Genomic DNA, 142825 nt, shown 5'->3' on the forward strand with positions numbered 1-142825 from the left:
AAGTTCTGTAAGTAGTTGTACACACAGTTAGTATTACTATGTCCTCTTGAATAATTTTAACCCTTTTGTTATTATGAAATACCCCCATTTTATCTGTTATGAGAATAGACATCCCAGATGTATTATGCTTACTATTTGTAAAGTGTTTCTTTTCTATCTTGCAACTAATTTTTAAAGGACTACCACTCATTGCATTTTGATGCAGTTTCAAAAGCAATGTACACTATAATGAAAAGGCTGTGAAAATACTCCTCCATTTCCCAATTACATATCCATGTGAGATCAGATTTTCTCCATATGCTTTAGCCATGATACTATTTCACAAATATTGCATAGAGTAATATATATAGGAATCCAGCTCTTTTCTCTTAAGTCAGACATTAAAGAGCATTTAAAAAATGTGAAGCATTAAAATAAAAACTATTAGAAGAGACAAAGAAGGACACTACATAATGATCAAGGGATCGATCCAAGAAGAAGATATAACAATTGTAAATATTTCTGCACCCAACATAGGAGCACCTCAATACATAAGGCAAATACTAACAGCCATAAAAGGGGAAATCGACAGTACCACATTCATAGTAGGGGACTTTAACACCCCACTTTCACCAATGGACAGATCATCCAAAATGAAAATAAATAAGGAAACACAAGCTTTAAATGATACATTAAACAAGAAGGACTTAATTGATATTTATAGGCCATTCCATCCAAAAACAACAGAATACACATTTTTCTCAAGTGCTTATGGAACATTCTCCGGGATAGATCATATCTTGGGTCACAAATCAAGCCTTGGTAAATTTAAGAAAATTGAAATTGTATCAAGTATCTTTTCTGACCACAGCGCTATGAGACTAGATATCAGTTACAGGAAAAGATTTGTAAAAAATACAAATACATGGAGGCTAAACAATACACTACTTAATAACGAAGTGATCACTGAAGAAATCAAAGAGGAAAACAAAAAATACCTAGAAACAAATGACAGTGGAGACACGATGACCCAAAACCTATGGGATGCAGCAAAAGCAGTTCTAAGAGGGAAGTTTATAGCAATACAATCCTACCTTAAGAACAGGAAACATCTCCAATAAACAACCTAACCTTGCACCTAAAGCAATTAGAGAAAGAAGAACAAAAAAACCCTAAAGTTAGCAGAAGGAAAGAAATCATAAAGATCAGATCAGAAATAAATGAAAAAGAAATGAAGGAAACGACAGCAAAGATCAATAAAACTAAAAGCTGGTTCTTTGAGAAGGTAAACAAAATTGATAAACCATTAGCCAGACTCATCAAGAAAAAAAGGGAGAAGACTCAAATCAATAGAATTAGAAATGAAAAAGGAGAAGTAACAACTGACACTGCAGAAATACAAAAGATCATGAGAGATTACTATAAGCAACTCTATGCCAATAAAATGGACAACCTGGAAGAAATGGACAAATTCTTAGAAATGTACAACCTGCCAAGACTGAATCAGGAAGAAAGAGAAAATATGAACAGACCAATCACAAGTAATGAAATTGAAACTGTGATTAAAAACCTTCCAACAAACAAAAGCTCAGTACCAGATGGCTTCACAGGCGAATTCTATCAAACATTTAGAGAAGAGCTAACACCTATCCTTCTCAAACTCTTCCAAAATATACCAGAGGGAGGAACACTCCCAAACTCATTCTACGAGTCCACCATCACCCTGATACCAAAACCACACAAGGATATCACAAAGAAAGAAAACTACAGGTCAATATCACTGATGAACATAGATGCAAAAATCCTCAACAAAATACTGGCAAACAGAATCCAACAGCACATTAAAAGGATCATACACCATGATCAAGTGGGATTTATTCCAGGAATGCAAGGATTCTTCAGTATACGCAAATCAATCAACGTGATACACCATATTAACAAATTGAAGGAGAAAAACCATATGATCTTCTCAATAGATGCAGAGAAAGCTTTCGACAAAATTCAACACCCATTTATGATAAAAACCCTGCAGAAAGTAGGCAGAAAGGGAACTTTCCTCAACTAATAAAGGCCATATATGACAAACCCACAGCCAACATCGTCCTCAATGGTGAAAAACTGAAAGCATTTCCACTAAGATCAGGAACAAGACAAGGTTGCCCACTCTCACCACTCCTATTCAACATAGTTTTGGAAGTTTTAGCCACAGCAGTCAGAGAAGAAAAGGAAATAAAAGGAATCCAAATCGGGAAAGAAGAAGTAAAGCTGTCACTGTTTGCAGATGACGTGATACTCTACATAGAGAATCCTACAGAGGCTACCAGAAAACTACTAGAGCTAATCAATGAATTTGGTAAAGTAGCAGGATACAAAATTAATGCACAGAAATCTCTGGCATTCCTATACACTAATGATGAAAAATCTGAAAGTGAAATCAAGAAAGCATTTCCATTTACCATTGCAACAAAAAGAATAAAATATCTAGGAATAAACCTATCGAAGGAGACAAAAGACCTGTATGCAGAAAATTATAAGACACTGATGAAAGAAATTAAAGATGATACAAATAGATGGAGAGATATACCATGTTCTTGGATTGGAAGAATCAACATTGTGAAAATGACTCTACTACCCAAAGCAATCTACAGATTCAATGCAATCCCTATCAAACTACCACTGGCATTTTTCACAGAACTAGAACAAAAAATTTCACAATTTGTATGGAAACACAAAAGACCCCGAATAGCCAAAGCAATCTTGAGAACGAAAAACGGAGCTGGAGGAATCAGGCTCCCTGACTTCAGACTATACTACAAAGCTACAGTAATCAAGACAGTATGGTACTGGCACAAAAACAGAAATATAGATCAATGGAACAGGATAGAAAGCCCAGAGATAAACCCACACACATATGGTCACCTTATCTTTGATAAAGGAGGCAGGAATGTACAGTGGAGAAAGGACAGCCTCTTCAATAAGTGGTGCTGGGAAAACTGGACAGCTACATGTAAAAGTATGAGATTAGATCACTCCCTGACACCATACACAAAAATACGCTCCAAATGGATTAAAGACCTAAATGTAAGGCCAGAAACTATCAAACTCTTAGAAGAAAACATAGGCAGAACCCTCTATGACATAAATCACAGCAAGATCCTTTTTGACCCACCTCCTAGAGAAATGGAAATAAAAACAAACAAATGGGACCTAATGAAACTTCAGAGCTTTTGCACAGCAAAGGAAACCATAAACAAGACCAAAAGACAACCCTCAGGGGCTTCCCTGGTGGCACAGTGGTTGAGAGTCCGCCTGCCGATGCAGGGGACACAGGTTTGTGCCCCGGTCTGGGCAGATCCCACATGCCGCGGAGCGGCTAGGCCCGTGAGCCATGGCCACTGAGCCTGCGCATCCGGAGCCTGTGCTCTGCAACGGGAGAGGCCACAACAGTGAGAGGCCCGCATACCGCAAAAAAAAAAAAAAAAAAAAAAAAGACAACCCTCAGAATGGGAGAAAATATTTGCAAATGAAGCAACTGACAGAGGATTAATCTCCAAAATTTACAAGCAGCTCATGCAGCTCAATAACAAAAAAACAAACAACCCAATCCAAAAATGGGCAGAAGACCTAAACAGACATTTCTCCAAAGAAGATATACAGAGTGCCAACAAACACATGAAAGAATGCTCAACATCATTAATCATTAGAGAAATGCAAATCTAAACTACAATGAGATATCATCTCACACCAGTCAGAATGGCCATCATCAAAAAATCTAGAAACAATAAATGCTGGAGAGGGTGTGGAGAAAAGGGAACACTCTTGCACTGCTTGTGGGAATGTGAATTGGTACAGCCACTATGGAGAACAGTATGGAGGTTCCTTAAAAAACTACAAATAGAACTACCATATGACCCAGCAATCCCACTACTGGGCATATACCCTGAGAAAACCATAATTCAAAAAGAGTCATGTACCAAAATGTTCATTGCAGCTCTATTTACAATAGCCAGGAGATGGAAACAACCTAAGTGTCCATCATCGGATGAATGGATAAAGAAGATGTGGCACATATATACAATGGAATATTACTCAGCCATAAAAAGAAACGAAATTGAGCTATTTGTAATGAGGTGGATGGACCTAGAGTCTGTCATACAGAGTGAAGTAAGTCAGAAAGAGAAAGACAAATACCGTATGCTAACACATATAATGGAATCTAAGAAAAAAAGTGTCATGAAGAACCTAGGGGTAAGACAGGAATAAAGACACAGACCTAGTAGAGAATGGACTTGAGGATATGGGGAGGGAGAAGGGTAAGCTGTGACAAAGCGAGGGAGTGGCATGGACATATGTACACTACCAAACGGAAAATAGATAGCTAGTGGGAAGCAGCCGCATAGCACAGGGAGATCAGCTTGGTGCTTTGTTACCACCTAGAGGGGTGGGATAGGGAGGGTGGGAGGGAGGGAGATGCAAGAGGGAAGAGATATAGGAACATATGTATATGTATAACCGATTCACTTTGTTATAAAGCAGAAACTAACACACCATTGTAAAGCAATTATACTCCAATAAAGATGTAAGAAAAAAAATTACTCAGGAAAGACAGAACCAGGAAAAATGTGACCAATACTAAGGTATAATAAATACATAGAAGCCAAACCTAGACTGAAAGAAGCTGTTATAAGTTATAAATATAACATATGTTATATATTTATTTGTAAATATTTATATATTTCTAATATAGAATATAAATGTGATCCATAAGTCAAGAAAAATACTCTAAAAATGAATGAAAAGATAGGATATCTCAGTAGAGAAATAGAAATTATAAAAAAAAACCCAATGGAAAATTTAGAACTGAAATATTTTACAACCAAATTGAAATCTTCCTTGATAGTCTCAATAGTGAATGGAGATGACAGAGAAAATCATCAACAAACTTGATGAAAGACCAATAGAGAATAAGAGAAAATGGACTGAAAGAAGTGGACAGAGCTTCGAGGTCCTAGCAGACAATATCTAAAGGTCTAAGGTGTATGTAATTGGTGTTATGATAATAGAGAAGGAAAAGGGAAAAATATTTGAAAAAAAAGAATAGCCGGAAAACTACCCAAATGTGACACGTGACATAGATTTATCAACCTGGAAGCTCAGCAAACCCCAAACAGGGTAAATTCAAAGAAAACCAAGCCTAGATCGATCGTAATAAAACTGCTAACACCCAAAGATGTAAATATCTTGGAAGCAGCCAGAGGTAGAGGATACATTAAAAGTGGGAAAACAATGATTGGAATGACCATGGGTTTTTCATCAGTAACAATGGATGTCAGAATGCAGTGAAAATATCTTTAAAGTGCTATAAGGAAACAAAACAAAAAAACCTGTTAACCCAGAACATTATATGCAGCAAAAGTATCCTCAACTGAAGTAGAACTTAAAGAAGTATTTACAAGCATATCTGCTCTACAAGATATGCTAAATAAAGTACTTCATTCTGAAGGACGAGGGAAACTTGGATCTTTAGGACTTAAAGGATAGCACAGAAATGGTAAATGTATGGGTAACAAGAAAACACTACTTTTATTCCTTCTTAGATTTTCTTTAAAATACACATGACTGTTTAAAGCAAAATTTCTAACACTTGGACTGGGGATTTTCTGTGTGCAAATGTACTACCTATAAACAATGATGGTGGTGTAAATGAACCTATATGATACTAAAAATTTGGTGGTTTATATGCATTGGTACTATTATTAATTCTAGGTAGATCATGAAAAGTTAGATATATACATTAATTTTCCTAGGGTAATAATGAAGTAAATAATTCAAAGATATACCACAAAAATTCCCATTGATAAATTAGAATACTGATATTATTCAAATAATTCAAAAGCAAGCAGGAAGAGGAGGAGAAGAAGAACTGCAGCAGAAGCAGCAAAAACACGCATAGGGGACAAACAGAAACGAAGAAAAATGATAGATCTCAGTCCACCCATGCTAATAATTACATAAAATGTTGATAATCTAAACTGTCAGATTAAAAGGTAAAGATGGACACGGTGGATAAAAAACAAGTCCCTATTATATGTTTTCTAAAATAGGAATATTAAATATGGAGTAAAAGAGATGCACCATTTAAAGAGTAAGCATAAGAAATCTCAAGTTGCTTTTTTTTTTTTTTTTTTTTTTTTTGCGGTACGCAGGCCTCTCGCTGTTGTGGCCTCTCCCGTTGCGGAGCACAGGCCCCGGACGCACAGGCTCAGTGGCGATAGCTCACGAGCCCAGCCGCTCCGCAGCATGTGGGACCCTCCAGGACCAGGGCACAAACCCGTGTCCCCTGCATGAGCAGGCGGACTCCCAACCACTGCACCACCAGGGAAGCCCTCAAGTTGCTATTTTAATACTAGATAAAGTAAACATAAAGATGAAGCATTTACGATAACAAGAGAGATATTTCCCAGTGATAAAGGCAAAACTTTATCAGGAAGGCATAACAAATGTAAACATGTCTTCACCTATGCATATGACCTCAGATGCATGATGCAAAAATTGAGAGAAATCAAGAGAGAGAAATACAGTCATGGTGGGAGATTTTAACACCCCTCTGTCAGAAATTAATAGTAGAAAAATTCAGAAAAGACATAGTAGTTTGAACAACACTATCAATGACCTTGCTCTAATTATCGAATACGGAGACCTACATCCCAAAACTATAGAATATTTTTTTCATGCTCATGGTACACCAAGATAAGTCATATGCTGGGACATAAAACAAGCCTCAGTAAATTTAAGAGAAACAAAACTATACAGAGTTGTTTTCTCTTACCACAAGCAACTTGACTAGAAATCCATAAAAACAATATACCTAGGAAGGAAAGAAAAATAATCTGACAATTATAGAAAAAATTAATGAACCTAAAAGCTGTTTTCCAAGATCAGAAATTACAAATTCTTAGCTACGTTGATCCAACAAAAAAGAAAAAACAAATCACCGGTATTAGGATTTTAAAAAGGTTTAACAAAATGAATGGATAAACAAGATGTATATATACAGAATGGAATACCACTCAGCCATTAAAAAAACACTGAAAATTTTGCCATTTGCAACAACATGGATGGACTTGGAGAGTATTATGATAATTGAAATAAATCAGAGAAAGAGAAATACTGTATGATATCACTTATATGTGGAACCTAAAAACATACGACAAACTAGTGAATGTAACAAAAAAGAAGCAGACTAACAGATATTGAGAACAAACTAGTGGTTACCAGTGGGGAGAGGGAAGGGGGTAGAAGCCATATAGGGGTAGGGGACTTAGAGGTACAAACTTATGTATAAAATAAGCTACAAGGATATATTGTACAACACAGGTAATATAGCCAATATGTTACAGTAACTATAAATGGTGTATAACCTTTAAAAATTGTGAATCACTATATTGTACACCTGAAACATATAATATTGTACATCAACTATACTTCTTTTAAAACAAATGGGTTAACGCGACTTCCAGTTTCTGGTTCTGCATGTAAGGTGCTTGGAAGTCGCCGCTCCATTCTAACAAATAAATGGCTCAACAGATTGAAAAACCATTAACTCATCTTGGATCCAATTGAGAAGGGAAGACACAGCGTAAACCACAGCCCCCAAGGTTGGAGAGACAGGCAAATACAGGAAGACGTGGATTAATAAAACAGAGGCTCACAAGTGGAAATTGCTGCAAGAACCAGTGCCAGGGTAGGAAGACCTGAACTGTAATTAAAGGATTGCTGGAGATTCAGTGTGGACAACTCAGAGAGTTAAAAACTCCAGGGGGACTCAGTCCTTAGTGGTGGTGGTGGAGAGACACTATATTGGGAGATTTACCTTCAGGAGCTCCACTGTATTCCCACAGTTAATATCAAAGAAAAATCCCCTCTGGCTTCCTGGAGGGGGAGAGGGAAAGGAACCATTTAAAAATAAACTAGAGCACTCTGTTCTTCTTTACAAACCCTGCCCTCAGAGGAACCTGGTTAACCGGTGGCTAAACTGGGGTATTATCAGAGCCTAACTGACCCAGGTAAGGGGAATACCCAACTGCAGCTCTCTCTAGCCATTCTGTCCCACCTTAACGGGCAGAAAAAAACTGAGAAACAGTTGTGAAGTTCACAGCCCAGAGGCATGGGCTCACTGAAAGATTGCGACCTAATCATAGAAATAGAGAATGCTTCCCCTCCTCTCATACCTCGCAACCACATTTCTAGTGGAGTCACATATTTGATGACTATAATACAATATTGTTGTCTATATTCACTGTACTGTGCATTAGATCACTAGAGTTTATTTACTACTCATTCTAACTTTGTACCCTTAAACATCTGTCCTGTCCACCCACCCCATCTCCTGTTAACCATCATTTTACTGTTTTTATGAGTCTGGCTTTCTTAGATTTCATATATAAGTGATATCATTCAGTACTCTACTTTCTGACTTATCTCACTTAGCATAATGTGCTTAACACATTATGCTAAGTGAGATAAGTCAGACAGAAACAAATTATAAACAAATTTATATAAATAAAAATAAAGATAAAATAAATTTTTAAAGAATATTGGAAAGATCTATCTTATTTGTGTTCAAGGAAATAGAAGGGAATTTGAGCATCTTACTCTGAGAAATATTTGGTACAGAGTGCTTGATTACAAGATCAGGGAAAGGAAATGTAACAATAGATGGAAACTGACAATAGAAATTCTTTATTAGGAAGGAAAAGAAAGTGAAATGAACACCTTGAACAAAAAAGCAGGTGAAATGAAAATGAGGAAACAATAAAGTAAAGCAAGTAATAAACATGAAGGAAATGAAAAAATGAAACAAATACGTTGTCACAAATGGCAGGATGTCCTCCTTTCTCATGTCTGAATAAAAAATGCTGCAAGAACATGGGGGTGCATATAGCTCTTTGAAATCCTGTTTTCATTTCCTTTGGGTATTTACCTAGAAGTGGAATTGCTAGATCATGTAGTAGCTCTATTTTGAACTTTCTGAGGAAACTCTATATTGTTTTCCATAGTGGTTGAACCAATTTGCATTCCTACCAACTTTGTACAATCTTCCACATCCTTGTCAGCACTTGTTATCTCTTTTCTCCTTGATGATAGCCATTCTAACAGCTGTAAGGTGATATCTCATTGTGATTTTAATTTGCATTTCCGTGATTAGTGATGTTGAGCGTCTTTTCAAGTACTTGTTGGCTGTTTGGATGTCTTTAGAAAAAAAGTCTATTTATTTAGTTCTGTGCATTTTTCAATTGGATTTGTCGTTGTTGTTGTTATGCATTCTTTTTATATTTTAAATATTCACTCCTTATCTGATACAGTCTTCCCTCAGTATCAATGAAAGATTGGTTCCAGGACCCCCCATGGATACCAAAATCCACAGATGTTCAAGTCCCTTATATAAAATAGTGTAGTATTGGGCTTCCCTGGTGGCGCAGTGGTTGAGAGTCCGCCTGCCGATGCAGGGGACACGGGTTCATGCCCCGGTCCGGGAAGATCCCACATGCCGCGGAGCGGCTGGGCCCGTGAGCCATGGCCGCTGAGCCTGCGTGTCCAGAGCCTGTGCTCCGCAATGGGAGAGGCCGCAACAGTGAGAGGCCCACGTACTGCAAAAAAAAAAAAAAAAAAAAAAAAAGGTGTAGTATTTGTGTATAACATACACACATATTCCCATATACTTTAAATCATCTCTAGATTACTTATAATACATCATACAATGTAAATGCCATGTAAGTAGTTGCCAGCATGTGACAAACTCAAGTTTTGTTTTTTGGAACTCTCTGGAATTTTTTCCAAAGATTTTTGATCTGAGGTTGGTTGAATCTGAAGATGCAGAACACACAGATATGGAGGACTGTGTATGGTGTGCAAACATTTTCTCCCATTCTGTAGGCTGCCTTTTCATTTTATTAATTTCATTAATTTTTTTTCTTTCCCTGTGAGGAAGCTTTTAAGTTGAACATAATCCCATTTTTAAAATTTTGCTTCTATTGTTTGTGCTCTTGGTGTCATTTCCAAAAAATTGCCAAGACCAATATTGAGGAGTTTCTTCCCTATGTTTTCTTCTAGACGTTTTACAGTATCAGTCTTATATTTCAGTCTCTGTCCATTTCAAGATAATTTTTGTGAGTGCTGTAAAATAAGGGTCCAATTTCATTGTTCTGCATGTGTTTATCCAGTTTTCCCAAAATCATTTTTTGGAGAGACTATCCTTTCCCCATTGAATGTTCTTGGTTCCCTTGTTGAATATTAGTTGACTGTATTAGCAGGAATTTAATTTAGTTCTGGGCTCTCTATTCTAGGCAATTGATCTGTGTCTTTTTTCCCCAGTACCGAACAGTTTTAATCACTATAGCTTTGAAGTATAGCTTGAAATCAGGAGTGTGTGTGATACCTCTGGCTTTGTTTTTTTTCCCCTCAGGATTGCTTTGGATATTTGAGGTCTTTTGTAGTTCAGTACAAATTTTAGGATTGTTTTTTCTGTGAAGAATGCCATTAAAATTTTGATGGAAATTGCATTGAATCTACGGATGCTTTTCAATGTTATGGTCATTTCAACAATATTAATTCTTCTGATCCATGAACACAGGATGTCTTTCCATTTGTTTGTATCTTCTATTTCTTTCAGCAAAGTAGTGAAAAAAAATGTAGTTTTCAATGTACAGACATTTCACTTCCTTGGTTAAATTCATTCGTAAGTATTTTATTGTTTTTCATGCTATTGTGAATGGGATAATTTTCTTTACTTCTTTTTCAGATATTTCATAATTAGTGTACAGAAATGCAGCTCATTTCTATATGTTAATTTTATATCCTGCAACTTTATTGAAATCATTGATTAGTTCCAACAGTTTTTGGTGGAGTCTTGGGATTTTCCATATACAAAATTATATTATCTGCAAATAGCAACAATTTTACTTCTTCCCTTCAGCTTTTGATGCCTTTTGTTTCTTTGTCTTGCCTAATTGCTCTAGCTAGGACTTCTAGTAGGACATTGAATAAGAGTGGTGAGAGTGGGTATCCTTGTCTTGTTCCTAATTTTAGAGGGAAAGCTTTCAATTTTTCTCCTTTGAGTATAGTTAGTTGTGAGTTTGTCATAAATGGTCTTTATTATGTTGAGGTATGTTCCTTCTGTATCCAATCTTTGAGGGTTTTTAAAATTTATTTATTTATTTAAGGCTGAGTTGGGTCTTTGTTGCTGTGCGCAGGCTTTCTCTAGTTGCGGCGAGCGGGGGCTACTCTTCATTGCAGTGTGCGGGCTTCTCATTGTGGTGGCTTCTCTTGTTGCAGAGCGTGGGCTCTAGGTGTGCGGGCTTCAGTAGTAGTGGCTCTTGGGCTCTAGAGCGCAGGCTCAGTAGTTGTGGCACACAGGCTTAGTTGCTCCGCAGCATGTGGGATCTTCCCAGACCAGGGCTCGAACCCATGTCCCCTGCATTGGCAGGCAGATTCTTAACCACTGCGCCACCAGGGAAGCCCTCTTTGAGGGTTTTTAATCATGAAAGAAGTTGTATTTTGTCAGGTGCCTTATCTGCATCTATCAAGATGATTATGTGATTTTTATCTTTCATGTTATTAATGTGATATACTACATTTATTAATTTTCATATGTTGAAACATTCTTGCATCCCAGGGATAAATTCCATTTGGTCATGGTGTGTAACACTTTCAATGTAGTCTTCAATTCAGTTTGCTAATATTTTCTGAGAATTTTCGCATCTATATTCATCAGGGATATTGGTTTATAGTTTTTTTTCTTTTGTGTTATTATCTGGCTTTGATATCAGGATATTGCTGGCCTTGTAGAATGAGTTTGAAATTGTTCCCTCCCCCTCAATTTTTCAGAAGTTTTTGAAAAGAATTGGTGTTAATTCCTCTTTAAATGTTTTGTAGAATTAGCCAGTGAAGCCATCTGGTCCTGGGGTTCTTTGTGGGGAGGTTTTTGATTACTGAGTCAATGTCTTTACTCATTATAGATCTGTTCAGATTTTCTGTTTCTTCCTGATTCAGACTTGGTAGGTTGTGTGTTTCTAGAAATTTATCCATTTCCTCTAGGTTATCTAATTTATTGGCATATAATTGTTCATAGTAGTCTCTTATGACCCTATGTATTTCTACAGTATCCGTTGTAATGTCTCCTCTTTCATTTTTGATTTTATTTATTTGAGTCTTCTTTTTTACTTGGTGAGTCTAACTAAAGGTTTTCCAATTTTCTTTATCTTTTCAAAAAACCCACTCTTAGTTTCATTGGTCTTGTCTTTTTTTTCTGGTCTCTATTTCATTTATTTCCTTTATGATCTTTATTATTTCCTTCCTTCTGCTAACTTTGGGCTTAATTTGTTCTTCTTTTTCTATTATAAGATGTGACGTTAAGTTGTTTATTTGAGGTCTTTCGAATATATCAGTATATGCATTTATCTCTATAAACTTTCATCTCTAAACTGCTTTTGCTGCATCTTGTAAGTTTTGATATGTTGTGTTTCCATTTTCATTTGTTTCAAGATATTTTATTTTTCTTTTGATTTCTTTATTGACCCATTATTTGTTCAGAAGCATGTTATTCATTTCCACATATTTGTAGATTTTCCAGCTTTTCTCTTGTTGTTGATTTCTAGTTTCATACCCATTGTGGTCAGAAAAGATAGTTGGTATGATTTCAGTCTTAAGTTTGCTAAGATTTATTTTGTGTCCTATCATATATATGCTCTATCCTGGAGAATGTTTCATGTGTACTTGAAAGGAATGTGTATGCTGCTGCTGTTGGATGGAGTACTCTCTATATATATCTGTGAAGTCCAGTTGGTGTAAAACATGGTTCAATTCCAAGGTTTCCTTGTTGATTTTTTGTATGGATGATTCATCCATTGCTGACAGTAGGATATTGAAGTCCTCTCTACTGTTATTGTATTGTTGTTTATTTCTCCATCAAATCTGTTAGTATTTGCTTAATATATCTTGGTACTCTAATGTTGGGTGCATATATATTTATGGTTGATATATGTTCTTGATATATTGACCCTTTTATCATTATGTAATGACCTTCTTTGTCTCTTGTAACTACTATCAGTTTGAAGTCTATTTTGTCTGATATTACTATGGCTGTCCCCACTTTCTTTTGGTTCCCACTGGCTAGGATGTCTTCTTTCATTCTCTCACTTTGAGCCTATGTATGTCTTGACAGCTGTAATGAGTCTCCCGTAGACATCATATGGTGGGTTCTTATTTTTCTTATTCATTCAGCCACTCCATGCCTTTTGATTGGTAAATTCAATCCATTTACACTTAAAGTGATTATTGGTATGTAAGGACTGACTTTTGCCATCTTATCATTTGACTTCTGGTTGTTTTGTGTCTCCACCATTTCTTTTCTCCTCTGTTTCTGCTTACCTTTGTAATTGGTGGTGTTTCGTGGTGATAGGCTCAGTCTCCCCTTTTTCTATGTTTTGTGAATCCACTCTAGATTTTTGCTTTGTGGTTACCATGAGGCTTACATTAAACTTTTCATTGATAAAACAGTCCCTTTTTTACTGATAGCAGCTTATCTTCATTCACCTATAAAGACTCCACCTTTTTACTCCTCTCCTTTTATTTTCGATGTCACAATTTACCTCTTTTTATGCTGTGAATTTTTAAAATTATCATAACTGTAATTATTTTCAGTGTTCTTTCTCTTTAAACTTTATACTATAATTAAGTGGTTAACACAGTATTCTAATAGAGTTACTTTTTCTAATACTAAGCGTCTATTTTTCACCTTAACCAGCATGTTGTTTACGTTCATATGTTTTGTGTCACTAGTTAACGTCTTTTCACATTGTTTTGAAGAGCTCCTTTTAGCATTTCTTGCAAGGCAGGTGTAGAGGTGGTGAACTCCCACAGCTTTTGTTTGTCTGGAAACCCTTTATTTATCCTTCATATCTGAAGGATAACTTTGTGAGATGAAGAATTACTGATGGCAATTTTTATCTTTCAACATTTTGAATTTGTCATTGCATTCTCTCGTGAACTGCAGAGCTTCTGCTGAGAAATTTGCTGATAGCCTCATGAGGGTTCCCTTGTAGGTTACTTTCTTTTTTCCCCTGGCTGCCTTTAAGATTCTTTAGTTACCATTGATTTTTGACAGTTATGCTATGTTATATTATGTCTTGGAGAAGATCTTTCTACATTGAAGTAATAGGGTATTCTGTTGGTTTTGTGGACTTGTATGTACCAGGTTGGGAAGTTCTCAGCTATTATTTCTTATATAAATATAAATATATATATTTATTTATTTTTAAAATTTTCTTTAGGTAAACTCTCTGCCTACTTCTCCCTGTCTTCTCCTTTGGTACACCAATTATTCTTATGTTTTCTTTTCTGATTGAAAGTGATAGTGCTCATAAAATTTCTTCACTTTTTAAAAATCTTAGTTCTCTCTCCTCTTCCAACCAAATCATTTCTAAATTCCTATAAGTCACTTATTTTTTCTTCCATCTGTTCTGCATTACCTATGGTCTCTAATGTATGCATCGTCTCGATCACTGAATTCTTCAGCTCCAGAATTTCTGCTTGGTTCCTTTTTTAAAATTTCAATCTCTTTAGTAGAGAACTCCTCTGCTCATTGATTTTATTCCTGAGTTTATTGAATTCCTTTCTGAGTTTGCTTGTAGCTCAGTGAATTTCTTCATAATAGCTATTTTGAATTCTTTATCAGTTTCATTGCAGTACTCCATGCCTTTGAATTCAATGGTTGGAGAATTATCATTTTCTTTTTCGATGACGTATTACCCTGATTCTTCATAGTGTTTGAGGATATGCACCTCTGCTTTCACATTCGAAGTAGCAAACACTCTCCTTAGGCAAGGATTTGGGCTTTTTTAGCTGTTGCAGTTCAACAGGCTGGCAATTAGAAACCTTTCTTTTGTATTTCAGAAGGTGGCACTATAGCTCAAGTTTCTGGTTTCTCTTACTGGCTCTGGCTTTCAGAGCAGTCCTACTGACCGTGCAAGAAGAGGTGGCAGCAGAGTGGAAGGAGGTGTGGCCTCAGCACCTGGGGCTGTGGGTGCCCTGGCTCTGTTGGGGGATCGAATGGGAGACTCTAGAGGTTCATAGGCAGACCTCCTGCTGAAATCCTGGAGCAGGCAGCAGGAAATGCATTCCTTCAGTGCGCTTTGATATTCTTGTCTGCCTCCTTCCCTCTCCTCTCACTCCCCAACCCCCATCCCCGTCACAGAAGTCTCGCCTCAGCAATCCAGGTGCTGCTGTAGAGAAACGGGTCCCTTCAGCTGCAGTGTGTTCAGTCGGGCAGTGAGTCACTCACCGCTTTTGCATCCCACTCCTCTGCCAGGGAGGTCACGGCTTGTCCCCATTACCAGCAAAAAGCGCAGTACCTCACAGTGGCACCCTGGGGAGGGGGACCTGCTTGGTGAGTTCCTCTGTCTTCTCTTCCTCCAAACTCATCTCTGTCCTGCTCTGATGGCACACCACTTTCTCCCATCAGGTTGGATGGACCTCCACAGATTCTCTGTCTCCCATGAATGGCGCCCTGTGTTACACTCTCCACGTTTCCCTTTTCCTGGTATGAAAAGTGGGTGTGGGGCAGGCTCACCAACTCCCGTGGACCCACAGCCCCACTGAAGGCCTGTCTGCCGTGCTGGATGCACAGGTGGTAGAAACTCCTGGATGTCCTGGCGTAATGTGCAGAGGCACTTTGGTTTGGTTATGGACATCCAGTTAGTTGTAAATCGGGGGGGAGAGAAAAAAAGGAAAAACTCACACTGCCAAAGATGCTGTTTTTCCTCCACAGCAGTTCCTTTTACCAGGTGCATCTAGTTCAGCTATCAGAGAAAAATTACATGGCATATCAAAACATAATTTGAAGGGACAAATCAAGCATCAGAAGCATACATGGCAGAGATGTTGGAATTAGACTGGGAATTTAAAACAACTACGACTAATATGCTAAGGGCTCTAGTGGATGAAATAGACAATATGTAAGAACAGATGGGCAATGGAAGCAATAGATGTCAATTATATCCTGTTGATTGAATATTGATGGGTTTAACTGTGTCCTAACTGATTTTCTGCCTGCTGGATCTGTCTACTTCTGATGAGGGGGTGTTGAAGTCTCCAACTATTATGCAGGATTCATCTGTTTCTCCTTGCAGCCCTACCAGTTTTTGCTGCATGTAACTTGATGCTCCATTTTTAGGTATATGGCATTAAGAATTGTTGAGACTTCTTGGAGAAATGATCCCTTTATCATCATGTAATGCCTTCTTTATCCCTGATAACTTTCCTTGCTTTGAAGTCTGCTCTATCTGAAATTAATATAGCTACTCCTGCTTTCTTTTGATTAGTGTTAGCATGGTATGTTTTTCTCCATCCATTTACTTTTTTTTTTTTAATAAGTTTATTCATTTATTTTCGGCTGTGTTGGGTCTTCGTTGCTGTGCGTGGACCTTCTCTAGTTGCGGTGAGCAGGGGCTACTCTTCATTGCGGTGTGCGGGCGTCTCATTATGGTGGCTTCTCTTGTGGAGCACGGGCTCTAGGCGCACGGGCTTAGTTGCTCCGCGGCATGTGGGATCTTCCCAGACCAGGGCTCGAACCCATGTACCCTGCATTGGCAGGCAGATTCTCAACCACTGCACCACCAGGGAAGTCCCCATCCATTTACTTTTTTTTTTTTTTTTTTTTTTTTTGGCGTTACGCGGGCCTCTCACTGTTGTGGCCTTTCCTGTTGCGGAGCACAGGCTCCAGACGCACAGGCCCAGCGGCCATGGCTCATGGACCCAGCCACTCCACAGCATGTGGGATCTTCCCGGACCGGGGCACGAACCCGTGTCCCCTGCATCGGCAGGCGGACTCTCAACCACTGCGCCACCAGGGAAGCCCCCATTTACTTTTAATCTATATGTGTCTCTGTAATTATAGTAGGTTTCTTGTCAACAACATGTAATTAATTGGGTTTTGTTTTTTGATCCAATCACTATCGTTTAACTGGTGTATTCAGACTATTAACATTCAAAGTGATTATTGATACTGTTGGATTAATATCTCCTGTATTTGTTACTGTTTTATATTTGTTGCCCTTGTTCTTTGTTTCTATTTTTGTCTTCCACACTTCTGCCTGTTTTTGGTTTTCATTGAGCATTTTATATGATTCTGTTTTCTCTCCTTTTTTAGCATATCAGTTACACTTCTTTACTTTTTTAGTGGTTGCCCTAGAGTTTGCAATATACATTTACAACTAATCCAAGTCTACCTTTTTTTATTGAGGTATAATTGCCATATAACATTATATTAGTTTCAGGTATACAACTAAATGATTTGATATTTGTATCTATTGTTAAATGATTACCACAATAAGTCCAGTTAACATCCATCACCACACATAGTTATAAAAGGTTTTTCTTGTGATGAGAACTTCTAAGACCTACTGTCTTAGCAGCTTTCAAATATGCAGCACAGTATTATTAGCTAGAGTCACCATGCTGTACCTCACATCCCCAGGACCTGTTTACCTTAAAACTGAAAGTCTGTCCCTTTTGACCCCTTGAAGCATTTTGCCCCCACTCCACCCCCTGCCTCTGGCAACCACCAATCTGTTTGCCTTATCTATGTGCTTATGTTTGTTTTTGTTTTAGATTCCACATATAAGTGACATCATACAGTGTTTGTCTTTCTCTGTCTGACTTATTTCACTTAGCATAATGCCCTCAAAGTCCATCCATGTAGTCAAAAATGGCAGCATTTCCTTCTTTTTTATGGATGAATTATATATATATAAAATATATGTTATATATATATATAATACATATAATATATATAGATTATAGATATATATGACATTTATTTATCCATTCATCCGTGACTGGACACTTAGGTTGTTTCCATGTCTTGGCTATTGTAAACAATGCTGCAATGAACATGGAGATGCAAATATCTTTTTAAGTTAGTGTTTTCATTTCCTTCAGATAAATACCCAGAAGAGTAATTGCTAGATCATCCAGTAGTTCTACTTTTAATTTTTTGAGGAACCTCTATACTGTTTCCATAGTGGCTGTACCAATTTACCTTCCCACCAACAGTGCACAAAGGTTCCCTTTACTCCACATCCTTGCCAACGTTTGTTATTTCTTGTCTTTTTGATAATAGCCATTCTAGTAAGTGTGAGATGATATCCCATGGTGGTTTTTTTTTTAACATCTTTATTGGGGTATAATTGCTTTACAATGGTGTGTTAGTTTCTGCTTTATAACAAAGTGAATCAGTTATACATATACATATGTTCCCATATCTCTTCCCTCTTGCATCTCCCTCCCTCCCACCCTCCCTATCCCACCCCTCCAGGCGGTCACAAAGCACCGAGCTGATCTCCCTGTGCTATGCGGCTGCTTCCCACTAGCTATCTACCTTACATTTGGTAGTGTACATATGTCCATGCCTCTCTCTCGCTTTGTCACAGCTTACCCTTCCCCCTCCCCATATCCTCAAGTCCGTTCTCTAGTAGGTCTGTGTCTTTATTCCTGTCTTACCCCTAGGTTCTTCATGACATATTTTTTCTTAAATTCCATATATATGTGTTAGCATACGGTATTTGTCTTTCTCTTTCTGACTTACTTCACTCTGTATGACAGACTCTAGGTCTATCCACCTCATTACCAATAGCTCAATTTCGTTTCTTTTTATGGCTGAGTAATATTCCATTGTATATATGTGCCACATCTTCTTCATCCATTCATCCGATGATGGACACTTAGGTTGTTTCCATCTCCTGGCTATTGTAAATAGAGCTGCAATGAACATTTTGGTACATGACTCTTTTTGAATTATGGTTTTCTCAGGGTATATGCCCAATAGTGGGATTGCTGGGTCATACGGTAGTTCTATTTGTAGTTTTTTAAGGAACCTCCATACTGTTCTCCATAGTGGCTGTACCAATTCACATTCCGACAAGCAGTGCAAGAGTGTTCCCTTTTCTCCACACCCTCTCCAGCATTTATTGTTTCTAGATTTTTTGATGATGGCCATTCTGACTGGTGTGTAGTTTAGATTTGCCTTTCTCTAATGATTAATGATGTTGAGCATTCTTTCATGCGTTTGTTGGCAATCTGTATATCTTCTTTGGAGAAATGTCTGTTTAGGTCTTCTGCCCATTTTTGGATTGGGTTGTTTGTTTTTTTGTTATTGAGCTGCATGAGCTGCTTGTAAATTTTGGAGATTAATCCTTTGTCTGATGATTCATTTGCAAATATTTTCTCCCATTCTGAGGGTTGTCTTTTGGTCTTGTTTATGGTTTCCTTTGCTGTGCAAAAGCTTTGAAGTTTCATTAGGTCCCATTTGTTTATTTTTGGTTTTATTTCCATTTCTCTAGGAGGTGGGTCAAAAAGGATCTTGCTGTGATTTATGTCATAGAGGGTTCTGCCTGTGTTTTCTTCTAAGAGTTTGATAGTTTCTGGCCTTACATTTAGGTCTTTAATCCATTTGGAGCGTATTTTTGTGTATGGTGTCAGGGAGTGATCTAATCTCATACTTTTACATGTAGCTGTCCAGTTTTCCCAGCACCACTTATTGAAGAGGCTGTCCTTTCTCCACTGTACATTCCTGCCTCCTTTTTCAAAGATAAGGTGACCATATGTGTGTGGGTTTATCTCTGGGCTTTCTATCCTGTTCCAATGATCTATCTTTCTGTTTTTGTGCCAGTACCATACTGTCTTGATTACTGTAGCTTTGTAGTATAGTCTGAAGTCAGGGAGCCTGATTCCTCCAGCTCCGTTTTTCGTTCTCAAGATTGCTTTGGCTATTTGGGGTCTTTTGTGTTTCCATACAAATTGTGAATTTTTTTGTTCTAGTTCTGTGAAAAATGCCAGTGGTAGTTTGATAGGGATTGCATTGAATCTGTAGATTGCTTTGGGTAGTAGAGTCATTTTCACAATGTTGATTCTTCCAATCCAAGAACATGGTATATCTCTCCATCTATTTGTATCATCTTTAATTTCTTTCATCAGTGTCTTATAATTTTCTGCATACAGGTCTTTTGTCTCCTTAGGTAGGTTTATTCCTAGATATTTTATTCCTTTTATTGCAATGGTAAATGGGAATGTTTTCTTGATTTCACTTTCAGATTTTTCATCATTAGTGTATAGGAATGCCAGAGATTTCTGTGCATTAATTTTGTATCCTGCTACTTTACCAAATTCATTGATTAGCTCTAGTAGTTTTCTGGTAGCCTCTGTAGGATTCTCTATGTAGAGTATCATGTCATCTGCAAACAGTGACAGCTTTACTTCTTCTTTTCCGATTTGGATTCCTTTTATTTCCTTTTCTTCTCTGACTGCTGTGGCTAAAACTTCCAAAACTATGTTGAATAGGAGTGGTGAGAGTGGGCAACCTTGTCTTGTTCCTGATCTTAGTGGAAATGCTTTCAGTTTTTCACCATTGAGGACGATGTTGGCTGTGGGTTTGTCATATATGGCCTTTATTAGTTGAGGAAAGTTCCCTTTCTGCCTACTTTCTGCAGGGTTTTTATCATAAATGGGTGTTGAATTTTGTCGAAAGCTTTCTCTGCATCTATTGAGATGATCATATGGTTTTTCTCCTTCAATTTGTTAATATGGTGTATCACGTTGATTGATTTGCATATACTGAAGAATCCTTGCATTCCTGGAATAAACCCCACTTGATCATGGTGTATGATCCTTTTAATGTGCTGTTGGATTCTGTTTGCTAGTATTTTGTTGAGGATTTTTGCATCTGTGTTCATCAGTGATATTGGCCTGTAGTTTTCTTTCTTTGTGACAGCCTTGTCTGGTTTTGGTATCAAGGTGATGGTGGACTCGTAGAATGAGTTTGGGAGTGTTCCTCCCTCTGGTATATTTTGGAAGAGTTTGAGAAGGATAGGTGTTAGCTCTTCTCTAAATGTTTGATAGAATTCGCCTGTGAAGCCATCTGGAACTGAGCTTTTGTTTGTTGGAAGGTTTTTAATCACAGTTTCAATTTCAGTGCTTGTGATTGATCTGTTCATATTTTCTCTTTCTTCCTGATTCAGTCTTGGCAGGTTGTGCATTTCTAAGAATTTGTCCATTTCTTCCAGGTTGTCCATTTTATTGGCATAGAGTTGCTTATAGTAATCTCTCATGATCTTTTGTATTTCTGCAGTGTCAGTTGTTACTTCTCCTTTTTCATTTCTAATTCTATTGATTTGAGTCTTCTCCCTTTTTTTTCTTGATGAGTCTGGCTAATGGTTTATCAATTTTGTTTACCTTCTCAAAGAACCAGCTTTTAGTTTTATTGATCTTTGCTGTCGTTTCCTTCATTTCTTTTTCATTTATTTCTGATCTGATCTTTATGATTTCTTTCCTTCTGCTAACTTTAGGGTTTTTTTGTTCTTTCTCTAATTGCTTTAGGTGCAAGGTTAGGTTGTTTATTGGAGATGTTTCCTGTTCTTAAGGTAGGATTGTATTGCTATAAACTTCCCTCTTAGAACTGCTTTTGCTGCATCCCATAGGTTTTGGGTCATCGTGTCTCCACTGTCATTTGTTTCTAGGTAGTTTTTGATTTCCTCTTTGATTTCTTCAGGGATCACTTCGTTATTAAGTAGTGTATTGTTTAGCCCCCATGTGTTTATATTTTTTACAGATCTTTTCCTGTAATTGATATCTAGTCTTATAGTGTTGTGGTCAGAAAAGATACTTGATACAATTTCAATTTTCTTAAATTTACCAAGGCTTGATTTGTGACCCAAGATATGATCTATCCTGGAGAATGTTCCATAAGCACTTGAGAAAAATGTGTATTCTGTTGTTTTTGGATGGAATGGCCTATAAATATCAATTAAGTCCTTCTTGTTTAATGTATCATTTAAAGCTTGTGTTTCCTTATTTATTTTCATTTTGGGTGATCTGTCCATTAGTGAAAGTGAGGTGTTAAAGTCTCCTACTATGAATGTGTTACTGTCGATTTCCCCTTTTACGGCTGTTAGTATTTGCCTTATGTATTGAGGTGCTCCTATGTTGGGTGCATAAATATTTACAATTGTTATAATTGGATTCCTCATTATTTAGTGTCCTTCTTTGTGTCTTGTAACAGTCTTTATTTTAAAGTCTATTTGTCTGATATGAGTATTGCTACTCCTGCTTTCTCTTGATTTTCATTCACATGGAATACATTTTTTTTTTTTTGCGGTACGCGGGCTTCCCACTGCTGCGGCTTCCCCCATTGTGGAGCACAGTCCCGGGACGTGCATGCTCAGTGGCCATGGCTGAGCACATGGAATCTTCCTGGACCAGGGCATGAACCCGCGTCCCCTGCATCGGCAGGTGGACTCCCAACCACTGCACCACCAGGGAAGCCCTGGAATACATTTCTCCACGCCCTCACTTCCAGTCTGTGTGTGTCCCTAGATCTGAAGTGGGTCTCTTGTGAACAACATATATATGGGTCTTGTTTTTGTATCCATTCAGCCATTCTATGTCTTTTGGTTGGAGCATTTAATCCATTTACATTTGAGCTAATTACCAATATGTGTATTCTTACTGCCATTTTGTTAACTGTTTTGGATTTGTTTTTGTAGATCTTTTTTCTTCCCTTCCTCTTTTGTTCTCTTCTCCTGTGATTTGATGACTATCTTTAGTGTTGTGTTTGGATTCCTTTTTCTTTTTTGTCTATCTATTGTAGACTTTTGGTTTGCAGTTATCATGAGGTTTTGATATAGCAGTCTCTATATATTCAAGATTAAGTTGCTGGTCTCTTCATTTCAAATGCATTTCCAATATCTTACATTTGTACTCTCCTGCTGGTTTTGATATCATATTTGTGTGTGGATGATTTCCTACCTTTACTGTATGTTTGCATTTACCAGTGAGCTTTCCCATTCGTAATTTTCTTGTTTCTGGTTGTAGGCTTTTCTTTTCTGCCTATAGAAGTTCCTTTAGCATTTGTTGTAAAGCTGATTTGGTGGTGCTGAGTTCTCTTAGCTTTTCCTTGTCTGTAAAGCTTTTGATTTATTCATCAAATCTGAATGAGAGCCTTGCTGGGTAGAGTATTCTTGGTTGTAGGTTTTTCCTTTTCATCACTTTAAATATATTGTGCCACTCCCTTCTGGCCTGCAGAGTTTCTGCTGAAAAATCAGCTGATAACAATATGGGGATTCCCTTGTATGTTATTTGTTGCATTTCCCTTCTTGCTTATATTTTGTTTGTCTTTAAATTTTGTCCATTTGATTAATATGTGCCTCAGCACGTTCTTCTTTGGGTGTATCTTGTATGGGTCTCTGTGCTTCCTGGATTTGGGTGACTGTTTCCTTTCCAGGTCAGGTAAGTTTACAGCTATTATCTCTTCAAATATTTTCTCAGGCCCTTTCTCTCTCTATTCTCCTTCTGGGACCCTTATAATGTGAATGTTGGTATATTTAATGTTGTCCCAGAGGTCTCTTAAACAGTCCTCATTTCTTTTCATTCTTTCTTTATTCTCTTTCGTGGCAGTGATTTCCACCATTCTGTCTTCCAGCTCGCTTCCATTCTTCTGCTTCATTTATTCTGCTATTGATTCCTTCTAGTGTATTTTTTCATTTCAGTTATTCTATTGTTCAACTGTTTGTTTTTTATATCTGCTAGCTCTTTGTTAAACATTTCTTCTATCTTCTCAGTCTGTGCCTCCATTCTTTTTCCATGATTTTGGATCATCTTTACTATCATTACTCTGAATTCTTTTTGGGGTAGGTTGCCTATCTCCACTTCACTTAGTTGTTCTTCTGGGGGGTTATCTTATTTCCTCTGGAACAATATTCCTCTGCTGCCTCTTTTTGTCTCACTTTCTGTGTTTGCGGTCCCACAGGCTTCAGGATTGTAGTTCCTCTTGCTTCTGGTGTCTATCCCCTGGTGGGTGATGCTGGTCTTTGAGGCTTGTGCAGGATCCCTGGTGGGAGGGACTGGTGCCTGCCCACTGGTGGGTGGAGCTCGGTCTTTTGCCTCTGGTCGGCAGGGCCATATGAAGGGGTGTGTTTAGAGGTGGCTACAGGCTCAGGAAGGCTTTAAGCAGCCTGGCTGCTGATGGGTGGGGCTATGCTCCCGCCCTGTTGGTTGTTTGGCCTGAGGCATCCCAGCACTGGAGCCAAAGGGCTGATGGTTGGGGCCAGGTCTCAGTGCCAAAATGGTGACCTCCAGGACAGCTCACGACAATGAGTACACCCCAGAACCTCTGCCACCAGTGTCCTTGTCCCCAAGTGAGTTACAGTGAGCTACAGCTGCCTCCCACCTCCCCAAGAGACCCTCCAAGACCAGCAGGTAGGTCTGGTCCAGGATCCTGTGAAGTCACTGCTTTTTCCCCCTGGGTCCTGGTGCACACAAGACCTTGTATCCTCTAAGAGTGGCATTTCTGTTACCCCCAGTCCTGTGGAGTTCCTGCGACCAAGCCCCGCTGGCCTTCAAAGCCAAATGCTCTGGGGTCTCCTCCTCCTGATGCCAGATCCCCAGACTGGGGAGCCTGACTTGGGGCTCAGAACTCTCACTCCTGTGGGAGAACCTCTGCAAAATAATTATTTTCCAACTTGTGGGTTGCCTACCTGGCGGGTATGGGGTTTGATTTTATCACGAATGCGCCCCTCCTACCCTCTCGTTGTGGCTTCTTCTTTGAAAGTAGAATATCTTTTTTAGTAGGTTCTAGTCCTTTTTTGTCTATGATTGTTCAGCAGTTAGTTGTGATTTTGGCATTTTCATGAGAGGAGGTGAGCTCAGGTCCTTCTACTCTGCCATCCTGTCCTTGCACCTGGGATCTGCTTTTCTGATTCTTCTTGCTTTCTAGTAAATGCTGACCCCTGGCTGGACTGTAGCTTCATACAAGCAGAGGCCAGATAAGTCACCTCCCTGTGTCCCTAGGACATGGACGGTAGAGGTTCCCTGAATGTATCAAATGAATGGGATCCAGGACTAGTCACAGGTCAGTGACATCTTGATCAAAACGTTTCCTGAAAAAGTATGTTTGTTAAACATGCAAGGCTCTGCCTGCAGCTCAAAGAAGTCCCAAAGCTCCTCCAGACTGCACGGCTTCCAAAGCTGGTGGCTCTGGCTTCCTGACGCCAGACTCAGAACCGCACTCCTCACCCTGAGCCGGGCCTCCAGGCTTCAGAGAGCCAACAGCTCACTCTCTGGGGTGGAAGGCAGCCTCCTGTGCTCATGCTTCATGTCCCCTGGGCAGTGTGGGCTGGGACTCATTTCTAACAAATACAACACGTTAATGTTGACAGCGACGCCTGTGTGAAGGCATCTGCTCACAGAATCAGTGAGCTCCGTATGGACGCAACACAGAAAAGTTTAACAGATTCAAAGTGATCCACCAGTATCTTCAAAGGAGAATTTCAATTGAATTTTTCATAATTTATATTTCCTTATATCACAACATTTTTAATTAGGAAAAGCAAATTAAAACCCACTCAAAAATCACGTTTTCCTTTTAATTGACACTGTTTCCTCTCTCAGGTGCTACTTTGGTAATGATTAGGTCCCCACCTCTCAAGAACATTGCATCTGAACAGGCTGAGACAGAGCCAGTGTGAACGCAGACCCCAAAGCAGGGCTTTTGGGATAACAAAAAGAGAAAAAAACAGCCTTTCTCTTCATTTACAAAGGGAGTCACTCAGAGGGTCCAAAGCTCTGTTTTCCAAACGTAGAAAACATGGAGCTCAATGCAAACTAGAACCCAAAATATATCAGAAATGAAGCATAGTGCTTCGTCACATCCTCCAGGTCTGATCGTCCCGCCTCTTCTATAAGGAATGCCCCCCTCCAGCATTTTTAAAGGAAGATGTTTGTTTCTATTTCACTTTCCAACTGGGTATAAAATCTACTAAAAGGGATACAATGAATCAGAATAGATCAGCTCACTCACAAGACACTCCCAGATAAAGATTTTTGGTTGCTGAGATTATTCAGCACATTATTTCAAAATGGCAAAATTCAGGACAATCTGAGAATTCAAAAGTGGCGGCTACATTCGCTGACAGGTTATGTGAGACACACATACATACAACCCATGTTTCAGTGTACATGTCAAGGGGCCAAGACCCCTGATCACTCAATAAGTTATTTTGTACATTACAGTGCACAGAACAACAGAGGGAGAGACACTTTCTTGGAGAGGTTCATCCTCTCTGAAGGAGGCTGGAGACCAGGACCCTCATTAGCTAGACCCCTCCTCTTCTTTGGTTGTGGCAGCCTCAGAGACAGCCGTTTCCTCTAATCGATCCTCCTCCTCCTGGGGATAGAGGTCCGGGTACTTCTGCATGCACTCCTGCATGGCCCGGAACTGGTCTATACAGTCCGACCCCTTGACATCCTCTGTGCTGTAGTGGAAGCAGGAAAAGGCCGCCTTGAACTGTTCCCCACACGGGCCGCTGGCCATGCCCCCCAGGCACGGGCAGTTCCAGTTGATGTCTCCGTTGGGCAGGATCAGTCCTGGGACAGGAAGATGAGCAAGGAAGTGTGAGAGGTGCTGCCTGAGGTTTCAGAAAAAGCAAAACCAAGACCAGCCCTCATAGGCATAACGGTAACATGAACCACTGCCTGGCTGGCACTCACTGGTGGGCCTGCTGCTCCCTCGGGATGGGGTTCAAATGCCCGGCACAAACCCAGCATTCCCGGCTCTGTCGGAAAGGTCACCATCAGCGACTCTCTCCGTGTGCAGCACTGCTCTGTGTCCTAAGCCGCCTCCCAGTGCTGTGGCCGTGCCTGTGCTCCAAGAACTACACAGGGAAACCGTTTAATCCAAAGCGGAAGTAACCGCTCGGATGGTTACTGAGAAGCTTTGAAAGCCCAAACACTGGAAGGAGTCAAGGTGCTGGTCTCTTCCTTTTACACAGATGGTCAGGAACCCCTGCGCCCCGGACCTTCTCCTCAAGCCCCTCCCGCTCCTCAGCTGCTCTCAGCTCAGCACAGTGTGAGGACTGGTAAAAGCGAGGCTGGAAGATGTCCAAGGCATGATGGGCAGGAAAAAGCGAGTGACGTGCCGGAGCACTGCGCTCCATTCTTATAAAAATGGAAAACCATTCAAAAAATCAGAAGAAAGAGAGGTGGAAGAAAGAAGAAACTCCTAGGTTCAGCCTGATGGCCAGGGAAGCACGTGGGAACGAGGGCTGGAAAGCACACAGCCCCTCACACCTGATGGAGACGCACTCAGTGTCCCAGGAGCAGTGGTGGCCAAGGTAGACATCTGGAAACCCAGCCGCGGCCAGGGATGTTGGACTCCCACCCCCGCCCAGCACTCACCGTGCTCCTCGTAAGGATCATTGGGGTCGTCGGCCACCAGCTCTGCGTTGCTTGGAGTTTCATGGTCTTCTTTGGTCACAAATATGATTCGATCCTTTCCTAGTATTTGGAGAACAGAGGGAGAAATGTTTCACCCAGGAGCTGTGAATCAGCCCTAAACCCAAGCAGCCAGGAAAACCTTGTTTGAAGACTGTCCCATTTGAAACCCCGAAGTGAGTTCAGTGGTGCTCCCCAGGCTGGGGACTCGCTCACTGCTGACTCTGGGGGAAGGTCTAGCAGCCGCTCCTGCATCACGTGCCTGTGACCAGACTGGGGAGGAGGAAGATGGCTCCTGCTGGCGCCATGTGCATCCTCGAGTGGGAGACGAGACGCCCCAAGCCATCAAATGCAGCTGTTTTCAGTCCCCAAGTTTGCTGACATCTAACAAACGGGTCTTCTTCCTCTGCTCAGAACTCCCATGAGCTCTGACGGCTCTGTCACTTCCCGTCCCTGTGAGCACCTGGTCCACTTGCTCCAGGCCCCTCAGGACCTGCCAGCAGGCGCCCTCAGATAACATTTTACCAATCGGGCTCCTCCGGAAGAGGCTTGGGGAAAGCACGAGGTTGACAGTAAACACCAGAGAGACGTGCCAGTGAGGACAGCAGAGGGGACAGAGGGAAGGTACTTGGTGTTTACACCCTCCCCACACCTGTACAGCATCTCCCAGGAGGGGTGACAGTAATGGCAGCTGACCCTCGGCACGCTCAGGACCACGGCCTGCTCAGAACACCTGAGGGTTCTCTCCAACACCTCCCATTCTATCTCAGAGAAGGTGGCTTGTCCCAAGTGGCCTGGGAAAGGATTGGGGCCGGGCAGCCAGGGCATGTTGAAGAACCTGAAGACCTTGGTAATTCTGGCCAGTGTTCAGAACACTTAAAAGCAGCCTGCAAAAGTGCTGCGTGCTAAGCAAAATAAATAAGCTGACACAATTGCTCAGCTCAGCTCTGACAGTTTTGTTTACCAAGGTCTCAGCCGGGCCCAGCCGAATGGGGAGGCTGGTCTCAGGCCAAGGCAAGGCGTCCAAGCCTGCTCAGTACGGGAGGCACCTGTGGGGCTTATGAGGCCCAGCCTCACAGAACAGAAGCTGAATCAAGCTCTCTGCACGTCCACACCACTGATGGGCTCCCAAGTGACTGATGCACAACCCCACCCAGAATGTTCCAGGTCCCTCCCACAGGCCGAGTCCTCCCAGGCACCTTTCTGGACATCCCCCAGAGAGATCGGTTATACTGGATCGAAGGATGTGATACTGTCATTTAGAATAAGAAGTATATATTTCACCTTTGACCCCATTCTTAGCACAGAGCTCCTAAAATTTTGGTTTCCCAAGTGATGAGAGCATAAAGATCTTTTTGTTATGTTAATAGGATGACTTGGGGGAGCCTGAGGATGGGGGCTGGTTGCCAGGAGAAACGGCCCTGGGATTAGAGGGTTGGAGCTTTCAGTCCCAACGTGCCCCCCCCCACCCCCGCATCCCACCCTGGGGAAGGGAGAGGAGCTGGAGGCTGAATCAGCTGCCAGTGGCCGATGATTTAATCAATCATGCCTATGTAATGAAGCCTCCGCAAAAGCCCAAGCGGACAGGTGAACACGTGGAGGTTCGGGAAGAGAGGGCATGGAGGCTCCGCCCCTTCCCCACACCTTGCCTTGGGCATCTCTTCCATCCAGCTGTTCCTGAGTTATATCTGTTAATATAATATTCTATCCTTTTATAATAATCCAGCGATCTAGTAAGTAAACTGTTTCTCTGAGTTCTGTGAGCTGCTCTAGCAAATTAATCCAACGCTAGGAGGAGGTCGTGGGAACCTCTGATCTACAGCCAGTGGTTAAGAAGAACAGATGACAACCTGGACTTGTGACTGGCACCTGCAGTTGGGGCGGGGGAGAGGGGTGTTGCAGGCCTGAGCCCTTAAACTGTGGGATCTGACACCATCTCCAGGTAAACAGTGACAGATTGAGCTGAATTGGAGGACATACTGCTGGTGTCAGAGAATTGCCTGATGTGGGGGAAATACCCACACACTGGAATTGGAATCAGAATCGTTAACGGCAGAACATAACTGCATCTTTTACACGCTTGGGCCCTACTCAATGAGTTTCCCCACCCATCAGCTCATTTAATCCTTACACCAACACTGTGAGGTGGGTATTACTAATCTCCTTTTTACAGAGAGAGGAAACGGAGGCCCAGAGAAGGTAGGAAACCAGCCCGAAGGCACATAGTATGTGAAGGCAGAGCAGGAACACAATCTCTGGTCTGAAAGATTGCGAGTGTGTCACCCTGTCCACTGCACGCCTGTCCCAGCAGGAATGTCTGAGAGTGCACACAGGACTGACAAAAGGACAGTGCTCACCGATCCCCGAGTCCCAACTGTGAAAAGAGAACTCATCATGACTGCCAACTAGTGGGGTAACCAGCTAGACTGGAAGTCTCATTACATTTCTCTGAAGAAAATATAAAAATGCTTGTTTTCACTTCCAAGATAACCTTAAAAAGTTGATACAAGCATATTCAGAAGGACGTGGATAACCACCTTATGCCCTCTTAGAGTTCCAAGTCAAGATTTTCATGATCACGGCCGATGGGAGAAAAGGCCTGGGGTGGACTTAACTCCCAGCCAAGGAGGGCCAGCGACTTCCTGGTCTCCACAGCAAAGGCTCCTCGGTCAGAGATTGGCCTTGGATGACCTTGGTCATCAGACGGTGGCACAGGGACAGTAACCTCAAGGACCCACCACTGGCACAGAAGCACATTCTCCACGCAAGGGGCAATTCAGTGAAATATCATCTACGAGACTGAATTAATGTTGTAAACTGAATGCTGTGAGAATTCAATCCACTCATCTGTCCAGTTTTAGAGTCACTGAAGCCCACGGGCACATGTTTATTAGAGCAGGTTCCTTAGACGTTTACATGACAGTAATAAAAGAAAAATTTAAAAATCAACACAAAAATATATTTCTCAAATTCAGGAAGCAGGGATTCCCTGATGCTGTACTCACTATAGGAGAATCAACCTTTTTAAACAACCTAATAAGGACTTCACCCTCATGACTTAAGCTCCTCTCAAAGGCCCCACCTACTAATACCATTCACCCTTGGGGTTTGGATTTCAGCATACGAATTTTGGGGGGACACATTCATATCGTAGCAATGGGAAAATAAGGAGCACATTCAGATACCCTCACAGCCTCCCTCTCCCTGACTTCATAGCTCCTGCTCAGATGCCATCTTCCTTCATCACTCCCCATCACCCTTAACCTGCTTTTTCTCACCTAACAATTATGTATTTGTTTTTGTTTTTTTTTGCGGTACACGGGCCTCTCACTGTTGTGGCCTCTCCCGTTGCGGAGCACAGGCTCTGGACGCGCAGGCTCAGCGGCCATGGCTCACGGGCCCAGCCGCTCCGCGGCACGTGGGATCTTCCCGGACCGGGGCACGAACCCATGTCCCCTGCATCGGCAGGCGTACTCTCAACCACTGCGCCACCAGGGAAGCCCCAATTACGTATTTGTTTACCACCTGTCTCCCCCACTGAAATGTCAGCTCCTCAGGGGCAAGGATTTGTCTATTCCATTCACTGCAGTATCCTCGGAGCCTAGAACAGTGCCCAAGACATAGTGGGTAATCAGTATTTGTTGAAAAAGTGAATGGAGGAATGAACTCTGAATTCAGACATGAAGACCCCCAGACCCAGCAGAGGGCAGAAGACAGAACGGCTATCACTATGAAGTAGGTTAGAGAAAAAAAGAACCTTGGATGGGTGGTCTCATTCCCCCTAGAACATGCGTGGGTCTTTACACAGCAGAATCTCTTGGTACGTCCAACCCAGAAGGGGCGCCCGCCACCTCCACCGTGCCACGAAGGCAGACCGCCCACCTGTGCCCACTGCCATGTGATCAGTGGCTGGCACATCACAGGTACTCAGTAAACGTTTGTTGACACAACAGGAGAGAACACGGTCAGCATTAGAAAAGGAAGAACAATGACAGGAACAGTGTGGCCCTGGGCCAGGGAGCAAGCCTGAGTCCACGCTGCCCAACACCTTGAACGCCCTGCTAAGGCCTTTAACCCCAAGGCTTGGGGGTGGACCCCTGAAGTAAATGTGCACAGGCAAGTGACTGACTCAGAACAGAGGGCAGCCGTGTGTATGGGTTCACTGGGTAAAGGTGCCGGGGATATGGCCCATCTAATGCTCTCGGCTTGCTGCAAGAACATAAGAAGGAAGATGACAAAAATAAACCAGGTAATTTCAAAGAGTTTAGGATGTGAAAGACACAAAGACCCAGAGAAGACCTCACTGAGGTGACATATGAGCTGAATCTTAGAGGATGAGGAGGTAGCCATGGGAAGAGCTGGAAGAAGGGTGCACCAGGCAAAGGGAAGGGCCAGAGGCCAGTGTGGCTGGTCAGTGATGGCAGGAGCCGGATCAGGCAAGGGGCTCGCTCACATCAGCCTTAATCTGGAAGGAGTGTGGGATCGTTTCTTTAAGTCCCATGGGAAGCATAAAGAATCGGTGGGTAGAAAAACAAGAAGTTGGGGACTTAGGGGACAGTGGCATGGATAAGATAAAAACTAGGGAAGGCCTAAAGTGAGTGCTTTTAATTCTCATCCCCAAACTAAGAGAGCTTTGATCCAGGAAAAGATAGGGATCTAAACACCTGCCTCTGCTTCCCAGAGAAACTGCAACCCCTAGAAACCCTCAAGAATGAGGATTATAGCTTCATTATACCCAAAAGGTTAAAAAAAATTTGCTAAATGAAGAAGTAAATTTGACTTAGAAGAAGGAAATTAAAAACAAAAGACTTGCTGTCTAACAAAGTGGTGAGGGCAGAGGACTTTTGCTCATGGCAAAGTTAAATATCAATCAATGGAAACTACTCATTAGAGACATCAGTGAGTTTTACGGCTTTATGACCCAGGGAAGGAGGATTCCAGAAGCAGAATGGGGTACTGGGAAAAGGCTTAGCATTTTAGACTGAGCTGTTCTCCTAACTGAAGCATGACCTTGGGTGGGTCACTTCCATCTCTGGGCTTAAGATTCCCTTAATTAACTGAGGGAGCTGGACTATTCGCTAAAGGATTTCTGGGTGAGTTCCAACTCTCTCTGGAACTTCATAGTCTCAGGTGTCCACCAATCCCCTCACCTGGCACCGAGAAGGTGCTTCATGAATATGCGTGGAATAAATGAAGATCAACTTCTCATTTTACAAGACTGGACACTAGGCCCTGGAGGAGTTGGGTGGCCGCTCAGGGACAGAGCCGGTTAGTGGTTGTGCAGGAAGACCCTTGGACCCGGCTTGGAGACTTCTGAGGTCCCGGGTAGAGGTAACAAGCAGACAGACAGTAGGCGGGGACCAACTTTGTTTTATTTTGTTTTGTTTTCTGCACAGGGTGTCTTCTGAGCGGAAGGCTCCCTGGAGTCCACTGGGCACCAGACTGGGCAGTTCTGGAATCAGACCGCGGGCCTCCAACCCCAGCTTTGCGACTTGCCGGCCGTGTGGCTTACCCAAGTCACTTCTGGGTCTTGGTTTACTCTCCGGATAAAAGCAGGGCCTGACTTAGGAAGGTCGTCGCGAGATAGGCCACACAAAATTCCTGGCCCAGGGTCTGACCCGTCGCAGCGGGCGGCACTCCCACCCGCAGCGCAGCGCCCACCGAGGGGCAACTTTCCGGGACAGTTGAAAGCAGTGCAAACGGGAACACGTGGTGTGTGGTGAGCGCCATAGTAACATTATAATTAGAATCAATAAATTCCCAGTTACCAGCCACAGGCAGGGCGCTCGCACAGCCCTGACCCCCGGGCCTAGATTACGAGCGCCCCCATGTGCTGTTCCCTCCGAGGTCCGGGTTCGAGCCTCACAGTGACCTCGGCCGGCCTCGCTCCTACCCGGGCCTCGGTTTTCTCATCTGAAAACCGGGGATGGCGACTCCGCCGCCGGGCCCAACCCGAGGGTCCCGAGGACTGTCCTCCGCGTCTGCAGTGGGGGCGCGGGGGTCCGGCGCGCTGCACAGACCGCGTGTCCCCTGCAGGCCCTCGTAGGCCGTCTCCACGCAGTCCCATCTCCTACCTTCCTGCCGGCAGTAGGCCATGGTGCAGCCCGGCGCTCCGACCTCGCGGCGACTGTGGCGGCGGCCTCACGCCGTGACCTCTCCGCTGCAGGGCTGGCGGCTTGGAGGCCCGCGCGGACCCGCCCCCTCCAGGCCTGCCCGCCGCGCGCCTGCCTCGGCGCATCTAGCCCGGCCCTCTCAGCCGGGAACTACATTTCCCGGCAGGCTGCACGCAGCCCGGCTGCTCCTCCAGGCAATAGGAACTACATCTCCCAGAATTGCTTGCAGTGCGCAGGCGCATCAGTGAGGTACGGGTAAGTTGCAACTTTTGGAGCGTGCACCCGACCCTGGACTACATTTCCCAGGAGGCGGCGCGACGCGGCGAGCGAGAGCCGAAAAGCTCGTGCCCGCGGGGCGGTAACTGGCGCGTCCCGGGCTCTGGAATTCGGTTGGTTGGTTGCCGCTCTCCGGTAGGCGAGAGGCCGCGGGACTCCGCGCTGCGGCCGTAAGCACCTCTCGGAGCTGAGCCGAGCGAGGCGGGCGGCGACCCAGCCGCGGCATGGCCGCGAACGTGAGTGTCTTCTGGTTCGCCGGCCACACCCAGGCCTCCCCGTGTCCCGGTCCCCTCTCCCCGCGGGCGGGCCGCGGCCCCCTGCCCGGTGAACCCCTTCCTCTCCCGTATCCGGGCCTTCTGGCAGCCGAGCCGTCTGTCCGTTTCTCCCAGCTCGGCCGGACTCCTTGGGGCGCGCGGTGGCGAGGACCGGGCCTCGGGACGTGTGGCTTCGGCTCCCCGCAGCTTCTCCTTTCGTTCCGAGTTCTCGCCTGGGTTCTCGGATTTCTCCCATGTAAGGACCTTGAGGGCTGGACTGGGCCGCAGAGAAGGCCAGTCCACTGGGGCGGTGGCGAAGCCGATCCGCGACGCACTGTCCGGGCGGGCGGTGAGCTCCCCGCCCCAGGGGGGTATGTAAACCCCGGCTGATGCTGCTGCAAAGGGGCGTGGGCTGGTTTGGGAGCGGAGGAGTTAGGACGACGGGGAGAAGGGGGCATTTCCCTACGGCCGGGCCGTCTGCCTCCTAGCATGGATTTGGTTGCAGACGCCCTGGCCGAAGGTGGTGCCCCTGGAACGGCTGCTGGCTGCTTTTTCCTGCAGCCAGCCGTATTTCAGGAATCTTTCTATTTAAGCCCAACATTCATTCAACAAACAGAGGGGCACCTCCCGTCAGGGTGCAGGGCATGGGAGGAGCTGGTGATTCACACTCGCCTTCTCTCTGAAAGTGTGTGTGGAGCCAGCTCACAGCCCTGCCAGCCCAGGCACTCCCTCCCTCCTGCTGTGGTGGAGTGTCCAGCCACTCTCCCCTGGTCTGTTACCTGCTCTTTTCAGGCCCCTCCTCTGTCCCCAAGCGCCCTCTCTGCCTCCCACACCCCCTGAGAAGCCAGGGCTGTGTCTCCCACAGCCTGGATTAGAGTTGTCTGGGAGTCCGAGAAACCTTAAATGGCGCACCTAGAGGTGGTCCGTGAGACGCAGGGTCCGCTGCCGGGAGAGACCCAAGCTGGCAGGACACGGGCCTGCCCCCATACCGCCACCACCATATCTTACAGATGAGGAACTTCCCCGGCAGGGGAAGGCACTTGCCCAGGGTCTCACAGCCAGTTTGGCAGGTCGTGGGAAGGTGTGGGGCAGGTTTTGGAGTCAGGCTGACCTGGGGGAAAATGCAGATTTTTCCTCAGTAGCTGTGTGGCCTTAATCTCTTGGGATTTTTGTTTCCTCATGGGAGCAGTTACTGTGAAGTTTAAGGGAGACTGTGTTTAGCATAGTGTCTGGGGCATAGTAGGTACTTAATACGTAAAAAAGAAAACAGTTTGTCTTCAGTTTTGGTGGGCAGAGACCTTGGATACATTGGGTCCTGACCTTTGCCAAAGAATGTAGATGAATTAGGGTTCCCTCTGCTGCCAAACCTTTGTTGATTCACCCAGCAGTGGGGTGCACATTTACAGGGGCCACGAGGCCCCGTGAGGAAGAAAGATCTGAAGATGATGGGGCGGAGCAAGGAGGCCACAGGATTATTAATCACTGTAAAATCTGTCCAGTGATGGAGTTACTGTTACCATCTCCACTTTATAAATGAGTAAACAGGATCAGAGAGGTAGAGCAGCTTACTCAGTGTTACACAGCAAGTGATTTTCAGGGCCTGTATGTCGACCCTTGTTCCTACCACCCACTGCTCATTGATTCGAAGCTTGGAGTAGGGGAGTGGGCAGGGAGGAAATCTCCACGAACATCCATGTTTACTGGGCATTTGGTCCAGAATGTGGGCTGGGTGTGTCAAGCCACTCTGCACGCTTGCCAGCCTGAGGGGCACCTTCTTCTCCTAAGGCCATCTTTGAGCCCCTTATGTTGATGTTGGCTCCTAGCTGTGTGCTGAGGGGAGGCCCAGGAGGAAGCCAGGCCTTCCAGCCATCGACTTGGGGACTGCACTGGCTGTAGCGGGACTGGCTTCTTTTCCTGTCTTGCCTGCCTGCCTGCAGCGAGCTCCCAAGGAGTGAGGAACGCAGTCCAGAGCAGAGTGGTAGGAGAGTGGCCTCCAGTCTGCCCATATTTGAATCCTAAGTTCATCTCTTAGAGGCTATGTGATCTGGACTGGTGGTATAACTGCTGAGCCTCTGTGTTCCTGCCTGCGAAATGGGGTCGTGATAGCACCCCCTTCCTTGGGCTTGTCCGTGTCTGGCCTGTGATAGACTGGAGTGTTTGCCATTGTCATCATGATGATGGTTGATGGTCACCTACCTGCCTGCAGCAAATTGCTCCACTAATGTTTCCAAATGGCCTGGAAAGTCAAGACCATTTCTGAACGCAATGGACATCTGGGCCCTGGCAGGCCTGGGCTGGTGGCATTCAGCGACAGTCAGAGAACATGGCACCAGCTTCGTTTAAGCAGAGACTGCCTTGATTCTCCTCTGACTCCCCAGTGCCAGGATGGGCTAGCTTACCCTGCATGCTCATCCGGGAACCGCTTACATCTTTGTGGCTTTTGTCAGCTCAGCCCGGCCCAGCCTTGGTATCAGTGATAGAGAAAGCTGACTGCATTCCCACCAGCCAGCTCCGGCATGGGGCTCCCTGTGCCCTGGGCACTGAGCATCCAATAATTATGTCCTCTGGTTCTTACCACAACCCTATGTACTGGATTATTAGCCCCATTTTACCCATGAGGAAGTGCCGGGCACAGCGGGGTTCAGTCGCTTGCCCAAGGTCTCATAGCTGCTGTGTAGCAGAGCCTGCATTCAAACCCAGCCTTCTGGCTCCAGAGTCCTGCTTCGGATGATGACGCTCTGGGTCAGCAGCGGACACGCTGAACTGTGCTTTGTTACTGGCTGGACAATCCTGACCCACTGACTCTGGAGTTTGCAGCCTACCATGACCCACCTAGAGCCGCCTAGCTGCCCTCCTCTCCTCCCCATGCCCTCCACAACCCAGCCAGAGCAGAGAGGCCGCTGTTCCCCCTGCTAGGGATGCCCTCACCCCAGGGTCCGCCTCCGAGAGCCCACTCAAAATGCCCCCTCCTTCAGGGGGCCTGCTTTGACCCTCCCAGCTGGAAGGGGTCACTCCTTTAACACTGGCTCTGCGCCTCTCACCAGGCACTCAGCAAGGCCTGGCACTGTTTGTCACCCTGACTCAATGGCCCTAAAGCCTCTCACCCCTACATTCTTACCCCTGTGAGGCCTGGCACTGCCGTAAGGAAACTCAGCCACTATTCGTTGAACTGAATTAGAAATATATCTCTAATAACCTGTTTGTAAAACAATTTGCTAATTTCTTAAAAAACATGCATCTTCCCTATGATCCATCAGTTCCACTCCTAGGTATGTACCTAATGCCCAGGGGAAATGAAAACACATGTTTTCCTGAAGACTCTGACAAAAATTCAATTAACAGTCAAGAGGAAAAAAAGTTAATTCTGTTGGAGCCAAACAGGATTATAACCCGGGAGATAGACTCTCAGAAGCTCTTGAGAACTGTTCCACATGTTAGAAGTCAAAGGCACACACCGCAATGAGAAGCCCATGCACTGCAACGAAGAGTAGCCCCCACTCGCCGCAACTAGAGAAAGCCCGCACGTCGCAATGAAGACCCATCGCAGCCAAAAAAAAAAAAAAAAAAAGTCAACCTCCTCCCAAGGCTGTGTATACTGACTGAAGTCTCAAGAGCCATCCCCAGTCCACTCCACTTTCCACCCCCGCCATTTTATCCCATTATCCTGTAGTATGTTCTTCGTTGCACTTATCATTATATAAATGTATCTTACATATTTAAAAAAAAAAGAAGTCAAAGGCACAGTCGTGTACATTTTCAAATCAAAGGATCAAACATCAAAATGACATACTGATATTTTCTATGAAGTTCATCAAAGACACATTGTCCAGTAGGCACGTACAAAGGAGCAGTAAATCACCATGACTGCCTGCAGAGCTGGGAAAGAACGCTATTCTTTTGAGAAGTTGCATTGCTTGCATCAGAAGAAAGGGAAAAAAATAATCTTTACTGTCGAGCAGGTGCTTATGTCTTTGAGAAGGTCTGGTCAGTGTAATGCAGATGCAGACTGCACGTTAGGGAGGGAGAGAAGAGGCCCAAATGCACACAGAGAGAATTTTAGGCTTAAATTTTCATGTCCTGCCTTAAAATATAAATTTCATTTCATCTTTTTCCCCCTTTTGATCATTAATCTTTTGGTAGAATACATTAGGTGATCAAATATTTGATCCCTCGATGGGGTTGGTGGTTGCTTACCTGCCCTGCATCCTCTCCCTTGATGACAGATCTTAATAGCCTGGTTCTTTCTTTCCTTTTAGGGGGTTAGGCTAGTAAACTGCTTGGCAAGGACTGATGGTCAATTGTCCAATAGGACTTATGCCAGTTTTACCCTGCATATGCGTTGTGCATACCTATTATCTTATATAGAACTACAGGTATGATCAATAGTGTCAAATCGTTAGACATCGTTATTTTAGTTGGAGTTCTTTTTTTTTTTTTTTTTGGCTGTGTTGGGTCTTCGTTGCTGCGCGCGGGCTTTCTCTAGTTGCGGCGAGTGGGGGCTACTCTTTGTTGCGGTGGGCGGGCTTCACATTGTGGTGGCTTCTCATTGCGGAGCACGGGCTCTAGGCGTGCGGGCTTCAGTAGTTGCAGCACGCAGGCTCAGCAGTTGTGGCGCATGGGCTTAGTTGCTCCTTGGCATGTGGGATCTTCCCAGACCAGGGATTGAACCTGTGTCCCCTGCATTGGCAGGCGGATTCTCAACCACTGCGCCACCAGGGAAGTCCCTGGAGTTTTGAATATACAAGAGGCACAAGAGATTATTACTCTGTAAATGAAATCAATAAAGCCAACGACAATAACAAAGTCACAAGCAGAGCTTTAAGCCATGAATCCACAGAGTTGAGCCATTTCCCTGAGATTTCACCTGGACTAGGAAGGGGATCCTTCAGTACGGAAATTGTACTTGGTATGTGAGCTGTTAAATGAGTTGTATTAGAGGACTCATCCTATATGGAAACGCAGCATTTAGTCTGGGTTATAGCACAAGCTTCTCCTTGCAAGGTGGTGTTAAAAATCAAGAGCTATTCAATTTTGCAACATCACTTTCCCATCGTAGAAACTTCAGAATTGAGTAAATTAATCCTATAGAGTAAACAAACATAGAGGTGTATGCTGATGGGGAAACAGTTTATAGATTATACGTTTTCTAAGGCAGCACTGTTATCTAATACTACATGAGCTAAGGAACTTAGGGATGTCTGTTGGGCTGCAGTGCTGCTTGCAGTCTCTTTGGCTGTTTGACCAATGGTGCCTGATAGATTTCTGAGCATATCTCTGTTTACATATATTCCTGCCCTAGGACTCAAGATTCCCAAAAGACTTTGCCACCAGATATCTTGATATCCTGCTAACATGGATCTCTTGACTGTCATGGAGAGAGAAAGGAGGTTCATCTGCCTCATTGTATAGACAGTGGGGTAACATAATGCCCAACAAACAAAAAGCCTTTTACCTGCCAGCTGTTAAGACATTTATGTGCCCATCCTTGGGTAGATGTGTCAGTTCCAATACCATATAAGAAGATAAAACCTAGGGATGCAAGTGTTCCCTCCCAGAGAGCTCTCATGGATAGCCACATCGATTGGAAGTTTTGCTAACACGGTATTAAACCATGGTCGTTCTTGCAGGCTTTCCAAAAGCTGTCTGTATGGTATTTGACATGGGGGAGTTGTGGGCACAAGTTCCTTGTGCTTTTCTCTTCAAGACATTTGTAAGTTAAGTAAGAGATGGAGCTCGGGGCGGGGCGGGGCTGGGGTGTGGGTACTAGCGTAAGTTGTGTCTGGTCCCTAAGGACTGAGGGTAGTGTAGTGTCAGACAAGGCATGGACACATTAGCACATTAGAAAATTTGAACCTGAAAGGTTAGGCCAGAGGGAGGTTGATCTAAGTAAGTGGTAACATTGGGAACATCTGAAAAGTCAATGACAGGAGTTATGAGGGCCTGTGTCGGCCTTGTATTGTCTGAAGAGTTGGATGACAGATCCAGCGATCGGTTAAATTTGCCTCCGGTAGCTATACTTTGCAACAGCTGTACTAAGGAATTTTCCTTCCATCTTAAACCCTGGGGCAAAAGCATAGCTAGAAGTAAAACAGTAGCTGTCAGTTTTGACAGACATTTGGTAAATAGTACAATTGAACGGGTAGGATGGGTCTTGCAGGCCTGGTCTGGACTCTTGGGGCAGTTGTCTGCTGCTGTTGTCCCCTCATCCTAGCTTGGTGGTACTTGTCTTAGTTGAAACAGGGTGTTAGAAACGGGTCGAAGTCCATTTAGGTGGAGGGGCCTTTTTAAAATGAGAGACGTGAATCCATGAATTAATGTCTTTCGGTTTGGCTGAGCATGGATTAGTTAACAATAACAGATAAGGTTCTTACCCTTGTGGCTGCAAAGAATCATTTATTTGATGTCCTTTCCAATAAACAAAATCAGTAGGTTATAATCCATGATCTGTAGGGTTTTCTGGGAGCTCGCTGTAAAAAGAGTTAGTTACCGATTGTTTTCTAAGTGCCTCAGTGAGACCCTGACAATAATGTAATGTTTCCCTCGAACCACCGTGGAGGCAAGTTTCCAAGAATACTGTTTTCCCCAGAAACCGTTTTCTCAGGCGCACAGTGAGTTAAAGGGGGTGCGTGCTGGAGTGATGGCAGTTGTGCTCCAGACACTAGGTGGTTTTTTTCCAATCAGGTCTAAACCATATATCTGTGGTGGGATCAGAATTCCCTTTTTTGTGGCCATATTTGTTTCTCTTCTTTAGTGGCAATTTCTTGAGCCTGTAGAAGGAAATCTTTTACTGGGTTAGCAGGGTTAACTGAGAGCAGTGGCCGTTCTGGAGGCTGGATAGGATGAGTGTTTAAAGCTGCCTCATGGGCGGGAGCGTCACCGAGCTGATTTCCTCTAGTTTACATACTGTCAGATTTGGAATGCCTGGCGTAGGTGAAAACTGAAAATTATTGAAAATTACGGTTTCAATAATTGCTAACCGTATTGGCAGTCGTATAACAACAACTCTGCAACCTGTTTTCCATTTTTTTATTAGGTTGTCCTGAAGAGCTTAAAAACCTCATTGTTTCCATAACATTCCAAAGTCATGTGTCACTCCAGAGGCATGGTGACTGTCAGTATAAATATGTATTAACTGGTCTTTAGCTAGAGTTAAGGCAGTTAATTCAGCTTGTGCTGACTTTGTTCCTGGTAAGTAAAAGTTTTCATTATGTCTACTGTGGGCGTTACTGCATATCCAGCTTGGTAATGTCCTAATGCCGTGCTCATCCCTTAAGTAGGACCATCTATAAATTAAATTAGATCAGCATTACCGATATGGGCTTCCTGGAAGCAAGAAGATAATTGGTTAACAAAACGCAGTCATGGTTGTTTTCTTCCTGTGGTGCTGGAAGCAGAGTTGCAGGGTTAAGGTTATTACATGGAACCAAGGTAGCATAAAGCAACGATACTTCATAGGAAGCTAGCTGGCTTATAGAATAGTGCTGAGGGTGGTGAGAGTTTAGAAGAAACTCACCCGAGTGTGGGACATAAATAGTTAAAGGAGACCCCATTACTATTTCTTCAGTGGCTTTATGTGAGAGCCGTGGCTGAAATAGCCCTCGTACAAGGAGGAGGTCCTTTTGCTACCGAGTCTAATTTAATTTGGGAGCATAACAGCAAGTCATCTACAAACATTTTTGTAAAAGCATCAGTTATTGTATAGGCATAACTGTGTATAAATGACAAAAGACTTAAAAGCATGGTTAAAGACCTGATTACAGTGTAGTTATCAAGGAAATTTGGCTATTTCTGTGGCATACAACATTTTAAGATACTGTAAATCATGACTGACAACATACCAGGACATTTCAAATTTTAGGAACTTCATATAGTTTCTAGAATGTTTATAGTAATATATTTAGCCATATAATATAACCTAACAAGATTTATCATTACTCATTTGACAATGTTTCCCATGTAATTTAACATACCAAATGAGCCTAATTAGTTTAAATATTTCTCTTTGAGCTGTTTAGGGGCCTTCTGAAGCTTCCCAAAGGTAGCTGGAGGCCAAAAGAACATTTAGAATTTGATTTGAGGAAGTTTGTGAACGATATCAAGAGGTTTTAAATGTTTGGCTAAGTAGAATCATAAGTCACTGTGAAACAATATTTATTCACTTAACCAAAGTGCTAGTAAAAGATTTCAAAAGCAAATACAGAAAGTTACAGAAGATTACTTAAGAGGTAAAGAAACTTTACAGTCTGTTATCAAAAGCAGATCAATATTTCAAGAGAACTTTGTCTTCTTAACAGAAAAAAACAAACTCTAGTTTTCACCATTTCACCTTTAATATTAAATTTCATTCATTTAATTAAATTCAGTCTGATCTTAGTAAGTCCTGGCCATGCATAAAACTCTTTTCTCAGGGTTCCCTTTTTAAAATTAGTTTTTAGAAAGGTATGCCACTTTATAGTTGTCTTCCAACAAAGCACAGAATATATTTACTAATAGTCTCAAACATGTTTAATCTCTCTGTAATAAGAGATCAAAGTAGGTAAACATAGACTTCTTTAGCAATTAATGTTTCAGTATTTCTTATTAAGAAAATGATCTAGACATTCAGTGAATTCCATCATTTGACTTAATTTAGCAGAACGCTGAAGTTTCAAGTCACCAAAAATCTGGAGAAACTGTTTTTAGGCAGACATACCATAAAACAAAATTATTCTTAAAGAGTTCACCCCAAAACTTATTTATTACTTATGAAAATATTATCATACCAAGTTAATTTTCTTGTTGACAAATTTTATAACAGAGATAACATGAGCTTATTAACTTTCAGTAAACCTAGGTACAGTTAAAGTATTACACTTAACGTTTGACTCTAAAGACATGTCTATTAATTAAACCATCAATTCTGACTCATTTTCATTCATTAAAGATTAAGCCTAGATTATGTGATCCTTTAAAAATTCGGGCTAGTGTAATTACATTTAGAAATATTTGATTTGTATGCATTTACTTTTAAGTCAGTTAAGTAAACCTCTTTTACCAATTAATGTTGATAATACCATTTGGAGTTAGAGACGGATCGTACATACATGCAGACATGCACATATCCAGCCAGACACGGACAGAAGTCTCCTGGTTTTCCTGCTTGAGTTTCACAACGGCCTCCTCTTTGCACACACTGTGCGCCCCCCCACCCCCGCGCCCCCCGTTTTTTTCCCCAGTTTTAGAGTCTATTAAGCCAAGGTTGTAGACTCAGGCGATGTGGGCTGTGTTTACATTTCAGGGACATGAGAAGAGTTGTAACTTCAGGCTTTCTCCTAGGAATACTTTTGTTCTCTCAGGGTCAGAGTTTTGAAAAGATGTTTTATCAAGCCAGCTTTCTCTACAGTGTTGGAATGTTAGAAGAGCTCCATCCTGGCCATTTAAGAGTTAAGATAAGTGTTTGCAAAAGCATCGGTTTCTTCATGAAGCCAGCCAGAGTGGCTGCCCATCGGGGGTTGTTTGGCCTTTGAGCACGGTTTCCCATTATTAATTTGGCAGCCCAATTCAGATAGGATCCGAACAACTTTCTGAGGGCGGTGTGATGGATCGAATGTGTGTCTGTCTCCCTAAGGGCTTCCCCTTGGGTCAGCTTGACTCTCATGCGTCTTGGCTTCTCCCTCCGACAGTCTGAAACCACCGTGGATGCTCAGAGCGCAGGGTGATCAGCCTTTATGATGCGAACCTGGCGAGCAGAACTTACTCAGTGGTTGTGGTGGGACTCCCTGGGCGACCGATGCGTGTTAAGAGACTTGATCCTCAGACACTTCCCCCAGGTTCTCAGTCGCCTGAGAACGGCTGGTGGCTGGAAGGAGCAAGTGTCCCTTTACTTCGGAGCTGAACATGCTCAGTCTCTCATTTCACTAGCAGTTTGTTCAGACCGTATATACATAATCTTTCCAATTTAAGTCAGTTTTTAAAAGAGACCAGTGAACCCCGTTCACTCCAAAGCTCCTCCGAGGTCCCTGCCTAGGATATGTTCCAGTACCCCCTTAGGACTCCAAGTCCCAAGAAAAACAGCTCAAGTAAAACTCAGGATGTCATTTAAAGCAGTGCTGTCCAGGTACCAGGAGAACCCACCAAAGTGCCTGAGGAATACGGAGGAGTGGGGCTCCAAGGGCCTATGCTGGTACCAAGCACCCGTTTGGGGTGGACTCCAGGTGTCCTCTGCTGTCTGTCTCTGATATCCCGCCATCTACGCCAAGCAAATGTCCACGAAAATTCAACTAACAATCAAGTGACAAAGAAAAAAGGGCATTTTATTTGAGCCAAACAGGATTATGCCCCAGGAGTTCTGAGACCCAGACTCTCAGAAGCTCTGAGAACTGTTTCGCCTGCTAGAGGTCGAAGGCATAGTCATGTACATTTTTGGGACAAAGGATCGTAAATGAAAATGACATACTGATCTACATAAAGTTCACCAAGGATACATCGTCCAAGTGGTACGTGTACAAAGCGAGCAGCAAGTCATCATGACCCCCTGCAGGGCTGGGAAAGAACGCTGTTGTTTTAAGAAGTTACATTGCTAGCATCAGAAGAAAGGGAAAAAAAATGGGCTTTATGGTCGAGCAGGCGCTCCTGTCTTTGAGAAGGTCTGGTGAGTGTAATGCAGATGCAGACTGCATGTTAGGGAGGGAGAGAAGAGGCCCAAGTGGACACAGAATTTTATGTTTAAATTTTCGTGTCCTGCCTTAAAATATAAACGTTATTTCACCAACTTGTACATGAGTGTTCACAGAAGCATTGTTCATAATAGCTAGGAACTGGAAACAACCAGGGTATCCATCTACTGGTGAGTGAATCAACAGAAGTGATATGCTCGTGGGTAGAATTCTACTTGGCCATAAAAAGAAACAAATTACTGATACCGTGACATAGATGACCCTCAAAAGCGTTACGCTGAGTTAAAGAATCTGGACAGAAGGAGTTGATGCTGTGTGGTGATTCCATTCATACCAGGTTCTAGAAGATGCAAAACTAATCCGTAGTGATACGGATTCAAATCGTTGTTACCTCTGGGCGGTGGGGAGAGGGAGTAGTGTCAGGAAAGGGGCACAAGGAGCCTTCTGGGTGATAGACATGTTCTGTGTCTTGACACATGGGGTATGCACTTGTCAAAACCAAACACTTGGAATGTGCATTTTTTTTTTTTTTTTTTTTTTTTTTGCGGTACGCGGGCCTCTCACTGCCGTGGCCTCTCCCGTTGCGGAGCGCAGGCTCCGGACGCACAGGCTCCGCTGCCATGGCTCACGGGCCCAGCTGCTCCGCGGCATGTGGGATCTTCCCGGACTGGGGCACGAACCCGTGTCCCCTGCATCGGCAGGTGGACTCTCAACCTCTGTGCCACCAGGGAAGCCTGGTCTGTGCATTTTTAACATACAGAATTAAAACTCAATAAAAACAGTATAAATAGGACTTCCTGGTGGCCCAGTGGTTAAGAATCTACCTGCCAATGTAGGGGACACGGGTTCGAGCCCTGGTCCAGGAAGATCCCACATGCCGTGGAGCAACTAAGCCGGTGCGCCACAACTAGTGAGCCTGTGCTCTACAGCCCGCAAGCCACAACTACTGAGACCACGAGCCACAACTACTGAAGCCCGCGCGCCTAGAGCCCATGCTCCGCAACAAGAGAAGCCACTGCAATGAGAAGCCTGCGCACCACAACAAAGAGTAGCCCCCACTTGCCACAACTAGAGAAAGCCCGCACACAGTAATGAAGACCCAACGCAGCCAAAAAAAAAAAAAGTATAAATAAATAGCAAAATTCAATTTATTTTTTGAAAACCAATTTTCTTTCTTTTTTTTTTTTATGTCTTTTTTCAGTATTCCAGTACGAGTAACAGGAAAGAACATGTCAGAATTACAACCAAGTCCCAGCCAGGCTTCCTGGAGCGGCTGAGTGAGACCTCGGGTGGAATGTTTGTGGGGCTCATGACCTTCCTGCTCTCCTTCTACTTAATTTTTACCAATGAGGTACGATGTTCGGAGTCCCTCTGTGCAGATTGAGGGTCCCTGCAGTATCAGGGAGCAAAGGCTGTGAATTCGGAGGCTGGATATGGTAATAAGGGTCTAGATTTTATGGGGGCAGGAGCTGAATTAATCAGAGTTCTTTCTTTTGTGACCCACCTCACGGCTGATGTAAGCAGGAGGGGGAATGGATCTGTTCGCACACCTGCAATCCTGGGTAGCATCAGTTTCAGGCACGGTTGCATCCAGGCGTTCATGCTGGGTCACTAGGAATCTCCATTTCTCCATCTCTTGCCCATTTTTCTCTGTTGTGGATGTTTCTTTGGCAGGCTCTTCCTTTGTGGTGGCAAAGGTGGCCCCGTAACTCCAGGGTCACATCCAAGCAGCTTAGCAACCCCAGGGAAAAGAGGAACCATCTCTTTCTAAATCAGTTTAGCAAAAGTCGCAGGGAGATCCCTCAGTGGCCTCAGTCCTCTCTCTGAACCGCTGTCTGTGGCCAGTGGACACAGGATGTGATTGCCGAGGCCTGGGTCACATGATTTGAACAGGTGTGCGATCGCCCCAAGTGAAGCAGGAGGGAAGGGGCGGAGAAGGCAGAGGAAAATGGGGGAGGGGTGCAGGGCAGAAGAAGCAGCAGCTCTTCCTGGCACGGGCGGTGCTGAGATGGGTGCCGGGTGGCCTTCCTGGGAGAGCGCACGTCCTGGGTTCCTCTTGCCCAAGGCAGAGGGCACAGCTGTGTCCAGTGGTTGAAATCCTCACTCCCCGCTGTGCACAGGGCCGCACAGTGAAGACGGCGACCTTGCTGGCTGAGGGACTCTCGCTGGTGGTGACCCCCGACAGCATCCACAGTGTGGCTCCGGAGAATGAGGGGAGGCTGGTGCACATCCCTGGGGCCCTGCGGACGTCTAAGGTAGGCTTGGCGGTGGTTGCTGACCCGCGGAGGCCGGGACACATCGCAGGATATTGTCTGATGGAGGATTTGAAAGCGTGGGCCTTGGAGACGGGGACACTTGGTGTGACTCCCGCTGTATCTCTCAGCAGCCGTGTGGACCCATCTTTCCTGAGTCTCAGTGTCTTCCTCTGTCAAATGGGGAGAATAATTATAACAGACCAGGGCCCGGTTCTGAAGATTGGGTGGGATTCAGTAGCTACCCTCCCGGCACAGTCTCTGGCCCGAAGGAAGAGCCTCACAAAGAGGCGCTTTAACAGTGATGATGGATTTGCGTGTCTGGTGCCAGGTCTTCTGTCTGAACACCCGACACGCTGCGTGGGTACCGCGCACTTGGGCCGAGCAGCCTGAGCTGTGCACGCGGCTCGTGTCACAGTCTTGCAGGTTCAGCACTCGGGACGGGCAGCTTCCCTCGTCTCCCCATGCGAGCAGCCGCGGAGTTCTCTGTGCTGTTCTGCCCTCTGGACCTGTTCCTCCTCCAGCCCGGCTTCCCCCGAGCTGGCCATTCTTGTCCTTTATTTTTCTTGTTTGATTCTATCTGAAGCTCTTGTCTGATCCAAACTACGGGGTCTACCTCCCGGCTGTGAAGCTGCGGCGGCACGTGGAGATGTACCAATGGGTGGAAACCGAGGAGTCCAGGTGAGGGGCCGGCGGGTGAAGAGTTGGCTGGGGCTGAAGGAGGCGTGGGGATTAGGGTGACCTGCAGGTGGCGCTCACTTTGACACTTCGGAAATTTAAAATATAAAATCTTCCCATCAGAGAAATGTCGAGTTATCCCCCAATTACTGGCTGATGGTCTTGTTTGGAGGGGGCAGGAATCTCCTGCAGAGGGGCTAGGAGGAGAAAGCGGGCTTGGTTAGCTCCCTTCCGGGGAAGTTGTCTAGGGCTGCCCCAGCTTAGGCTCAGACGGACCTGTGCCAAGTTGTGTCCCATCTTCTCTTCCATGGGGGGCGGGGGCGTCCTGGGTCATGTGCTATCGGATCTAACAGGAGCCCCAGGCAGGCTCTCATCGACCACACATACTAAGAGTGAGGGTGGAGAGGGGACTCGGGGAGCCCAGGTGGCTCAGTTTGGGGCAGGGCAGCCTCAGGGGCCTCCACAGGGCTGTCGCAGAGCAGAGGGTGCAGGCAGATCGCTGAGCCCACAGGGCAGGGCTGGGACACAAGCTAGGGGAGGCCGGTTTCAGCTCAGGATGAGAAAGCTCTTTTCTCTAGTGAGCGCCTTTGAGGCCTGGAGCTGCCTGTTTGCCAGGGAGCACCCTATTTCTGGGCTGGTGTGGACCAAGCCTGCTCCATCTGGGGAGTCTGACCTGGGAGCCCCGAGGTTGCTTCCAGCCGGAGATGCTTAGAGATGGGGATGCCGCGGGAGTGATGGGCTGACTGTGGTGCTGCCTGTGCTTTCCCTGCAGGGAATACACCGAGGACGGGCAGGTGAAGACAGAGAGGAGGTACTCCTACAGTGAGTACCGGGCCCCGGGCCTGCGGGCGGACAGAGCACCTCCCTGCACACCTGTGGGCTCTGTCCTCACCAAACATCAGGCTCCTTCGGTGCTGGTCCTCAGAGCCCTGCTCTCCCATCCATCCAGCGAGGCTCCAGTAGCCGCCCCTTTGGCTCCCGAGTGGTCACAGGCTTGGATAAGAGGACGTGCGGCCAGTGGGCCTCAAACCTGAGGTTTACCATGGTTTCTGCATTTTTCCCTCTGCCTGAAACAGACACTGAATGGAGATCGGAAATCGTCAACAGCAGAAACTTTGACCGAGAGATTGGCCACAAAAACCCCAGGTGAGAGCTAGGTCCCCAGGCCTGAGCGTAGCCTTGTCGGCCACTAGCAGGTGCCCAGCCTCAGCCTCCTCATCTGAGTAATGGGATTGAGTTGCTTCTGTCTCATGAGCTGATGAAAATGTGGGACAGGTTTCGAGGCCAGGTCCTGTGCTGGGCACCAGGAACAGAGGTGAGACCTGACACCCCTGGCCCCAGGCGACCTCCCCTCAAACAGGTCACGGGTGTAAGGCTGGACTGAGTGCCTGGAGGGGTCACCAGCGGTTGGCGTGGGTGGGAGGACAGTCAGAAGGGGCTTCCAGGAGGCAGCAGCGTTTGACCCGGCCCGGCGGGGGTTCCGGCAGAGGAAGGTTAGCTCAGGGGCAGGATGGGGGTGGCGAGACAGGCGTGACACTGGGCTGGGCCAGGGAGGGCCTTGAATGTGCACAGTAGGGTTTGGGTGTTAGCCCGGCTGGGAAGGGTCAGGAGGGTGTGAAGTCCGTGGAAGGGCCATCTGAAGGCTGGGGGACAGGATGGGACATGCTGGTAGGGGTCCAGGCAAGAGGGTAGGAAGCTCTGGGGGACAGGAGGCCGGAGGAGCCTGCTCCTCCCGGGCAGAGGCAGAGGGGGAAAGACCAGACTGTGGGGCTGGGCTGGACGTGCAGGAGCCCTCTGGGTTGGGACACTGCCCAGCACAACCCACAGGGACCCAAGCAGCACCTGCCCAGCGCCCTCCTTCACCAGAAGCTCCCCCTCTCCCACAGTGCGATGGCCGTGGAGTCATTCACCGCAACAGCCCCCTTCGTCCAAATCGGCAGGTTTTTCCTCTCGGCGGGTGAGTCTCAGGCCCCTTTAGGTGAGCCAGCATCGACCCGGGTCCCTGCACTTTCACCTGGCCGCTTCCCAGGAGCCGGGGCCCTAGCACTCAGCCCTCAGATGCTTAAAGGGGTCCCCTGCTGTCCTGGGCATGGGGTCAGCCGGAGCTTTTCCAGCATCGTACTCTGGGCCGAGGCCAGAGGGCAGGTGTGTCCCCAGGAGGTGGGGAACCATGTAGAAGCCCTCCTGAAACCCATACCAGGGAGCAGCTGCTAGGTGCTGCGTCCTTATCGGGCTGACGAGGCAGAGCTGAGAGCCCTTGCTTGGCAGCCCTGGAGCCGGCAGCGCAGAGAAGGCCCCAGGACTCCACTTCTGAGCCCCACTGGCACCCAGCCCTGTGCCCGGGGTCGTCCGGTTCATCACAGGCCCCGAAGGGACTCTAAAGAGAGGCTTGCAAGGGACAGGGTGGCACCACTGGCCGCAGAAACTCCTGGGGCTCTGTCCCTGGGTCTCAGTCCCTGGGCCTGACCCAGGAAGCAGGGAGAGAAGACACTTAGGTGGCAGATAGCCAGGGGGACGGGGGAGAGACTGTGTGAGCCGGGGCCTGGCTTGTCTGCTGTCTGCTCTGGCGCTCAGCTGGTGCCGGCCATGCCAGCCAGCCCCAGCCTCGTGCTGTTGCTGCAGCAGGGAAGCCAGGCCTGGACACAGATGACCAGACCCAAGGTGGAGTGGCTGCCAGGCTAAGGCCCTTGCGGAGCTGATGGGGAAGAGGGGACAGGGAAGGCTTCCTGGAGGAGCTGAAGAATGAAGGGGGCTGGCACTGCGGAAGAACGGGGTCGGAGGGGGACTCCGGGTGGGAGACGGCGTGTGTGGACGCCCAGGGGGTGAGCCAGGAGGTGGCTGCATGGCTGGGCTTGTGAGGGTGCTTGGAAAGGCCGTCAGGCCGAGGGTCTGCAGCCAGGAGCTGCAGTGGACTCAGCACTGTTTCTAACTGCCCGCCTCTCTCAGGCCTCATCGACAAAGTGGACAACTTTAAGCCACTGAGTCTGTCCAAGCTGGAGGACCCACACGTGGACATCATTCGCCGGGGGGACTATTTCTACCACAGTGAAAACCCCAAGTACCCCGAGGTACCCAGCGGGCTTGGGCGCTCAGATGGCAGAGGTCAGGGCCCCAGAGTCCTGCCCCCGACAGCGCGTGGGACTCAGAGCGCAGCTACAGACTCTGGTCCGGTTCCGGTGAATCACAGCTACACTCGGCCAGGGAAATTGGAGGGGAGAGACTTTCCGGGTGATGGGGCCACCTGGGAAAGGGCAGAGGTCATGGGAGTGGGGCACGCCGTGGGCCCAGCTGACAGCTCCCACCTCCCTCACTTGCTTCTCTTCCACCCCAGGTCGGAGACCTGCGCGTCTCATTTTCCTACGCAGGGCTGAGCGGCGATGACCCCAACCTGGGCCCAGCTCACGTGGTAATCAGCTCCCCGGGCCGACTCAGGGGGGCCTTCCTGGGCGCAGATGCTGGGGCCCAAGCAAAGGCTATGGGCGCCCCCCCCCCCACCGTGTGCACATGTGCCCTGTGCACGTCCATGGGCCCCAGGCTGAGGGCGCGGTGCTGGGGGTCTCGCAGCTGGGCCCGATGAGGTTCTTTCAATCACGTGCAGTCCCTCTGCCCCCAACCCCGGCTTCTGCTCTGTAGAGACTCGGTCCCACGTTCCTGACCCTGTCACCCCGGCCCCAGCCCCTGCTCAGCCCTGAAACGCACTTCTGCCCGGGGTCCTCCCTGGAGCTTCGGACGGAGCAGCAAAACGGGAGCCACCGTTCCCTGGGCCGACGTGGAGGCGGAGGCTCGGGGTGGCGTGGGTGTTCCCGCTCGCTGCCTCGTTGGCACATGGTGAGGAGGGGAGCTGGGCCCGCGAGTGGTTGCCCCGCAGCTCTAAGCCTGAATTCTCTGACCAGGTCACCGTGATTGCCCGGCAGCGGGGCGACCAGCTGGTCCCGTACTCCACCAAGTCCGGGGACACCTTGCTGCTTCTGCACCACGGGGACATCTCAGCAGAGGTGAGTGGCCACTGTGCACCTGTGCTCTGCCCTCCAGTGGCATGTCACAGACTGCCACCACAGAGGCAGACCCAGGCCCCGAGGCCAGAGAAAGCTGTAGAAGGGGTTAGGTCTCCCTGTGTGTGCAGCCCACGTCCCCGAAGTGGGGAGCAGTGGGCAGGGCCCCTGCAGCCTGGTGTGAGGGGCAGACGCTGAGCTCACAGACATGGAGACAGCAACCTCCTGTGGCAGTGGGCAGCAGGGGATGTTTTTGCTGAGTCCCAAGTGAAGAGAAGGGGCCAGCCAGTCGCGCTAGCAGGCCAGGGCCCTCCTTGTCGGGGCCAGGACGCCGGGTGGCCCTACCCAGGGAGGGGCGGGCAGAGGCCCGTGAAGGCTGTGTGAGCTGGGGTGAAGGGGTTGAGCTACGTGGCCCCAGGACCAGGCGAGTGAGGGCGGGCGCCTCCAGAGAGACCAGGGCACCCACCCCATCCGTAAAACGGGGTCACGCCTCACCCAAGCCCCGAGGAGAAGGGGTGCAAAGACGTGCCATTAGTTCAGTGCCTGCCTTAGAAGTTAGCCTCTCCTGTCCAGGCAGGAGATCCTTCTCTGTAGCAGAAAATGCGCTTGTATGTTGTTGATGAGCACAGCGTGTCCGTGGAGAGCTGTCCTAAACCTGCCCTCTCAACCCATAAGGGTTTGGAAGGTTAAGGTAGTGGGCAGGCGGCAGGGCTTAGCTGTGACCTTTTGACCCGCTTATTGGGCCTTCAGCTGTCGTCCCCTCCCTTCGGCCCCCAGTCCAGGAGGCGCTGGGCTGTGCCTTCTTCTTGAGCTTGGGACGAGGGTGTGGTCAGGCTGCGGCCCAGTAGCCAGTTACCAACCTCAAGGCAGGGCTGGCCCCTCCCAGCCTGGTGACTGTGAGTCACCTTTTCTCAGGCAGCTTTCAGGGCCCCAGGGAGTTTCTAGAATTAGGAGGCCCAGCCCAGGCCTCTGTCCCGGGGCTCCAGCCTCCCGCAGGTGGGGCCCCGGTCTCAGAGCTGCCCCTCAGAGAGGAGTGCTGGGGCTCGTGGCCTGATGCCGCGTGAGGACAGATGACCCCTGGAAGGCGCTGCTGCGGCAGGAGGGTCAGGTTTATTCGGTGAGACGGTGGGCTGGTGGCTCTTGGAGGAGGCGGGCTGTGATCTGAGGGCCCAAGCCTGCCTGCTCTGTGCTGCCAGGTGGGCGAGGCACGTAGGCCTGGGTAGTGCCCTTTCCTCCCTCTGGTCTGTCCAGAAACGCAGTGGCTTCTGGGTCAGCCCGGGCCCCTCGGCTCTGGCCCTGCCGACTGGGTGGGCTGGTGACCCCCGGAGCTGAGACGTGACGGCCCCTCCCCGCTTGTCCTCCAGGAGGTGTTTCGTCGGGAACAGAAGAGCAACTCCATGAAGACGTGGGGCCTGCGGGCGGCCGGCTGGGTAGCCATGTTTGTGGGCCTCAACCTCATGACGCGGATCCTCTACACTCTGGGTAGGTGGGGAGAGACAGGGCCTCCTTGGCTTCTCCCGCCGCCGCTCTCCCTTCCAGCCTGGTGGGGGGCACTCAGCCCATCCTGTGCTCCCAAGGCTTTGGGACGAGACGAGAGAGGGGAAGCAGGATGTGGGTCAGGATGCTTCCACTGTAAGACCGGGCGGATGCTGACCCCCGAGGCTGCGGGTTTCCCCGCTCCGTCCACCCGCCCATCCCCTGAGCCCTTCACCCCTTCACCCCTTCATCGCACAACCAAATAGCCGTGCTGAGGAGGCTGGCCGGCCTATGCCAGGCCTGAACAGAGCTCTGGATTCCTTTCCTGGCCTGGCTTCGGTTTCCTCACACCTAATTTGCAGAGTTCTGTGAAATGTTTGGCAAATAGGAAACACTCAGGAACTGTTATGCTTCACCCCGACCCCAAATCCTGGGCTAGACTTGGCACGGCCGCTGGCAAGTCTGGAGCGCAAGGGAGAGCGTGCCGGGCTGCCCAGGGCCCGGGGTTGGCCCGCTTGAGCTCCAGAGCTGCCCAAGCAGCCCAGCCTGGCTCAGGAGGACCAAGTGCCTGGGGTGACTGAGTGCTGGGCCTTGGCCGCTCTCCGGGAGGATGGGGCTTTTCGGGGGACGCCCTGTCCAGTGAGATGGTTCTGTCCACTGTCTCTGGGCCCGGAAACCCGTCCCCCACTTACCCTCTCTATCTGGGGAGAGTCTGGCTGCAGTACACGCAGACTGTCAGATCATTTTATAGCTGGGAAAACTGAGGTGAAGGGAAAGGAAGGCTGCTTCCCTTGGACAGCTGAACTGTGCTCAGAAAGGCAACCGCGTCTTGGGCACAATCGCTAAGTCCATCGTGGCTGTGACCTTGGACAGGCTGTTTTCCTCTCAGAGCCCAGTTCCACCATCAAGTTTGTCTCATAGGGCCCTCCTTTGACTCTCCGACTGGTTCTCTCCACACTGGAAGGCTGATCCTCCAGAGTCAGAACAGACATGAGAGCACAGAGGGACAGTGCAGGGGAGGGATTCAGGAATCTGCAGCGCAGGGCGCCCGTTCACACCTCCACTCCTGTGATGAGCACTTTCCGAGTGCCTGCTGTGCGGAGGACGCTGCTCTGGGCCCCGGAGGCCACGCAGCCAACAGTACGGACTCACTGTCCTCTCTGGGCTTAGCACAGAGACTAAGACCTGAGGCTCTGCACTCAGACAGTCTTTTTTTTTTTTTTTTAAATTTATTTTTGGCTGCGTTGGGTCTTCGTTGCTGTGCACAGGCTTTCTCTAGTTGCTGCAGGCGGGGGCTACTCTTCACTGCAATGCATGGGCTTCTCATTGTGGTGTTTTCTCTTGTTGCAGAGCACAGGCTCTAGGTGCACAGGCTTCAGTAGTTGTGGCACGCGAGCTCAGTAGTTGTGGCTCACGGACTCTAGAGCGCAGGCTCAGTAGTTGTGGTGCATGGGCTTAGTTGCTCCGCGGCATGTGGGATCTTCCCGGACCAGGGCTCGAACCCTTGTCCCCTGCATTGGCAGGCGGATTCTTAACCGCTGCGCCACCAGGGAAGTCCCACTCAGACAGTCTTAAGTTTAAATCCTGGTTATGCCACCTTCTAGCTGTAAGTTTAACTCCCAGGCCTCAGTGATCTTGTGGGTGAACTGAGGTTGAGAGCAGTACCGGCCTATGCTGCGGAGCAACTAAGCCCGTGCGCCACAACTACTGAGCCTGCGCTCTAGAGCCCATGTGCCACAGCTGCTGAGCCTGCGTGCCACAACTGTTGAAGCCTGTGTGCCTAGAGCCTGTGCTCCGCAACAAGAGCAGCCACCACAGTGAGAAGCCCGCGAAGCCCGCGCACTGCAACGAAGAGTAGCCCCCGCTTGCCGCAACTAGAGAAAAACTGTGCGCGGCAACGAAGGCCCAACGCAGCTAAAAATTAATTAATTAAAAAAAAAAAAAGATCAGTACCGGCCTTACAGGGTGGGCGTGGTGTGGTGCAACACATGGTCCCATGGTCAGTGCTCAAATGTGACGTGTGCTTGTGGGGGCCCTGCCGTTGTGGCAGACACCCAGGCCGGCCGTGCAGACCCAGCGGCACCAGGCCCCTGGCCCATGGGAACTGAGTGCAGATCCCCCCAGTGGATGATGGCTATGGAACGCCTGCCTGCAGAGGCCAGGAGGCCAAGGACGGCTAATTCCACAAGGGGTGACGGATCCGAGACTGTATCACGTTGGGCGGTAGACTGCAGGGTCCTCGAGGTGGGCGGCTGGGGCCTGTTGAGTCCCCTCAGCCCCTCCATGGAGCTGGGTGCACAGGTAACTGGTAACGGCTTGGGTGACCGAATAGGTCCCTCCAGGAAGGGCTGAGGGGCCCAAATAAGCCCCCCAGGGGGTTTGGCCCAGCCTGCTTTGTGAGGGGCAGCAGCCAGGTGCTTGCCACCATCCCCGGAGAGTCTCCGTTCTGCCCTCAGCGCACAAGGTCTCAGAGCACGACCACGCGCCCTCCCTGGGGCTGGGACGGGCTGCAGTCAGGAGCAGGGCTCCTCCTCGTGTGACCTCCCAGCTCCCTCAGGCCACATGCCCCGCCACCACTTCCTCTTCCTCCCCACCTGGTCCAGAGACAGTGGCTGGCGGGGCGGGGAGAACAGCAGAGCACGGGGGCCTGGGAAGCCTCACTACCTCTCTCTTCCCCACAGTGGACTGGTTCCCCATCTTCCGAGACCTGGTCAACATTGGCCTGAAGGCCTTTGCCTTATGCGTGGCCACCTCGCTGACCTTGCTGACCGTGGCCGCTGGCTGGCTTTTCCACCGGCCCCTGTGGGCGCTTGTCATCAGCTGCCTGGCCCTGGTGCCCATCATCATTGCTCGGACACGGGTACCGGCCAAAAAGCTGGAGTGAGCCGGGGCTCCGGCACCCACTGGACACTGCCTGTGCCTCGGGACCCAGGTCATCCCCTCCCCCAAACCCACGTCGGTCTTGGATTCCGCACGCGCCCCACTCAGGTGGCAGCCTTGGCAGTGTGCATGGGTGTCGGGTTGGCGTCCATCACTTAGCACTTCGCACCCCTTCTTGCCAGCGGGCAGCTTTGGTGGCAGGAGGCGGCTCCTGTCTGGCAGCGTGACACGCGCCCTCCTGCTTGTTTCCTTTCCTTCTCTTGGGGCCGTGCGGCCACTTGCGTGTTTCACTTAGCTGATGTCTGCCGCGGTGGTGACACTCAGACCTGGGGACGGTGTCAGGCTCCACCACAGCCACCGCCGTGCCCGCCTCCCAGGACAGGGCAGCAGGGGCACCACAAACCCACTCTGCGCATGGAGCTTGATTCGGTACTTAAGAGAACCGGGGGGTGTGGTGATGAGGAAGGTGGACGTTTGTTGGGCTTTGCACGCACATTACCATTTGGCAGAATCTTTGTGGCGTGTAGGACCCCCACAGGCCTGGTTGTTTCTTGCCACTTCATTTCTCTGCACATAGCTCCCCGACCTGCCCTAAGAGGGGGCAGTTTCAAGTCAGATCTAGAAAACAAACACCTCTGGAATGATTTACGTCTCAGACTGTTACAGAAAAAAACCCTTTCATCTGTCAGTTGAAGGTAGTTCAGAGCACAGAAAGTTCAGTGGGGCTGTTACTTACCTGGTTGAGAAAGTTACCTGTCGGTGTTCTGGGTCCCTGAGAAGCTTTTCAAAGCTTCAGGTGCTTTGAAACCAGTGTTAGCAAAAGGCTCGTTTTCCCTCTGGGAGGAGATGGGCGTCTCTATCCGGGAGAGAAAGGCATTTCCTTCCATCCTCTGGCATCAAAACCCAGATTTTCTTGAAGATGATTTTGCGTTTTTAGTTAGTTATCCTAAGTGGGCTCCTTCGTGGTGACACCCCACCCACCAACCAAAATCAGGCGTCAGAGGCTGCAGATTGGAAAGCTCTCTGGCCTGGCTCTGTTCATCACAGGTGTGCTTTTGACATTAGCATCTGGGTCTGAAGTGGCTGCTTCTGGGTGATTTATGTGTTCAGTATCCACAGCTTTATTCCTAAATCATATCTACCCATGCTTATTTAATTCACAGAGTTTAAGTTTCCCAACTACTCTCAACACCCTTTGAAAGATCAAGTATGTTGTAACACTGATGTCTTAAAAGACTTGTGTGTCCTTTACCTTTTAACTATTTGGAAACTGTTGTGTTTTGCTGGGAGTGGCTGCTTTAGTGGAATAAGTATTTGGCAGCTGAATAGGGCTTAGAACTTCGGAAACTCAAGAGCTAATAACCTCTCTCGTTGTCCTGGGGCATTTGTGGTATAAACTGAGATTTTTCATGTTCAAAACAGCCAGCCCCAGCGATGAGTTATCTGGGTTTAAGGACTGAAATAGTGTTGTTCACTGTTGCTTGTTAAATGAACAGTTTCTTCGATCTCTCAACTCTTAAAGATGCTTTTAGAAAGCACAGTGACGAGATGATGGCTAAATACAAAATCCTTGATATTTGGTTTGTGTAATATTTTCCTGGCACAGATTTTAAATTACTGCCAATTTCAAGTGTTCTTAAATACCAAAATCATGTTAAGAAATATATCAGGCCTTTGGGAAATCATGACAAAACTTGTATTATCTTTGTATTTTTGATAAAAGTTCAAAATAAATTTCGAAATATCTTTTGATACAGGAACTCGCCATTATCCCTTTTTTTTTGCTTTCTGTCTGAAATTTCTGTCTGAAAGAATTCAGCCATAGAGTTTATTAAGAACCCTATGAATTTTTGGAACTTAGGTTCTAAATTGCTTTCAGTGGTTAAAATTGGTTTCAATTTTTGAGAAGGCACCTCAGTATCTCTAGCACTTAGAAACCTGCTCTGGTTTGTGTGGACTTACGCGGCTCCCACCTTTGCCGGTCTTCAGATCGTTCTCAGAGGTGGGAGGGAGCCGGCGGGACCCGGCACAAAAGGCATCCCGCATCTGCCGCTGACGAGCTGTGTGACGCTAGGCATGGCAGTGACCTGAGCCTCAGCTTCCTCATCTGTGACACGGGGACAGTGCCTCTCTATGGAGTGAGATAAAGCCCACGAGCGCCTGAAGAAGTGGGCGGCCGCGAAGTGTCCGCCCTGCAATTTGAACTTCTTTCCCCTTGTTACAGGATTTGAAGCAGGTGAGTGGTAACTTTCCAAAACCTGAGGTTTCACTCCATTTCCAAGATGCATCCTAGGAGCTGCCATCTGCCTGAAGAACTAGTTATTCCTGCAGAGACGGGGCAGTGCTCTTGACTCAACTCCCAGAAAACACGGTGCTCACTTCCAGGAGGGTGAGAGCCAGCTCTGGTGCACACAGTGCCAGACCAGGCGGTTTCCATGGCAACCCCCATGTGTTTCACAACAGGAGCCTGCCTGCCAGTTCTTGCTGCATGAGTCACACCCCAAGTATTTTGCTTGTTTCCCTTGGATAAAACTGACTCAAAATTTTAATGGCTCCTGTCAAAGATTAAATCATATCTCCTGGATTAAACATAGAAATAAAAAAATTCCATGTGTGTAATGGTAAGTTCCCAGCCTGTGGGAAAACAAGATCTGATCTTTAATGTAGTCACGACCTGTATACAGTCACTGTCATCCAAGTGTTCTTATCTGATGTAAAATCTGAAAGAAAACGCAGTCACGTCTTTCTAGAGAAATGCTTTATTTTTTTCCTCAAAATGTTATAAAAGTTATTTCTCCTAAATATCTACAGTGCATAAGGCTTTATAAATGTATCCAGTAATGAATAAATCTCGTTTAACACTGATCCACTCTTCCTGACATTTCTCTAATTCTCATCGTTTGTCCTTTCCTTTCCTGACTTTAGCTCTTTGTTCTAGTCTTCTGCCACCACGAAGTGTTACCTGGGAATGTAGGTCCAGCCATGTCACCCTGAGACGGCCTGCGCTGACCTGCTCTCCCCCCACAGCGTCAGGCGGCTTCAGGGACCTGACTGAGGGCAACGAGGGGCCTGCAGAGAAGGGGCCCGAGTCTGCAACAGAACGCGTGTCAGACGCAGGAGGGATCTATCCGGGAGCAAGGTCTGGGGCACGGCTGAGCCACCGAGGAGGTGACCACTCACATCACAGCTTCTCAAACGGGAACAGGTGGGAAGCTGCCTCCTTCTCCTCCCTCCTGCTCTTCCGGGGGCACTTCCGCTTCTCCTCTACCTCTCGGTTTTGGGGCCAGGAGGCTGCCAGGATCCTGGCCACTTCCGCTGGAGAGCTGGTCCCCTCCTCCTCGTCTGAAGAGAGTCCTCCTCCTGCGTCTGCGTGGGGAGTGGCTTCCTCACTCTGGGGGGGACAGTGGAGGAAGCCCCGTCAAGAGGCAGTGACGCCCCAGCAGCGCTGAGCCGTGACCCGGAGGACAGGGCTCAGCCCAGCAGGTCCCAGAGCGCTTGCTGTGCACACAGGGCTAGGGCCACAAAACTGCCCTTGGGGAGCTACGAGCAATCCAGGAGGTAACTGCGTTTTCTTCCTCGTTTCTAAACAGAACAAGTGCACGAATGCACAGCATCAGCGCTCAGTGCCCGCTGCTGCGAGGACGGGCTGGGGAGGGAAGGGGGAGCCGTGCGTGGGGTCGCAGCTGCCCCCAGAGCGTGTCTGTGCGTCTCTGACCACTCCACGTGACTGTGTCCGGGGGGCCTCTGTGCCCCCATGGGAGCCCGCAGGGGCTGTGAGAGGGGCCTGAATGAGCACCTGTGGGCCTGAAGGGTGGTCACAGCCCCAGGGGCAGCACAAGGCCAGGAGATGCAGACACCTGTCCCCCGCCCCGAGTGGGCTCAGCACCAGATCCAGCCCATAGCAGGCACCCTCTTGTGCAGACAGGGCGGGGCTGGCAGAGCAGCCGAAGCCTGACTCCAGGACACCTTGGACACCTCCTCAACGTGGACAGGACGCAGGGCCTGGGAGACACAGGTCTGTGGCACCGGAACAGAGCTGACTTGATCTCTGAGCAGAATCGGCCCCTGGTTCCCTAACTCCGCCCCCCTCCAAACCTGGCGTGTCCTCCAAGGACCACCCTGACCTGAGCCCCATAGCGAAGCCTCAGCCGCTCCCGGATAAGCAGCCCTTTGACCAGCAGCTTCCAGTTCCCCAGAGCCCGCTTCTCCCTTTTCTGCAAAAGCAAACAGAATGGAAAACACTGTGCACTGCCGTTTCAGGAACATAAAGATACAGGTAATGCTTCAGGTTAAAATAGTTTCTCAACCATACCAGGTGTGATTCATAAAGTGCTACACATGAAAGGCACCAAAACCAAAAACCTCTTAATTGTTACCAACTCTAAAGTGTTTAGTGGAGGAGGGGGTCCGGGACCTGGACCACGGGCAGCTCCCTTTAACAGAGGTGGGTGTCGGCAGCAGGGGTAGCGGGCCCCAGAGCCCGGATCCAGGCAGACAGTGGACAGAGACAGGGTTCTGAGGGGCAGGCAGGTCGTTGCTCAATGCTGCCTCCCAGGAAGAAAGAGCCAGAAAGAGGGCTGAACCCGGGCTCTCCCCTTCTCTTACACGTGGAGTGAGGGAGGCTGGAGGGAACACCAGCTCCGCTGTGTGTGCTTCCCCACCTTTCTGCTTCCCCCTCCTGGCCCCTCCCAGGCCCTGCCTGCTCACCTCCTTCTCCTTCTTCTCAATGAGCGCCTGCTCGTTCTCCCAGGCGGCCAGGAGCACATCTTTATATTCTTCACAGATTATGTAGCCATCGGTTCTGTGGGGATCAACACAGATGGTCTCTCGAGTCTGGGCCTGCTCTGGCCTCTCCACTCCCCTCCGTGGGGGACAGTGGGCTGCTCCTAAGCACTTGGGGCCCTGAAGTACTGTACTTCCAGGGTCAGCAGTCCACAATCCCGGCCACAGCTGCTGGCTGACACCACCCATGCAGAAGGCAGGCCCGTGGACCCCAGGCTATGTCCTCTTCCCCAGCCCCTCCCCACCCCCACTGCAGGGCAGGACAGAGGTCACCAACCAGGAAGGATGCTGACCCTATTCAGTCACCCTGACCACCCCCAGAACAGTGTGTTAATCCACATCGTTAGGATGCTGGCTTCGCAGCTTTCACTGGTTTTGCAGCCTCTGGTTGGAAGCCAGAGTAAAAGTATAAAACATCGAGGGTTAAGGCTGATTTTGCAAATCCAGAGTAAAACCTTAGGGCTTCCCTGGTGGTGCAGTGGTTGAGAGTCCGCCTGCCGATGCAGGGGACACGGTTTCGTGCCCCGGTCTGGGAAGATCCCACGTGCCGCGGAGCGGCTGGGCCCGTGAGCCATGGCCGCTGAGCCTGTGCGTCCGGAGCCTGTGCTCCGCAACGGGAGAGACCACAACAGTGAGAGGCCCGCGTACCGCAAAAAAAAAAAAAAAAAAAAATAAGAGCCACTGGGCCTCAACCCCTGCCAGCCCCACACCAACCTCCCGCCCCTTCTCCATAACTTCCCCCCACCCCTTCTGGCCTCCACGGGAGGCCCCTCACGCACATGGGATGGGAGTAGCCTTTGTGGAAATCGAAGCCCGTAACAGCCTGGGCACAGTCAATGTTCAGCTTTCGGGCCACGCGGTGCAAGTTGGGCAGGTTCAGCTGGACGCAGCCGACAGGCATCATGCCGGGCAGGAAGAGGTACACGTTGCCAAATTCGTTCCGGGGGACCTGCGGAGGGTGGCACACTGGGTCCGGCGGCCACAGAAGGAGGTGGCCTGGTACCGACTGAGCGTGGCCCTTACCTACCAGGTGGCCTGGTACCACTGAGCGCGGCCCTTACCTTCCCGTCCACAGCCACCGGCGGCTGGTACTCCTCGGTCTGCCACTTGCCAAACAGGCCCAGGTCATTGTAGTCCTGCAGCTGCGGCTCAGCCAGGCGGGCTCTCCGGGCCCGGTTGGAATAGCCTTTTACAACCTACACCCGAGGGGACAGCCACAGTTAATAACAAAGGCAACCACTTCCTGAGCATTCACTGTACACCGGGCACTGTTCTCAGTGCTTCTGTGTATTGATTAATCTTTTCAACAAACCCAGGAAGTAGAGTCCATTATCACCTCCATCTTACAGCAGCCTAGGAGGTGTAAACAGTTCACCTACAGTCACACAGCTTGTAGAGCGTGTGTCTTGAACAGCTATGCTGTGCTTGGTGTCCATCACTGAAGGGGAAATTGGGACTCAGAGATGTTCCTGTGGCCGGTGAGTGACGGGGCCTGCTTTTGGCAGTGACCGGCTCCCCGTGCCTCAGCCCCTTCCCACCAACCAGAGGCCCCTGCACCCTGGCCCAGCTCCCTGGGTCTCACAATGCGAAGGGCTCCTCCGAGGGATCTGACAAAGAAAAGCGACTGTGTCTCATGAGGGGCCGCCGTCCTCCGCCGGCTGAAGCGGGCCATATGTCCCATGACAGCCTGTGTGGTCTGCACTGAATTCATGCGTCTGTGGGCAGCTGACCGGCTAGAGAGGGAATGAGGCATTGGGGCTGCACGCTGCCATCTCACTAGCTCAGGCCTTGGACAGGTTTCCCTTTCTGAGCTCCTGTTTTTTCATCTGTACAACGGGCATCCTGATGCTAACTCCTGTGAGACTCAGCAAAGATCACATACATGCAAAATGAAGGGACAGTGAGGGCGGGTGGGCCTGTCCACGCTAGGCAGGGCTCCGGCCTCTCAGAACAAATGGGTGACATGGTTCTGACCCACAACACCGGGGCTTGGAGGGCTGCTTGCTGGCCTAGATTTCCTGTGTGCTCGGGAAGGCCCATCTCTTACAAGGTCCTCAGTAAAGATGCTCTTCTCCTCTGATCCTCTCAAGCCAGAACAGTCTGTCCCCACACGTGCGCGGCAGCCCACAGTCCTGCGGCTGTTACCTTGTAGGGCACTTCTCCAAGCCTCACCACTCGGGCCTGTTTCAGCCACGTGTCCTTGGAGTGTAGGGTGTGCACGCAGTCCCTAAGGAGCCAACGGGAGACAAGACAGGGTTCACGCCCACTGAAGCACGCCGTGCCCAGTAGCCCGCAGGGCCCAGCTGCCTCCTCTGGCCCCCCAGGAGAAGGGGGAGCTCAGCCCTGGAGCGTCTCCCGGGGCACCAGGGGCCTGCGTCGGGCCCACGGTTAACAGGCACCTGCTGTCTCGCAGGGGGATGCATCCACTCACAAATCCCAAACTAAATGGCTTCCCGTGGTGCCTTCCCCCTCCTCCCGCCGGAAGGGCCCAGCAGCACAGGTGCAAGCCCTCACCCAGGGTCTGGTCTGCTCCTGAATACCAGAGACGGGGAGGGAGGGGCGAGTGTCCAGAGAAGGGGTGGGGAAGCCAGAAGACAACAACACGGAGACTACAGTAAGCTGACAAAGTACATAGGTTAGGATGAATGCACACAGAGCAATCGGTTCCACCTGGCTCTGGCTTCGCTCTCCTTCCAGAGCTTAGAGCCACACCCTGCCTCACATTCCAGCTGCTTCCTGCTGAGCCTTCAGCAAGGCCCGCCCTTCAGTAGGGCTCCAAGGAGCAGGGGCACTAAGCTCCCTCTGGTGCGGACATCCGGCCCTTCGCCTGTCCCCGGGCTGAGGCTGACGTCCAGCACAGTGCACCGGACAGGGTCACACCTCCTCTGTGCCCCTTCCTAGCGGGGTGACCCCCGATCCATCAGGAACGGTGAGTGCTGCCTCCCTGCCTCACAAGCTGCTGGCGGGACCAGAGCCAAGGGCTCCACACGCGTGCCCACCGCAGGGGCACATCTCTGCCTGAAAGAGTGACTGTCACGGTCGTGGTCTTCCGGGAGGAGCGGAGAAGGGGCAAGCAGGTGGGCATCGTCTGGACATTCATAAGGATAGCAGAGGGAAGTGGGCACAGACAGCCCGTTCAGAATAAATCTCAGCTTCTAACCACTTTACATCTATTAGGACGCTACTCAAGAAACAAAACAAGAACTGGCGAGAATGTAGAGACAGTGCGACCTTCATGCTCTGCTGGGGGACGTAAAATGATGCAGCCACTGCAGAAAACAGTGCGGAGGTTCTTTACAAAGTTAAACAATCATCATGTGATGCAGAAATCCTACTTCTGGGCTTATACATCCAAAAGGACTGAAAGCAGGGTCTCAAGAGATGTCTGTGCACCCATGTTCATAGCAGCACTAAAAGCAACAGCCAGAAGGGGAGGCAACACAAGTGTCCATCAATGCATGCCACGGATGCCAGTCACAAAAGGACAAATGCTGTAGGATCCACTTCTATGAGGTGCCTGGAGGAGTCGGATTCATAGAGACAAAGTAGAGGGTGGTTACCAGGGCCTGGGTGGGGGGAGGGGGGTTAGTGTTGATGGGGACAGTTTGGGAAGACAGAAAAGTTCTGCAGATGGTGGTGATGGCTGCACAACAATGTGAATGTACTTAGTACTACTGGACTCTTAAAGCGGTTACATGGTAAATTTCGTTCTGTATATTTTATTACATTAAAAACAGAAAAAGTCTGCCTCGAAAGCTTTCTCCAGGCAGGGACCCCCTTCCCACCAGATGTCCCCTGCACATGAGGACACCTGTGCTGTATCCTCCATTGAGGTCGCCAGGCCCTGGACGCTGACTGTCGGCAGCTGGGCCCCTGACCAGCCAGGGGACAGAAAGCTCCCACAGTGACCCTAACCGGAGGGTCAGGGATGACTCCCTTCGGGGCTGAGCTGCAGGAAGTAGCTCTCAGGCAGAGGACTTGAGCCACCTACTCCTGTGAGTTTCCCTAAGTTTCCTTTTCTTTCTTTTCTCGTTTATTAAGAACATCCTCTATTTTGTGGTCTTGCATCTTGGTCTTGGTCTTTTTAGAGTTTCTAAAAATCACTTATTTTCTTTCTATTAACATTTCTTACATCTCTTCCATTGTTAATGCTGACTCACCTTAAGTTTATTACATTTTTTCTCAGTTTTAACTTTGTATATATTTTGTTTTCTATGCTGTTCCCTTCCCCCCCTTCTTTGGCAATTTGTTTTTACTGCGGGGAAAAAACACACATAAGATAAAATTTACCCTCTGAACCATTTTCCGAGTCTACAGCTCAGTGGCATCAAGTACGTTCATACTGTTATGTAACCGTCACCACCATCATCTCCAGAACTTTCTCCTCTTCCCAAACTGAAACTCTGTCCCCATTAAAATATCTGCTCATTTTAAGTTTCATTATCAAACCCTTTATTCCTTCCTTTTGCATGTTTTTTGACTTCTGTTTTGGGGGGTGTTTTCTTATTACCCCATATAATCCTTATCTGTCCTACGTATCTTTCCCCCCATAGCTTTTCTCCCCCTGCTGATCTTTTTTTTTTTTCCTATTTATTTATTTATTTTTTGCGGTACGCGGGCCTCTCACTGTTGTGGCCTCTCCCGTTGCGGAGCACAGGCTCCGGACGCGCAGGCTCAGCGGCCATGGCACACGGGCCCAGCCGCTCCGCGGCATGTGGGATCTTCCCGGACCGGGGCACGAACCCGTGTCCCCTGCATCGGCAGGCGGACTCTCAACCTCTGCGCCACCAGGGAAGCCCCCTGCTGATCTTGTAATCCCCGTGGTTTTCATTTCCAGGCTGCAACCTCTCTGCCATGCCCCCCGCCCACAAACGGCATGCGCACACCGTGAAGCTCGAACCCCAGCCCGGCGAAGGCTGCTAATCCCAGGCCGCCGGGCGTCTCCTCACCTGGAGTAGACAGCCTCTCCGCGGCAGTACCCGAGGATGGCGGCCGTCTCGGGGTAGATGGCCTCGTACTTGAGGAGGTGCCTCTTGAGGGCGTACAGAGGGTGGTTCTTGTACATGCCTATGACGGTGGGCAGAGGCTGGTCCAGGTGCCTCGCCTGAAACTGCAGAGGCCGAGAGACGACGTTGGGCGTGGTGCTCGGAGAGGGAGGGAGGTTGGCGGCGACCCCCGAACTTGCCCAGGTAACTGACGGTGCCGTGGGGCTTTCGGGGCCCCAGGGCCGCCGCACCACGCTGTGACCTGGCGTTCTGTGCCACGGGTTTAGGTGCCTCGGAAGCTCCGCAGGGGCCGGTAATCCTGCAGCTCGCAGCAACAGAAAAGTCAGCCCTACCCTCTGACACCTCGGCCGGCCCGAGCAGAGCCTTCCTCGGGAGGAGGCCTCACCTCAAGTGACACCACAATTCTGTGACACGGGTTCAGCGGCTCGGCTCCCCCGGAAACCAGAATGAGCACTCACACCTTCTCCGTCCACTACGATCAACACCTGTTCTCCCCGCTGCCTCAAGGAGCCTAGCTCTTCGCAGGCAAGCCCACTGCTCTCACCTGCATCCCACTCACCAGGTCTCCTGCATTTCCCCGCAGCATCTCTTCAAACCCCGACAGACAAGGGAGGAGCGGCAAGTGGGGAGCAGGAGGGACCCCGCTTGGCCAGCTTGCATGACAAGCCCTTGAACCAGGTCAGTCACAACACGCTCTGCACGACTCCCACGACCCTGTCACCTCTGAGCCACACCCTGAGCGATGCAGTGCAGAGGGATGACTCCCTGCCCCCGGGGAAGTGGGAATAATTCTCTAGCAAGTCTGCCCACCCTGCGCTGTGGGCAGCCCTGCACAAGCCCCCGGCCCTCTTCCGGGCCCACGGCTGTCCCACGACTCAGGGACGCGCTGCTGCTCCAGAAGCCGCCCCCCAGGGTGCCCCTCAACAGACAAGCCATCTCCTCAGCCCTCCTCCTGGGAGCTGAGTGTTCTGGGTCGGGGCAGGGGTGCTGGCGTGCACATCTCTGCGCGTGTGCACGCTGAGAAGGGGGGCCAATTATGTTACTGCGTGTTTTCCTCTTTCACTCAGGACTACTTACCTGACGTAAAGCTCCAAATTTATAACTGGGCAATAACTGAAAGTACACAGGCTTTGAAGCCAGAGCAACCTGGGTTCAAATACAGGTTGGCTCATCTCTCAGATTCTAAACGTTTAGCTGGTAAAATTAAGGCTACGATAACCCCAGCTTTGTACTGTTGCTGTGACAATTGAGGTAAAAACACAACACGGGGCTGGGCATCCAGCAGGTGCACGTGCGCAAGGCCTCACCTCCTGGTCCTCCTTCTGCTCCCTCTCCACCAGCGGGCTCCGGTAGGGTCGCAGGGTCTCGGCCCACCACGCGGCATCAACCCGGCACTTTCGGGTCACCGTCATCCAGGCAGGGTCGTACCTCTGTGTGACATCGCGCAACCAGCCGTCGCTGTCGATGCCCACGATGTAGGTCACAGGCTTGGTGGCGTACTGGTAGCAGGTCAGGGGCTGGCCCACTACACCGTGCACACAGTCCACGCACACCCACTTCTCCTCCTGCTCAGAGAACACCTCCAGCCACTGGTCCACACCAGCTGCTCTCCGGCCGTCTGCTTCCTCACCATCCACGGGCATCTTACACTTGCCTCTCTTACGCTTACTGCCGGAAGCGCTTACAGATGCTTCTGGAAAGCCAGGGGGCTGACGGTCGCTTCCACGCTGGGACCTGGACTCCCTCTTGGACCCCACCTTCATCCTCTGAGGGGCGGCGGCCCTCCTCTGCCTTGGAAGGCCTGGCTCAGAATCCTCGTCGGATGGGCGATGGCTGTCCGAGCTGGAGAGCTCAAAGTCAGAGCTGCTGCTGGCCTTGTCACTCCCGCTCTCCTCTTTGTAAGATACCCTGGCGGCCGCCTGCCGCTCCCGGCCCCGCGAACGCCTCTGGGTCCCTTCCGTCTGCCCCCCGGCCTTGCCCTCTTCTTTCCTGCTGGAGGAGGGCTCTCTCCGTTTCTTCCTGGTGGCAGCCGCCTTGCTCCCCTTCGCTTTGTCAGGTGCACTGCCAGTGCCCTCAGAAGACATGTCTTCTCGTCTGCTTCCTCTGCTGGTCTCTGGTTTGCTTGGCTTTCCAGGAACTTGGCTGGAAGTTTCTGAGGAGCCTCCAGGACCCTCTGTGGATATCTCCTTGGAAGGTTTCTTTCCCTTAAACAGAATAGGAAATTTTTGTGTTTTCTTTTTTTGCTAGTGATGCAATAAAGACTCTGGCATCTAATGGGGCTAAGTCACACTGGAACACCAGCGTACACAAGACATTCCCGGCTCAGACAGTGACAGGCTGGCTACCCTCCAGGATTGTAAGAAAGCAGTCACTAAATTCTGCAGCTCCTTAAATAAGGCCACACTCTAATTCTTTTCAATACAAAGTGTAGCACAGGGAAAAGAGCACAGGATGTGGAAACAAACCCGGGTTCAAACTCCACTTCTGCTTTCTCGTTTTTTATGTGATTCAGATAAATTATGTAACCTCTGAGTCTCAGTTTCCTCAGCAATAGTACTCACCTTGCACATAAGGCATTTTGCAAACAAAGTCACAGCATTAAGAATTCAGAAATTATTAAACTTGACTCCTGGACCGAATTTCGGACAATGCCAGCACCCCAAGGAGCACAGTGTTCAGCCTCCTTGGATGATGGCAGAGCTCTGAGTCCTCACTGTCCTCTCTCCACACTGCTGAGGATGACCAGTACCTTTTTATTCTACCATTTACAGAACAGAAACCAGAGCAAGAAGGAGCCCAGGCTCTCGCAGGCCCCTCTACGCACGCAAAGCCCGGCTGCTAGATACCCACCCAGGCGCCCAGTCTTCCCAGCACAGGGCCTGTGCCAGGCAGGCTCAGAGGAACCCTGCTCCACGAAGACTGATTTTTAAAAATCGTCTAATGAGCAGATCTGTTTGCTCTAAGTCTCATAATTTCTCACTCCTCCCTGACCAACTACTCTTTTCTCTGGAAGCCCCGGGAACCTCACCTTCGCTGCTGGTAACTTCAGAGGAATTGGCTGTAGAGACAGTACGAGTCGGGTAGGGAGATGTAGGGCCCGGAGAATCAGTAAAAATATCTATGATGAAAAAGAACAACATGCTTATCCTCAGGGAAGAATTAAGCGTTTGCATAATTCCATGCTGTTTGTTGTGGTGCCTATTGATAAAAGGGAAACAACCAACTTGTCTAACAGTAGAAGCCTGGAACCCTCAACACTATTAAAATGATGCTGTAGAGATTTATCTTTGTAGAAAAATGGGGAAAGGTAACCATATATTAAAGGAAAATAAATGTTTGCTTTTTAATGAGTTATGTTAATTTTTGTAAGAAAAAATCGTGTCCAGACATAAACATGTATGTGTATTTGGAAAAGCACCCATATTGGGTTATGGGTGTTTATAGGTGTTTGTTTTTTTCCCAGCTTACCTATCTTCTGATTGTTCTGTTTTCAACATGTGTTGTGTTTGTGATAAAACAGTAAAGCAAAATACCACTTCGAGAGAAAAGGCATCATCATCATCAGGCCCGAGAACCCCTCCCGTGCACTCAACCTCCCCAGAGCGAATATTTCAACCAGAGGCTGCAGCTCTAAAAATTCTGTGAACTTGGAAGGATGGGAGCCTCCTCGTGGGAATTAACCTCCAAAACAACAACAGTGGGACAGCACGTGAGCAAGATCTTCCCACACAGACCTCAGGGTCCTGGCGTCCTCATGAATCACTACAGTCATCTTCCCTCCTCGGAAAGCAAGAGCAAAAGTCAGAAACAGGAAGGCAGGTTTTCTGTGAAAAGCCAGTTATATTGAAAAAATAACTACTTTTGCCTTGTTTCTTCTGGAGTTAAAAACGGCGGATGAGAAAACATCAAAGAAACCCAAATTGAGGAACTCTACAAAATTCCTAAAAAGCACTCCTCAGGAGTGTCCAGGAGGACTGGGACACTGTCACGGCCTGGAGGGGATGGGGCGCTGGGGTGACAAGATCACTAATGCCTGGACTGCATCCTGGGACAGGAAAAGGGCATCAGTGGGAAAACGTGGAAAACAGAACTCACCCCTACAGTGTGGCCGACAACACGCTCTTAACTGGCACAGTGCACGCCATTCGAGCGCTGGTTGGCTCCTCACTGTCTCAGTGTGTGGGTGGTGCAGGGGCACGGGTGTAAAAGGCAGGGAAACCGAGCACCAGCAGGCGGCTGAATGATGGTTTAAACCTAGAACCTCCATCCGGAACATCCCCACCTCGTCCTCCTCACAAGACCACAGGGAAGACTGAATAAGGTCAGGTACACGACAGCACTCTGGAAGCGATCTTGTGCCTCACAAAGACGCGTGGGCACCACCTTTCACAAGTACGTCACTGAAGAAAAAATTTAAGTTACAAAACTGTATGACCCCTACACTAAATACAAGGTGAGCCAAGTGAAAAGGACGCATCCTAGAAACATACAAATTACCAAAACTAACTCAAGAGAAAACAGAGACTCTGAAGAGACCTATAACGAGAGACTGAGTCAAAAATCAAGCCCTCCCAATAGAGGGGGATCAAGACAGCAGAGTATGAGGACGTGGAGCTCACCTCCCCCCACAAACACACCCAAAACACATCTACACGAGCAATAACTCCCACAGAAAACTAACTGGAAACTCACAGAAGATCTCCCATAACCAAAGCTGCAAGAAAGATCTCCATGTAATCGGGTAGGATGCAAAAAAGAAAGGTACCAGGTTGGGACCGGCACTCCTGGGAGGGATCTGTCAGGAAGAGAAGGTGTCCGCTTGCCCTGGGGAGTCCCCTTCCTGCTGGGAAGCCCACTGAGACAGACAGGAGGGCTGGAGAAGCCTAGACTCTACTCAAGAGGAGCATGCGGGCTGGCTTGCTAACAACGAGGACAGAGAGACCTGCCCTGGTGGTGGCCGCCTCCCCGCACTTCCCAATTCAAAGGGGCGAATGCCCTGGCCCCGCTCACTCCACACCACGGCCTGGCGTGAGATCAGTGCAGAGACTGGGTCTAGCTGCGCAGAGGCAGACAGGGTGCCTAGGATGTGATCCAGGTGGGACTGTGAAGACTCCCGTCAGTGCACACACAGGGGCGACGGGGCACGCTGGGAAGACAGTGTCAGCGCATGCCACACGTGGCACCTCAACAAGGTGCAGCAGCTAAGCAGTGAATTTCACGTAGAACCTACAAGATGCTGCCACGAGAAACTCGCTTCATGGCGAAAGACGCACACAGACTGAAAGCGAAGTATGAAAAATATTTCATGCAAATGGAAACAACAAGCAAGCGGGCACAGCAATACTTAACAAAAGACAAAGCAGACTTCAAAACAAAGACCATACAGAAAGACAAAGAAGGATATTACATAACAATAAAGGCATCAATACAACAGCGTATTACACTTGTTAACATATACGTTTCCAATACAGGAGCACCTAAATATATAAAACAAATATTAACAGACGTAAAAGGAGAAATTCACAGGAATACAATAACAATAGAGGACTATAACATCCCACCTACATCAATGAACAGATCATCCAGACAGAAAATCAGTATGGCAACAGAGGTCCTAAATGACACAATGGACCAACTGTACTTAATAGATATCTACAGGACACTAAATAAGAAAAACACCAAATATACATTCTTTTCAAGCCAGCAAGGAACATTCTCACGGATAGACACATACTTGGTCACAAAACAAGCCTCACCAAGTTTAAGAGGACAGAAATATTTTCAAGCATCTTTTCTCACCACAACGGTAAGAAACTAGAAATCAACCATAGAAAGGAAAACAGGAAAAGAACAAACACATGGAGACTAAACAACATGTTACTAAAAAGCAAGTGGGTTGATGATGAAATCAAAGAGGAGATCAGAAATATCTTGAGACAAATGAAAATAGAAATACAATCTTACAAAATCTATGGGATGCAGCAAAAGCAGTTCTAAGAGGGAAGCGCATAGCAATACAGGCCTTCCACAAAAACAAGAAAAATCTCAAACAAGATAACCTACAAACAAGATAACCTACAAACAATCTCTAACAAGATAACCTAAAAGAATGAGAAAAAGAAGGACAAACAAAACCCAAAGTCAGCAGAAGGAAGAAATAATAAAGATCAGAGAGGAAATAAAAGACATTAAAAAAGCAATAAAAAAGATCAATAAAACCACGAGCTGTTTTTGTTTTTAAGATAAGCCAAATTGATAAACCTCTAGCGAGGCTCACCAACAAGAAGAGAGAGAGGACCCAAATAAACAAAATAAGAAATAAAAGAGGAGAAACAACTGAAACCACAGAAAAACAAAAAATCATAAAAGAATACAGTTATATGCCAACAAATTGGACAACCTAGAACAAGTGCACAAGTTTCTAGAAACATACAGCCTGTCAAAACTGAGTCAAGAAGAAACAGTTTGAACAGACCATTCACTAGAAGTGAAATACAACCTATAATTTAACAAACTCCCTGCAAACAAAAGTCCAGTACCAGAGAGCTTCACTAGGGAATTCTACCAAACATACAAAAAGACAAAAACAAAAACTTAAATCTATCCTTCTCAAACTATTCCAAAAAAATGAAGAGGAGGGAACACTCCGAAATTCATACTATGAAACCACCATTACCCTGATACCAAAACCAGACAAAGACAGTGAGAGGCCCGCGCACCGCGATGAAGAGCGGCCCCCACTCGCCGCAACTAGAGAAAGCCCACGCACAGAAACGAAGACCCAACACAGACATAAATAAATAAATAAATAAATAAATAAAAATTTAAAAAAAAAACACAACTCCTAGAAGAGAACATAGGTGGAACACTCTTTGACATAAATTGTAGCAATATTTTCTTGAATCAGTCTTCTAAGGCAAAATAAATAAAAGCAAAAATAAACAAATGGGACCTAATTAAACTTAAAAGGCTTTACACAACAAAGGAAACCATTAACAAAATGAAAAGACAACCTACTGAATGGGAGAAAATGTTTGCAAATGATGAGACTGACAAGGGTTAATATCCAAAATATACAAACAGCTCATACAGCTCAATAACAAAAAAAACCAAACAACCTGGGCTTCCCTGGTGGCGCAGTGGTTGAGAGTCCGCCTGCCGATGCAGGGGACACGGTTTCGTGCCCCGGTCCAGGAAGATCCCACATGCCGCGGAACGGCTGGGCCCGTGAACCATGGTCACTGAGCCTGCGCGTCCAGAGCCTGTGCTCCGCAACGGGAGAGGCCACAACAGTGAGAGGCCCGCGTACCGCAAAACAAAAACAAACAACGAACCCAATCAAACAATGGGCAGAAGACATACGGATGGCTAACAGGCACATGAAAAGATACTCTACATTGCTAATTATTAGAGAAATGCAAATCAAAACCACAATCAGCTATCACCTCACACCTGTCAGAATGGCTATCATCAAAAAGCCTACAAATAACAAATGTTGGAGAGGATGTGGAGAAAAGGGAATCCCCGAACACTGGTGGTAAGAATTTAAATTGGTGCAGCCATTATGGAAAACAGCATGAAAGTTCCTTAAAAAACTAAAAATAGAACTATCATATGACCCAGCAATTCCACTCCTGGGTATATCTGGAAAAAAAACCTCTAATCCAAAAAGATAACATGCACCCCAGTGAACATAACAGCACTATTTACAATACTCAAGACATGGAAGGAACCCCAGTACCCATCAACAGATGACTGGATTAAAAAGATGTGGTATATACATACAATGGAATATTACTCAACCACAAAAAACAATAAAATACTTTGCTTTGCAGCAACATGGATGAACCTAGAGAATATTATGCTTCATGAAGTAAGTCAGACAGACAAATATGGTAATGATATTGCTTATACGTAGAACCAAAAAAAAAAAAATACAAATGACAGTATATGGAAAGCAGAAACAGAGTCACAGATATAGAAAACAAACTTGTGGTTACCAAGGGGGAGTGAGAAGAGGAAAGGGACAAATTAGGGTATGGAATTAACAGATACAAACTACTATACATAAAATAGATAAGCAACAAGGATTTGCTGTATAGCACAGGGAATTATACCCATTATCCTGTAATAAGCTATAATGGAATATAATCTGCAAAAAACACTAAATCACTATGCTGTAATCTGAAACTAACACAGTATTGTAAATCAACTATACTTCAATCAATCAATCAACAGAAAATCCATGAATGCAATGCACTACGTTAGTAGAATGAAGGGGAGAAAAATCACAAAATCATCTCATTTGACACAGAAAAAGCATCTGACAGAATCCAAAGCACTTTCATGATTAAAACACATTCAGAAAACTAGAAATACGGAACTTCTTCAACATGATAAAGAATGTATATGAAAATCCACAACTACCAAGATACTCAGTCATGAAAGAGTGAAAAGCTTTCCCTCCCAATATCAAGAACCAGACAAGATGCCTGCTTTTGTCACTGCTATTGTACACTGTGCTGGAAGTTCTAGCCAGAGCAACTGGACAAGAACAAGAAACAAAAGGCATCCAAACTGGAAAAGAAGAAGTAAAACTAACTCTATTCACAGAGGTCAAGATCTTATATATAGAAAATCCCAAAGAAAGCACAAGAAACTGTTAAATGAACTCAGCAAAGCTGCAAGGTATAAGATCAACACAATCAGCCTTTTTTTTATACACCGTCACTGAACAATCTGAGAAGGAAATTAAGAAAACAATACCATTTACAACAGCATCGAAAAGAATAACATACCTAGAAAAAACCAAGAAGATGAAAGACAGGTACACTGAAAACTACGAAATACAACTAAAAGAAATTTAAAAAGCAAATAAAAGGAAAAAGCCATGTTTACAGACTTAATATTGACTAGATAGCAATGCTGCCCTAATCAATGTACAGAATCAACGCAAACCCTATCAATACTCCAATGGCCTTTTTTTTTCGCGGTACGCGGGCCTCTCACTGTTGTGGCCTCTCCCATTGCAGAGCACAGGCTCTGGACGCGCAGGCTCAGCGGCCCAGCCGCTCCACGGCATGTGGGATCTTCCCGGACCGGGGCATGAACCCATGTCCCCTGCATCGGCAGGCGGACTCTCAACCACTTGTGCCACCAGGGAAGCCCCTCCAATGGCCTTTTTTGCAGAAATGGAAAAGCAGACCATCAATTTCACATGAAACTGCACAGGGCCCCACATAGCCAAAATAGCATTATGAGGTTGTACTAATACTTCTGATTTCAAAACTTACTACAGCTTCACAGTAATCAAAACAGTGTGGCACTGGCATAAGGACAGACATGTAGACCAATGGAATAGAACAGACAGCCCAGAAATTAACCCAAGTGTCTATGGCCAATTGATTTCTGATAAGTGTGCCAAGACCATTCATCCCCATTGAAAAACTTCCAATAAATAGTGAAAATAATACAACAAAAACAATGAATAGGTGAAAGACTAGTCTCTTCAAGAAATGGTGCTGGGACCACTGGATATCCACGTGCAAAAATAATGGAGCTGAACACCTACCTTACATCATATAAAAACATTAACTCAAAATGGATGAAAGACCTAAATGTAAGAGCTAAAACTGTAAAACTCTTAGAAGGAAATACAGGAGGAAATCTTCATGATCTGGGATTTGGCAATGAATTCTTGATATGACACCAAAAGTACAAGAAACAAAAGAGGACTTCCCTGGTGGCACAGTGGTTAAGAATCTGCCTGCCAGTGCAGGGGACACGGGTTCGAGCCCAGGTCTGGGAAGATCCCACATGCCGCGGAGCAACTAAGTATGTGTGCCACAACTACTGAAGCCCGCACACCTACAGCCCGTGCTCCGCAACAAGAGAAGCCACCGCATTAAGAAACCCGCGCACCGCAACGATGAGTAGCCCCCACTCGCCGCAACTAGAGAAAGCCCGCACGCAGCAACCAAGACCCAATGCAGCCAAAAATAAAATAATTAAAAAAAAAGAAAAATAGAAAATTGGACTTTGTCAGAATTAAAACTTTTGTGCATCAAAGGACTTCATGAAGAAAGTAAAAAGACAACCTACAGAATGGGAGAAAATATTTGCAAAGCATATATCTGATAGGCGTCTGGTAACCGAAATATATAAAGAACTCTTACAACTCAATAACAAAGAGAAAGAACCCAATTTTAAATGGGCAAAAGATCTGAACAGACATTTCTCCGAAGAAGAGAAACAAATGGCCGATACGCATATGAAAAGACATTAACCCATCATTAATCATCGGGAAAATGCAGACCAAAGCCACAGTGAGTACCACTTCACACCTATAAGGATGACTATAATCCAAAAAATGGAAAATAACAAGTGTTCGTGATGATCTGGAGAAACTGGAATCCTTGTACTTTGCTGGTAAGAAGGTAAGATGGTGCAGCTGCTATGTAAAACAGTTTGGCATACAATTACCATATGACCCAGCAACTCTACTTCTAGGTATACACCCAAAAGAACTGAAAACAAGTACCCAAATAAATATAGGTACACACAATGTTTATAGCAGTACTCTTCACAACAGCCAAAAGATGGAAAACAACCTAAACGCCCATCAATTGATGAATGGATAAGTGAAATGTGGTCTATCCATACAATGGAATATTATTCACCATAAAAAGGAATGAAGTTGATACATGTTACAAACGTGAATGAACCTTGAAAGCATGCTAAGTGAAAGAAGCCAGACACAAAAGGTCATATGTAGTCGTCCCTCGGTTATCTTTGGGGATTGGTTCCAGGACCCCGCCGGACACCAAAATCCGCAGATGCTTAAGTCCCTTATACAAAATGGCAGAGTACAGCTGGCGCTCCCTCTATCCTCGGGTTCTGCATCTGCGGATTCAACCAACTGCAGATATAAATCTGGTTGGCAGTTGGCTGAATCCGTCAATGTGGAACCTGCAGATAAGGAATGCTGACTGTACTGTGATTTCTTTTATATGGAATATCCAAAATATGTAAATCCATAGAGAGAAAATGCAAATGGGTGGCTGCCAGATACTTGGGGAGGTGGGAAAAGGAGCAAGAATGGGAGTGACTGTGTAATAGGTACAGGGTCTCCTTCTGGGATAGTAAGAGTGTTTGGGAAATAGATAGAGGTGGTGGATGCCCAACACTGAAAATGCACCGAGTATCACTGAATTGTTTACTTCTTTAAAAAAAACTATTTCTTTGCTTAATAAAACTACACAAACAAAACAGTACATGCACAGATATACGTGGGAACAAAGTCTGGGAGGATGACACTGAAATACGAGTGTTTTTCTCTGGGTGGTGATATCACCGCACAATTACTGTCCAGATACCCACACTTTTTGAAGCCAAATTGGAAGAGAAGTAAGATGCCAGTCATTTGGTCTCTAAAGATACAAAAAGTCTCTTTCCCTAAACAGAATCTGAAGCTCAGACACAAGTATATGCATCAACAGAAATCTTCCAGGGATAAAACCACATTTCTACCTATTTTTGTTTTATTGAGACAGAGCCTTACCTAAGGGTATTTTAAGCATGCGACAAAGCCTGTCTACACACAAACTCTTCGCCAAGACTCCTTTTGGACAGAACCCTACTCATTGCACGGCCACCTGCCAGCATCTTCACCCAGCTTGGAAGGTAAGGAAACACTTTCTTAAGGATTTCAGCAGCCAATTTGAAAAAACATTTCCTTGGGGCTTTTAAACACGATTTTTGACTACTGTAAACAATTCGAGGGCAGCTGACCAAAAATTAAGTGCTTTAATACACCAGGACACCAAGTAAGAGACAGGAGAGAGGGCAGCTTTCAACTCACACGTGGGCCCAATCCTGTCTCCAATGCTTACCAACCGAATGACCCTAAGAAAGTGATTTAACTTCTCTGAGCTTCAGTACCTGTTTTTATTTTATGAGAACTGAGCAAGGAAATATATGTAAAACAGCTGGAATGGTATGTGGCACATGACTGCCATATTCCCCAGCTAACAGACCTAATGAAAACAGTGCTGCCAGGAGTCACTCACGTGGACCAACTCTTCACTGTCTCTCGCAGAGTAAATAGCAAACCTTCTCTCCAGCGTCGTCTGCAGGCCATCCTGCTCATTGGTTGAAAGGTCTGCATTAACTGTAAATGTTCCAATGAACCTGGAGAGAAATCAGGCATTCCTTTGCGCCAGACGTCAGGGCAAAGAGGAACTCTGTTCTTCTACAGCCAAAACACAGAGCGGGGTGTCTTGGGAGCCCCGCCTGCCAGTGCCCCTCTTCCCAGCCTGTCTGGCCAACTCCTGAAGACCCAACTCACACCCTCCCCCTGGGGAGCCTTCCCAGCCCCTCAAGGAGGGTCTGTGGAACTGACCTGCACCCAGCCTCTGAGACACAAATCCTACACTACGCTCTGCAGCACAGGCCTGAAGGCCCTACCATTTCGCCAGGTTTGACAGGTAGCTGACGTCCACGTCTTGAGGTGGCACTTTGGTAAAGCGAGTTGGGACGATGGAGAGGCCGATGGCACGCAGATCTGGCTGGTTGCAGATGCTATTTCGATAGAAGCCATTTGCAAGCAGACACAGAAGGTGAACCTGGGGAGAGGGAAAAGGGAAGGCTGAAAACCAGTGGGATTTTTGCTGCCAAATTCAAAGACGTTTTGCGGACAGGAAATATTTGTTGTCATTTCTACATACAAGAAAGTAAAAATACTAACGCTGCCATCTCCCAAGACTCTGTCTTTCATCCCCTCTTCTCTCTAGGTACTCCTTCCCTCAAAGAAACAATCACATCTCAAAGCTGCAAAATACAAACTTCCTTTTTCTCAAGAGGTCTTATCTTTTAGAGGTACTGATACATCCTGAAGGATTTGCGGATGAAATGTTACAAAGTCTGGTGTTTGCTCCAAAAAGATCAGGAGGAAACGGAATGGGGGAGAGCCGCTGTCGCAGCTGGGATGGGATAGGCCGTGTGCACCTCAACCCCACCCCGGTGTGTATAATGCCTCCGCCGCAGACCCACACGTGTCCCCACGCCTGCGCGCCACCCCAGCCTACCCCAGCCTTCCCCAGCCTCCGGAAACAACCACGAGGCTGTCTGCTCCTCCTCCCACTCAGCTTTGCATCATTTCCCCTCAAGGCAGTCCCCCTTCTTCCTGCCTACAGCCGGCCTGCTGCAGCCCATGCTCCGCCCTTCTCCCCTCACTTAAGCTTCACATCTTGGAGTCATAGTCATCCTCGCCTTTCTTTCACCTCCAATACCAAGGGGTAAAAGAAACCCAGCCACCCGGCTCGGCGCCCAGGCCTGTGAGGGCGCCAGGCCAGCTCTCCCCTCGTCTCTCCACCCTGACTCTGTGTTCTTTGCACCCCTCGGCTTCTGCAGCTGCTGCAGGCAGTGCCCCTTCCACCCTCCGCATCACTACACTCTCCCTAGCTGCCTGCTGCCGGTCAGAGGAAAATCAAAGTCTGCCCTTGCCTCACTCTCCATGGGCCTCCAGCGCATGCTGCCTCCTAGACGCAGGCCCCCGGCTGTCCCACCAGCCCGGCCACCACTCGGCCTTTCTGCGTCTCCCTGTGCCATCCTTCCTCCTGACCCGCCCCATCCTCTCTCCTAAATGAGGCCTTCCTCGGCTACTGAGGCCCACACTGATCTCTTTCCTTGTGCTATGTCTCGAGTCTCCCTGTTTTGATGTATTTCCTGTTCCCTGTGTGAGATCAGAAACTCCTGAATGGTAGGAAACAAGCTTCATGCAAGTCTCTCTCCCCACAATGCCAAGCACCTTGCTAAGGCCCCGGTGTATGTTCAGGAAGTACCAGCTGAAGCCAGAAGCCACAGCAACTTTAGCTGAGATCAGAACCAACGTTATTAAACAGCTGAGAGAAGGGATGGGAGGACAGTGCCTGGTATTAGCCCCTGCTGCCCGCCCGGCACTGAGCTACGTGCTTTACATGTGCTATCTGCTTACTCCTCACGCCCATCCCCCCAGGCAGACACTGTTATCACCCCCACTTCAGGAGCGAGTCAGAAACTCACCAGGTCACACAGTGAGTGGAAGCCCAGAGGCAGGGCTGACGGAAAGCCCAGTTCCCCTGCGTACCACCCTCCTCCTTCCCTGCCGTACCTTGTGTGTGTCCTCACGGACTTCCTTATTGAAACGTTTCATCATCCTCCGAAGATATGTCTCAAACTCCGTTTTTATCTTTTCACTGCAATGCACATTGAAAACTCGGAGGATGAAGGGTGAAGGCCGACCCCACTCTCCCGTCAACACCTTTCAGCTGCAATGACTGAGGCTGTGCTACTCAGCAGACCTGCAGGCTGGCTGTTCCCACTCCTCCTTACCCGCGAGCCCTGGCCCAGGACGTTCCCTCCCCTTGCTCGACCTGCGCCCACCCTCCATCCAAGCATGCTTCAGAGCCCGCCCTCCAGGACGTCCCCTCTGACTATTCCGCCACCAGGACTGACCGGCTCCTCAGCACACACTGCCTTACGTCAAGTTAGCGCACGCTCGTTTGGGCGATGCTGTTCTGCCGTAAAATCTCTCTCATGTCTGTGTCCCAAGCATCCTGAGGAAAACCTGAGGCTTCCTGACTGCTATTGTCTCCCTCCTTCAGGCCTAATAACGTGCCCATCACACGGGGGCCTCAAGAACCAATTAACTACCAGGAGACGCACTCCATATGGCCGGGCTGCCAGGGGCTGCCGAGGGCCTGGGGACCCTGGAGAGGAGTGGGGGCCCCTAGCCGCAGCAGGCACTGCCGCAGGCCCTGCAGTGACATGGGGAGACGAACAGCAATGCCGGGTCAGCCTGAGGGACGCAGATCGTGGCGCATCCACGCACAGCAGAAATGTTACTTAACCTCTCTGAGTCTCCGGCTCCTCATTCGCACACTGTCCTAAAGACGGAGTAAGATGACGGGCAACCTGCAGAGCCCCTGGCACACCTCCTGCCCTAGCCAGGACACAAAGGTGTCTCCTTCAGTCCTAAAGGTGAGCCCAGGGCTCTCTCACCTAACGCTCCTGACAGCTCTGACACTCAGCCCAGGTCTCCTATGTGTTTTTCATTGAGGAGCAGCTGCCAGTGATGATACGTGACAGAAACTAGAAGCAAGTGCTTAATCGTACCTTCTTTCTCTTGCCTTCACCTGCTCCGGTGTTTCAATTTCTATCTCCACGGGCTTCACGGGCAGAGTGGATGTAGAGAAGGCTGCGCTTTCCCCCACGTCACCCGGCACGGGCTCACTAACTTCTAAAAACAGTAATTTTTAAAATCAATAATAATAATTATCGTTATAATAGATACTGTACCAAACAAAATCGAGGTTCTGCTGGGACGGAGCAAGTGAGGAATGGGTGTGAGGTAGGAAACCGTAGAGACCATGTTCTGAGTTCCTAGGAAATGCCAGGCCCTGTGCTCTTACAATCTAACTGTCTCATTAACCTGCACAAGAACCCAGAGAAACAGCCCTCAGAGGAAGAACCTTAGGCACAGAGATAGTGAGGTGAATTAGATACAGACCCCTGGTATCATGGAGCTAATGCTCATCTGTGTGTGATTTAGAAGAGACTCAGGGAGCAATTTCCTATTCTCTGTATCACTATGGTAACGCTCATAAAAATTTGCTTTGTAGAGAGGCATGACTTCCCCATTCAACTGTAAACTTGTACTGAATACACAGCAAGGCATGCATCTTCATCTTTCTCCGCTACACTGCTTATAAACACCAGCTGAAATAAATTAAATTTGCTGAACTGTGAACTTCATTAGCAAAGTTCCTTTCAAAGCAGCTCTGGGCCTAGAAGCAATGACACCCCACTGGCAATGACAATACCCAGTGCCAAGACCTTGGTTTCTATGTACCTGTTCCTACTAAAATGAACCAGGGCTTCTTAGAGAAAAAAAAGGCCAATTCCAGGTGTGCAGCAAGGGAGTATAGAGAGATCCTGGAACATCTTATTGTGCCAAAGAACAAAAACATTCTCAGAAACTAATGAAGCCATGTCAAAAGGACTCTGTAGGGTAGCTAGCTCAAAGGGGCTCCTGCTCGCCAAATGTGGGACAATCCAAAGATCAGAAAATGTAATGATGATAACTGATAACATTGAATTTTTAAGTCCATAGTGATACCCAAAATAAATAAATACAATTCTTAAAAGGCAGAGCTCTTCTTTACAGATCAAAGTCAGCTAATAAATATACATGAGATGACAGAATCAAAATATTTGCAGTGCTCAATATAATAATCTTTGATTCAGTCAAGATCACTGACGCTTGCTAAAACCATTAAGTAGAAAGTGACTGGGGAACAGGATATTCACGCAGAATCAGAGTCCCACTAGAGATGGTAAATTACAAAAGGAAAATGTACCTTTACATTGGCACAATCAGGCAGTACCACAGACATGATCAAACTTAGCATCGGCAGCGGTACAACCTGACATTAGATGCCTCTGAATGGATGCACTGTGAAGTACAAAGCTCTGAAGTGTTCCTACCAAAAAATGTTTAATCTAAATATAACTAAGTCTTTGGCCTCACCTTACAGTTTGTAAGAAATCCAGGGGGCATTCAAACAAGGTTCCCACCATCACAAACCACAATATGAGACATTCTACGAAACAAGAGGCCAGGACTCCACCAACACAAAACAAAACGAAACAAAAACCCAGTGCTATGAAAAGCAAAAAAAAAAAAGAGGAAAAACAGTTATAAAGGATAGTTTTATAACAATTAGGGACTTAATTTAGGTATGATAATGGTATTTCACCATGCAGGAGAATGTCTTACTCTTAGGAAATGCATGCTGAAGCATTTACGAGTGAAGAGTCAGGATGTCTGTGACTTACTTTCACGTGGTTCCACAATGCAGATTTACAGAAGGAAAGATGCTGGTGCATTCAAACGGCACAATGGTAAAGTTAGTGAGTCTAGGTGAACAGTGTATGGACTACATGTTCAACTTTTTTGTAGGTTTGAACACTTTCAAAATAAAAAGCTGGGGAAGAAAAGTCACGCTAGGGATGGTGACATTAGGGGCTATGTATTGTGAGTACGTGATGCACCAGGCCCAACACATTTTCCCACAACAACCTGGAGCCTAGACTGTGCCCAGCTCACAGTAAGTGTTCAGTGTTTACCAACTGTCACCAGGGGAAAAACTCAGCTCGGACAGCTGGAGTTACTCACTCACCCAGCTGCACAAGTGGCAAAGCTGGCCTCTGAGCCAGGTATGAGCACCCGCAAAGCCCGTGCTCTATGAGATGATGCGGCTTCTCTATCTCATGATCCCCTCCATGGAGCACCACCAGAGGAAGAGAATATACAATGTTCTTTGCTAACCTGGTCATGACTTTTTCCTTACATCAAAAGCAAGTCCCCTACTGCAACTTTGTTTTTATTAGTTTCAAAAGAAAAGGACAGGATTGCAGTGACATGACTCCAAACAGAATCCAACAGAAAAACAGCATCAAACAGTTCTGAGAACAGAGGAAGACACTTTACCTTCTACCTCTTCCCAGTCCTCCTCACTCTCTTCCTCGTCACCCCCTTCACCACCACCTTTGTCCGCAGCAGCCTCTTTCTCTGGACGGTGCACCTTCTTGAGGGCACTCGGGAAGTCCCTGTGTAGAGATCACAGGAGGGAAGATGAAGAAAAGCTCAGACATCCTAGGGCTATGTTTAAACTAAACTCAACTGTAAGGACTCCTTCTATTTACTGAGAAACTGTTGCAATTAGTTGATGATTTGTGAGCTCTGAGCCTCACTTCCTCCATTAGCCCGGGTCTCAAGTTCCCGCCAAGATGTGCTCTGATCACAGGTCGCACACTAGATGTGCTGTCAAAACAGGAGGAACATGATGAACCTACAATCTAGAGCTGTGTGAAGGGAAACAGCTGTGTCTGTAAATGATACAGGGCAAGTTAGAAAAAAACCACAAAAATAATGTGAGTCCCAGAAGTAAAAGCTGCGATGTCTGTGTGCACACACGTGCAGCCAGACGCCAGAAAGAAGAGGAGAGAAGTCACATTTGCGGATCCTACCATGAGCCAACTCAGAAGATTGTTTCCCCACCTCTGGGAAATAAGACGAAAGGAGACCGAGGTTGGTAGAATTTTAACTTCTAAGTAAGTGGGGATGTAACTGAACACAGGTGAGTCATAAGGAACACGGACAACTGGAAGGGTAAGGAGAGAACTACGTAGATACGGAGCTGGCTAAATACTGGCTCAAGAGTCAACGGTTGCTAATATGCAATAAAATTGTGCAAATTCACACATAAAATATGTTCAGGGAATTGAGTTACTTACAGCTTTTGTAAGACTGGACACATGGTATCCAGTGAGAATATGACCCAAGATTTTAGCACAGACGTTTAAAATAACAAGCCTCAGGCTTCAGCTCTAAAAAGACAAACACTCCCTTTTTACCCTGCCACTTCCTCTCAACACCACAGCAACAAAAATGTCCCCTTAGAGTAAAAGTGGCAGAAATGGCAACTCTTAACTGAGAGGGAAAGGGGGACCAGAGCTTTCCCTGGCAACATCCTGGTCTATCTGTTTGTGAATTTCTATGCAGAAAGAATTCAACAAGTGGGGAGAGGCAACTGGGAAGCAGTAAGCTCAGAGGCATTCGCAGGAAAAGTCTAAGAGATGAACGATGGTGGAAAATCCACATGCTTCCTTGCGCTCCTTCCCACAGCTGCCCTGTCCTGGCCTACTTTCTGAGCCAGGACTGGAGGTGCTGGAAAAGCTGACACTAAGAGTGAGGGTTTATTTCTGAAACAAAGAAGAAACTACTGCCTCTCTGTTTGTCCTCTTCCTCCCCCCTCCCCAATTTCCCTAGGAGGCAGATGATCAAGTGTTGATTGTTCACCACATATTAATATGCTCATTCACTGTCAAAGGCCCTGCCCTAGACACCACGGGGCATAAACAAATGAACCAGTGTGGGTCCAGCCGTCTGAGCTCACAGTGGTATATGGCACGGAAACAAGTAAGTGTAACACAAGGCGGATCAGTTACACTCTTACGAGATGCAGCAAGAAGTCCGAGGAGGAAAAGGGGGAGGAATCAATTAAGACTGTGGAGGGGATGACTTCTGCTCTGCATCTTGAAGGTGGAAGAAACCGTTCCAGGCAGAAGGAAGAGCGTGAGCACGTGTCAAGTGAAGGAGGGAAGTCCAGCTGGGCAGGGGCGGAGCGCACCCGAGGAGAGCAGGACAGGACACGGCCAGACGTCAGGGAAATGCCTCGTGTATGAAATGTCTTCGTGTGGTATAAAGAGTACTGGACCAGGAGTCAGAAGACCGAGGTCTCATCCTGGTTTTGGCCACCATCTAGCTGTGTAACCATGAACAAATCACTTTCTGAAAGCTGTTGTCCTCATCTGAAAAGTTTGGGAGGTAAACTATATAATTGCCAAGACTCTTCCCAGCTCTTACTAGTGGTCTGAGCTCTACCTAGAAGAGTTTAAAGATCCCACCTTTTCCACAGATCCCAGTGACAAGCAAAAAGAGTAGGTTTTCTTAGTCACACTTCCCTGATGGGAACAATCAAGACCTGCTCAAGAGGTTTTCAGCCATCTCACCTGGAATCTTCCCCATCACTGAGGGCTTCATCCTTAATAACCTGAGGGTTTTCGGATTTAACAGTCACTTTGGCCGCTTTCTTTCTTGCTGGACCATCTGCTGGGCCCCCAGAATCACCGAAGCCTCTCTTCCTCTTTCCTCGTGAAACTTTTGAGAGAACACTCTTCTTTGGAGGTTTCTCATCTTCGAAGACATCTAGATGACCACACAGAACATGAGATAAGGGACAAAAGGAAAGGTGGAGACACGGTAGCTTCATGGGCAGGGTCATGAGAAGTCCTCTCTGGTAACCTCCCTCTAAACCTCCGTCACCATCCCATGTTGGGTCAGCAACCAACTTTCAGCCTCTTCCCACCTCCAGCCGGTCTACACTCTACACTCTTCCTTTATCAGCACTGTATTCTACTCCTCCTAAGACTACAGACACACCACCACACGACTCATACAACCTAAACTGCAAACCTTAAATTTCAGCTAATATCCAGCAAGGAAGATTCATCAATCCATTAATTAACACCTTGCTTATTTACTACCTGCCAAGACTAATTATTTATTTTAGGGATAATCCACTCCTATTAAGTGAAATGATTCAAGTTCATAAACATGTCCAAGTGTCCAGTTTTAGCACAACTGATTTCTCCTAATCTAAGTTCCTGTCATCTTTCAAACCCAAACACTACTCAAAACACATACATTATGAAATCTTTCCAGTCTCACCTCAGTGCCACTCTCAGCAAACTTAGGGTTGGAATGAGTTAGCAGTAACTCAAAAATAACTTTATTTTCTCAAAATAATTATTGTTTCTTTTTTTTGTTAAAGGGAAATATAAAAAATGCATAAACTGTTGGTTTTAGTTCAACTAGGGTATCTAAAAGCATGGTCTGCTTATTAACATATATTTCTGTTATATATATTTATAATATGTATTAATATGACAGGGAAATATTTTCTATTTTATTATAAATATATTCATGCAAATTATCTTAAATCATCTTCTTTTGCTGCTGCAGAACTCTGCTTCAATTAACTGTGGAAAACAAAAATACCCTAGCCTTCACTGAGGTTCCAAAAGGAGCTGCAATATTAACCTAAAATATCAAATTAATTCATTCCTTTCATCTATGGTTTGTCCTGCTGACTCTCTGGATAGGTATTTATATTCCCCAAGAATACAATTTTGCATGGGGAAAAAAGACTCTCCCTTTTGATCTAAACAAAATCATAACTTAATTTTAATAAATTTCACCTTATAACAGCATTTGTTTTAATGCTGGTTAAAATCACTGATTCAGTTCTGTTTCTTTAAAATGTTTTCTAAAAGGAGAAATTTATGCATTCCCAGGTTTTAAACATTTTAATGGAAACAAAATATTTCAAAATTAGTTATTTATAATCTGGAAACAGATTTCTTATTTCAAGGCCAGAATTTGCTTAAAAGTTTATTTATGACTTGACAGTTTCGTAGGGCACCCTTAAAAACAGGATTTCTAGATCTTACAGTGGTTTTTAGCCCTTTGTTAATAAGCAAAGATGTTAAATACTCCACTTTACTAATCTAAAGATGCAGGTGGGGGGTTGCTCCAGAAGCACTATTTCTTCCTCACCAAAATCACTTGGTTGGTTAAAAGGCACAGCTGTGTATTTTTGTGTTTTGAAGAGAGAGGTTGAGGAGTTAAAAGTGAGAACAAGGGAAATAAACTGTGAATCAAAAAACTGTTCATAGTATCATTATTCATAATATCCAAAATTTTTTAAATCTGAATGTCTATCCATTAGATAAGCATCAATTATGGTACAGTCACACAATGATATGTAATTCAGCCATCTTTTAAGACAAAGGAAAATGATATATGATAAAATGCTAAAAATGCAAAATTATTTTAATAGTATACTTTCTACTTCACACAAAAAAATACACAGACTAGAAGGAAATACACTATTATTTAGTGGTGGCTGTTTCTGGATGGCAGACATACAGATGACATTTTTTTCTTTATTCTTTGCTGTTTTTTTTTTGTTTTTGGTGCCACAGTATCAAGAGGCTATTATCCAGATATTCCATGCAAATGGAAACAAAAAGATAGCTGGGGTAGCAAGACTTGTATCAGACAAGACAGACTATAAAACAAAGTCTATAATAAAAGACAAAGGACGTTATACAATGATAAAGAGGTCAATACAAAAAGATATCATTCATAAATATATATGAACCTAACATAGGAGCACCTGAATATATACAGCAAATATTAACAGAAATAAAGGGAGAAATTGACAGCAGTACAATAGTGGGGGACCTTAACACCCCCACTTACATCAATGGACAGATCGTTCAGACAGAAAATCAATAAGGAAACAGTGACCCTGCGACTTCCCTGGTGGCACAGTGGTTAAGAATCTGCCTGCCAATGCGGACACAGGTTTGAGCCCTGTTCTGAGAAGATCCCACATGCCACGGAGCAACTAAGCCTGTGTACTACAACTACTGAGCCTGTGCTCTAGAGCCTGTGTGCCACAACTACTGAAGCCCGCACGCCTAGAGCCCGTGCTCCGCAACAAGAGAAGCCACTGTGATGAGAAGCCCACACACTGCAATGAAGAGTAGCCCCCCACTCGCCACAACTAGAGAAAGCCCGTGCCCAGCAACGAAGACTCAACACAGCCATAAATAAATAAATAAATGGGGAAAAAAAGGAAACACTGACCTTAAATGACGCATTAGACCAGATGGACTTAATAGATATCTGCAGGACATTCTGTCCCAAAACAGTACAATACACATTCTTTTCAAGTGCACGTGGAACATTCTCCAGGATAGATCACATGCTAGCCCCAAAACAAGTCCCAACAAATTCAAGAAGACTGAAAATGTATCAAGCATCTTTTCCAATGACAACAGTATGAAACTAGAAATCAGTGACGGGAAGAAAAAAGAAAAAAATACAAACACATGGAGACTAAACAAGATGCTACTAAAAAACAAAAAAAACCAATGGATGAATCAGGAAATCAGAAAATACCTTAAGACAGTGAAAATAAAAACACAATTTTACAAAATCCACAGGATGCAGCAAAAGCTTCCTTCTAAGAGGGAAGTTTACAAGCAATACAGGCCCACCTCAAGAAACAGGAAAAAATCTCAAACCACCTAACCTACCATCTAAAGGAATTAGAAATATTACTCAGCCATAGAAAGAATGCAATTTTGTCATTTGCAACAACATGGAGGGTATTATGCTTGGTGAAATAAGACAGAGAAAGACAAATACTGTGTTTCGCTTTTATGTGGAATCTAAAAAATAAAACAAATGAACAAATATAACAAAACAGAAACAGACTCAGATACAGAGGACAAATTAGTGGCTACCAGTGGGGAAAGGGGTGGGGGGAGAGGCAAGATAGGGGAAGAGGATTAAGAGGTACAAAGGACTAGGTATAAAAGCAGTAAGTTACAAGAATGCAATGTATAGCACAGGGAATATAGCCAATATTTTATAATAACTTTATATGGAGTAGAGTCCAATATCAGATCACTATTGTACATCTGAACTAATATTGTAAGTCAACTATAATTTAAAAAAAAAAGGCCATTTTCCAGGACTCTCCAAGATCTAGAGCTGTCTATTACAGTCAGCCCTCCATATCCCCCTGGTTCTGAATCCACAGATTCTACCAACCTCGGACTGAACTTTGGTTGAATCTGCAGATGTGGAACCCGAGGATACAGAGGGCTGACTGTACTACACTGTTACGTAAAGGATTTGAGCATCCGCACATCTTAGTATACATGGAGGTTCTGAAACCAATTCTCTGCAGATGCCGAGGGACAACTGTCTAACCAGCCTCCTTGACCTTAACCAAGTAATTTCAGCAGGGCATGAATTAACCACTGGGGCTTGATTGGCCAGCCACTGATTTACTAAAAAAAAAAACACCTGCTTAGAACTGCCAGCAGCACCTCATAGCACTAAGAATAAAATGCAAACTCCTTAGTTTGGTCTCCAACCTAAGGGTCCTACTCACGTCTCTCACCTCAATTCCAAAACATTCCCTCCTATGGGTCTTTAAACTTACTGATTCCTCTGTCCAGAGCTCTCTTCCCCCACAATGTCCTACAAAAGGCTCCTTCATTACAGTCAGTAATTGGCTCAAAGTGTCAAGTCTTCACACAGGAGTTCCTTGACCACTAATTCTGACAGCCGCTTCTTCCCTGTCCCCATGTCAGCTTTATTACAGCAACCTGTCCTACCTTCTTCATAGCTCTTATCACCATGTGAATTTATTTTTTAACTTACTTGTCCTACCTACCCTTCCCCAAAGATTACAGGCATCATGAGAACAGGAACCTTGCCTATCCTGTTCACCGCTATAATTCCAGTGCCTAGCACAGGGCCTGAAAATAGCAAGTGCTCAGTAAGTAGCTGTTGAAGGAGTTAATGAACTACATTGATGAAGGATTTAACATTGAGATTAAATATGGAGAAACCAGAGGTGCCCTAATGGAAACAAAGATATAACGTGGAAGACTATTTTCTTTGTCCCCAGCTGTTGGAAGCAGCCAAGTGTCACGTTCATGTGCATGCACTGAGGTTCTGGTAAAACCCACACTATGGTGCTGTTAGACAGTACACTGGAGAGTCACCAAAGCAGTGTCACCTGCGGCCAAAACCACAACCAAATTGCTCCTCTACCCAACCACATCAAAGCTGATAACTCTTCCCGGAAGCTACACTGGAAACTTACTGCAGCTCCACTGGCTCGCAGAGCGTGAGCGAAGCTTAAGTGCATCCTTGCCTGCGTGTAGGCTGAATTGATATGAGCTAGCCCATCTGATTACTTCACCTGGACCATACCAGGAGCCTTACGGGATGAAAATTCACAGCCACCCAGCAGGTTAGAATTAAGTTTCACAGACGAGGTCCAGAGAGGCTAAATTATTTGCCTCTCATATATAACCCAAACACATATAACTACTAAATGTTGGAGCTATACCAACCTGGTGCCAAGGTGAAGTGTTTAGCTGGGAGGAATGCTACCCAGGCTGGTGGCATTTCCAATACCTTTTGATTTCAAAAAAATTTTTTAATTGCCACGTATTCAGAATACATTCCCTCTGACTAGAATGACAACCCCTCTTCACAGCCGTTTGCTGAAATATTACCTATTCTTCAAGTTGCAGACCAAACATAACTTCTTCAGAGAGCATTTCCCAATTTCTCCCGATTATTCCTTCAGAAGTCAGAAAGTCTTATACCTTATCCCATGAAACCACACGCTGTCTTGGATATTTTTTTGGTAAATGTGAACACTACCCTACTCTGATCTCCAAGAAACCTCTATCTCCCATGTCACCTAGCTCGTGTGCAGCAGACATTAGGTACTCAAAAAATGTTATAGGAATGAGTCAACGAATAAAATGGAACTTGTATTAACTGTGAGGTAAATCACCTTTTAAGTTTAGAAATGGTTACCATTTGACTATTTCCTAATGAATGATGGCCTTAAAATATGTACAGAATCACAGAATTACTAAATCTATGTCACAGGAGCCCTTGATGGTGACCTAGGCTAATCGTCTACCCAGTTATATCAGGTACCCCAGAAATCCGTTCTACAGCATGCATTATGCAATTATTTATAATATTTATTGAGTACTTAGTATACGCAGAGAAGGGGAGGAGGACAAGATAGGATACAGCAAAAAAATAAGACATGTTTACATAAGCTTAAATTCTGGTAAGACAGGTCAAAAAGGAAGCAAATAAATGAACAAGATCATTACAGATGTGGCATAGGCTGTCAGAGCCTGTCACGAGGGGTACCTGGGAGAGACCACCTTAGGCAGGATACTTGAGGAGTGCCTGGGTTGAGACCTGGAGGAACAGAAGTGAGCCACGGCAAAAGCCACGGAAGAACATTCTAGGGAGAAGGAACATCAAAGGCAAAGGCTCAGGTGAAAAATAACAGCGTATCTGAGGAACCAAACGGAGGCCAACAAGGAGGGTATCTGGCAAAGAAGACAGTGGTAGCAGACAACAGAAGAAGCAGGAGCCATATCACGTAGGATCTTGTAGGCCATGGTGAGGAATCTGGATTTTATGCCAAGAGCAATGGGAAGCCACAGAGGATCTGAAGTAGGAGCATGGCAAGATCTGATTTTTTTTTTAAGATCACTTGCGCCGCTGCATAGAGAACTCTTGCCGTGGTGAGGGATGAAAAGAAGTAAGGAGGACCAGTGAAGAGGCAATCGCTAGTCGCTCAACTGAAAAGTCAGGGTGGCTTGGGCAGGGGGTGCGGCCACGGGAATAAAGAGAAGTGGAGAGATTGGAGATATGGTTCTGAGGTTGAACTAACAGGACTTGCTGAAGGACTGGAGGTGTGCATGTAAGGAAGAGGAGGGGTCTGCTTAAAGAAGTGAAGGGATCAATTCCTGAGAAGGGGAAAAGTGGGGAAGGGGCAGGTTTAACTGGAGAAAATCAAGAGTTTTGCTTTGCCCAGGGCAAATATAAGAAGCCTATTCGATATGCACGTGAAGAAGTCAGGTGGGATCCGAAGCTGGGGCTCTGAGGTGAGATTTGGCTGAAGGTACTATTCAGGAGATCAGCACACTCCAGCACTCTAAGTCCTGGTCCGTTCGTCTTGTGGGGACACAAAACAATCGCAGTGCCTCTTGCCTATGCACCCTCTGCATCTACCAGGAGGCCGGACTTGATCCTGCGGGTGACGCGGAGCAGGAAGAGGCTGAGCAGAGGAGCTCGCGGTCCGGCCGGGCTCCGCGGAACCGCTCAGGGCGCATCGCTCCCGGCACGGAGGGCAAAGGCGCAGCGACGTCGGGGAGGCCCAGGGCAGCCGCATGACGCCTGCCTCCCGCGGTCACCGGAACGCCGTCTCGCTGGCCCAGGTGGGCGCGGGGCTGCCTCGCCCGCACCTGCAGGAGGCCGGCCTCGCCCTCCCCCACCCGGCCTACCTCCCGCCCTCCTCCAGCCTCTCCCCCTAAGCCCGGCTCGGCCTCGCTCTCACCCGCCTCCTTCTCCTCGCGCCTGGCTTTGCTCTCGCCCTTTGCCGTCTGGCTGCGTGACTCACGTCCCCGCGGCCCCCTGCCCGCGGCCACGTGGCCGCGCAACTCGCTTCCCCGCGTCTCCCTGCCCGCCGTGCGCTTCCGAGCCATCTTTGCCTGGGCAGGACTGGCGGACGCTGGACGCACCTCGCCGCCAAGGGACGCAGCCCGCGCGCTGGCTCCGCCCCCAGGCGGGGCGAGGCGCGGCCACGCCCCCTCACTGAGACGCCAGGTACCCAATTCCCCCCGCCCCAACGTCGGGGCCCCTGATAAAGCTCCGCCCCAGCCCCAAAGGACCAATGCCAACTGCAGGAAGCAAGAAGCAGCAAAACCGATTATTTCTACTTCCGGTGCATTGCGTCCTCGCCTTTCCAGAGACCGGAGGGGGTTCTCGTGCTCTCGCGAGAGGCGGGAAAGAGCGCAGGGTTTGAAAGATGGCGGATGACGTGGACCAGGTGAGTGTCTTCTGAAGAACTCGCTTCGGCGCCGCTTTCCCACGCCCAGGCGTGGCTCTGCCCCACTTTGCCTGTCAGGGTTGCTTTCTCCGAGCTCACGGCAAGGTGGCCAATTACGCCGCCTCTTTCTGGGTCTTCACGGCCTTAATCTGCCTCTTGGTTAACCGCGCCTTCTCCCAATTTTGCCTCAGGCCCTGAGATTTTTTTTCTGTTCGAAGTCCGCTGGAAACTAGTTATTCCTCGCTCTCGTCGCTTCCTTTCTCTTGAGTCTCACCTTTTTCCGTAGGGTGGGGAATAATTATCCTTGCCTGCCTCACGGACCTGTCGGGATTCTGATAGAAAGCCTGATAGTACAGTTAAGGAGTTGTTATCGTTACTGAGCGCAGCAGTTGTTGCAGTCAACAAACACCTAGTGAGCATCGTCTTTGTGCGGTTGGACACCGTTCTGAGCACCAGCGACACTGGCATTGACGTACGTGGTCCCTGGCCCCACTTGAAGTTTATATTCGGGGAAGGACGGGTAAAAAGTAAACATAAGTGTGCGCGATATGCGGGGCTGTGATGTGGTATGAAGGTAACAAGCAAGGAACTGGTATTCAGAATAACTGATGGTCCTGCAGGCTTTCTCACCCGCTCTCCTTTCTTTCCAAAATGCTCTTCCTCAGATATCTTTGTGGATCAGGTTACAGCTTGTTTAGCTTTCTACTGAAATCTCATCTCCTCAAAGAGGACTTCTCTGGCCACCTGGCATCAAACGGCACTCTCCAGTCTGCTTTATTTTTCTTCATAGCATGTTATTGGTTCATATTAAGTATATGCTTCTTTATTTAATGCCTGTATCCCCCAACTGGAATGTGAGTGCCTTAAGAGCAAGAGTTTTGTTCACTGTTCCGTCCTCGGGATTTAGAACGGTGCTGGAAACATTCAACAGATATTTATTGAGTGAATAAATCGAATGATCAGGGAGTCCACTTTGAAAAGGCAGTGTTTAAAACTACGGGATGAAAAGGGTGGACAGTGGGTAGTAGGGCACAGTAAGGATATGTATATATCCTTACAGTGTTATGATTACTTATTTATATGCCTCTCCCCACTAGAATGAACTTGAGGGCAGGGACTGACTTCTGTATCATTGTAATCTAGTATTTGGTTAGCTGGTCCTTAACAAACACCTCTTAAACTGGGGATGGGGACTACGTGAGTCAGTATTTTTTCTTCTTTTTTTTTTTCGCCCTTTTACTCTATGTTAGGGCTGTAGAGCCTGTAACATTCAGTCACCTTCCTCCACTGGCCTTATGTACTTACTGAAGCAGCTCTCCTTGAATAATCTTATCAGCTCTCCTGGCTTCAAGCGTCCCTTCCATATGGACCCCGGTCATCCTAGCCTTGGTCTCTTTGAGACTTGTTTCCAACAGTTCTTTAATAGTAATAAAAAGAACCGTTTATAAATACTTTTCTGTTTGCCAGATACTATTTAAAATATATCAAATACTTCAGTTAAATACATTAGATCTAATCCTCACAAGAATTATGAAGGGAAGATTGTGGATTCCTCATTTTGTAAACAAGGAAACTGAGAATTAGAGATGGCATGATTTTTTAATCCCAATTCGTAAGTGTCAGAGTCAGGAATTGAACCCACACTGCCTGACTCCAAAGCCAATGCTTTCAAGCAGTATTCTATACTGCCTGCTAAATATATTCATCTTACTGACCAAATGGCACCCTAAACTCAACTTGCCCTGTACTGAACTCATAATCCTCCCTCAAACATTCATCTCTGCTTAGCATTCTGACTAGTATGTGGTAGTCATTAAATGTAAGTTCTTCAAATTACTAAATGATATTTGAGATAAAGCTGAAGTCTCTGAGAGAGTGACTCCCTACACACTGAAATGGGGTCAGACAGTTTGGATTTTGAGGGAACAGAGTGCCGTCATGATTATTTTGTCATGTAACTCCTTTCTGTGTACGTATGTTTCAACCCTCATTGATCTAGCACTTACTCTGTGTCAGGCACTGTTCGATGCCTTCAAATATGTCATTTAAGCCTCACAACAACAGTGTTAGGTAGGCACTGTTGTTATACACATTTTGCAGATTAGGAGACTGAGGCATAGAGGGGTTAAGTAATTTGCCCACAGTCATGCAGGGCACCGATGGTTCATACACTTTACTCTCTAGTACTGTATTACTAAACCTGTTTCTTTTATCAGCAACAAACTACCAACACTGTAGAAGAGCCTCTGGATCTCATCAGGCTCAGTCTAGATGAACGAATCTATGTGAAAATGAGAAATGACAGAGAGCTTCGAGGCAGGTTACATGTGAGTAAATTTACTAAATCACCTTGAAATCAGATTATTTCCTTACCGTTGCTCCCTTGTCCCACCCCTTTGAAATGTAAAAACTGTCCACTCTGGAAGAGTGTTTGAATGTAGACAAGGAGGAGGGGGAAAGTCAGCCATATTTCCAAAAGCCAAATGCAACTGTGTTTTATTCTTATTGTTAACATTTATTTCTCTTAACGGAAATGGTGTGTTTATTAAAGAATATTTTCATTTCTTTCATTTTATCCTGTTTATTTGTAAATAACATTTATTTGTCCTCCATTCTCATTTAAGTGTTCTTTAAATTACTGACATATATATAAATTTGTGTTTTGTTGTGAAAAATTTTAGACAGCACAGACATACATAGAGTAAAAGGGAAAGTGCCATTTCTTTTGAGTCTATAGTCTTTCAGGTCTTTTCTATATATCTACACATATATACAAGAATGTGTGTCCGTATGTATATATTTGCATTATATACACCACCTCTAAAAAAAATAAATGGGATCTTGCTATACATTTTGGGGATACCTTTCTTTGTCACTTAATTGTTCTTGGAAATTAATGATCATGAGTGCATATAAATCTCCTTTATTTTTTTAAATGACTGTAGAATTCTGTATATGGTAGCAGTGATATTAGGATTGTTTTCCATTTCTTACTACTATAAGCATGTTTATACATCGACCTTTGTGTATATCTGCAAATATTTCTATGGGATTGGTCCCTTGAGGTGGTCCCATTTATTCATGAAGAGAGTATACTAAAGGTTTTGCCTCCTCTTGATAACTCGTTACTTTCCTAAGTTGTTTTTATAACTACTATTCTACCCTAAAGTGATTAAAAATAGCTACTTTTTATTGAGCATTATTTATATGCCAGGTACTGTTACTCTAAGTGTTTTGCATGTAAAAGCTTATTTAATCTCTGTAACAATTCTATGAGGGTAGATACTCATTATCCCGTTTTACGTTTGAAGAAGCTCGGGCTCAGAAAGATGAAGTTACTTTGCTTAAGGTGACACAACCAGTAAAAAGAGGGCCAGGCTAGGAACCTAGGCAGTCTGACTTCAACCCCCTCTTAAGTACTATGACTCTACCTAACATGAAACCTAAAGGTAGAGAACCTCCTGTGCTTGGAAAGGAAGTGGGGACCTAGTAGTCTTAAATTACAGAAAGGAAGAAGAATCCCGGGTAACGGAATAGTGGCAACTTCGCAGAGAAAAATAGAATTGAACTTAATCTCTTGGGCCAGTGGCAAGTAGACAAACACCCCAGGACAGACGTGTTGCCTTAACTCTTGGAGGCTTCTTCAGTTCCCTGCCTACACTCAATTGTCTCTGTACTGAATGACCCTCAACCTTTTGTTTTCTGGCCCTTATCTGTAGATCTTTGCCCCCGTTTGTTGCTTTGCCTAGCAGTTCCCCGTGTTGCTAATTGGCTATTTTTATTTTGATGTGAGCTGGTGAACCATTTAACACTTGGCTAGAAGTAAGCATAAGTGGGTTCTAAACAAGCCACTCCCTCCCTCCCACCCCCTGGAGCTTCACATTTTAGTACAATGCATGAGCCTTAGAGCTTGGATTGAGGACATCCCTGAATATCTGAGTTGCAATATTTGTTGATCGAGCCCACAGGTGCCGAAAAGCTGGTGTTCTGGTGGGTTTTGGTGAGGCTATAATGTGCAGGGTGTTGCTCTACTTACTTTACTTTGTGGTGTTTAGTTTAGGACAGGGTGTGTTGAGTGACAGGGTCTTGTGCTTTTAGGAGACTGCATTGCTGTCATCTTAGCAGTTAAAGAATTTTATTTCCTTTACTGTATCTTTCTTGTCACGCTATTACAGATGGAATTGAAAGAAGTATACTGAGAGGTATATGAACTGGCTTTTTTTCATAATTAAATATTATAAATATTTATGTGACTGCCTTAGATAACAAATAGGGTGGGCACTTTAAAAATAATTTCAAATTATTTTGAGTAATTCAGTTTTGACCATAACAGTTTTATATTTGTATCAGGTCAATTAAGTTAATATGGAGATGATTGGCAGAGAAACAGTATATTAGCACAGCAGGATTATTTTTTATTTGCATGTAAAACTTTGTGGTGTAAGTATTATGTGTTACTTGTAATTGAGTGATTTGCATATTATAAGCCCTGTTTATTATTTCCTAATTTGCTTATTACATTTCTTGGTCCCTCACCTTCCCACTTCAGGCCTATGATCAGCATTTAAATATGATATTGGGAGATGTGGAAGAAACTGTGACGACGATAGAAATTGATGAAGAAACATATGAAGAGATATATAAAGTAAGTCTTGCAGTTCCATTCATCGCTTTTAAAATGTCAGTTCTTCTCAGAATCCAACAGTTATTTATGGAAAGCCTGTCGTGTTTTGATACCTATTCATGGACTCAGTAGAGTGTAGCAATTAAAAAAACCAAAGGCATTGGGGTTGGACAGACCTGGTTTCCAGTGCTGGCTTGGCCACTTCCTATCTGGGGTACGTTGGACAAGGGAAGTACCTTTGCAGATGTAACTTCCTCACTGGTAAGCAGGAATACAGTCACTTCTGTCGTAGGGTTGCCAAGATTCGTTGAGATATGGCTGTGTAAGATGCCTCTGTGTGCTGGTGTATAACAGTAATACTGGACAGTGTTTTGTTTGATGTGGACTTACGTATCAATACTTACTAGAAACTAAAACTGAGAAATTTTTAAGATATTTAATTAAAAATAATAAATCGATTACATTTTGACATAAGTAACATTTTTATGAATAATAGCTATATTTTCTAAAACAAAATATTCAGTGAGAAGTGTCTTTGTTTTATGTTTTGCAAATGCTTGGCTTAATAGACAACAGCTAGTTACTCACATCTTTGTTTCTGCATTTAATCTGTTGCGCTATATTGTGAATGTCACACAGATAGGTAGTTGGAAAGGGAGGAGTATTTCTTGTGGATACTTGCCTTTGATACTACACCCAAACTCAGCAAGCGGTAGTTTCTTAAAGGCTAGTTGTAGTGTAGAATCTGAAACTATATCAGTGAACTTTTCATTTTCTTGTTATATGCAAATTCATTGGTCTACCTTGCGCTTGGAATGGATTTTTTATACATGCGTGATTTTGTAACATCAAGCTCTGGTCGTTTGGAAAATATTGGTTCACTGCATTATGCAGATCTTCCAGATATTGGCACATTTTGTTGTTCAGTCTTTTAAGTATTGAGAAGCCACTCTGGCCCTCAGGACCGCCTGGATTCACATCTTGACTCCCTTGCTTACCAGCTATATAATTGTACCAGTTACCCAACTTGTCTGTGACTAAGTTTCTGTATCTGTAAAATGGGGATGGTAATACGACTCACTTCATACAGCTATTGAGGATTCATTGAGAGATTCCGTGAAAAGCCTTCAGGTGGCGACAGGCACATAGTAAGTGTTCACATGTCAGCCTTTGTTGGGTTTTGTGGTTCTGCTTTATCCCAGCTTTCCTCCTCTTTTCAACCACTCCCGACTCTGTGGCTAGTTTTCTTTCTCCCTCTGAACGTGGGATTTTTTTTTAATCTGCTTCTTTTCCCCCCTCAGATGTCAGTTAGTAATTACTGTTTGTTATAAGCCATCAATCTGTAATAATAGTACAGCATGAAAGCTTGAGCTCTGGCTTAACAGATCTCGGTTCAAATCCTGGCTGCTGGTGATTAGTTATGTGACCTTGGGCAAGTTCTAGAAATTTTTTAAGCCTCAGGGACCTCCTCTGTAAAATGCCAATACAATAATTGTGCCTTCCTCCCAGGATTACAGGTTGCAGTGAATTTGGTGCTTGTAAAGCTGGTGGCAAGTGGTGATTGGTGGCCATTATGATTATGGATAAATCTGTGTCTCCAGCTTTTTTCTTTTCTGAGATTCACTCTCTCATTTCCAATATTCTTACTGAAACTATGTCCACGTTGAATGTTATCTCAAACTCAGTACATATAAAACTAAACTTCTGGTGTTCTTCACCTTCAAAATGAGCTCATTCTCAATTCCCTGTTTCTGTTCATGATTTTCTCAGTTATTTGGACGTTATATCTCAGAATTTTATATAACAAGTCAGCCGAAAACTTAGTGGCTTAAAAGTACACACGTTTATTAGCTCACAGTTTGTGTGGGTCAGGTGTCCAGGCTCAGCTGGGTCCTCTGCTTCAGGGTTTCTCACAAGGCTGCACAAGGGCTGGGTTCTCATCTGAAGGCTAAAGTGGGGAAGGTTCTGCTTCTAAGCTCACTTTCGTGGTTGTTGAGAGGATTCATTTGCTCGAGGGTTTTGGACTGAGAGCACCTCAGTTCCTTGCTGCAGGGCCTCTACCACTGGCAGCTTGCTTCATCAAACCCAGCAAGAGAGCTGGCTAGCAAGGTGGAAGTGACTATCTTATGTAACCTAATCATGATAGTGACACCCACTAACTTTGTAGATTCTACTAGTTAGAAGCAAGGCACAAATTTTACGCACACTCAGAAGGGGGGTTACACAAGTGGGTGAACACCAGGAGGCAGGGATCCTTGGGGGCGATCATAGAAGCTGCTTACTTGTATCTCCAGAAAACTATAATTGAATTAATAGAGAATCATTTCAGATGAAGTGGTTTCCATATGAAGGTAAGGTTGGAACTTTTTAGTTCAGAAGTATGACCACTGAGTGAGGGATTTGAGTAAAATATATCAGTTATTTTGATGAGCGCTGACTCCTTCACTGAACTGGCTATGGTAAGACTAGGTTGCCTTTTGCAACTAGAAGGAAACCAGAAGGCAGTGCTGCTTCCTAGTAGCAGACAGCAGACATGATCCTTGTTTCTCTGAGAGTGATTCTCAGAGTGTGTTCCTCGAACCAGGAGTATGTGCACACCTGGAGTGTGTTAGAAACGCAGGTTCATGGGCCACACCCTGGCCTACTGAGTGAGGATCTCTGGGCATGGAGCCAGGAAACAGCCCTAAAGGTGATCTTATGCACATTGAAACTTGAGAACCACTGCCCTGAGAGTGTATTATCTGGGAAAGAGTTAGATACATTCATGGATGACACATAAGTGTACTTGACTTAGCATACTACATTTATAGGTACTACTTGAATTTACTGTTGGGGCTTCTCCTTTTATGTTAGTTCCAGTACCCAAGAAGCTCATAAAACATGGTTCTTACATTTTTAAAAAGTTCTGAAGACATAGCTATTACCAATATTTTCTGCCTGGTGGAGAGAGAGTTCTTTGTCGGACCTACATGTGGTCAGTTGTGGTACAGATTCCTGTAAGCTAAAAAGGATAAATTAATTGTCATTGCCCCACCCACCTCCACTGTAGCACAGCAGGGACAAGGATATCTGCTGCCATAAAAACTCCCTTTCATAAAAGGAAAGAACGGGAACGTAGAGCAGTTACTGGTCCTTAGCACTGATGGATCCCCTGGGGAGGCAGTAGTAGAAGAAATCCCTTGGTTAGGTCATGTATGTCCTGTGTGATATTTGGGACATCCTAAAAAAAATTCTTTTTCATTTATCTATAATTCAAATTTAATTGGGCGACCTGTATTTTTATTTGCTAAATCTGGAGGCTGCAGAACGTTCACAGAAACGTCTCACTTATGCTGGAAGACTCAAATTGCCAAAGGCTTTTTTCAGCCAGGCTATGTATGGGTTCTTTGGAAATACCATTTCTTTAAAAACTTATGACTTCATATATTTCTGATCTGTTTACTTCCAATCAATTCTTTGGGCCAGTCACCTCAAAGTCTTTTTCTGTACAGAACTTGTAGACACCTTTATTTCTTTAGTTCCTCACCTCTAATTTGTGTAACTACCTCTCCCACAAATTAACGTTGACTACCTTGGGTCATTTGCTAAAGTAAATTTGGGTGGGAAAGGGACACCCTTAATCTGATCTTCCCCTCAGGGCTGAGCTTGTTTACCTGAGAAAATTTACAGGGCCGCTTTGTTCCTTAACGCATTTTTCCTGCTTATTGTCCACAGTTGGGAGTCTAAAAACAGTTGGCTTTTATGACATCATGAATGCTGTTTCTTGTAATCTCTACTTGAAAACCAGCTAGTTCTCACCTAAGCTCATCTCTTCCTTACACTGCCCTGCCCAGTGCATCAGGTTAACAGCAACACTACTAACGTTTGGCTTTTTCCAACCTCTTCCCCAGAACCTGTAGGTTTGGGACATCTTTTGGGCTTTTTCCAGCCTCTTCCCCAGAACCTGTAGGTTTGGGACATCTTTTGGGCTACCTTTGGAGTCAACATTTACTTAATGTTTTGCCGAGGCATGAGAAAATTTCAGACCTTCCATATCTGTTTCCTTACAGCCTAAGGCTTGTTCCCTAGGCTAATGCAAAAGGTATCCATTCTGTATATGAGTGCAGTAGCACATAGAAGCAACACAGGAGGGCTTAGCACAGTAGGATTTTATTTGTACCCACACAACGGTCTTTAGTGAGGTTTTAGGTCGGTACAGTAGCTTTCTTCCAGGTGCTCAGTCAGGGACCCAGGCTTCCTGGCTCTGCCATCCCCAGGGTTCTCCATAATCTGAGTCCATGGTCACGGGAGAACACAGAGGCGCCTTTGTGGGAGGTTGCTCATCACTTCTGTTCACTTTCCATTGGTTAAAACCCAGTCCGTGGCACCATCTGGTTGGCAGGGAGCATGAGAAATGTGGTCTAGGTGTGTGCCAAGAAGAGGGACAGAAAGGGCTGGGTGGATAGTGGACGCCTCTGCCCCAGTTGTGTTCCAGGAAAAGAAACAGTTGGTAGATGGTTCTTTGTGCCACAAAGGTAAGTGAACAGGTTTTTTAAGCAATTTGTTTGTGTTATGATGAATCTGTGGTTTTTTGTTTTCAAATTTCTTTCTCGAAAAATAAATAATACTACTACAAATTTGTATAAATGTGTTCTGTGTTTTTTTTCCTCTTCCAGTCAACAAAACGGAATATTCCGATGCTCTTTGTCCGGGGAGACGGTGTTGTGCTAGTTGCCCCACCATTGAGAGTTGGTTGAAACAAAGAATTTATCCTGTGTGGAAAATAGGAGATTTTGTGTGATTGCCTCTTTAAATGTAGAAGATACTCAAAAGAGAAACCGGCGTACGTTTTGATTTTAAGAAATAACCAAGAATTCTTCCACTTCTGAAATAAGTTGATTTGCAGATAACTCACAAATTCTTAAGCTAAATGGCATTTTTATTTTTGTCCAACCCTTCCAATAAATGTGATCACCAAGATGCAGAACTTTTTCAGGAGTTGATTTGCTCCATTGTTTTTTCGGACAATTTCTGGGTTTCTTTCTTTAAATTAAATTTGATGTTTCCTTTTTTGATTTTTAATGCAGTCTCCTGTCTTGTGAATTCTTTCAAATAAGCACATGTGTTCCATTCACTTTATTTGTACACTTTTGTGTTGCATCTACTGTGTTTGCGGCACCAAGTTGAGTCCTGGGAACGACAGTTTTGTCCATTTGCTTCCCTTCCTGGAGTCTTCTGGAAAGGCAGTTGTTGAAGCCAGTAACTGCAGGACAGTGAGGTCAGGGCTGATGGCGTCATGCAGGTATGGGATGCCGTGAGAGCACAGAGAAGAGCACCATGGGTGGGCGGTCGTGGTGGTGGGGCTCTCGTTGTAAACACTGGCACTGCAGTGAAACATGGGAGGCTGGTTCTCTTTTCTCTGGCTGGATTATTTCTAAGGCCAGGCTTCAGTGGTTGTTAATCCATTATCTAGCACAATATGCTTAACATATGCACAATATTTTAAGCCACGTGCAAGAAAGATGCTTTCTTTAAGGCGTTGTGTAATAAAGTTTCATTTTATTTCTTGTGCCTGTTCCTGCAAGTTAGTGGAGAAGAAAAAAACAAGTGTGGGCAAGCTGACAGATGCCTTACCTTACGTGAGTAGACAGGAGAGAACCACTCACTTCTGCCAGCCGCACTTTGTCCACAGGCTTCAGTAGTCCCAGGACGCAACCTGTTTATAGCAGCCTGTTCACTGTTGAAGGAATGGGACTGTGGTTCTGATGGTAGCAAGTAGTTGATCCTTTAGATCACCCTGTCTGAGTAGAATGCTTGCCTAAGTGCTGAGGATGGTGATACATGTAATAATTGCCACCTTTTGTCGAACAGAGTACACCAGGCAAAGGCATTTTGTGTACGTCTTCCTATTTAATCCCTGCAGCAGCTCTCCTGCAGGATGTTACGAGAAACTGAAGCTCCATGAGCTTTCGTTGCTTGTCTGTGGGTCTGAGGAAGTACCTGTGTGAGTGAGTGGGCCAGGCGTTTGGTGCAGCTCTGACTCCTAATGTCCACCACAGCCATGACGGCCACTCTGCGGTTCTCTCCACGTTGCATTTATTTTTAGTGGCATCTGATATCTGTGCCTAATTCCTGAATACTGCTTCTACTCCGTTCTTGGTCATCTTTCTCTTTTTTCTTCTAAAATTGATAGGTTACAGCAGAACTTTTTTTGGCTGTGAGGACTTGTGTACATGCACACGTTTCTGAAAACCATGAACCTTACAGTCAGACACAGTTGCCATTGCATGCACATAAAACTCAGCAGCCCCGTACAAATGTCCACTTACTCCTGTCTGCTAAGATACAGGGAGGGGGCAACAAAAGATTTAACTGCAGGATAACCATCTGCGTGTTACCAGATGGGGGTTTTGCGAGCCCTTTTGGAGCTCACGCTACCTGCCTGGAGGGTTGGAGCTGGGACCCAGTCCACAGCAGGGGCCGCTCAAGCAGCATCCTGCCACAGATCCCCATCAAGCTTTCTCTCCAGGTCTGCAGGGGCGCTGCCCTCTGATAGGGCCCCCGGTGCCATACTTTGGACTTCCGGTGCCACATAGCACACCGAGCTCTGGCCAGCTGGACGGCCCGTTGTCGTTGGAGCCGGTGACTGGTGGTTTCTGCAACGCGGTGTCACATAACTCAAGGGGAGCCTTCTACCCATTTTTCCTTTGGAAACCTCTCAAGCAGATGCCATACCTGGATCCCCGCGTTGGTGGATTCCTGAAAGAGATTGTCGTGAATTGTCACGGCTTCCCACAAAGAAAGATGGACAGACAGAACGTGGAACTACACACTCAGCTTTGAGATGAAATGTGCCCAAATTGAAATCTGAGTAACTTGAGTATCGCAAATAAGACTAAAAGCATTAGCTACAAGTGGGCAATTTTCACACATTTTAAATAGTGGTTTCTGTAGATCTGCCCAAACTAGGCTGTTTTCACACTTCATTTTATTACATATACAGGCAGACCGCGGGGCTGTTGCAGGTTTGGTTCCAGACCACTGCAGTAAAGCGAGTCACAGGTTTTTTGTTTTCCCAGGGCATGTAAAAGTTATGTTTACACTGTACTGTAGTCTATTAAGTGTGCAATAGCATTAGGTCTAAACAATGTACATGCCTTAATTAAAAAATACTTCATTGCTAAAACATGCTAACCATCCTCTGAGCCTTCAGCCAGTCTAAATCTTTTTGCAACAGTAACATCAAAGATCACTGATCACAGATCACCATAGCAAATATAACAATGAAAAAGTTGGAAATATTGCAGGAATTGCTAAAATGTGACACAGAGACATGAACTGAGCAAATGCTGTTGGAAAAAATGGCGCCAATAAACTTAATGCAGGGTTGCCACAAACAATTTGTTAAAAAAAAACGCAATAAAGTGAAGCACAATAAACAAGAAATGCCTGTAATATATACCTACATTGATATTAGCCTGTAGTCAGAGGGGAGGAATGTTCCATTGTGTGAGCAGTTGCCAGCTGTGAGCAATGCTCACCTGCACTGGACAGGGAGAGTCACTGAAAATTCCAGGAGTCATCCTGGCAGGAACCAGAGGCTCATTGATGTTTTTGTTCCTCAGCTCTGCTGAGCTATGTGGATTTCATTCTTGGGCAAGCCCTGCCTGGTAGCAGATCCAGGCTTACAGCCTACCTGCTTGCCAACTGCAGTGATCTCATTCTCGATTGGCTCACGTGCTGGTCCATGACTAGTCATCGTGGCCAAGAGAATACAGGGTTCTGATTGGAACTAAGAGTCAGATTATCCCTGCCTGGGCCATGTGGTCTGAGGGTGGAGAGGGGTAACTTCTCTAAAGGGAACCAGGGAAAAGAGTGGATGGGAGCTGGAGACAAAGAATGCCTGCTACGTAAGAATAACTTGTAGTCTCCTCTAACTTCTACAAAAATAAGCCATTTTGATACTTGATTATTAGTAACAAATTTCTTGGAACACACCTCATAGCAGACATTATGATTTGAAGCCATCACTCTGGAATCTAGTAGGAGGCCCTCGAGCACCCTGAGCGGGGTCGGTCAGTGTGTAAGGAGCTTAGATGTGTTCCATGACTGGGCCTGATAGTAACGAGTCCTCTTGGGGGGCCAAGGTGGGGACCTGCAACGCAAGAGGGTATTTGGCTGAGAGTAGGTATTGGAGTCCTCAGAGCTCTGAGGAGGGTGGGATACTTGCATGATATGAGTGAGAAACAGCGAGCCCCACCCAACAAGTGGCTTTTTGTGAGCAGGGACCATTGTCACAACCCCAGCCCAGGGCTTGGCCAAGAGTGTGTCCCCAATAAATGCTGAATGGCTGAGTAATTAAACCATAAGAAAGCCAGTGATAACACTATGGGTGGAAAGGCTAAATGGTACTCTTTTTTTCAGCTTTATTGAGGCATAATTGACAAAATTGTAAGATATTTAAAGTGGACATTGTGGTGATTTGATATAAGTATACATTGTCAAAGGATTCCCACCATCTGGTTAATACATCCATCACCTCATATTCATCTTTTGTGTGTATGTCTGTGTGATGAGAACTTTAAGTTCTCCTCTCAGCAAATTTAGATTATGTAATACAGTGTTGTCAACTTAGTCACCATGGTTTACATTAATTGTCAGATATTACTCATACCTGAAAGTCTGTATGTTTATACCAACCTCTCCCTGTTTCTCCCACCCTCCAGCCTTTGAAAACAATTTTTCTATGAGTTTGACTTTTCCTTTTTTTTAAAAATTCCACATATGATACATGCAGTGTTTGTCTTTGTTTGGCTTATTTCACTTAGCATAATGCCCTCAAGGTCTATCTACATTGTTGTAAATGGCAGGATTTCTCATGGCTGAATAATATTCCATCATTTAAATATATATGTGTGTGTGTGTATATATATATATATATATATATATATGTATATTGCAACTTCTTTATCCATTCAGGGCAAATGGTACTTTCAAAGTACCATTGCACATTGTTTTCCAGATACTTGTGATGTCCTGCCCACAACTGGACACTTTTTGCCCTTCTAGCCATCTTGCCCCCATTACCATTTACCTGAGAATAGCAGTATATGCCAACAGTAGATACCTAACTATTTATCAATTTACATGGAAAACTAACACCAGAAAATAAGAAAGACAAGCGTTTTATTTTTTAAAATTAATTAATTTATTTTTGGCTGAGTTGGATCTTCATTGCTGCACGTGGGCTTTCTCTAGTTGTGGCGAGCAGGGGCTACTTTCATTGCAGTGTGCAGGCTTCTTATTGTGGTGGCTTCTCTTTGCGGAGCATGGGCTCTAGGCGCGCGGGCTCAGTAGTTGTGGCACTCGGGCTCTAGAGCGCGGGCTCAGTATTTGTGCTGCATGGGCTTAGTTGCTCCGCGGCATATGGGATTTTCCTGGACAAGGGCTCAAACCCGTGTCCCCTGCCTTGGCAGGCAGATTCTTAACCACTGAGCCACGAGGGAAGTCCGCCAAGTGTTTTAATTCCTTTTAGATCCATTGCTCAATTTTAATACCTGGAGCACGTAGCTTCTTATTTTCTTGCCTGCTTCTAGAAGTTTCCTGGATGTAGAAGTAGCATGCCCCAGCGCAGGTTCTGATATTGATTACAACAGAGGAATTTTTTCTTGGCAGTCATCCTACCCACCTACAGTGCTATGGGGATCTGGGCTCTAGGTGTTGACAGGACTCCCGGAGTTGCCCTTGGTGGGTTGGAAGACTGACCACAGAGTCTGGAGATGTGGTCAAGTCAGATAAACCTGGCTACAAATCGCAGCTGTGCCACGGGCCAGCTGGGCAAATTACTTATGCCCTAAGGTCAGCCTGTAAGGGTTGGAAAGCTTTTCTATAAGAAGCCCAGGATGGAGCCAGGAACGTTGCAGACACATCACAGACCCCCGGTTCAGAAGTCACAGAGAAGGAGGCAGTACTGGGAGGCCTGTTCAGTTTGCTCTGGTCACTTACTCATCTTACTTCAACTATCCCCACTCTTTCTCCCCAGATAGATTCCAGGAGGACCATGAATGTGAAATAATTCAATTCAGTCAATTAAAATTTATTCTCAAATGTCTTCTCTGTGCCAGACTCTGTCCATGGAGGACTGAAAACACAAACAGTGCACAGTGCTAGTGCTGTGAGGCACGTGGAGGGTCAGGTGTTGAGCACACAGCGCGACTCAGTGGAAGGTGGTCTAAGTAGGTAATGTTTGAACAGACATCTGAGCAGCAGGAAGGAGCATTAGTCCAGGCCCCTGGGAGCCGTGCAGAAGCTCTGAGGCGAGAGCAGTGTTGCCTGGTCAGGGGTCTGCAGGGAGACCAGCAGCAGGAGGGGGAAGACCTGAGGGCCCACACACAGTCCCTGGTGTTGCGTGATGTGTAGTCCGCATGGTCCCTCCTGATCACACACTAACACTTCACTTCCTTTTCCTTCCTCCCTCCCTCCCTCCCTTTCTGTCTGTCTGTCTGTCTGTCTGTCTCTCTCTCTCTCTTTTTTTAATTCAAAACTTGTTTATTGGTATGGTTTCCCACTCAACTTGGTTCAGAGTGCTTTTAGTGCTGTCTGCGTCTGTAAGCTCTGCTTTTCCTCCTGCGGCCTGGTGAGGACAGTGGAGCAGCCAGTGTGCAAAGCTGCCATGTGCGTGGCTCCAGTGGGTGATTTCGTGGCTCACTGGGCATCTCACACCCATGAAGCAGGACCTGGGGCTGTGCACCAGGCACTTCTCCTTGTGTTTCCTCTTCTCTTCTGGAGAGAGATGGAGGGCCTGAGCCAGAGGCATGTTCCCTCTCGTGGGAGGTGTTACCCCCAGTAAGGGCCTTCCCTTCTCAAAGGGAGGGATCTTCCTCCTTGAGGCAGGGGACGGCTGGGAGTATGTTCCCTTGAGGGGAAATGACTGCTCTCCCCTCAGGTGGCCTGGTGGGAAGAACAAAGGTGGAAATAGCTCTCTCATCCGTGTTTTGTGAATTTTGGCAAGACTCGCACCCTTTCTGGCCTCACATGAGGGAAATGCAGGGAGAATTTGACCACCCGGCCATGGGCTTGTGCTCCTAATGCAGCGCCCAGCTCAGAGCGTGCCTCCGCTGCCATCTCAGATGTCAGCAGCAGGTGGCGCTGTGCTCTCTGCTTCTCTGCCTCCACGTTTCTTGGTTTGCAGTCAGCGCTGATTCGTGCTGGCCAGCAAAGCCTGCGCCACTTATTTCCTTAAATAAGTGGAGCTCTAACCCAACAATATCTGTTGCTGCCAGGATCAAAGAAGGAAAGAAAACAGCGTGCTGTTAGGCCCCAGGGACTAAGTTGTAGGGTGAAATGTCCCTCGTGCTCACATCTTACTGAATTAAAATGAGATTGTTGACAAGACCACATCCCAAACAACATGCCTTTTGTCAGCACTCTGTCCTGTGTGTGCATGTGGTCGACAGGTGGTCGGAGAGAGCTCTTATCAGGGTTTGAGCCCAGATGCTGCTGCTGTTGAGCAGATCCTCTTACCTGCTCACAGCCTCAGTGCCTTCATCTGTGCAGTGTCCCTTCAGCTTAAGCATTGTGTGTTGGGGGGCAGGCTGCGATCATTCTGTTACTGATTAAAAGAGCCTCAGTTTGGAGTTCTTGAAAAACTCTTGGTTATAGTATGCGAAAGCCAACAATTGTGTGCTAGGTGAACGGTACAGATCTGGAGTCAAGAAGCCTTGCATTCATTTCCCCGTACCACTGCTTACTAGGTGAACAACAGGTCTGGCCTCTGCTCTTCAGTTTCTTCCTCCATAAAGCGAGGATGGTAGCCGTGCCCACCTCATGAAGAGGCTAAGCATTCACTGGCATCCACCCAGGGTCTGGCTCAGGGCCTGCATGCAGTAGCAGCCCAGAATATCTTTGTTTTCCTTAATTAAGCCAGCGGCTCCAAGTACCGTTCTTGTCTCCTCCTGTCTGCATTTCAGGCCTCTGTGGTTGGTCCATAGTACAAAAGACCAGTCGTAAATATTTCTCTGTCTTATAATAAGGATCAAAGCTGTTCTTTATGAGTTCATAGTTTCTGCCTGGCTGAGTCTCCTACAGCATTAAAAAAATAATAATCTCATTGATCTCTTTTTGCATTGTTTTTCCTTAAAGGCTTTTCCAGGCTGAGGACTGCTAGAAAGTGGGTCGGATAAAAGCTAATCATGAAAAGGATTTGGAAATCAGATGAGAAGTCAAGGGGTCTTCCCTTGTGCAGAGTCTCGACCCTCTCCCTCCTTGATTCTCAGCAGTGTTTTTCTCAGTTCAATATTAGGGTACAAGAGAAATGAGTGGAACCAGGTCTATGAACAAGGTCACCCAGCAGCATCACGAGACGATGACATCACTGTCAGCTCTTGCCCAGGAAAAACCCAGGGCTCAAATAACCGAGGGAAAGGACAGGTCATCTTCATGGCAGGTTGACAGAGCCGGTTGCAGGCTGCCATCAACTATCAGGCCCGGGAGTGTTGCTAAAAATTACCCAGGGCCACACCCACCTCTGCTCAATTTGCGCTGGGCAGCCTCCCTGCCCTCGCATGCTCAGGACATGAATATCACCAACAGGTGTTTTTTTTGTTGTTGTTGTTCCATTTCCTAGAAGAAAGGTTACCAACTGCCAGAATCAAAATAGAATGTGAATTGTGTCCCAGGAATCCTGTCCGATCCAAGCACACTCATATTGTGCAATGACCTTGAGGGGATAGAGCAGATAAGCGAAATCTCAAAGTTATTTTCACTTTGTTGGAATTGACATCACAGAAGGCCTCTCATCAGCTTCTGTCTCCAGGCTGGTTATGTTTCCGCAGCTGCTGCATGTCAAGTGAATCCTGTTTTTAGTGCCCTGGAGGGACACTGTTGCTTAGGTGAACCTGAGGCAAAATCCCTCACGTGAAGAATCCTTTTGTTAAAGTGAGTGGTTGCTCTCAACTTTATCCATTTCCCAAATTCATGGTTTTATACATTTTTTTTTCTTGGCTTAAATTCTTCATTATTCTTAATGGTATGATAGAGTTTTCCATATGGTAGTGAAATACCTATGGTAACTTTCCTGAAGAACAAAAAAAAAGTTAAATTAGAGAATTCAGAGCTTTGTAGATTTGTCTTTCACATATATGATGAATATTATCTTTTTTTAATTGTAAAAAACTATAAAATTTATCATCTTAACCACTTTTAAGTGTACAGTTCAGTAACACTAAGTATGTTGACACTGTGCCACACACATTGTGTTTTCTTAAAGCAAAGCGCTTCTGGGTGTGTTTATCAACAATTAGAGATGTCCCCTATCTGCCAAGTGTTTCTTCCATGAGGTAATACCTTATTACTACGCCTACACTTACTTTTTCAGGATTTCAAAGCTCTGGAAAGTAATTCTGAACAAAATCCATGGGCAGTACTTAAAACATAGGGAACCCTAAGAGAAGGCTGTGAAGATAATTCATCCTTTATTTGTCACAGTTCTAACTCATTTGGATAGAAAGCCTGTGGACCTGCATAAGGAGGGCTGGCCTCGGGACTGTCAGATGAGGGTCATGGTTAAGGCATTCACGTCATGTCGTCTGTGCTTAAAGTCTCCAGTGGCTTCCCATCTCACCAGAGTGACCTCTGCATACCTTACCCATCTCATCCCGCCCTGATCCTACCCCTGCCCACCTTTCTCACCTCACTTCCTCTGGCATTCACACTGGCCTCCTTGCTGACCCTTGAAAATGTCAAGCTCATTCCCTCTCAAAGGCCTTTGTATTTACTCCTACCTCCTTCTAGAACAATCTTCTCAACTTGTGCTGAGCAATAGAAACACTTACGCAAGTCATAGCATTCTCAGTGCCCAGGCCGCATCCTATACCAATTAAATCATCATCTCTGGGGCCTTAATGATCAGTATTTTTAAAAAACAAACTCACCAGGGGACTTCCCTGGCTGTCCAGTGGTTAGGACTCTACGCTTCCGCTGTAGGGGGCACAGGTTTCATCCCTGTCAGGGAACTAAGATCCCGCATGCCACGCAGCCAAAAAAGAACAACATGAAACAAAACAAAACTCAGCAGGAATTCCAATACAGCCACGTTTGAGAGCCAATGTCCTGGATCAGTTGTTCTCAAAGTGTGGTCCCAGATCAGAAATAGTAGCATCACCTGGGAACCCCACTCTAAACTTACTGAATCAGAAACGTTAAAAGTAGAGCCTGGGAGTATGTATTTGAACAAACCCTGCAGGTTCTGTCACGTGCCTAAGTTTGAGAACCATTGTCCTATATCCTCGGTGCTCAAGAGGTGGCTTGTGGGCCAGCAGCGTCAGCATCACTTGGAAGCTTGTTAGAAAAGCAGAACCTGACACCAGCTGGTAAATGCAACCAACTGAATCAGAATCTGCACTTTAACAATATCCCAGTGCCTCCTGCACATTAACATTTTAGAAGCTTTCTAGCTCTGTCCCCTGCGAGAGCCTAAGAGCAATAATGCACTGGTAGCAGGAGCCTACCTGGCACCTAGAGCTTGGACTCTAAGTGTCTTTTAATACCAAAAGGCTTGTTGGAGAAAAGGCTTATTCCATGGCTCGTGCAGGGAAAATGCAAGATGAGTCTTAAACATCTTGTGCCAGAAAGCAAGGAAATGCTTAAAGAATGATGGGGACACGTCAGAAAAACACAGGGGCTGGGATAAAGGGGCTCTTGTTGGCCAAATAGGAGACAAATCTGGCAGTAGTGGATTATAACCTGTTGAATAAAGTAAAAGCCAATGGGTTTGTAGTGCTATAAGGAAATAAATTATTGTGTAAATAAATGAAAGAGAAGGAAAAACTCTTCCTTGCGGTAGAATGCCAACTAATAAGCATAGAAGGAAAGATGGAGTAAGAAAATCAGCCACGAATGCTAAAACTGATGGGTGAAAGTTTGAGGAACAGAATATTTATATTCTAAAAGTACCTCCCCACAAATGATTTATTAATTACAAAGGGGACAATAGTAACTTTATAGTGGAGAAACCTGGCAGAGACCACCTTCACCCAGCAGTCAAAGTTAGCATCACCCACCCTGGGACAGACCAGCACCACGTGCCTCCCGCTGTGCAGTGCTGAGGAGGGCAGAGTGTACGTTCAGTGGCGTTCCTGCCAAAAAGGCATAACTGAATCTGCTCCTCAGGAAGCATCAGGAAACCCAAATAGAGCAACAGGTCACAAAGTAACTGACCTGCATGCTTAAAAAATGTCAAGGTCGAGAAAGACAAAGAATGGCTAGGGAAGTGTTCCGCATTAAAGGAGACTAAAGAGATGTAAGGACTAAATGCTGTATGAGATCCTGGACCCAGAAAAATATATGTCATTTTAAAAGGTCATTGTAGGAGCAATTGACAAAATTTAAATACGGACTGTGGTTGTGTGAGAGGATGCTCTTTTTTTTAAGATTTATTTTTTTCTTTTGATGTGGACCATTTTTAAAGTCTTTATTGAGTTTGTTACAATATTGCTTCTGTTTTATGTTTTGGTCTTTTGGCGGCGAGGCATGCGGGATCTTAGCTCCCTAACTAGGGATCGAACCCACACCCCCTGCATTGGAAGGTGAAGTCCTAACCACTGGACCTCCAGGGAAGTCCCGAGAATGTTCTTATTTTAGGAAATACACACTGAAGTATAGGGTAATGGGGCATTATGTTTGCAATATGTACTCTCAAATGGTCTGAAAAAAGTATGCGTGTGTGAGTGTGTATGTGTATAACATGTAATATGTTTAGAGAGAGAGAGAGCAAAGAGGGCAAAACATTAACAGTTGGTGAATCTAGAAGATGAGAGTTTCTTATTCTATTTCAGAACTTTTCTATAATTTAAAATTATATCAGAATAAGAGTCATATCCCCTCCCCTTGAAAAAAGACCTATGAGAACAAACACCAAAATAAACCAAGCAAACAGCAGTGATCCAGAGCACTCTGGGTTCCGAGTTAAGTCTGACTGTCTCCTGGTCATTCAGGTCTGTACTCCTCTGTCACCTCCTCAGAGAGGCCCCAGCTGGTCACCCCATCTAATGCAGCCCCCAGCCACCACTGTCAGACCCTCTCTGTCATGTCACCTGCTTTCTTATTCTCATAGCACTTGGTTGGCATGTAAAAGTATTCTTGTTTATACACCTGTCTGCTCATTTACTGTCTCTTCCCACTCGGACATGAGCTTCATCATCATAAGAGATTTTATCTGTCTTGGTATACCCCCAGTATGGTGCCTGACAGCTAGGAGGCACCTCACGTGTGTGTGTTAAATGAATGAACAGACAGACCTCAGTTTCCTCATCCGCAGGACAAGGGGCTGCTCTACGATGCACCACCAGACTCCTTCCAGCCTAGACACTGATGGAAGGAGTCTGGCAATGTAAGAACTACTGTTTAAAGAGCATCTAAAATGTCCTAGGCTTTTACTTACAATCTCTCATTTAATCTTCACAATGACCCTTTTCCATTCATTCATTTAGCAGACACTTAGCAAGTGCCTGTTATCCACTAGGCACTAAGAAAACACTGATTAACACAACAGACACAGCCCTTACCCCCACGGAGCTTCCCAGGTTAGCCAGAGCTGGCTGAGAAAACTGAGACTCAGAGAGGTTGCCCAGCTTGCTGAAGTCACACAGCAGGCGCAATGCAGAGCTGGGAAGGTAACCATCATCTCAGTCCTACTGCTGGGGACCTGCTGCCTCTAAGGAGCTGCTGCTGTGAGTGGGTCCACTCTTCAGGGGGCTCCCTCAGAGCTGTCACAGCTCCTATGTCCCATGACCTCAACACTAACCCTCACTATTCCCCTTTCCTCAGCAAATAAACAAAATGTGCTGTATCTCAGCCATTTCTGGTTATGTTTCCATGGCTTCTTGGTCCCATTTACTTCAGATAAGCAAGGCTCTGTTCTGCTTCACTGGGCAAAGGTTAAGTTCAGTTTAACCTAAGAAATAATCTAAGTGGGAGATGTAATCAAATAACCTTACCGGAAGAATAACTGAAAAAGCAAAAAGCAAGAAACAAAATAAAAACCCACTTCAAAAATGTTTAATGATGAGACCGAGCGTGAAGAGTTAAAACAATGCAAGAGAGCAGGGAAACTTCCTAAAAGATGTTTGATTTTTTTTCAGCTCATTGATCCTTTCCCTCCTTGAAAGCTTTCTCTGCCAATTAATCACTCAACTTATTACCAGGCCCTGTTTCCCTGTTTATAATTTTGAGCCTCAAGAATCTCTCTGTAAAGACCACAATAAATTTCCCTAGTTAGCAAGACAAACATTTATCTTAGCGAATCAATTACTATGCCGGGAGGTCTTGGATTCCTGGGATTTAGTTCATACCTTTGCCCTTGATTTGTTGGGCGACCTTCACTTCTCTGCGCCTCGGTTTCTGAAGCTGCACAAGGAAAACAGTGTTGTGTTCTGAAATTGCTCTGGGTTCCCTGTTGGAAAATAGAAGAGGGTATTTGGCCAAGGATATGATTTATCTATGCCCATAAATGCCTCTCCTCCTCCTTCTGGAAGCTAGCTAATTATGTTTAGAGTTGAAATGCATTCTCTCTGGGCATCTAAAGTAGATTCCTTGTGGGAATGTCTAGCGGGTGGGTGAATAAAAGAGACACATTAACAGAGTTTTGTTATTCTAGAGAAAAATGTCATATCTCTATTTTTTGTGGCCACAAAGTTCAGAGTTAGGGAGGGGGGTGGACAAGAAAACAATATTGTTCTTCGGAACTACATTTCACAGGTGACTTACTTGTGAGAGAAGCTTTTCTTTCACTGCTGATCGATGCTTTTTCAAGCAAGCCAGGCAGCTAACTGGCAACCGAGTAGGTGATGAAATGACCACCTTTGTGTTTAGTGACTTCCCCGTCATTGGAGGTAACCAAGGATAGGCTGAAGGACCCCTCAGCAGAGGGTGGAGTAGAGAAAGTTCAAGCACCAGAAGAGGGTTTCAACTAAGTACCATTCATCCCCCTCTAACCCTGAGATTCAGGAATTCTAGTCCCTTTTGGTGTCACGTGCTCTTCTGAACGGACAGTCCCAGGTATACAGCAGAGCATGGGACAAATGGCGGCGATGGGTGAGGTCATGGGAAAATTTGAGATTCAAATCTCTTAAAGAAAGGATGGCTTTATATCCACTACAAAGCATGAACCAGAATTAGGATCCCAGAAGAAGAGGCCAAGTAGGGTGTTGGGTATTTGAGGGCACATCATATGTATCTGAGAACACACCTTTCAACAGGAAGTGTTGCATGGACCATGGACTCTGCAGCCTAAAAGGAATTTGTTGCAGCCACTGAGACCCCTCTGCATGTAGCTTTCAGCCATAGAAGCCCCATCACTGATTAGAGGCAGGAGGAACCCCAGCCTCAGAGACCCAGAGAGGGTGAGCATGGTGGTGGAAATTGGGGACGGTATCAGCTTTTAATCAGGCACTTATTTTAGAGCAAATAACAACACAATAATAATAAGAGCTGCCAATTATTGATCATCTACTATGTGCAAGTATGATGCATAGTTTGCCTCACTTCTGCAATTCTTCAAGGTAGGTGCCATATGCCTATTTTGCAGATGAAGAAACTGAGGCTTCCAGAGAGCAGAAGTGACCTGCCTTGCAAATAGTGACACCAATATTCAAACTCAAGTCTGTCCGATTCAAGATCCATGTTCTCTCCACCGTGTCAGCAGTCTTGATTTAGAAGTAGGGATTATTAACCCCATTTTTACAGATAAAAAAACTGAGCTCCGAAAGTGCAAGTAATAATGGAAAAACTGAAGTTTGACTAATTCCAAATCTCTGCCAGGTATCCTGTGAGAGGAACCTTGTAGAACCCCAGAACTGGGAGACATCTGTAGGGCAGTCTGGACAAATCCCTTCAGTCTACAGAGGAGAACCTGACTCAGAGGGGGAAGCTAGCAGCTCAAGGACATGAGGCAAGACGGCGGCAGGCTGGGCAGGATGTGCGGGTGAACGGCCTTCGGGTGGAGTGGGACTGGATCTGTGCTGACCACCTCCTGGATGCCTTTGGGCTGGCAGTGAGGCTGCAGTGAGGCCTGTGACCTTGGAGAGTATCCAAGGGGCTAGAGCAGTGAGGGCTGAACTTCTGTCAGGAAATCTGGTTCGCTGTGTGAGGACGTGGACCAGCAGGCAGGCCCTGGGGTTAAGAGGTCACCAAGCCCAGCAGCTGCTTATGCTGGCAGACCTGGGAAAAGTGAGGGGATTGGTTGAAAGGCAGGGAACACAAGTGGGGCTTCTTTGGGGAGCTGAGACATTATTCCCAGATGCCCCTGCTCATCCTGCACCTTCTTCAAAGGCTCTGCCTGCAGTGTGAGGCCTCCCTGGATCTATCTGAACTCCCTTCTCCCCCTCTGGCTGCAGGAGCCATTATCCTGACTGCCCTTTCTAGAAGACATTTAGGTGCCTGGCCCTAGGCTTGACACTCCATGTACAAAATCTGACATATAGCTTTCCCAACAATCCTGTGACCATGCTATAATGAGCTAAGGCTCAGAGATATTAAATGACTTGCCCAAGCTCACACAGCTGATAAGTGACAGAGCCAGGATGGCAACTCTATCAGGATAGGGATTTCTGGCTTCTTTGGTCACTGCTGTATTCCCAGTGCTTGGCACGTAGTGGCCACCCAGTACAGATTCATCGAGTAAATGTCTGACTCTAGTGCCACGCCCGTTGCCCTACACCTAGCTGCCTCTTGAAAACCCCCATGATGGGAGAATTCAGTTTTGAGTGAAAATAGATTTAGAGGACTTCAGTCAAGAATGAATCCATGAAAAAAAAAAAAAAAAGAATGAATCCATGAAGTCCTTTTCTATGAGTACTTTTTATACTTATCAAAATAAGACAATGAAGAAATCCCCCTGAATAGAATGTAAATTGCATTGTGCATGTTTTTACAATTAGTAATCAGGGCTGCTACAGAATTAATTTCTTCCCCAGGCAGGTTCAATGAGATGCTCGTTAGCTCATTGTGCTTCTTTGCTTTCCTACAGACAACATGCATGTTAACAGGTAGTTCTTTTTTGTTTCTGAAATGGTGCCTTTTTGAAGTGGTTCAAAGCCATTTTGATTTTACGACTCAGAGTCTCTAAGTCACTTTCCTCAAGCCATGAATTTGTGACTATATATTCCCAGACTCGGGGAGTACAGAAAGGGTAACCTGTATATCCTCGAATTTCCAAAAGGGAAACTTGTAACGAGGTCAGCTTACAATATAGCTCCTTCTGTTGACTAGCATGGTCCAAGTTCATTGAATATTTGGTTTATTGGATCATAACCATCCATCCACTCATGGGTTCTCTCATTTTCAGCAACTGGAATTCTATAAATTACAACTGAACTCCATCTAAACTTTACTGACCATAATTATTTTTTTCTTTCATGATTCAGATGTAGTTTAACACCTCACAGAGCCCTAGGCCAAAATAGTGAATTTTGAATTAAAACTTCTCAGAGCTGAAAGGGATCCTACAGATCCCCTAATCTAACTTTTCCTAAATTCTGTTTCACAGAACAACTCCCCAGTAAGAGAGTGTACCTAGAAAAATTTCCTCTCTCAAGTAAGTTTGGGAACTGCTGTGTGCTCTGCCTTCCTGTCAGAGTCACAATGCATAAGAGCAGACTCAAGTTTCCAAGAAGTCTTGCAGTAAATATGGTGGTATTTAACTTTGTCCCACCCAGTGTTCCCAAAATTACTGGACCGGGGGATGGGGGGGATTTTTTTTAACTTCTGAAAAATGCCTACTGGAAAACACTTTGGGAAATATCACTCTAGTCAGACCTCACACACACTTGCACACATACCCACCTTCCAATTTTACAGATGTGGAAAGTGATGTTCAGAGAGGGGAAGAAAGTGGCCTGAAGCTGTACATGTCTAATGGCAGAGCTAGGCCTGGAACCCACACATTTCTTAGCTCCTAGGTTCATAATTCATATCACCTACAATGCCCAGGTAAGATTGGTAGATGAGAGATAGCCAGGTAATAAAGTATGGATTGACCCAGCTTTTATTGTACCAAATAAACTGTTTATTTTATTTTATTTTATTGGAGTATAGTTGATTTACAATGTTGTGTTAGTTTCAAGCATACAGCACAGTGATTCAGTTAAGCTATACGTATATATATATTCACTCTTTTTCAGATTCTTTTCTCATATAGGTTATCACAGAATATTGAGTAGAGTTCCCTGTGCCATACAGTAGGTCCTTGTTGGTTCTCTATCTTATATGTAGTAGTGTGTTTATGTTAATCCCAAGCTCCTGATTTATCCCTCCCCCTGCCACATTTCCCCTTTGGTAACCATAAGTTTGTTTTCAGTATCTTTAAGTCTGTTTCTGTTTTGTAAATAAGTTCATTTGTATAATTTTTAAAAAATTAGATTCCACATATGAGTGATATCATATGGTATTTGTCTTTGTCTGACTTATTTCACTTAGTATGATAATCTCTAGGTCCATCCATGTTGCTGCAAATAGTATTTTTTCCTTCTTTTTATGGCTGAGTAATATTCCATTGTATATATATACCACATCTTCTTTGTCCATTCCTCTGTTGATGAACATTTAGGTTCTTTCGATGTCTTGGCTATTGTAAATAGTTGAACATTGGGGTGCACGTATCTTTTCAAATTCTGATTTTCTCCAGATATATGCCCAGGAAAACTGGTTTTTTGAAGCTTATTATATTGAAAAAGATAGCTATGGAACAAGGAAACTTTGTGTCTGCCTCAGGTGGCTTTCTCCATTCTGGAGTACAGGTCCTAACATGGCTACTTTACTTCTTATCCAGCTGTAGATTATTTCTTATAAAGCGAATTGGAGTAGTTGGAAGATGGGGTAGGGCCGGTGATCAGGCCATTATGTTGGAGTGACTGATTATCACTGTTAGTAACAACAGTCATAGCCACTTACTGAATAGGGACAGGATACTTCATCGGTGGCAGTGAGCTTGGGAGCCACACACTCTGGGTTTGAATCCTGGCCCTGTCACTGAATAACTATGTGATTAATAGTACCTATATTTTCCTGGCACTGCAGTCTGAGAGGATTTGATGTCATGATTTCTTCATTGGGAACATTGGGTATCAAACACAATAGTTCCTGTCTTAGAACAAGGAGGTTTTCCAAAAGACGCACAGAGGCTCACCAGGCAGCTATCTCATAAACCTGGGGGAGTTTGAGCAGATAGCCCAGGAGGGGCCTGTAGGTTGGCGCACAGCGGTAAGAGTGGGGCAGGGGTAGTGATTTGGGCAAAGATGAGTGAAGAGTTGCTCAATCCACACAGAAGATGAGGCACATGTTTTTCAACAATAATTGAGGCAAAGAACAGCTATGGAAGACAAATAGATTGTCTTGACCAGGATTTTTTTCATTGACAATTGACAAATAACTCCAACAGGCTTAGGAAAAAGAAAGGAGCCGCAGGAGGGGCTGACTAGACATGGCTGCATGCAGGGCTCGAGCCGTATCAGCAGGACTCTCTCTCGCTCTATCCCTTGGCTCTGCTTTAGTTGTGCTGACTCTGTTCTCAGCCAGGCGCTCCCTTCATGCTGGCAAGATGGCCACAGAAGCGCCAAGGGGACATTCTACAACTTAGCCGTATTACCCCTTTCCCAAAATTTCAAACAGAGTTCCAGGATTCATTATGATGGGCCTGGCCTCAGGTCATGTGCTGCTTTCAGTTCCTGGGACTGATTGGCCAGGCCTGAGCCACTTGCTTCCTCCTGGAAATGAAGCAGATGTGGGGCTGGGACCCTCACCTCCTGCCTTTATTTCCTCCTGTTTCTTTCAGTTCCTGACCCTTGTCTCTGTCTTCAGTTGGCCCACTGCTTCCCGGGCTTCACAACCACACATCATTCTGGCCCCAGGTAAGAAGTGGCCACATCCTAGAGGGGTCTTCTGGATAGACCTAGGACTTTCTGTTGGCTCAAAAGTAGATTCAGATAGAAGGAGGCAGTGTGGTGTGTGATGCTAGGACAGTAGAGGAGTTTTCATCCTAAGTGCCAGTTTTTTAAAGTGGCTGTCTTGCAGAGGATGGTAAAGCTGAGTCCAGACTCAGAGGGAAAGGAAGCCATGATTGATTAATAATATGTGCCAGGAGCACTGGATTAGGTGGTGGTAGCAGATGTGCCATGTATTTGCGAAACCTCATTAAAGAAACAGCATGGATCATGGAGTGTAACAGCCCTGTTCACCTCCACCTCCACCACTTAGTCCTGTGATCACATTGCAGTTACTTCGACTTATAGGCAACAGTTCCCACATTTGCACAGTGAGGACATTCATCCTGAAGAACTTCTAAAAGAATCAGTGGAGACAGTGTACATAGATAGGTGCTAACCATGTTGCATCATAAATGGAGCTTTGGTTTTTTTAGAAGTAGAAAGACATCTCACTTTTCCAGGGGTCCGCTGCCCACAGTGCTAGCATTGCCTAAGATACCTCAGTTAGGAAGATTTACATGGGTTTGAACTTCTGTTTTTCGGAAGAGTTTGAGAAGTGTTAGCTCTCATCTAAATGCTTGATAGAATTCGCCTGTGAAGCCATCTGGTCCTGGACTTCTGTTTATTGGAAGATTTTTAATCACAGTTTCAATTTCATTACTTGTGATTGGTCTGTTCATATTTTCTATTTCTTCCTGGTTCAGTCTTGGAAGCTTGTACCTTCCTGAGAATTTGTCCATTTCTTCCAGGTTGTCCATTTTATTGGCATAGAGTTGCTTATAGTAGTCTCTTATGATCCTTTGTATTTCTGCAGTGTCAGTTGTAACTTCTCCTTTTTCATTTCTAATTTTATTGACTTGAGTCCTCTCCCTTTTTCTCTTGATGAGTCTAGCTAAAGGTTGATCAATTTTGTTTATCTTCTCAAAGAACCAACTTTTACTTTCATTGATCTTTGCTATTGTTTTCTTCGTTTCTATTTCATTTATTTCTGCTCTGATCTTCATGGTTTCTTTCCTTCTACTAACTTCGGGTTTTGTTTTTTCTTCTTTCTCTAGTTGCTTTAGGTGTAAGTTTAGGTAATTTATTTGAGATTTTTCTTGTTTCTTGAGGTAGGATTGTACTGCTATAAACTTCCCTCTTAGAACTGCTTTTGCTGCATCCCATAGATTTTGAGTCATTGTGTTTTCATTGTCATTTGTTTTGAACTTCTGTTTTTGAAAGATGCACTGTTGGTTTCTCACCCTTATCCCATCAGGCCTTTACAGTGCATTGTATCCAGACCCAAATTCCGACAGCCAGCATCTGCTTCTCATTGCCTCTCCTGCCAACAGGGTGACAGCCAGCACCACCATCTGAGAACTTACAAAGAGTCTGACTTATCTTCATAAGATCCCACATTACCTTGTCTTATACCAAGGGACTCACTTAATGACAAAGGATGTACAGCAATGGGCACATGATCCCAGGACCCACTGATCTTCCCAGGGAATGTGTCACCAGAAGCTACTGTTGGCCCAGTAGAATGTCGGAAGGGCCTCTTAGAAGCAAAGTTAAGATGCCAGCCTAGGAGTGATATTCTGCAGGATTGGGGTGCTGTGTTTTTTGTTGAGGTAAAAGTCACATAACATAAAATTCACCATTTTAGCCTTTTTAAAGTTACAATTCAGTGACCTTAATACATTCCTAATATTATGTGACCATCAGCACTCATTCCAGAACATTTTCATACCCATTCAGCAGTCAGTCCCCATTTCTTCCTTACCCCAGCCCCTGACAACTAATTTGCTTTTTGTCTCTACGGATTCACCTATTCTGTATATTTTGTATAAAAGGAATAATACAAGATATGGCCTTTTGTATCTGGCTTCTTTCACTTGGCACAATGTTTTCAAGGTTGATCCATGTTGAAGTATGGATCAGTGTTCATTCCTTTTTATGACCAAATAGCATTCCATTGTATGGATATAGAACATTTTGTTTATCCATTCATCCATCAGTGAATATTGGGTTGTTTCTGCCTTTTGGCTATTGTGAATAGTACTGTTATGAAATTCTTGTAGAAGTTTTATCTTGAACACCTGTTTTCAGTTCTTTTGTGTATATACCTAGAAGTGGATTGCTGGTTCACATGGTAATTCTGTGTTTAACTTTTTTTTCTTAATTTTTTTTTAATTTATTCATTTATTTTTGACTGCATTGGGTCTTCATTGCTGTGCACGGGCTTTCTTTAGTGGCGGTGAACAGGGGCTACTCTTCGTTGCAGTGCGCAGGCTTCTCATTGCGGTGGCTTCTCTTGTTGCGGAGCACAGGCTCTAGGCATGCGGGCTCAGTAGTTGTGGCTCGCGGGCTCTACAGTGCAGGTTCAGTAGTTGTGGCGCACAGGCTTAGCTGCTCCACGGCATGTGGGATTTTCCCAGACCAGGGATCGAACCCGTGTTCCCTGCATTGGCAGGAGGATTCTTATCCACTGTGCCACCAGGGAAGTCCCTGTGTTTAACTTTTAGAGGAACAGCCATACTCTTTTTCCCAGCAGTTGCACCTTTTACATTCCCACCAGCAGTGTGTAATATGAGTTCCAATTTCTTGATATCTTCAGTAACATTTGTTATTTTTCATTTTTTAAAATCATAGGCATCCTAGTGGGTGTGAAGTGATATCATATTGTTGTTTTAATTAGCATTTCTCTAGTGATTAATGATGATGAGCATCTTTTCATGTACTTATTGTCCAGTTCTATATCTTCTTTGAAGAACTGTCTATTCAAGTCCTTTGCCCCTTTTTTTAACTGGGTTGTTTTGTTGTTGTTGAGTTGTAGGAGTTCTTTATATATTCTAGATATTAATTCTTTGTCAGATATATGGTCTGCAAATATTTTCTCCCATTCTATAGGTTGCCTTTTCACTTCCTTGATAGAACCCTTTCTTACACAAAAGTTTTAATTTTGATGAAGTCCCATTTATATATTTTTCTTTTGTTGCTTGTGCCTTGGTGCCATATCTAAGAATTTATTGCCAAATTTAAGGTCATGAAGATTAAATCCTATGTTTACTTCTAAGAGTTTTATAGTTTTAGCTCTTATGTTTAGGTCTGATCTATTTTGAGTTCATTTTTAAATATTTTATTAGGTAAGGTTCTAACTTCCCTCCTTTGTGTGTGATTAGCATACTGCCTTGATTATCATAGCATTGTAGTATGTCCTGGAATTGGAAAGTGTGAGTCCTCCAACTTTGTATTTTTTTCAAGATTGTTTTGGCTAATCAAGGCCCCTTGCAATTATATATGAATTTTAGGATCAGTTCATCCATTTCTGCAAAATAGGCAGATGGAATTTTGATAAAGGTTACACTGAATCTGTTGATAACTTTGGGAAGTCTTGCCATTTTTAGCTGTCTTTTGTTTTTACTAATTGCCCTAGGCAGGACTTCCTATACAATATTGGATAGAAATGGTAAGAGTAGACAGCCTTGTATTGTTCATGATCTTAGAAAGCATTTAGTCTTTCACCATTAACTATGATGTTAGCTGTGGGTTTTTCATAGGTGACCTTTACCATGTTGAGGAATTTCCCTTTTATTCATAATTTGTTGAGCTTTTTTTTTTTTTTTTTGCGGTACGTGGGCCTCTCACTGTGATGGCCTCTCCCGCTGCAGAGCACAGGCTCCAGACGCGCAGGCTCAGCGACCATGGCTCACGGGCCCAGCCACTCCGTGGCACGTGGGATCCTCCCAGACTGGGGCACGAACCTGTGTCCCCTGCATCGACAGGCAGACTCTCAACCACTGCGCCACCAGGGAAGCCCTGATGAGCATTTTTTATCATGAAAAGATGTTGGGTTTTGTAAACTCCTTTTCCTGCATAAACTGAGATGATCACAGTTGGGTTTTTTTCCCCTTCATTCTATTAATATTGTGTATTTGGTTGATTACTTTTTGTATGTTGAACCACCCTTGCATTCTTGGGATAAATTCAACTTGGTTATGTATATAATCTTCTTAATATGCTTCTAGAATCTGTTTGCTAGTATTATGTTGATGAATTTTTGCATCTATACTCATATTGATATGTTGGTTTTCAGTTTTCTTTTCTTTGATGTCTATTTCTGGCTTTGGTCAGAGTAATACTGGCTTCATAGAATGAGTTAAGAAGTGTTTCCTCTTCTGTTCTTTGGAAGAGTTGAGAAGGGTTGTTCTTGTTAATTCTTCTTTGAACACTGTAGAATTCACCAACGAAGCCATCTGGTTCTGAGATTTTCTTTGCTGGAAGATTTCAATTACTGATTTAATATCTTTATTTGTTGTAGGTCTGTAAAAGTTTGTTTCTTCTTGAGCCAGTTTTGGTAGTTTGTGTTTCTAGGAATTTGTCCATTTCATCTAGGTTATCTAATTTGTTGGCATGCAGTTGTTCATAGGCATCTTTTATAATCCTGTTTATTTCTGTAATGTCATTAGGATGTCTACACTTTTATTTTTGCTTTTGGCAGTCTAGCTTCACAGTCCAAACTCTTAACCACTGTGCTATGTTGTCTCCACCATTCCTGCTTTTGGTAATTTGAGTGTTCTCTGTTTTTTCTTAGTCATTCTAGCTAAAGGTTTGTCGGTTGTTTTTTTTTTTAATCTTTTCAAGGAACCAACTTTTGATTTCATTGATTCTCTGTATTCTGTTTTGATTCTCTATTTCATTTATCTCTGCTCTTACCTTCATTATTTTCTTCCTTTTGCTTGCTTTGGTTTAGTTTTTCTTCTTTTTCTATTTCCTTAAGGTGGAAAGTTGGATTATTTTAGATATTTCTTCTTCTTTAAAGCAGGCATTTGGATTGGTTCAAGATGACAGAGTAAAAGGACATGCTCTCACTCCCTCTTTCATGAACACCGAATCACAACTAACTGCTGAACAGTCATCGACAGGAAGACACTGGAACTCACCAAAAAAGATACCCCACATGCAAAGACAAAGGAGAAGCCGCAATGAGATAGTAGGAGGGGTGCTATCACAATAAAATCAAATCCCATAACTGCTGGGTGGGTGACTCACAAACTGGAGAACACTTATACCACAGAAGTCTACCCACTGAAGTGAAGGTTCTGAGCCACACATCAGGCTTCCCAACCTGGGGGTCTGGCAACAGGAGGAGGAATTCCTAGAGAATCAGACTTTGAAGGCTAGCAGGATTTGATTGCAGGACTTCGGCAGGACTGGGGGAAAAAGAGACTCCACTCTTGGAGGGCCCACATAAAGTAGTGTGTGCATCGGGACCCAGGGGAAGGAGCAGTGACCTACATAGGAGACTTAACGAGACCTGCCTGCTAGTGTTGGAGGGTCTCCTGTAGAAGTGAGGGGCAGCTGTGGCTCACCAAGGGACAAGGACACTGGCAGCAGAAGTTCTGGGAAGTACTCCTTGGCGTGAGCCCTCCCAGAGTCTGCCATTAGCCCCACCAAAGAGCCCGGGTAGGCTCCAGTGTTGGATCGCCTCAGGCCAAACAACCAACAGGGAGGGAACCCAGCCCTACCCATCAGCAGACAAGTGGATTAAAGTTTTACTGAGCTCTGCCCACCAGAGCAACAGCCAGCTCTACCCACCACCAGTCCCTCCCATCAGGAAACTTCCACAAGCCTCTTAGATAGCTTCATCCACCAGAGGGCAGACAGCAGAAGCAAGAAGAACTACAATCCTGCAGCCTGTGGAACAAAAACCACATTCACAGAAAGATAGACAAGATGAAAAGGCAGAGGACCATGTACCAGATGAAGGAATAAGATAAAACCCCAGGAAAACAACAAAGTGAAATGGAGATAGGCAATCTTCCAGAAAAAGAATTCCGAATAATGATACTGAAGATGATCCAGGACCTTGGAAAAAGAATGGAGGCAAAGATCGAGAAGATGCAAGAAATGTTTAACAAGGATCTAGAATAATTAAAGAACAAACAAACAGAGATGAACAATACAATAAATGAAATGAAAACTACACTAGAAGCAATCAATAGCAGAATAACTGAGGCAGAAGAACAGATAAGTGACCTGGAAGACAGAACAGTGGAATTCACTGCTGCGGAACAGGATAAACCAAAAAGAATGAAAAGAAATGAAGACAGCCTAAGAGACCTCTGGGACAACATTAAACGCAACAACATTCGCATTATAGGCGTCCCAGAAGGAGAAGAGAGAGAAAAAGGACCAGAGAAAATATTTGAAGAGATTATAGTCGAAAACTTCCCTAACATGGGAAAGGAATTAGCCACCCAAGTCCAGGCAGCACAGAGAGTCCCATACAGGATAAACCCAAGGAAAACACACTGAGACACATAGTAATCAAATTGGCAAAAATTAAAAACAAAGAAAATTATTGAAAGCAGCAAGGGAAAAACGACAAATAACATACAAGTGAACTCCCATAAGGTTAACAGGTGATTTCTCAGCAGAAACTCTAGAAGCCAGAAGGGCATGGCATGATATACTTAAAGTGATGAAAGGGAAGAACCTACAACCAAGATTACTCTACCCAGCAAGGATCTCATTCAGATTCAATGGAGAAATCAAAAGCTTTACAGATAAGCAAAAGCTAAGAGAATTCAGCACCACCAAACCAGCTCTACAACAAATGCTAAAGGAACTTCTCTAAGTGGGAAACACAATAGAAGAAAGGGACCTACAAAAACAAACCCAAAACAACTAAGAAGATGGTCATAGGAACGTGCATATCGATAATTACCTTAAACTTGAATGGATTAAGTGCTCCAACCAAAAGACACAGGCTCGCTGAATGGATACAAAAACAAGACCCATATATATGCTGTCTACAAGAGACCCACTTCAGACCTAGGGACACATACAGACTGAAAGTGAGGGGATGGAAAAAGATATTCCATGCAAATGGAAATCAGAAGAAAGCTGGAGTAGCAATACTTATATCGGGTAAAATAGACTTTCAAATAAAGAATGTTACAAGAGACAAGGAAGGACACTACGTAAGGATCAAGGGATCAATCCAAGAAGAAGATAAAACAATTATAAATATATATGCACCCAACATAGGAGCACCTGAATACATAAGGCAACTGCTAACAGCTATAAAAGAGGAAATCGACAGTAACACAATAATAGTGGGGGACTTTAACACCTCACTTACTCCAATGGACAGATCATCCAGACAGAAAATTAATAAGGAAACACAAGCTTTAAGTAACACAATAGGCAAGATAGATTTAACTAATATTTATAGGACATTCCATCCACAAACAGCAGATTACACTTTCTTCTCAAGTGCACACGGAACATTCTCCAGGATAGATCACATCTTGGGTCACAAATCAAGCCTCAGTAAATTTAAGAAAATTGAAATCATATCGAGCATCTTTTCTGACCACAACGCTATGAGATTAGAAGTCAATTACAGAGAAAAAAATGTAACAAACTCATGGAGGCTAAACAATACGTTACTAAATAACCAAGAGATCACTGAAGAAATGAAAGAGGAAATCAAAAAATACCTAGAGGGCTTCCCTGGTGGCGCAGTGGTTGAGAGTCCGCCTGCCGATGCAGGGGACACGAGTTCGTGCCCCGGTCTGGGAAGATCCCACATGCTGCGGAGCAGCTGGGCCCGTGAGCCATGGCCGCTGAGCCTGCGCTTCCGGAGCTCCACAATGGGAGAGGCCACAACAGTGAGAGGCCTGCGTACTGCCAAAAAAAAAAAGAAAAAAAATACCTAGAGAAAAATGACAATAAAAACACAATGATCCAAAACCTATGGGATGCAGCAAAAGCAGTTCTAAGAGGGAAGTTTATAGCTGTACAAGCCTACCTCAAGAAACAAGAAAAATCTCAAATAAACAATCTAACATTACATCTAAAGGAACTAGAGAAAGAAGAACAAGCAAAATCCAAAGTTAGCAGAAGGAAAGAAATCATAAAGATCAGAGCAGAAATAAATGAAATACAAACAAAGAAAACAATAGCAAAGATCAATAAAACTAAAAGCTGGTTCTTTGAGAAGATAAACAAAATTGATAAACCATTAGCCATACTCATCAAGAAAAAGAGGGAGAGGACTCAAATCAATAAAATTAGAAATGAAAAAGGAGAAATTACAACAGACATGGCAGAAATACAAAGGATTGTATTGTATTAGAGACTACTACAGGCAACTCTATGCCAATGAAATGGACAACCTGGAAGAAATGGACAAATTCTTAGAAAGGTATAACCTTCCAAGACTGAACCAGGAAGAAATAGAAAATGTGAACAGACCAATCACAAGTAATGAAATTGAAACTGTGATTAAAAATCTTCCAACAAACTAAAGTCCAGGACCAGATGACTTCACAGGTGAATTCTGTCAAACATGTAGGGAAGAGTTAACACCCATCCTTCTCAAACTCTCCCAAAAATTTGCAGAGGAAGGAAAATTCCCAGACTCATTCTATGAGGCCACCATCACCCTGATACCAAAACCAGACAAAGATACTACAAAAAAGAAAATTACAGACCAATATCACTGATGAATATAGATGCAAAAATCCTCAACAGAATACTAGCAAACAGAATCCAACAACACATTAAAAGGATCATACACCATGATCAAGTGGGATTTATCCCAGAGATGCAAGGATTCTTCAATATACACAAATCAATCAATGTGATACACCATATTAACAAATTGAAGAATACAAACCATATGATCATCTCAATAGTTGCAGGAAAAGCTTTTGCCAAAATTCAACACCCATTTATGATAAAAACTCTCCAGAAAGTGGGCATAGAGGGAACCTACTTCAACATAATAAAGGCCATATGTGACAAACCCACAGCAAACATCATTCTCAATGGTGAAAAACTGAAAGCACTTCCTCTAAGATTAGGAACAAGACAAGGATGTCCACTCTCACCACTGTTATCCAACATAGTGTTGGAAGTCCTAGCCATGGCAATCAGAGAAGAAAAGGAAATAAAAGGAATACAAATTGGAAAGAACAAGTAAAACTGTCACTGTTTGCAGATGACATGATACTATACATAGAGAATGCTAAAGATGCCACCAGAAAACTACTAGAGCTAATCAATGAATTTGATAAACTTGCAGGATACAATATTAATGCACAGAAATCTCTTGCATTCCTATACACTAATGATGAAAAATCTGAAAGAGAAATTAAGGAAACACTCCCATTTACCATTTCAACAAAAAGAATAAAATACCTAGGAGTAAACCTACCTTGGGAGACAAAAGACCTGTATGCAGAAAACCATAAGACACTGATTGAAAGAAATTAAAGATGATACAAACAGATGGAGAGATATACCATGTTCTTGGATTGGAAGAATCAATATTGTGAAAATGACTATACTACCCAGAGCAATCTACAGATTCAATGCAATCCCTATAAAATTACCAATGGCATTTTTTACAGAACTAGAACAAAAACCTTAAAATTTGTATGGAGACACAAAAGACCCCTAATAGCCAAAGCAGTCTTGAGGGAAAAAAACGGAGCTGGAGGAATCAGACTCCCTGACTTCAGACTATACTACAAAGCAACAGTAATCAAGACAATATGATACTGGCACAAAAACAGAAATATAGATCAATGGAACGAGATAGAAAGCCCAGAGATAAACCCACGCACCTATGGTCAACTAATCTATGACAAAGGAGGCAAGGATATACAATGGAGAAAAGACAGTCTCTTCAATCAGTGGTGCTGGGAAAACTGGACAGCTACATGTAAAAGAATGAAATTAGAACACTCCCTAATACCATACACAAAAATAAACTCAAAATGGATTAGAGCCCTAAATGTAAGACCGGGCACTATAGAACTCTTAGAGGAAAACATAGGAAGAGCACTCTTTGACATAAATCACAGCAAGATCTTTTTTGGTCCACCTCCTAGAGTAATGGAAATAAAAACAAAAATGAACAAATGGGACCTAATGAAACTTCAAAGCTCTTGCACAGCAAAGGAAACCATAAACAAGACCAAAAGACAACCCTCAGAATGGGAGAAGATATTTGCAAATGAATCATCAGACAAAGGATTAATCTCCAAAATATATAAACAGCTCATGCAGCTCAATATTAAAAAAATAAACATCCCAGTCCAAAAATGGACAGAAGACCTAAATAGACATTTCTCTAGAGAAGACATTCAGATGGCCAAGAAGCACATGAAAAGCTGCTCAACATCACTAATTATTAGAGAAATGCAAATCAAAACTACAATGAGGTATCACTTCACACCAGTTAGACTGGGCATCATCAGAAAATGTACAAACAACAAATGCTGGAAAGGATGTGGAGAAAAGGGAACCCTCTTGCACTGTTGGTGGGAATGTAAATTGATACAGCCACTTTGGAGAACAGTGTGGAGGTTCCTTAAAGAACTATAAGTAGAATTACCATATGACCCAGCAATCCCCCTACTGGGCGTATACCTAGAGAAAACCATAATTCAAAAAGACACATGCACCCCAATGTTCACTGCAGCACTATTTACAATAGCCAGGTCATGGAAGCAACCTAAATGCCCATCAACAGGTGAATGGATAAAGAAGATGTGGTACATATATACAATGGAATATTACTCAGCCATAAAAAGGAACAAAATTGGGTCATTTGTAGAGATGTGGATGCATCTAGAGACTGTCATACAGAGTGAAGTAAGTCAGAAAGAGAAAAACAAATATTGTATATTAAAACATATATGTGGAACCTAGAAAACAGTACAGATGAACCACTTTGCAGAGCGAGACACAGAAGTAGAGAAAAATGTATGGACACCAAGGGGAGAAAGTGGCAGGGGGTGGGGGTTGTGGTGTGATGAATTGGGAGATTGGGATTGACATGTATACACTGATGTGTATAAAATGGATGACCAGTAAGAAAAAATAAATAAATAAAAAATAAACATAAAAAATAAATAAAGTAGGCATTTACAGTTATAAATTTCCCTCTGAGCACTGCTTTTACTGCATCTGATAGGTTTTGGTTCTTCTTTGAGCCATTGGTTGTTTAAGCGCGTGTTGTTTAATCTCCATGTATTCATGAATTTTCCAGTTTTCCTTCTGTTATTAATTTCAAGTTTCATTCCATTGTGGTCATGGAATAAACATTTTATGACTCTGTTCTTTTGAAATGTGTTGAGACTTTTTTTATGGCCTAACCTATGTTCTCTGCTGGAAGATGTGCTATGTGCACTTGAGAAGGATGTGTATTTTTCTGCTGTTTGGTGGAGTGTTTTGTTTGTGTTAGGTCTCATAGGTTTATAGTGTTGTTCAAGTCTTCTTTTTCTATGTTTATCTTTTCCCTAGTAGTTCTATCCTTTATTGAAAGTGAGGTGTTGAAATTGCCAACGATTATTGTAGAACAGTCTTCTCCCTTTAATTCTGTCCGTTTTTGCTTTGTAAATTTGGGGTTTTGTTATTAGGTTCTGTATATTTATAATTGTTATACTTCTTGGTAGATTGACTCTTTTATCTTTATTTAATGTCTTTCTTTCTTGTTACAATTTATGTCTTAAAGTCTATTTTGTCTGATATCAGTATAGCCACTCCAACTCTTTGAGTTACCATTTACATGAAGTATCTTTTTCCATCCTTTCACTTTCAGCCTATTTGTGTATTTGGATCCAAAGTGGGTCTCTTGTAGACAGCATATAGACATTTTTATTGTCACAAATTACCTCTTTGTACATTGTGTGCCCATTAATATATTTTAAGAAATTTTTTTGTGTAGTTGTCCTTTAAATTATACAGCAAAAAAAGAGGAGTTACAAACCACAAATGCCTTAATACTGACTTTTATATTTACTTATGAAATTACCTTTACTGGTGTTTTTTATTTCTTCTGTAGACTCAAGTTACAATTTAGTATTCTTTCAGTTAGCCTGAAGGATCTCCTTTAGCATTTCTTGTAGGGTAGGTCTACAAGCAATAAACTCTCTGTTTTTGTTTATCTAGAAAATCTTAATTTCTCTTTCATTTTTGAAGGATAGTTTTCCTGGCTATAGAATTCTTGGTTGACCATTTTATTCTTTCAGCACTTTGAATATATCTTCCCACTGCCTTCTGGCCTTCATGATTCCTGAAGAGAAATTAGCTGTTAATCTTATTGCGAATGTTGTACGTGATGAGTCATCTCTTGCTTGCTGCTTTTAGGACTCTGCCTTTGGCTTTCAACAGTTTGAGTACAACGTGTCTCAGTGAGGATCTTGAGGTTCACTCAGATTCTTAGATGTATATATTTATATCTTTCATCAAGTTTGCAAAAGTTTTGGCCATTATTACTTCTGATATTCTTTCTGTTCCTTTCTCTCTCTGCTCTCCTTCTGGAATTTACATTATACATCTGTTGGTATGCTTAATGCTGTTCCACAGGTCTCTTAGGCGCTGTTCATTTTTCTTTACTGTTTTTTCTTTCTGCTCCTCAGACTGGGTAATCTCAATTGCCCTGTCTTTAAGTTTCCTGAATCTTTCTTCTACCAGATCCCATATGCTGTTTACCTCTCTAATAAAATTTTCATTTTAGTTATTGTACTTTTCAACTTCAGAATTTCTCTCTAGTTCCTCTTTTAATTTCTATCTCTATCTCTGTATTGATAGCCTCTATTTGTCAATACATCATTCTCATTGTTTCCTTTAGTTCTTTGAGTATATATATATATATATATTTTTTTTTTTTTTTTTGCTATGTCAGGTCTTAGCTGCGGCACACGGGATTTTCGTTGCCGCATTCTGGATCTTTGTTGTGACATGCAGGATCTTTAGTTGTGGCATGCGAACACTTAGTTGCGGCATGTGGGATCTAGTTTCCTACCAGGGATCGAACCCTGGCTCCCTGCATTGGGAATGCAGAGTCTTAGCCACTGGACCACCAGGGAAGTCCCAAGCACGTTTTAAGTAGTTGACTTATAGTCTTTTTTTAAAGTGAGCTCAGTGTCTTGGCTTCCTTAAGGAACACTTCTATTCATTTTTTTTTTTCCTATGGATTAATCATTTTCACTCTGGGGCACTGTCTTTTAAGATTCAATGTGCACTTTGAAATAGCAGCCACTGTATGGTTGGTGATGGGTCTACCCCACCAGGTAGACTACATGGGAACCAAGGAGTGGAAGTAGAAGAGGCCCTGTCTGTCCTCATTTCCTCAAGGAAGCTTCCTGTCTTGCTTCTGACTGTTTTCCTTTCTTCTCAAGCATAAAATAGTGGGCACTTAGATGGACATAATGGTTTGCTCATTTAGTGGCTGCCCGTTGTACTTGGAAAGAAAAATAAAAACCAAAAGCCTCTTTCACACAGGGGTCCTCTGTAGGACCCTGCAAAATCTGACTCCAGCCTCCCTTCAGGCCCCATACCCCTCTCTCACTGGACCCATTCTTCCTCCAGCTTTGTAGCATGTGATGCCATGTCCCGCCTCAGAGCCTTTGCAGACGCTCTTCCACTCACAGTGCTCTTCCCATCATTTGTTGTGTGGTGAATTATTATTTATCCTTCAGATTTTACCTTTAAAGCCAGTTCCTCAGAAAGGCCTTCTCCGAGCCTTCTAATATAAATCATTTGCCTCCATTGTTCTCTTTCAGAGGGCACTTTGCTTGTTCATTTTCTGCTTACGGTCAGTTGTCTTGGTACATTTATTGTATATTATATATATGATTAATATCTTTCTTCAACAACCACATAGAAATGTTGAGATGGGCCTTGAAGGTCTCCAAGCAGATGGATGGCAGTGGCAAGGCTCTTAGTGTTCAGAGGTAGGGAGGGGGCCTTGCAGGAGCACTCAGAGCTCTGGGGTGTGGCTTTTCTCCTGGTGATGGGGGTGTGGGGTTGGGGAGTGGCTGCATTTCCAGGAACTTTGACAGCTGTCTTCTGTCTTGACCCTATAACCCCTAGTGCTTCGTTTCTCTGTTCCTCTTGATAGCAAAAGTCTTCAAAAGAATTGTCCTCACCTCCTCTCTCCAGTTACTCTCCTCCTACTCTCAAAATCAGGCTTCTGTACCTGTTACTTCACTGAGATGGTCTATCAAGGCCAGCGATGACTTCCAAGTTGCTAACTCCCATGGTTGATGGTCACTCCTCATTCTTTTTTGACCACTCAGCAGCAGTGGACACTGCTTTGACTCTCTCCTTGAAGCTGTCTCTCCCCCGACTCCTCTGCTCCGACCACACTCACTCCCTTGGTGATTTCATCCTATCTCATGTAGAAGGTTTTAAATGCCTCCTATAGGTTGACAACTCGCAAATCAGCATCACCAGCTTGGGTCTCCTCCCTGACTCCACACTCTATATTCAGCTGCCTGCTTGCAAGCTCACTCCTGCCTCAGGCCCTTTGCACTGTTTCTTTCCTGCCTGCAGGACTCTCCACAAATGCCCCTGAAGCTTGCTCCTTTATTTCTTCAGATTTCTGCTCAGACACTAGCTTCTCTGCAATATGTCCCTTGGCCACCCTGTATCAACAACAGCCCATGTCCTCAGAACTTCCTGTGCCCTTAATCTGCTTTATTTTTTTTCAAAGCACCTCCACCATCCAAAATTCTCTCTATTCAATATTCTGTCTTCTCTCTATTCTCTATATTCTGTGTTCTTATTTGTTTATTATCCACCTCCCCTGACTAGAACGTAAGTTCTGTGGAAGTGGGAGCTGCATGTCTGGTTCACCTCAGCAGCCCCTGCACCTGGAACAGGACTGCTGAAGGAATGGATGGGGCTGTGCTCAGTACATAGTTATAGACAGATCAGTGAGTATGGGAATGTATCTTCCTTCCCTGTGGATCACACCGATATGTTGAACTCTCCAGTAATTAGAGTTGTGAACTGGGAATTTTTTGTTTTTATCATTTATCATGAAAATATGTGTACTTCTGTTACTCTAATTATGGGGATATACAAATATTCGTATATTTAATATTGCAGCTTATTTTAGAGAAAACTATGAAGTATGTGTGTACCACAGTTAACTCTAAGTATACTTCTGTTCCTTAGACTTTTTATCTTATTTATTTCTATTTAAGTAGAATATTGTTTTATCATGATGCTGTACACCAATAAAATTTTTATGTTATCACCTCAAAAACGATTTTTTCTCTAGAGTTGCACTTTAAACTAAATTTACAGTAGTCTTCACAATAATGTCATATCACCTTTGGCTGAATGAACTTCAATGAATTGGATTTAAAAAAACCAACATCACTGGAATTAACAAATTTTCTATTTGAATCATGTAATGCCATTGATATAAAACTATCTTCATTTAATAGTTCTCAGCATGCTTCTTCTAATGGAACCAATACTTATCAGTGTCGTTTTATTTTTCACATGTACGCAAGAAAAACCTGAAACTGAAAATGGGTGATATTATTATTATTATTTATTTATATATATTTTTTGCGGTACGCGGGCCTCTCACTGTTGCAGCCTCTCCCGCTGCAGAGCACAGGCTCCGGACGTGCAGGCTCAGCCGGCATGGCTCACGGGCTCAGTCGCTCCGCGGCATGTGGGATCTTCCCGGACCGGGTCACGAACCCGTGTCCCCTGCATTGGCAGGCGGACTCTCAACCACTGCACCACCAGGGAAGCCCCAAGTGAAATTATTTTTAAAAATACAGACATTTGATGTAAATGAAAAATCATGCTTCCAACTGGGATTCTAAAGAAACACCTCATTCCTGACTCCCTACCGACCTCTTTATGTTTTAAAGGCAGAAAAGCAAAACATTCACACCTTCAAAGATCCTGCTCCTCCTTTGAAAGCCTGATGCTGCTTGCAGAGGGCAGCAGGGCTCTTCTGCTTATAGACCTGAGTCTCTGACACTGTCTCCCTGAGGGACCTTGGGCAAGTCCTGTCCTCTTGCTGGGTCTCATTTCTCCCTCTGTAAAGCTTCCCAGGGCGTCCAGCTCTGGCATCCTATGGTTTGTTTCCACCCGGGGAGATGGCGTGGCACTGGTGTCTGACCTCACTGGGAAAACATGCCAGATAAGCTGGTCCCCCTATCTCCATGGCCTTCATCTTCACCTCCGTTCGTTCACATGAACAACACCAGAGTTTCTGGGACAGCATCCCTCATTGATAAAATGTCCCATAACTTCTCAATGAGCCCACACACTGTAACCGCAGTGATAACGGGCTATATCTGGCTCGCTCAGAATCCTGACTGTGTTCCACACGGTGCTGTGGCTGTGGTTATCTGCTGTGCATGAATGGCTAGAGGCAGAAAAAGCACAGCAGCCTGTGCTGTAGAGAAGTGGAAGTGATTAACTTATGTCGCAGGCTCCAGTGTTGGTCTCAGCAAGTGGGAGGCAAAATGGATGTTGACAGCCGCCTCGGAGCTCACACCCCTGCGTCAGCACTCTGCAGGAAACAGATGGCTTCAGGGCCACTCTCAAGCCTGTCGACAGCTCAACAGCTCGTGCTTTCTGATAGAGTTGTCAGAAAGCAACAAGGACAGTCCCAGGAAGTCAGTTTCCTGGCCCTGGAGGTGTCCTGGTGGAGCAGGGTAACCGACAGATGGGATGTTGTAGAAGAGGTGCAGATGCCCTGGGTGGGGAGACTATGTCTATTCTGTTAGCGCGGTCCCTCTCCTCCCTGCTCAGGGGCTCAGGGCCAGGGCTTATCTCTCAGGCACCAGTTACGGTGAGCAAGCTAGGCTAACCCTTAGAAGGAGAGCCAGCACCCGGGAGTCAGGGCGGGGCCAAAGCTAGAGATCATGAGAAAAGGGGAGGAATTCAGGGCAAGGCGATAAGAATTCACAGTAGGGCAGTGAGATAAAGTGAAAATAAGTAGACATCAAATAGGATGAGAGGTCAGAAACAGGAAGTAGTCACTTTTATAAGCCTGTTAGGTTGTGATTCCTGGTACACTGGCCCGGCTTTTAAAAATGCCCCAAAGTGGGTGCTCTTTGTGTCTTACTAACACTGCATGTTGAGCGTCAGTTCAGAAAGACAGATGCTTCATTCCCCGACACACACCTGAAATGAAAATACCTTTGTTATCTTCTTCTAATGTCGAGTACCTACTTTATGCAGCATCCATGAGAGAATCTGTACTACTTTTAGCCACTTAGATGTTACTGTCTAGACTGATTTGAGAAGAAGCCATAAAGTGGCTTTCTAATCTCTCATCTCAATACAGCCAAGCAATAGGCTATATCAGACCCATGTGGGCTGCCCACATGGTCTCGTCTCTGCTATCCAATTTTATGGAGTTGAGTGCAGCAGCGGAGGGTGCAGTGTGATCTACGTGGTGCACAGGAGCCCACAGCACCAGGCTGCCCACTCTGCGTCCTCATTCCCCTGACAGCTCCACACTCATCTTTCTAGTCAGGCCAGAAGAGCATTAAAAGCTCTATGTTCCACATCCCCACACACCCCGATCTCAACCCCTCTGGGCTTTGGCAGCAGTCTGCAGAGATCACGTTCTCTCTTTCTGCCCAGAGCATGTCCCAGCGAGAGCCTGACCTGGGCGGGGTGATCTGAGGAAACTGGATGACTTCCCGGCCTCTCATGAGTCAGGTGTTCATAGCCTCATCTTTTGATTCGAAGTGAATTCCTGGAATGTAACGTGTTTTCTGATCATGCAAAAACACCTCTACCGCCAAGTGGTATCCTTTGGGGTCACATCAGTGGACCCTCTGAGCAGCCTGTCTTCAGAACAGGGAGTCGGGCTGGGAGAGACAGGCAGCAGTTGCTTGTGCCGGGCCTCTGGGGCGGTGGTGAGGAGTTTGGATTTTGAGCAGTGGGAAGTTACTAGAGTGTTTAAAGCTGTGGCAGGGCGTGATCTGATATTCATTTTAAAAGATACCTCTGTCATCAGAGGGCTATGGAATCGAAGGAATGGGAGGATGAGGGGAACCGCTTAGGAGGCTACTGGATTGCCCGTCCGCTCATTTGTTCACTCACTCTCCACGCATGTGCTGCCATCCAACCCTGTGGACAGAGGCACTGGACATCAGGTTCCCTACCCTTCTTGAGCTTATGGCAGAAGGACTATGAAAAAGTAAACAGACAAAGGGAAGAGATCCATTCCAGAGTTCCTTGACGACCTAGGGGTTAGGATTCCAGGCTTTCACTGCCTCAGCCCATGTTCAATCCCTGGTTGGGGAACATCTCGCAAGCCATGTGGTGCAGCCAAAAAAATAAAAATAAATAAATAAATGTAAAAAAATTTCAAAAAGGGAAGAGATCCATTCAGACTGTGATGCGTGCTATGCAGAAGATAAAACAGGGTGCTCTGATAAAGAGCTACTAGGGAGGGAGGCGAGGGTCACTTTGGAGGGTTGAAGGGATGGCCTTTCTGAGACCTAAATAACGGGAATGATGAGTCATGTGACAATGAGAAGTGGGCACGGGGGTGTTCTAAGCGGAGGAAACACCAAGTGCAAAGGCCTTGAGGCAGGAATGAGCTCACGTTGTGCTCGGGGACCTGCCCAGGCCACTCCTTGCTACCGAGGTTAGGAGTTGGGTTTGCCTCTGCGGGGGTGAGAGCCACTACAGGGTTTTGAACAGAGGCACCAATGAGCCACAGACTATAGCCTGAGGGCCAAGTCCAGATCAATGCCTATTGTTTATAAGTAAAGCTTTATTGGAACCCAGTCTTGCCCGTTCGTCTACGTAGTGTCTGTGGCTGCTTGCAGGCTGCAGTGGCAGAGCAGCATAGTTGTGGCAGAGGCCACCTGGCCCACAAAGCCTTTAGGTATTTTGATACTTACTCTCTGGCCCTTTACAGGGTAGTTTGCTGACTGCTGGTCTAGTTGCTGCTGTCAGAGGTTATTCTGGCTACTGTGTGGGTAGCATCCTGGACTAGAGCTATGAAGCTACTGCAGGACACAGAGGACAGTGAGCCTTTCCCTTAGCATCTCTGGGTGCACACAGCTCTGAAGACAGAGAGCGTGTGCGGGGCGTGCTGCCTGGTGCACAGTGGCCAGCCGAGCTGATGCTGCTTCGCCTGGTGAACTTGGCAAGGAGTTCATCACTGCTTGTGGGCCCTCCACCCAGACCATAACTGCCTGTCTTTTGTCTGCGGCACCTTGTCACCAGTTTGGGGCTTAGAGACAGTGCAGGCCAAGCAGCTGTTTCCTATTACCTGCTTGTCCCATTTCAGCAGCCTGTTGTGACTGCCAAGTGTGCCCACACCACTCCCAACAGACAGCAAGAGATACTGTGAGAAAGGGATCTCATTTCCAAATTTTAGGGCGATTGGTTTTGTTTTGTTTCTTGAGAAAAACATTAAGTAAAATAGTTGAATACTGTGTTAGAAACCTAAACGTCTAGGTTTTTTGTACCACGGGATCTTATTTTCATTCCTTTGGTTGTAACTGATAAATATTCACAGAATAAGTGAGTTAGTACACTTTTTAAGAAGAAAAACCATTTGTGTTACCTAAAGAAATGGTGAAGATGAGGGCAGGGACAAGAAGAGAAGATTCGGGGTGACAGATCAGCTGTCCCCAAATAGCTGTCTGTAGGTGGGAGGTCAAATTTATTTGAACAAACATTTATTGAGTTTCTGCTCTGTGCCAACCACTGCTGGGTGCTGGAGAATCTGAGGTCCCTGATGTCTGGAGCCTCACCGTCTGGTAACAAATATAACAGTGACAATATGACAAGATAACAAAAGTAAAGCACTTAATAATAGTTCTTACATTCCCACAACATCCCTCTAACATAGGTATTATCACTGCAATTTTAATTGAGACTTGAAGAGTAAATGTCAGAGTTGGGATATGAAACCATATCCTTTTGTCATTAGAGCTTTTTGCTGCCCTTCCGATTGGAAGAACTAAACCAATCAGTGTAAGTTCCAGCAAGGTAAGTTTCAGCTCAGGAACAAAAGGGGCTACTTTGGAAGGTGATGAGCTGTGTGTCAAGGGCAGTGTGTAAGTAGGGGCTTACGGAGGCCTGGCTGGATCAAGAGCCTCAAAGAATATTGTCAGAAATTAGGCTCTCTAGGGCTTCCCTGGTGGCGCAGTGCTTAAGAATCCACCTGCCAACGCAGGGGACACAGGTTCGAGCCCTGGTCTGGGAGGATCCCACGTGCTGCGGAGCAAATAGGCCCGTGCACCACAACTACTGAGCCTGCGCCCTAGAGCCCACGAGCCACAGCTACTGAAGCCCGCATGCCGCAACTAATGAAGCCCGCGTGCCTAGAGCCTGTGCTCCGCAAGAGGAGAGGCCACCGCAGTGAGAGGCTCACACACCGGGATGAAGAGTAGCCCCCGCTCGCCACAACTAGAGAAAGCCCGCGTGTAGCAATGAAGACCCAACACAGCCAAAAATAAATACATAAAATTAATAAATTTATTAAAAAAAAAAAGAAATTAGTCTCTCTCTATGCCTTGGCTCCGCTTTCCTCTGGTTTGGCTTCCAAAACAGGTAGGTCCTTCAGCTTCAGGCTAACATTCTGTCTGCTTGGTAGCCTCAACACGAAGAGGACACCTGTTCTCAGTAGTTCCAGCAAAAGCCCCAGGATTAACTCTGACTGGACTGGCATCTCTGAACCAATCCCTGTGGCTGTGAATGTGGGACTCTCATTGAGTCAACTCTCCCAACCACATGGACTGAGGGCAGCTCTCGCCCCCATCTCCTGAGCTCCCCCAGTGCCGCTCCTCCCAGTGATACAAAAGCACGGGCTCTTTGGGGTCTTTGGATGGAAGGGCATGGTATCTAGCATAGTGGAAGGAGGGTGGAATTGGAGTTCAACAGGCTTGGCTGGTCACTTACAGTGTGACCTGAGTAAACACGCTCCTCTCTCTGGGCCTCATCTGTAAACTGGGTGTTCGTAGCCCCTTCCTTCCTGGCCACAGGCAAGAGTAAACTGGTGCTTATATAGTGCCTGGCCCAGGAAACGATGCCCAACATCCCCAGGGAGGGATTTACGTGAGAGGGGATGTGGAAGAGCCTGGGCTATTCTCAGGACGAGGATGCAGGGTGAGTAAAACGTCGGTGGGTCGCCAGCGATTCGGCCAGGTTGACAGCCATGAGGCCAGGTCTGGCTGCACAGTGGATGCTGTCTCCACACTGAGCTCCCGGGAGAGGAGCCACTCGGACGAGGCTGTTTCTAAAGACCCAGCCAAGCCTATTTCCCTCTCCAGCTTCTCAAGCTCCAGCCAGATCACCAGAAAACAATGTTCCCAGAATGAACTGGCTCAGCTCCTTGCAGAAATGCTGCCAGAAAAGGACAATTAGCTCTGGGCCCTTGGCTTTTGTAGGGGTCTGCGTTAGACCCAACTGAGGGGGAGGAAACACACATTCATGGTCTTCTTCCTGGCACCGTCAGGAGAAAGGCGGGTCAGTGCGGCCGCAAGCCCGAGGCCGCCTGCATGTGAACCTGGCTCTGCCCACCACCAGCCGCGTGACCACGGGCAGGATCTCACTTTAGAATGGGGCAATGGTGGTAAAAACGGCATCTACCTCAAAGTTTTGTTGTGAGGATTACACAGGTCATATATTAGCTCCAGCCATTATAGGTCAAAAATTGGGCTCTATCAGCAATTTCATATGGTTCAAGCTAAAGTTCTTGACGCAGAGTAGGTGTTAACTATGGGCACATGCTATCTGTGGCCCTCACGACAGTCTTACCAGGAGGGCGCTGTTGCACCTGTGGTATGGGCGAGGGGGTAGCCAAGCAGCACGGCCGCCGTCCCAGAGCCTGTGTCCTGTGCGGCCAGCAAGAAACCGAGCATCTGAGAGAGACATCCCCTCCTGGGTCCTGCAGAGGTGACCTTGGCCTGAGACCCTGTCTGATGATTGTTCTTGGCTTACACGTTGCAGGCTCCTGCAGCAGCACTGAAGGCATGATCCTTTGTTCTAATCGGAGTCCCTTATCTGAGGATCCAGGTGATCAATTTCTCTTAGAAGTCAGTGCCAGGAAAAGAAATCTGTCTCGCCTAATAAACTGGTACATTTCCTTTTATCAGAGAACCCTAGGAGTGCAGAGCGAATACCTGGGCTGGGTTTCCAGAGATGGTGAATTTTTATTATTCTCTTTATTATACCTACCATGGAAGATCATTAATTATGTACCAAGACATCACACTAAGTGCACCACATGAACGTTCTCTTTGCTACTCAAAGTGTGGTCCTTGGACCAGCAGCAACGGCATCACCTGGGAGCTTGCCAGAAATACAGAATCTCTGGCTCCTCCCGAGAAGTGCTAAATCCAAATCTGTATTTTAACAAGATGGCCATGTGACTCATAGGTACATTTAATGATTGAGGCATCCTGCTTTGCGTCATTTAATCCCCACCCCATTCAGGAAGTACAGACTGTTTTACCCCTGTTTTACAGCTAAGTAGTCGGGGGGTTCTGACTGATTCCAGAGTCTGCATTCTTGCCACTGTGCTGCCCAGCCCTTGAAAAGTACGAGGAAACATCTAGCAAAGCCCTAGAGGTGGGTAAGTCTGAGAACCTTGGAACAGCCAGGTTGCTGACGGTGTTTCTTGGCCATCTTAAAGCTCTGGGCGCCTTTCCCAGAGATTC

General features: G+C 45.6%; 4 protein-coding genes and 1 long non-coding RNA gene across 9 annotated transcripts; 3 read left to right on the plus strand and 2 right to left on the minus strand.

Annotated features, from left to right (window-relative positions):
• Nucleotides 1–25359: 25359 nt before the first annotated feature.
• On the minus strand, nucleotides 25360–33558 carry CHCHD4 (coiled-coil-helix-coiled-coil-helix domain containing 4). The gene is made up of 3 exons (XM_060161062.1): nucleotides 33372–33558; nucleotides 27262–27360; nucleotides 25360–26451 (listed from the first exon to the last, which is right to left on the minus strand). The coding sequence occupies exons 1-3, from the start codon at nucleotides 33391–33393 to the stop codon at nucleotides 26177–26179; spliced, it is 396 nt and encodes a 131-aa protein (XP_060017045.1). The 5' UTR covers nucleotides 33394–33558; the 3' UTR covers nucleotides 25360–26176.
• A 165-nt stretch (nucleotides 33559–33723) lies between these two features.
• On the plus strand, nucleotides 33724–58937 carry TMEM43 (transmembrane protein 43). Of its 2 annotated transcripts, none has more exons than XM_060161061.1 (12): nucleotides 33724–33922; nucleotides 45797–45946; nucleotides 46716–46850; nucleotides 47434–47528; nucleotides 48298–48347; nucleotides 48602–48671; nucleotides 49412–49482; nucleotides 50472–50593; nucleotides 50857–50931; nucleotides 51419–51520; nucleotides 52882–52999; nucleotides 58098–58937. In XM_060161061.1, exons 1-12 carry the CDS (start codon nucleotides 33911–33913, stop codon nucleotides 58118–58120), a joined length of 1023 nt encoding a protein of 340 aa, XP_060017044.1. In that variant the 5' UTR covers nucleotides 33724–33910; the 3' UTR covers nucleotides 58121–58937. The 2 variants fall into 2 exon arrangements, with proteins under 2 accessions (XP_060017044.1, XP_060017043.1); XM_060161060.1 differs by lacking the exon at nucleotides 58098–58937 and adding an exon at nucleotides 55675–57633 and having other exon boundaries at nucleotides 33725–33922.
• On the minus strand, nucleotides 58617–92511 carry XPC (XPC complex subunit, DNA damage recognition and repair factor). Of its 4 annotated transcripts, none has more exons than XM_060161055.1 (16): nucleotides 92295–92511; nucleotides 85276–85471; nucleotides 83192–83310; nucleotides 80815–80938; nucleotides 79811–79895; nucleotides 78127–78284; nucleotides 77730–77850; nucleotides 68690–68779; nucleotides 66969–67865; nucleotides 65605–65765; nucleotides 62801–62882; nucleotides 61717–61851; nucleotides 61435–61604; nucleotides 60581–60674; nucleotides 59998–60087; nucleotides 58617–59264 (listed from the first exon to the last, which is right to left on the minus strand). In XM_060161055.1, the coding sequence occupies exons 1-16, from the start codon at nucleotides 92440–92442 to the stop codon at nucleotides 59055–59057; spliced, it is 2880 nt and encodes a 959-aa protein (XP_060017038.1). In that variant the 5' UTR covers nucleotides 92443–92511; the 3' UTR covers nucleotides 58617–59054. The 4 variants fall into 4 exon arrangements, with proteins under 4 accessions (XP_060017038.1, XP_060017039.1, XP_060017041.1 ...); XM_060161056.1 differs by having other exon boundaries at nucleotides 92358–92481; XM_060161058.1 differs by lacking the exon at nucleotides 68690–68779 and having other exon boundaries at nucleotides 92295–92499.
• Nucleotides 63244–69011, plus strand: LOC132526755 (uncharacterized). Its single transcript, XR_009542685.1, has 3 exons — nucleotides 63244–63732; nucleotides 63833–64650; nucleotides 65493–69011. It is a non-coding gene; the product is annotated as an uncharacterized LOC132526755 (long non-coding RNA).
• Nucleotides 92512–92600: 89 nt separating the features above from the next.
• Nucleotides 92601–102471, plus strand: LSM3 (LSM3 homolog, U6 small nuclear RNA and mRNA degradation associated). The gene is made up of 4 exons (XM_060161063.1): nucleotides 92601–92786; nucleotides 95003–95113; nucleotides 97336–97431; nucleotides 102066–102471. Exons 1-4 carry the CDS (start codon nucleotides 92766–92768, stop codon nucleotides 102144–102146), a joined length of 309 nt encoding a protein of 102 aa, XP_060017046.1. The 5' UTR covers nucleotides 92601–92765; the 3' UTR covers nucleotides 102147–102471.
• The last annotated feature ends 40354 nt before the right edge of the window (nucleotides 102472–142825 follow it).

This window comes from Lagenorhynchus albirostris, chromosome 10 (genome assembly GCF_949774975.1).
Source record: "Lagenorhynchus albirostris chromosome 10, mLagAlb1.1, whole genome shotgun sequence".
Lineage (NCBI taxonomy): Eukaryota > Metazoa > Chordata > Mammalia > Artiodactyla > Delphinidae > Lagenorhynchus > Lagenorhynchus albirostris.

What these genes read in the sequence shown, in the direction of transcription:
- CHCHD4 (XM_060161062.1), bottom strand. Translation starts at nt 33,393, where the DNA reads ATGGCCTACTGCCGGCAGGAAG. An exon ending in GGCCTACTGCCGGCAGGAAG is followed by an intron (nt 27,361 to 33,371) that starts GTAGGAGATGGG and finishes TCCAAATACTAG; the next exon opens with GAAAGGATCGAATCATATTT. An exon ending in TGATCCTTACGAGGAGCACG is followed by an intron (nt 26,452 to 27,261) that starts GTGAGTGCTGGG and finishes TTCCTGTCCCAG; the next exon opens with GACTGATCCTGCCCAACGGA.
- LSM3 (XM_060161063.1), top strand. Translation starts at nt 92,766, where the DNA reads ATGGCGGATGACGTGGACCAG. An exon ending in TGGCGGATGACGTGGACCAG is followed by an intron (nt 92,787 to 95,002) that starts GTGAGTGTCTTC and finishes TTCTTTTATCAG; the next exon opens with CAACAAACTACCAACACTGT. An exon ending in AGCTTCGAGGCAGGTTACAT is followed by an intron (nt 95,114 to 97,335) that starts GTGAGTAAATTT and finishes TTCCCACTTCAG; the next exon opens with GCCTATGATCAGCATTTAAA.
- TMEM43 (XM_060161060.1), top strand. An exon ending in ACGGGGACATCTCAGCAGAG is followed by an intron (nt 51,521 to 52,881) that starts GTGAGTGGCCAC and finishes CTTGTCCTCCAG; the next exon opens with GAGGTGTTTCGTCGGGAACA. An exon ending in GCGGATCCTCTACACTCTGG is followed by an intron (nt 53,000 to 55,674) that starts GTAGGTGGGGAG and finishes TCTTCCCCACAG; the next exon opens with TGGACTGGTTCCCCATCTTC.
- XPC (XM_060161055.1), bottom strand. Translation starts at nt 92,442, where the DNA reads ATGGCTCGGAAGCGCACGGCGGGCAGGGAGACGCGGGGAAGCGAGTTG. An exon ending in AGTGATGGGGAAGATTCCAG is followed by an intron (nt 83,311 to 85,275) that starts GTGAGATGGCTG and finishes ATCTCTACACAG; the next exon opens with GGACTTCCCGAGTGCCCTCA. An exon ending in GGACTGGGAAGAGGTAGAAG is followed by an intron (nt 80,939 to 83,191) that starts GTAAAGTGTCTT and finishes TACTGTTTTTAG; the next exon opens with AAGTTAGTGAGCCCGTGCCG.